Here is a 144,179-nt window from a genome sequence, read left to right as displayed (position 1 = left end):
GGGGTCCCCCAGGACGAGCTGGTGGAAGTGGCCGGGGAGAGGAAAGTCTGGGCCTCCCTGCTTAGGTTGCTGCCCCCGCGACCCGACCCCCGGACAAGCGGAAGATGATGGATGGATGGATGGAAGGTGATTGTGGTCTGAAGATAATCTGTGCCAAATCTGGTGAATATTGGATACGACAAACCCTGGTTTACAGCTAAACTCAGAAGGTTGAGGTCAGAGAAAGAGGCCGCGTTTAGGAGTGGGGACAAAGACAGTTTCAAGGAGTCAAAGAACAGGTTTAGCAAGGCGGTGAGGGAGGCTAAACGACTGTACTCAGAGAGGCTAAAACACCAATTCTCTGCAAACGACTCTGCTTCTGTCTGGAGAGGGCTCAGGCAAATTACCAACTACAAGCCCAGAGCCCCCCACTCCACTAACGACTCCCGCCTGGCCAACGACCTGAATGAGTTCTACTGCAGATTTGAAAGACAATTGGACAGTCTTGAACTACCCCTTCCCACCCAGGAGGCCTCCCACCTCCCCCCCTCTACAGTGACGACTCTCTCCATTCAGGAGGGTGAAGTTAACAGACTTTTCAAGAGGCAGAACCCCCGCAAAGCAGCTGGGCCGGACTCTGTCTCTCCAGCCACCCTCAAGCACTGCGCTGACCAGCTGTCTCCGGTGTTTACCCACATCTTTAACACCTCCCTTGAGACATGCCATGTGCCAGCCTGTCTCAAGTCCTCCACCATCATCCCTGTGCCCAAAAAGCCAAGGCCAACAGGACATAATGACTACAGACCCGTCGCCCTGACCTCTGTGGTAATGAAGTCTTTCGAGCGCCTGGTGCTGGCACACCTTAAATCCATCACTGACCCTCTACTGGACCCCCTTCAGTTTGCCTACAGAGCCAACAGGTCTGTGGACGATGCAGTTAACATGGCCCTCCACTTCACCCTACAGCACCTGGACTCCCCAGCATCCTATGCCAGGATCCTGTTTGTGGACTTCAGCTCTGCCTTCAACACCATCATCCCCGCCCTGCTTCAGGACAAGCTCTCCCAGCTGAACGTGCCTGATTCCACCTGCAGGTGGATCACAGACTTCCTGTCTGACAGGAAGCAGTGCGTTAAGCTGGGAACACAAGTCTCTGACTCCCGGTCCATCAGCACCGGATCACCTCAGGGCTGCGTCCTTTCTCCTCTGCTCTTCTCCCTGTACACCAACAGTTGCACCTCCAGTCATCCGTCCGTCAAACTCCTGAAGTTTGCGGACGACACCACCCTTATTGGGCTCATCTCTGGTGGAGACGAGTCTGATTATAGGTGGGAAGCGGCCAACCTGGTGACCTAGTGCAGCCAGAACAACTTAGAGCTCAATGCTCTTAAGACAGTGGAGATGGTTGTGGACTTCAGGAGGAACACAGCCCCACTCACCCCCATCACCCTGTGTGACTCCCCAGTCAACACTGTGGAGTCCTTCCGCTTCCTGGGCACTATCCTCTCCCAGGACCTCAAGTGAGAACTGAACATCAGCTCCCTCATCAAGAAAGCACAACAGAGGATGTACTTCCTTCGGCAGCTGAAGAAGTTCAACCTGCCAAAGACAATGATGGTGCACTTCTACTCAGCCATCATTGAGTCCATCCTCACCTCCTCCATCACCGTCTGGTACGCTGCTGCCACTGCCAAGGACAAGAGCAGACTGCAGCGTATCATCCGTACTGCTGAGAAGGTGATTGGCTGCAATCTGCCTACCCTCGAGGACCTGCACACCTCGAGGACCCTGAGGCGAGCGAGGAAGATTGTGGCCGACTCCTCCCACCCTGGACACTCCCTGTTTCAGTCACTCCCCTCCGGCAGAAGGCTGCGGTCCATCAGGATCAATACCTCACGCCACAAAAACAGTTTCTTCCCTTCCGCTGTTGGCCTCTTCAACAAGGCCAAGGGACCACACTGACTCAAATGACTTATTGCTTAAAACACACTGCTTTTGCACTGCACCACAACATGGTATCTTGTACATTTGTATTTTTTGTAATATTTGTATTTTTGTATTTTTATATTGTAATTTACGGCAACTTATATTTATCCCACTTAGTACTGCTAGTTTATGTACCCTTAGTATACTTAGTCCACATATTTAAATTTTAGGTATATGTTTATTGTATGCACCTTCCTGCCAAAGCAAATTCCTTGTCTGTGCAAACTTTCATGGCGAATAAATCCCTTTCTGATTCTGATTCTGATTCTGATATATTGTGTAGGAGTAGGGAAAAAACGTTTTATTCAGTCATTCAAAATGGCGGCCTCATCAATTCGTCTGGTTTCAGGCATTAATATGCGTCAGACATGGGATCTCCTAAGATATCACGAGACATAGGAATCACTGAAATACAACAAACAAATCAACAGTTATTGGTCAAAACACAATTTTGCATATTGTAGCGCCCCCTAGAGCTCAAATGACCCCTTTTCGGACCTCTTAATAACAGGGTCATGAATCCATACACCAAGTTTGGAGTCAATGCATCAAAGATTCACTAAGATATGACCTCACTTCCCTTTTTCCGGATCAGTTGCTGAATTTGATTGGCTGTAACTAACAAACGGTTGCGAAAATCAAAGCTCCAGGGGATAACTTTTGTGAGGCTTGGTCTGAAGATCATCTGTGGCAATTTTGAAGAAGATTCGACAAGAATTGTAGGAGTAGCGAAAGAACGTTTCTCCTTAACATTCAAAATGGCAGAGAATCTATATGACTGGGTATGACGTCATAGTGTGCGTTGAACTTGTCTTGATCCAGGGAATCCAATGATACCTCATTTTGGAAAATGCGGCATATGGTTCAAAGGTAACGTGTGTAAACACACCTTCAACTTTGACCCATTGGTGGCGCTAGAGGGTTGAAATGGGAGACATGAAACTTGGTGAAAGTGATGAGGGGACAGGTCCCAAAGAGTGTGCCAAATTTCACAACTTCTGACCATGTGGTTCTAGGGGCTGCCATAGACTCCCATTGCAGATGTATAATAATAATAATAATAAGAAAAGGTAGAAACCCTTAAGGTGGCTTCGCCGCTTCGCGGCTTGGCCACCAATTATAAGAAAAGGTAGAAACCCTTAAGGTGGCTTCGCCGCTTCGCGGCTTGGCCACCAATAATAATTATAAGAAAAGGTAGAAACACTTAAGTGGCTGCGCCGCTTCGCGGCTTGGCCACCAAAAAGGTAGAAACACTTGAGGTGGCTGTGCCGCTTCGCGGCTAGGCCACCAAATATAGCTGCAAGCAGCAATGAAGGGGCCAAGCAGCATTCGATATGGAAATTCAGTATCTAAAGAAGCACAGCAAAACTTTTAATAAAAATTATTCGCTTTTTTTAAATCGCAATTTACTTTTCGGCATCGCGGTGGCGCTACCCCGAAACTTTTGATTACCTTCACGGCGTTGCGCAAAAGACGTATACCGGGTTTTGTAACGATAAGCCGATGCGTTTGGTAAATATGTCATTTTGAGACCAAATGCGCTGGCTAGATGTAGCAGCGCTATATCTACAAAGCACAATAAATCTGCTTCTTCTTGACTATAAATCCCCTGACAATGAAACTTTATCGTTACCATTGTGATAATACATCTAGACAGCTACTGTGGTGTACCTAGCTTCGCTAAACAGATAATCCTGACCCAAGTATAAACAGCTGTATTTCAGTCATATTTTGACATATCAAGGTGATTGTGGTAGGAAGATGATTAAACTTTATCGTTACCATTATGATTATACTGCCAGACAGCTACTGTGGCGTACCTAGCTTCGCTAAACAGATAATCCTGTATCAGGACTTGCTTGACGACTGTGGCTGGAATAGATCCTACAACCTTGTGTTCCAAAGGAGCCCATCTTATCCCAGTGAGCTATTCTCGCTGCTGGGAAATGCTGTGTTCGGTTACTTTATTTTAAAAAAGGAAGCCGTTTCTCCCGTGGCGAGCTGTGTCAGATTTGACCCAAGTATAAACAGCTGTAATTCAGTCATATTTTAACATATCAAGGTGATTGTGGTAGGAAGATGATTAGATGACATGCTTGCGATGATATTTCCAAAGTTTCGTCTCCATGTTTTGTCCCTCGGGAGTAGCCGTAGGCTTGATGCTGAACGCATTTGTGAAATCAGTGAGGGCTGTTCGAATAGCGATGTCAAGAAGAGCAGTGGTAAAATACAAGTTATGAAAAGAAATTGCGTCCGTGTCTCATTGTCCACACGATCATATACAATTAGATCTAAAACGAACTTACAAAGAGCTTGGTTACACTACCAAAATTGAATTAGTAATGTTGTTAGCGATGCTAGTGTTATTTTGTTAGAGCTAGCTAGTCTATAACATTTCACTGGGTCTTGCAGCTGTTTGACTAACTGAAATTATTATGAAATGTTATGTTCTACTAGCCATTTGCCTACTTTAGGAAGTCACTGTATTTCCAAGCCCTGATAGTGTAACTTAGACAACACAGTTGCCTAAATAATTCCTCTTTCAAGTAATAAGCCCCCGTTCAAGTGTTAAGCATTAAATTAGCTGCACGGTCTGTAGAGATCTTGAGACGAAGCCACTTTTTTGTTCTAAAACCGGATTATAAACTGCTTCAAAATATAAGCCGCACAAGAAAACTGTAAAATCGGAGTACAAAACCTACTGACTGTCTCAGTTTGTCTGTTATTGGACAACTTACACAGCTACTGCTATTCTTAAATTTTTTTCAGGAAACCTAAACCCAATGCAAACCTTAAAACGTACCTAAAATATTTTGCCTTTTTCAATCGCGAAAAGAGCTTGTGGAGCTGTGGAAATATTCTATATTCTGGCGTCTGTTCTTCCTATTCTTCTGTATCTCGCAACAAACGTCTCTCTTCGATTTGAATAATCCACCGCAACGCAGCAAAATAAATGCTTCTTTCAACAAGAGGTCAAATAAGATGTCAATCAGCATCAAATTTCCAGTAGCGAATTACATTTTGGGGTGGCCGATCAGATGTCAGGGGTGTCCAGTGCCACCCCGGACACCCCTCTGGCTCCGCTACTGACTATGGTGGAAATGGTGGAGCAGAAACTAGCAATTCCATGAATCCCATGGAAACAAAGGCAAATGTGTGAGATGTACTGATGTGGAGCACAAATCATCCAAGAAACAGTACTTCATACACTCATATGCTAACCCATATAGTAGCAGTACGATGACAACACAGACACACTTGTCAAGTAAAGATCGTCGCCCAAGTGTTGCCCGAGTGTCGTCGAGTGGTCTTTTGGACAAAGTAACTTTCCTATATTATTTAGACATGTAAACGTCCATATATGTTCATGAAATTTGACACGTAGATTGTTTGGTATGCCTAAAATAATACTACTTACACTTTGCTGGCGATCGCAAAAGAAAATGCTGGCAAAAAGACCGGAAACTGAGTGTCCAAACCCCGTTCAGACAGTAGTAGTTTACGGCGGTCGGGATTGGACACAGTGACGTTAGATCGTTAGAGTTTGAAGTGACGGAAAAACCGAACTCAAAAAGTAGCTAGCTTTTTCCCTCTGTGTTTATAATTAGTGAATCATTTAGCATCTCCGCGAATTCTTCATCAAAAAGGTAGAGGAGGGCAGCTTTTAGGAGAACAAGCGATTCCCCACAGACCTGTAGGCTCAGAATTGTCTGAGCCTACAGACAGCCTACTGTTTGGGTCGTGAAAGTCTTTGTAATTGGAGTGAGTTCGGACGCAAGGGAGACCGCATAGGCTTAGGCGGCAGCCATGCTTTGGTCGTGTCATGTTCATAAATTCACAATTTTACAGTTCGGTCTACACCAAAAAATACGAGCAGGGCAGCCTTCAAGAGATGTGGGAATTGTGCTTTTTGCCAGATGGTTTTTTAGTGATTTGTGCAAAACGTGCAAGTGGAGTGAGACTGCGTCCGGGGATACTGTACCTTGTTTTGACATTAGCCTCAGAGTCAGACTCGGCTCGCCCACTGGCAGTGTGTAAACAATTTTGTATTTCACTCAATTCTACTCCAAAAACGTCAAACGCCTGCTAAAGATAGCCAGTATCTCGGATGTTTCAAGACGAGCCTGTTTCATTCGTCTTATGCCCTGAGAAAACGACCTACGTTAGCTAGGCTAGTTTTGCCAATTTCACTAGGTCAAGCTATTTAAAGGTCTCTGACAGTCAGGATCACTGTTTACAGGCAAAGGTCGAGCTGGTCTTTTGTCAGATGTGTATATATTGACCAGTTTAGAGTTAAATACTCTTGCCAGAGCCTGGAATCAAACCCGTGTTTTGAGTGACTTTGCATGGGTCTCCATCAGGTCAACACATTTGGATTTAAGTTCAAGTAATGCCACTGCATTTCACAGTCAAAACTGTAGTTTATGTCAAGTGTAGAAGGAAAAAGCTTTGTTTTTCACAACTGAACTGACATGGATCCTTTCTTCACTTTTACAGGTCTGGAGGGTCATGCAGAGGCCTGCTCAACAGAGTTCAACAGAGGATGCTGAGATCAACACAGACCCCTTGCTGGACTTACCCCTCTCTAGCTGGACAGCTTCTCTTCAGCCCTGACCCCTGGACAGCTTCATCCAGCTGGCCTGCCCTGCCTGCAGGCCCTGCTTGCCCCTGCCTGCCAGCCCTCCAGAGACAGTCACCCCACAGTAGCTCTGCAGCCTGCTTTTTTGAGGACATTTATAAAAAAAGGACAAACCAGCATTTTTTGCTTTGATGAAAGTCTAAATGTTTAATCCTTTCCATGTCCCAGTATGCCAAGCTGCTGACTTTGAGTGTCTTAAAGTGATGAAACCAGTTCAAGTGATAGACTTCTGACCTGAATCCAATGATTATTCATCTGAATAAAAAACACTCAAGAGAAGTACTGCTTCTTTATTAATAGTATTTATGTATATATAATTGCGCAGCTCCCCCTGTAAATGATCTAGCACCTCCTCAGCACCTGTATTAAAAATTCTCTGGCGCCGTCCCTGCCCAGGGTTGATTGTAACTGGTGTTGGAAAACACATGTAGTAGGGCAGAATAGAGGGACTGGGCAAAGGGTGCTGGTGTGGAAAGTCTCCAAAAACTGTGCAGAATGGGCAGAAAATATTAGATGACAATGTATCGAGGCCCAATTGGGGCCTAGGATATTTACAATTGTAGTAGGCCATTAGATCTTTTTAAAAGTTCAGGGGTGTAATTTGTTGGATATGAAGCCCCCACCCTCCACTCCAGAGACAGTTGGTGACAGAGAGGTGTAGACATTGGGCCCGATCTTGCACCCAGCGCAATTGACTTTGTCAACGACGCAAGTATCATTCCTAGTTTGCGCTCGACGCAAAGCGGACTTTTCCCTCCACAGACGCACGTCGAAATGACCTTGCGCTCCCGTGGGCGGTTCAGCGAAAAAGGAGGCGTGTTCCGGCGCAACGTTCCCTGGTGCTATTTTGCAGTTTCCGAAAAACAATTCCGCCACTGACTAGGAAAAACGTGGTCTAAAGTCAATGGCGCATTATTCAGATGCTATTTTAAGGGCGCAAGCTTGGTCCGTGCACACTGCTGGCGAGGCCAGGGTCTTCTTTCTGCGAAGCTACGTTACATTGTTTTGAATTATGGCGTGTTACATTTCTTCAATGTTTATAAAAAGATTTTCATGAGAAATCTCTATGTATGTGAACATGATTTGTAACAATTGTGGCAATTTTCTCCAACTCCTGTTTAACCGAAGCTAATTTGGGTGGGTTTCTTCTCCCATCTCCATCAGAATCAGAATTCAGTTTATTCGCCATGTAGCCTATGTTACACAAACACGGAATTTACTGTGGCAGGAAGGTGCAAACAATAAACATATACGGGTCTTAAATTAAGTAAAAAAGTACAGTAGTTAAACTAATTCCAAGAACTAAACAATTTAAAAAATAAAAAATAGGGTAGGCTATATAAAAATAAGAATAAGAATTTGAATGAGCAGCATGAGTGGGCAATTTAGTGCATTGAGAAAACTGCTCTGCCTTTCCCAGACAATGTCACTTATCTATCTGTTACGGCCCTGACTAGAACGTCGGTCTCCTTGGCTGTGAACCGCTCCTGGCGTGCGCCTGGCAAATCCGCCGTTATAATCAGGGTTCTAAATTAACAGCCTTATGTATCTAATGCCTCATGTATAACCCGCCAAAATGAATTTTAACCCGCATTTGGCGGGTTGGCGGGTGTTAATAAAAACTCACTAGCCAGTTTGGCCGGTTATACATGAGGCATTAGATACATAAGGCTCTGTTCTCGGCATGGTTCTCGGTCATTTATCCCCCTGGCAGTACTTCCTAAGTTTCCCATGAACACTGTGTTGTAATGCTACGTGATAACGTTTTATACGCCCATTGGCTGCGCGCAGTTGAAGTGAAACCGGCGCGAGAATCCGTGGAAACGAATGGAGCGTCCACCAGAAAACACAAGGAAGAAGTCAAAGCGGATCATAGGAGGTAATAAGAGCTAGATAGAGTAGAAACGTAAAGTAAAAAGTTAACTTAATGCAGCGGTGGTTAGGACAAACTTCTGGGGGCGAGAAGAAGAACGAGGCAGGGCATGAGGATATTGATAGCACTAGAGAAACGAACAAAAGAAAATGTAATGCCGAATGGCTGACGGGTCGGGAATGGCTTGTGTTTGACAATGAAAATGTTGTCATGTTTTGTAAGGATTGCTGCATGTAGTCTACGCATAACAAAAATTATGTTGCTTACTGACACAGTCTAGTGTAATGTAAATACACTGTTCTTAATAAAGAGTATATTAGGTCAGTTTAATTAATGCCTGCTTAGGACAAAACGTTACTGTAAATGCATGGGCAGGAGTCAATCTCATCATGACGCGAATGGACGTTTTATCCATTTACAATAAATCGTGTCCTTACTTAGTCACGTGTTGGTGATTTCACATACCCTTGCATCATACTTCTGTGCTTCATTTTACTTCATTTTCTGTGTTTTTCATGCCAACAATGTTAATAAAATGATCAAATGCATTCAGTGAAACTCATAATTGTTCTTATTTTCACCGGAAAAAATTTGGCTAGTGGAAATTCTGATTGGCTGGTAACTTTAGAAAGTTGGTAACTTTAGAAAGTTACCAGCCAAATTGGCTGGTGATCAAAAAAGTTAATTTAGAACCCTGGTTATAATAGCAATCCGCCATGGAACAAGTGCTGCTCTTAAAGGGAATGTGAGATGACGCTCTGATTGGTTTATTGCACGTTACGCCCAAACCACACCCATTAGTAATGTAGCTACTTCGGACCTACCCATTTTAGATTTGCGCCAGGCGCAAAGTCATTTATCCCGCCAGCAAAATAGCAACCGAGCCGGAGTCCCGCCCACAAAGTTACTTGCGCTTTGCGTTTTGATACTTGCGTTTCAGATCGTCAAAATAGGGGGGATTAAGTTAAACATAGTCACACGTTAAGAGTAGAGTAAAAAATACAGATCCCACCTTTCTGAATAAAGTTCGACTGATCTGATTTGTTGATTTCTGTTGCTCTGAAAACCAGTTTAGCCAAGCTAACTAACATTGTTTTTAGCTAGCTTGCATTACCATTCAATAGCTAACAAAACATTAGTAAAAATAGTTTGCTAATCGAGCAGAACTTGTTAATGCAGGAGACTCAGAGACCTTAGCGCGCCACTAGCATCTCGTCATATCACGCAGTCGGAGCACAGCTAAATAATCAGCTGTCAGCGCTCTTGAGTACCCAGCATGCAGTGCGGCATGTCAAAAAACGACAGACTTGTGGAAAATAGTTAGGTTACAACGGCCATGCGAGGGATTTCAGTTGTTGTCTTCGTTCAGTTAGCTGTTTGTAATGTTGTTGTTTGTTAGTTAATATAATCTTGTTGGTCACCTTGAGTGTGCATGTCGTGTAGTTTAATGGGAACAGAGAGTCGGCTTCCCTATGTTAGAGGCTACACTCGCAAGGAGCTGGATGTGGCCTGTACCCGGGCTGTACCCGAGCCTAGCTATTCTTGAGATATACTCAAGAAGAAAGTGAATATCTGTGGTTTTCAAGCCATCTTTGAGAAAGTTAGAAAACTATGTTTGGCATGACCTGCGCTGGGACAGAGGGAAACATCATGGATGAGGATAGTGTGCGGGCAGATGTGTCTTTATATAGGGTGAAATGGAATGAGAAATGCAATACAAAATGTCTGAAAGGGGTGTATTTATGTATGAGTTTCCACATTGCCTCAATATCTTTGTATCAATAAATCAAATATAATTTTGACTAATGGTTTTTCAAACCTTATTGGCTTCAAGGTGACATCGTTCTGATGTACCATGCGCAATTTTATGCAATTTTACCTTGAAATGTCAACCGTTTCTTAACCTTTGTCCCAAAGCTGACCAAAGCTCATACTCTGCCCTTTCTACTCATACAATCTCAACAGTTGGTGTGTAGCAGAGAGGATAGAGAGACTGACTTGTGACCTTATGCTCAGTTCAAATCCCCATTCAGCCTGTTGTTGTTGGCCAAACATGAAGTAGTTTTGCTCTCTTGTTGTCCAACTCTCCATCTTCAACAGTGTACATGTTTATAATATTTTGCCATTTTGCAGAGGAACCCGCATCGCTGCTTACAGCTATATTAAATTTTTTGTAATAGTTACAATTTCTGCAAGCTAGCTAGCACTTTAACAAGGTTTTCAGTAACATTGTAAATAATTGTATGCATAGGCCTAGCTGGATTTTGATAGATAACCACACCCTGTATTCAGAACCTACAAATTAAATTCCCTCACGCTATTTATATATTTTTGGAGGAAATACATTGGTATAAATACAGGTGCTCTCCATCAATATTCTATCATTCATCATGAATAACGTCCAGAGGAATGCTCTCATCGCCCTGCTCTACTACCGGAGAAGACCCCACCGATGCTTCTGGGTTCAGCGATCAGCCCAGCTGAACGCCTCGCTATTTGTCTACGGTAAGCTTTAAGCCTTTATAGTAAATTGTTATATTTCAGTATTCTCAGACTAAAATATAGTGTAGTTATTTTCAATGCATTATTTTAAATGTATGGTATTTCTTTGTAGATACCTTGCCACGGGGGATTCGTTCATGACTATCAGCTTCAGCTATCGCGTGGCCTCATGTACTATGGCAGGTATTGTCGGGGATGTGTCTCGGGCCATTTGGGACTGCCTGGTGGAGGAGTTCATGCCTGTGCCAACCAAGCAGGACTGGAGGGACTTTGCTGAAGGCTTCCTTCAGAGGTGGAACTTTCCAAACTGCCTGGGCTCCATCGATGGCAAGCATGTTGTCATCCAGGCCCCTCCAAACTCAGGGTCACTGTACCACAATTACAAGGGGACATTCTCCATCGTTCTCCTTGCATGTTCCGGGTCATCAATGTCGGTGGCTATGGACGGAACAGTGACGGTGGGACCCTGGGGAACTCTGCGTTTGGTGAGGCCCTGAAATATGGAACCCTGGACCTCCCAGAGAACTGCATCATCCCTGGAGCAGAACCAAGTAGACCACTGCCACACGTCTTTGTGGGTGATGAGGCCTTTCCTCTGCGGAGAAACCTCATGCGCCCCTTCCCTTGGACAAACCTTGCCAGGGAGAAGAGGATGTTCAATTACCGCCTCAGCCGTGCCAGGTTGACAGTCTAGTGTGTGTTTGGTATTCTCTCCAGCCAGTGGAGAATGTATCGGCGTGTCATTGGTGTCAACCCGGCAAAAGTGGAGGTGTGTGTGAAGGCCACCTGCATCCTCCACAACTTCATCCGGAGGTCCAGGAGAGGGGCCAGTGGATGTCCAGAAGCCAGACCTCACCAGGAGGAGTCGGCAGGTCTCCAGGAGGCTCCACGACTGGGCAGCAACAATTCTGCACGTGCAGCAATTCACGTGAGGGATGCATTCACTGCATATTTCAATGCAGAAGGTGCAGTGCCCTGGCAGCAATCAGTTGGATAGCCCATGTCATCAAGAAACAAAGGCTCTTTTAAGAGCCACCCACATTAATCACAAAAAGGCAAACAGTTCCAGAATGTTCCTTTCATAAAATATGAGCTTAAATCATTATGCGGTCATTTTGTTTTTCTTATCATTGTTAATTTTCACTACCAACCATTCATAGTAAATAATAGTATCTTAATACCTAATAGCCCAATTCAATAAAAGGAACACAAAGTTCTGTCAGTGACAATTTTTGGTTTATTAAACATCACTGTGTGGCCTGCATCTCTGCCTCAAAAAACAAGTGGTGAATATTACATTGTAATTCTGACCGCTTAGCTGGTGGCAGTCTTCAGGGCAGGGAGAAGGCTTTAAAAAAAAAGCTAATCCTCGTCCTCTGCTTGAGGTGGTGGAAGAGGAGCAGGTGTCCTCAAATGCCAACAGCCTCTCTTTGCGCACCCTCTTTCGGCCGGAAGATGCTGGGGGCTGGCTAGTGGTTGCTGCTGCCTGACTAGCTCTGGCCTCACTGGCAGGGGTTCCTGGCTCGCTGTCTGGCTGTGTGGCTGTCTGCTCTATTTCATCCTCACTGACCTGGCTGACTGAGGATGTGGCGGCAGGCCTCTGGAAGTTGCTGCTGGAGTCCCTGTACTCCATAAATGGAGCCAGGAACCCCGTCACAGCAGCATACTTCCAAGGTTTGTGATTTGAAAGGCATGCTCCACTCCTGTCCAACTCTTTCTCCTTGTTCTTTTCCCTCTTGTAGCTGTCCCTTAATTATTTTTATTTTTTTTGCAATCCTCAGCTAGAAAGACATTATTTATTTATTATGTATTATTATCAATTCTTATCCCACTTAGTACTGCTAGTTTATGTACCCTTAGTATAGATAGTCCACATATTTAAATTTTAGGTCCCTATATGTTTATTGTATGCACCTTCCTGCCAAAGCAAATTCCTTGTCTGTGCAAACTTTCATGGCAAATAAATCCCATTCTGATTCTGAAAACTGTTTAATAGACATACACGTTGACATGTGTAAACACGTATTATATTACTCAGTGTCTAATCTGTCGATACAACTAGGGAGTCCCAGCCGGGCTAACTAGCTAGCTCTAGTTACCACAGTACGAAGTTACGTAATGTGACTAGACTGAATTTGAAAGTACAAAATACCCACCAGGAGCACCGAAATTTCGGCAACCTTGCGCCATGCATCATTTTTTATATTAACATCTCTGTACGAATACAGAGACGTGTCATACAGTACTGGGTACCCAGCCACACAAACAATCAGTTTCTCCTCCATCTTGAAACCTAGAAAGCTAGAAATGCTTACCATGGTTGCTACGTTACGAGAAACAAGAAAACACTGCGATTGGCCATTGCTAGCGAAAATCTCATTTGCATAAAGTTGAGAAAATATCAACTCGATCGCGTTGCGTCGCTACCCACAATGCACCACGCAAGCGATTCGCCTGGCTCCATTGAAAATGAATGGAAAACATGTTGTCGCTCGCATCGCGTCGCTGCAGTGTAAACACACCGTAAGTCGATCCTGTTTGCTTCGACAACAGAAGTGGAAACAACTAACGTAATCATTTCAAATTATATCTAGTCAAACTGTTGAAAACAGTGTTGTGTAGACACAATAGATTTATTTGTACGTTTTTATTTAAAGTTTCCACCTTCGACGTTTCAGTGGGTGTTGGCCGTGTTGCGTCTTTTCTCCGCATCTTCACTCATTGTAGACCAACTAATCAGCGCGCAGCTCATCTATATCCCAGATAGCATACATACGTCTTGCCGACGTCGGCTTAAGATCGAAACGTCGTGTTCTATTCATAACGTCGTATAAGCATCGGCAAATGGTCGGATTTCTTCTCATATCTGTGCTCCATCTCAAACGTCGCAGATACGTCGGCTCATCGTCGGCTCCAGGAAGAACGTCCTATGCTCATTAGGTTCCTCCGGTAGGAGGGAACCTATTGTTATTGTTGATATTCTTCTTATTATTTTTCTTCTCCTTGCGCCCCAATATCTCAAAAAGTCCCTGGTCATAAATTTTCTAATTTGGCACATTGATACTACATCCAAGTGGGTACCCCCACACCAAATATGGGCCACATCGGACCATAAGGGGCGCCACAGGCCACGCCCAAAAGTCCGATTTTCAAAGTGATGGCATTTCCACCCCATTGCTCCAATTCTTCTGAAACTTGGTGTGCATGCCTCATTTTTCAGGAGGAACAAAAAAGCCTCAAGGACCCATAAGATCCGCCATGATGGATTTTCCTGTACTGTGATAATTTGGGAAAACCTTCAAAATTCCTCTTCTCTTGAACCAAAGGTGAAATTGACTTGAAATCTGGTACAGATATGTATCATTGACGTATTTAAAAACTTTACTTAAGGCAATTGAATCAAATACAAAATGGCTGAAATGGGTGTATTTATGTAAATGTCCACATTGCCTCAATATGTTTTTGTCAGTAAATCAAATGTGTTTTTGAAGGATGGTTCAAACCTAATAAGCTTTAAGGTGACATGCCTCTGAAGTACCATGCAAAGTTTCACCTTCATATGTCAAAATATGACTGAATTACAGCAGTTTGAACTTGGACCAAATCTGACAATGCTCGCCATTGGAGAAACAGCTTTTTTTAATTATCCAGTTATTGAACTTTGTGTATTCCATGCCTGGGAATGGCTCAATTGGCTGAGATGTTGTGCTGGTAATCAAGGTTCAATACCAGTCAGAGGCATAGTTTTTAATTTTTTATTCTGACCAAACGGTTTCTAGTCTCCCGATAAATCCTCCGGTTGTAAAACATAGCAATGCGTGTTTATTTGAGCCCATCACAACACATCTGTTTAGCGAGACTGTGTAAACCACTGCAACACAAGCCAGGTTCACCACAGTAGCTAGCTACACATGGTAGTGTTAGATTCACAACTGTTGCATCATTAGTAACTACTGGTTTGCAACTATATTAAGAAGCTGTCGATAAAGTATGATAATGCAGTTATCAAACACCTTATGAATTGTATTATGAGTTAGCTCTAATAAAGTATATTGATTATAGAGGTGGACCCCTTGCCTGTTGCGCAAATTATTTCAGTGACCTAAGCTAGGACACACGGCCACTGATGCTAGGCATGATTTGAAATTCTCTTCCATGACTTATGTTGAGTTATGGCACCCCAAACAACCTAATCTAAGCGCTATGAGTAATATATTCTTTACAGCAACCAGGTCTAGCCTGACGTTGTCATACTCACAATTCTAGTCAGAATATGAGTCTGAAAACTCTCCGTTGGGCTGTGACTACGGGGCCTGTTTCAACCGAACTCGTAAAACAAATGCCTCTTCGCTCAATTGGATAGACCTACAAACCAATCAGAGCAACGTAATATGTTGTTTGTTGAAAATGAATTCAACCCAAGGGCTCTTTCGTGACGTTGTTGATTACGTTACTGTTGATCATCTGTCCATCATCGTATAAAGCCCGCCCTGGCAATTTCATTGGTCCGTCCAGATCCTGGTTTTATGTAGTTGTTCCCAATACATGCCAATTGGGTAAAATTGGGTAAACACAACGATGGTTCGTTATGAACCTTTGGGTCATGTGACCCGAAGGCAGCACGAGGGTTAAACAAGCTGGTTTTGCTTTGTTCACAAGGAAGTCAAACCTCAACAGTGGCCTCTGCAGCTGTCCTTTTCTTGGCTGCTGTCGATTTCTTGCTGGATCGTGGCATCTAAAAGCACATCAAAAAAACATTACAAACACTATACAATGTAACATACCACATGTTGGCAATTTTACCCAATACAAAAACAAATAAAAATAATTTTCTTTTAACCTTCGCAATGTGGGGGGTCTGAGACAGCCCAACGGTTAAAAGAAAATGCTTCACTTTGTTTTTGTATGCGGTAAAGTTGTCGCAATACGACGTTGGGTCACAATGACTGATGGGTCAGAACGACCCGAAGATAACACAAGGGTTAAGTGATTAATTTAGAAAAATGAATGTGAATGAGCATTCTTAAGAACCTCATTGTTACAGACCTATGTTTGTAATTTTCCTAATTTAGTCAGTGTTTGTATAGTTGTGGTTGTGTGTTTTTTCTTTTCTATTCTCCCCTCTTTCTTCCTATTCACTGCATGCAGGTACGGTGTAGTTGGTGTTTCCCAATCCTGTGACCGGCAATCAGCTGCCCACTTCCAATCAGCTGTTTAGTTTCACATGAAATTACCGGAGTCGTCTGTTGTTTGGCAACACAGTTGCTTCTTTACAGTTTTTCAGAGAGACTTCTAGTTGAAATCATTGCTAATATTTTGGTAGAATGGTTTGCTACATAGTGCACTCCCTTACTACACCAGTTATTTTGTTCATGTTGATATGCAGTATTGTGCTTTGTTAGTGTGTTTTTTTGTGGACTTACATTTAGTCATTTAGCAGACGCTCTTATCCAGAGCAACTTACAGTAAGTACAGGGACATTCCCTTGAGGCAAGTAGGGTGAAGTGCCTTGCTTAAGGACACAACGTCATTTAGCATGGCCGGGAATCAAACTGGCAACCTTTAGATTACTAGCCGCTTCCCTAACCGCTCAGCCACCTGACTCCCATGGACTTGCACATGGGGGCTTTAAAATTGGTAAACTGTTTAACATGGGCATACACTCCATCACACACAGCGAACCTCTGGTAACACAGGAGGGAAGGAACGGGTGCCACCTCATGTATGTTTAGTCTAGGCTCTAGGTGTTTACTAGATCAGATACTTTTTTGGCATTTGCTTTTCTTTGGCATTGTTAAGCATTTATTGTTTTTCTGTTGTGACAATTGTGACAAACATCACTTTTAGTCACACAATTATCAATCAATGTTTCACGCATTGACATTCCCTCTTGTGTTAGGCAAAGAGGGTCATAACAGGTACTGACTAATGTTTGCATTAAGGGTTGGGGTTAAAGATGTATTTTCTGAAGTGAACTGTAGGGTCAATCAAAGTAAACAAACTAGTTTATCATTTAACAGTGAGCAGAGACCTCATGTGATTTCCTTAATGCTTGTTTTTGTGAATGTTTAAATGCTAATTGATAGTGAAACTATTTTAATGTTGATGGCTATAGACACTGTCTGAATCATTTATTAATAAATATGTCACTAATTTCATGTCATGCTAATGTCATTTAATGATATACTTGAAGGACTGTGTTCCTGTATTGACAAAATACAGACCATAACATTACATGGCCTTCCAAATGTTTTCCTGTTTTGTATTGTATAAAATTTAATTGTCTTAGGTTGCTGTCACTTATTTATGCACTACCATGTGTTTGAGAAGTCTTTACCTTTTTTCTGCCCCATAATTAAATAGCCATGTACTTTTGATGCCCAATATAAAAACGTGTTTGTTACTGCTAATAGCAGTAATGTACACTTGAGAAATATACCAATATAGCTTTATGCAGATGTGTAGTTATTATTCTTTAATATTATCTTCCGGTTTTCAGATGCGAAGGGAGAGCAGGCGGAAAGGTGATGCTGTTGCAGCATTACAGTCTGATTTTTCTCTATCCACTGATCCCCCTTCTACCCCTTGTGATATCCCACCTCCTTCTTCATCCCCCACCCCAAGCTTCACCTACTCTGATTTTCCTCCTCTTCCGACCTCTCAGTCATCTGTCTTTAGGCCCTGTGATTCTCTTTCACAGTCTATGCCTCTGTCGAGATGTGAGACAGAGACCTCACATTCTCATTCACAGGCCAGTGATAACCAAACTGTTCCTCTTAAATCTGCAAGGTGTGCTCCACTACCACACCGTTCTGATGGTGACTCTCACCATGTAATAAACTCTGAACAAAACTCTGAACAAAACTCTGAACAAAACTCTGAACCGAACTAATACCTTCTGCAGTGTTACTGAGCACCATGTATCCAAGCTGTAATAACAGGTTTCTACAAGGAACTTTTCATCAAGGACATGTGATGTTTGGAGAAAATGCAGGTGTACAATGTCTGACAAACAGTTTAACAGCAATTTTGATGAATGAATTAAAAGATGTGTGCACATGGCAATGTAGTGACGTTGATAATATTCTTGTGAATGGAAACAAGCTTTACACATCAGTGCAGAACTGCAATCAGGTAAATGATACTCATCTATTGGTAAGTGATTTGCCAAAGTCTCTTGTGCTTCATCATGTTGATTTTACAATATGTCTTGGACAAGCATTTAGTGGCATAGTAGGACTACATGATTATGATCCGGAGTTGGCAGATATGTCAATAAGCCTTTATGAAGCACTGCAGAGAGTATTACTAGGAGATGACAGCTGTTTTTTGACAATGAATAAAAGTACATGTGCCATTATTAAACACACCAGTGGTTACGCAGTGTTTGATTCCCACACACGCAGCTATGATGGCCTTGTTCATCCAACAGGAAAAAGTGTTGTGTGTTTATTTCAAACTTTTGAGGATATGTACAGTCAGCACATTAACAGGCTTGCAAGTTCAATGAATGCCTTTGGAAAACCTTTTGAGGTAACTGGAATCAGCGTAACAATGAAATGTGAAGACGGACCCAACGTCAACACTTAACCAGTACACAGGTCTAGTAGACGGAAACGCAAAGTCAATGCCTTGAAACAACAGAGGTATTTGTTGATGTGAATATTCATGTTCCCGAGAGCACTTTTGAAACACAAACAGAGTGTGGTCATTCATTGCCATCACAAAATGAGAATGAGTTGTGTGAAAACAAAAGGCCTATCAATGCTACTAGTGATGAAATACTTTCGACAACAAAAAGTATTGATCTAACTGTAGACAAATACAATGAGTGTGTTGATAACACACTGAATGTTATAGACTGTAGGGCTAGTGCAACAACAGAAACAGAAAATATGTTTACAGACAGAATAAAAAAATGTGACTTGAATGTCACAACTTTGGACGATGTTGATGAAGTGTGTAAAAATACTGATGATGTTGTAGTTGGTGATGTGACACTGCCAACGTGGACGTTTTCTCCCTTAACATTTATGCATCAAACTGCGTTATGTTCACAGTTCGATTTGCAGAATGTAAATGATAACCATGATTCAACCATAATTCAACAATGCACAGTATTAAGTTGTCCATGTGAATCAAAAGCTATCAGAAAAGATGGAAACTGCTTGTTCCGGTCACTGGCTATGGCAATTTGCGGCAATGAAAGCCCTCACATGAAAATACGAAAAAATGTGGTAAGACACTTAATGAAAAATGAGGAAACATTTCAAAAGTATTTGACAACTGAATACACTTCTGTAGAACACTACATAAAGTCTTCACGAATGATGTATGCAAACACATGGGGCACTGAATTGGAAATTATAAGTGCAGCAGATCTGTTCCGTACTGACATTTACACATTTAATTCTGATCGCTGGAACATCTACAAAAGTCTTTCAAGAACAAGTGACAATGCCATATATTTTAATCATGTCAATGGGAATCATTATGAATTGGTAACTTGTGTAACGGATACACATTGTGAAGGTGCATGCGCATCATTGTGCCAAGCAAAAAAAGCAATGCCAAAGTGTAATGTAAATTTGAGGAAAAGGTTATCAACAACTGGTAAAATACAACAAAGTCAAGATAAAGCTGCCATTAAGAAGCAAAAATATCAGAATGATATTCAATTCCGACAAAATTGCAAAATGTTGCAACAACTGATGATCAATTCAGAAAAACAAAATTGCAGTCCAGCCAAGATCAGTACAGAACAGATGAGGACTTTCAAACTAAAGTTAAAGAATACAGTCAAAGGAAATACAAATGTGATGAAGACTTTCAAACTAAAGTTAAGGAATATAGTCAAAGGAAATACAAATGTGATGAAGACTTTCAAACTAAAGTTAAGGAATACAGTCAAAGGAAATACAAACGTGATGAAGACTTTCAAACTAAAATTAAAGAATACAGTCAAAGGAAATACAAATGTGATCAAGACTTTCAAACTAAAGTTAAAGAATACAGTCAAAGGAAATACAAATGTGATGAAGACTTTCAAACTAAAGTTAAAGAATACAGTCAAAGGAAATACAAGTGTGAAGCAGATTTTAAAAAGAAAGTTAAAGAATTTAGCAAGAATAAATACAAATGTGATGCAGACTTTCAAAGCAGTGTAAAAACACAAGGCATGCAAACATATATTTATAAGAAAAATCAGACATATTCCATGGATTTTGTCATCGAATCTTTTAGAAAAAATGTCAAAACAGGCCCTCAATTTGTTTGCTCAGTTTGTCATCGCCAGCTTTTTCGAAAGCAAGTCATTGAATGTAAACATGATACGTACACAACCAGTCCAACTGTTGTTGCTTTGGCTAAAAAGTGCATTACAGAAACATATTTACAGACATGTAATGAAGAATGTGATGATAACTGCACTGCTCATATTCAATCATTTAAGTTGTGGATATGTCACACATGTCACCGTAAAATATGTGCTGGTAGAATGCCTGAACAAAGTGTAGCCAATAATTTGCATTTGGAAGCCATTCCTTCTCAGCTACAGTGCTTAAATTCTCTTGAGCAACACTTAATAGCGAAACATATTCCTTTTATGAAACTTTTGGCATTACCAAAAGGTGGACAAAATGGTTGTCATGGACCTGTCGTGTGTGTTCCATCTAATGTCAATCAAGTAACAAACATGCTTCCAAGAAATGATGGAAATGATTTAATGTTACGAATTAAACTGAAACACAAATTAACATACAAGGGGCATTATGAATATAAACATGTACATACAAACCATGTCTATAATGCCTTAGAGTACTTAAAGTTAAATAACAAATGGTATCATGACATTAGCATCAATAAAGAATGGGTTAACCCTCTGGACAAAATAGACGATGTGCAAGTCAGTGATCATCAACAAAATGTCATCAGTGACACACTCCAAAATGCGGAAAATACTGATCATACACATATGGAAATTTGCAATAATAATAACACAACATCTCAAGTTGACACAACTGTTGGAGATGTAAATAAAAACAGTGAAATATGTATTACTGCTGTGCCAAAAGACATGGTTAGTGAACCAATGCAAACAACAAGCGTTGCTAATGAAAGAAAAAAGAACACAACGGAAAATGATTCAGAAAGTGATGATCCTGAAGAAGAGTTGACATACACTGAACAAACACATGGAATGTTTCTAGACACATGTTTACAACCAGTAGATATTGCTCAAGAAGTGTTGGATCAACATTTTGACTCTGTGTTATCAGTTGCCCCTGCTGAGAATAATCACCCCATTAAACTGTTAGAAGATGCTACAAATGAAGGAAAATGTTTTCCTATGTTATATCCAACGGGAGCTCCTACTTTTCATGACCCTCGCAAAGAAAAAATAACCCTGGCAAAATATTTAAACACGCGTCTACTAAATGCTGATGGCAGATTTGCTAAAAACACAGACTTTATATTCTATGCGCAGTACATATCAGAGGTGCAACAAGTTTTGTCAAATGTATCAATTGCCATGCGCAAAGGTTTAGGCACTGAATTGCCGTACAAAGAGCAACCCAATTTTCTAACTGATGCAGAATCTTTAAAATGAGTGTTAAAAAATGACGAAGGTTACAAGTGTTTACGACCTATACGTGGAACACCCCCCTTTTGGCAATCTGCACAAAAAGATCTGTTTGCTATGATACGCCAACTCGGAATCCCCACATGGTTTTGTTCGTTTTCCTCAGCTGACATGCGCTGGCCTGAAATGATAACAACACTCAGTCATGAACAAAATAAAAATGTTCCTACAGATGAACTGACTTGGTCAGAGAAATGTGCCTTGTTGAAACAAAACCCAGTTACAGCTGCAAGAATGTTTGACCACAGATGGCACAGTTTCTTGAAAGATGTGATCATGTCTCCAGCTGCTCCTATTGGAAAAATATCGGACTACTTTTACCGTGTAGAATTTCAAAACAGAGGCTCCCCTCATTGTCATTGCTTGTTCTGGGTGGAATCAGCCCCTCAAATTGACAAAGACCCTGATGATAAGGTTGTAGACTTTATTGACAAATATGTATCTTGTGAACTGCCATCATCCGACGATGAAGAAATGTGTGAGATTGTCAACACAGTGCAAAAGCATAGCACTAAGCACTCAAAAACCTGTAGGAAAAAGAAAACTGAATGTCGGTTTAACTTCCCACGACCCCCATCTTGTCGAACATTTATTGATCGTATTGTCAAACCTGCACAAAATCAATGCAATACAGAACAATCACATCAACCAATGACTGAGGAAGATGAATTGAGAAAACTGATGACACCAGACATGGCTGAAAAGATTTTGAAAATGGTCAGAACAACTTTACTAAATAGTGATCAAACATTTGAATCGCCAGAGGAACTCTTTGAAAGCATCGGAATTTCACAATTGCTTTTTGAAATTGCAAATTCACAACTAACCAATAAAACCAAAGTTTTTTTTAAAAGAAAGCCCGGTGACATTTGGATTAACCAATTTAACAAAGACCTGTTACGAGCTTGGAATGCCAATATGGATATTCAGTACATTGTGGATGCATATTCTTGTGTAGTGTACATTATTTCTTATATATCCAAAGCAGAGAGAGAAATGGGATTGTTACTAGATTGTGCACAAAAAGAAGGAACTAAAGGCAATCTGGATGCCAAAGCTGCATTCAAATCACTTGGCAGTGTTTACCTTCATAATAGAGAAGTGTCTGCACAAGAAGCAGTATATAGACTGACTGGAATGCATTTAAAGGAATGCTCACGCAAAGTAACTTTCATACCAACAGGAGAACACCCTATGCGCATGAGTTTACCTTTGAGTGTATTGCAAGACAGAAAACTAAATGACAACAATGAACAAAACACTATATGGATGACAAGTGTAATAGAGAGGTATAAACATAGACCACAATCACCACCGTTCCAAAATATGTGCCTTGCCACGTTTTGCTCAGAATATCGAGTCTTGAGTCAAAGTGAAGTCCCAGCTAATCCAAGCGAATCTGTCATTCAACTTCAGGACAAATATGGTTACATTAAAAAAAGGTTGCGCACAGAACCAGCTGTTATTAGATATGCAAGACTGTCACCCACAAAAAATCCAGAAAAATACCATCATAGCCAGCTCCAATTGTTTTTGCCCCACTATGAAGACTGTCAATTGAAACCACATCCTTTTGTATCATTCGAAGAGTTTTACAATGTTGGAATTGTACGTGATTTCAGTGATAACATAGACACAGTTAAAGAAATTATTGAGAATAATAGGTCTTTGTATGAACATAATTCTGACAAACTAGATGATGCTCAACTTGTCATGGAACAACAGGGTGATTTGGATGATGCATGGGCACATATTTGTCCGCAATCTGAAATGGAACGGCTTCAGTGTTTACAATCACAGGACATAATTCATGATGAAAATGATTTACAGCCCATTTCTGAAAATATTCCAGACTTGACAGAAACTGTGCCTATGACGGGTAACATAGAAGTTAGAAAAACATTTATGACTAAAGAAGCAGCATGGGACATAATGAGATCTTTAAATGATGAGCAAGCGCGCATATTTTACAAACTACGTCAGTGGAGTTTAGAAACAGTATGGGGACAAAAACCACAACCAATACACCTTTTTGTCACTGGTGGAGCAGGTACAGGAAAAAGCCATTTGATAAAAGCCATACATTATGAGTTGTCACAAATTCTAGTGCAACTATGTACAAACCCTGATGACACTACAGTGCTATTAACAGCTCCTACAGGCGTTGCCGCATATAACATTAATGCTGCTACAATACACAATACTTTTTGTATTGGCACAGATGTGCGATTACCTTACCAGCCGTTAGGTGAGGAAAAGATCAACTATTTACGAGCAAAACTTTCCAATTTGCAATTACTGATCATCGATGAAATATCAATGGTAGACACCAGACTGTTTGCATACATTCACAGAAGACTAAGACAAATAGAACAGTGCGGAGATCATTCTTTGTTTGGAAAAGTTAGCATTGTTGCGGTTGGAGATTTTTACCAGTTACCACCTGTTAAAGGGAAACCTCTGTACAGTGATATGCCAGGACTAAACATTTGGAACGATCACTTTGAAATTGCAAATTTGACACAAGTTGTGAGACAAAAAGATTCTACTTTTGCTGAGCTGCTGAATCGCATACGTGTCCATGAAAAATCAACTCCTATGTTGCCTGCAGACGTTGAGATATTGAAACAATGCGAAACAGGAGGAGTCTTGAATGTATTGCACATTTTTGCAACAAATAAACAGGTTTGCTATTATAACTCTGAAATGCTCAATTCAATTTGCCCAAATGCTATAACTATTGAAGCACAAGACTTTGAGCGAAATCCAAAAACAGGACGTATGGAAAGAAAGAATGGCCACCACAGCAAAGTTTTTAATACCTGTCTTAAGCCAAGTGTCAATGTGGGAATACAAGCTCGCATCATGCTGACTAAAAACATTGATGTTTTAGATGGACTTGTTAATGGTGCTTTCGGGACAGTTTTCCAAATCATGTTTGATACAGACAAATACTTTCCCTCTTTAATACATGTTGAATTTGATGATGGCAAAATTGGACAACTGCAAAGAGCTAAAATAACTACACCAAACAATACTCATCGAAACATCACAATCATTAAACCCGTAGAAGACAGAGTCTCAAACAATGGTGGAATACGGCGGCAGTACCCATTACAATTAGCCTGGGCTTGTACCGTACACAAAGTTCAAGGTTTAACAGTTAACAGTGCAGTGGTAAACTTGAAAAAAATATTTTCACCAGGACAAGCTTACGTCGCTTTAAGTCGTGTCTCTTCTCTGTCAGGCTTAGTAATTGAAGACTTGAAAGAGTCAAAGATTTATTGCAACAGTAATATCAAAGATGTTCTTGCAACAATGCCAACATTCATCTCCAAAAACTCACCTTCAACCACTCCATTATTCACAATTGCTTTTCATAACATTCAAAGTCTCAATGCACATTTTAAAAACATGCAAGCAAACAACAGTATTTTGAAATCACAATGCATTTGTGTTGCTGAAACATGGCTTCAACCAAACTTTCCAACTGAACATTTACTTTTACCTAACTTCACGTTTTACAACAACACACGTTTCAATTGTTACAGTCCAATAAACAGTTTCACCAAGACTTTAAAACTTCAGGCAAATGGTGGTGTTGGAATATATTGTCAAACAGATCAAAACATTGAAGTCAACACACCATGTAATACAAATCTGGAATCATTAGTCTTCCACGTTCCACAGTTTCAATTAATCGCTGCAGTTCTATACAAGCCCCAAACATACCAAGTTGACATTTAAAGAAAATCTATTACATCTTATTGCTGAAATTAACACATTTCCAGGAGCTAAAATGATCATGGGAGACTTTAATGAAAATCTGCTTACTTCTAAAACAATACAAACTGTTTTTGAACAACACCATTACATTCAATTAGTTGACTTTTCAACCACTGATGCTAACACAATAATAGATCATGTATACACAAAAGATGTCCAATTTCAAATATCGCTTGAATTGTTGTCAACATATTACAGTCATCATAATGCTGTACTAATTCACATAAAGTAACTACACATTATCTGCTAAACAATGCATGTTAAACAAAAGTCATAGCTTAAGTAAATCAACGTAGTATACACATTAACTAATATATTTTCAAACACACTATTTGTACAGCAGGTGAGAGATAAATTATATCATATTAAATAATGAATTTCCATATTTTTCTGTTAATTTATGAAAAAACACTTCAAGGACTTATATGACATTAACATGTCAACATGTAACAGGTAACTTATGCTTTGTATTTTATAAGCTTCATGTATTGTACAATGTTATGACACTTATTTGTATGAAATTACTAAATGTTAAAATGCTATAACAACATGTTTTGTAGTCGTGTTGATATTTAAATATCATTCTGTAATTTTCTCTCCCAGCCTTCTGGCAGCACACACACACACACACACACACACACACACACACACACACACACATACACACTCACACAATGCTGTGCAATACTTTTCTCATCAGCACACTAATCCTTGTGCTTTAAAATGTTGGACTACATTCAACCACCCAACATCTGAAACCTCAAGTATCACATCAGGTAATGTAAATGACACATTTCATATGTTTTTACTGTAATAAAGCTTACGTTACACACCACACTCATACAATTTTCATGTTTGCTTTTCAGCAATCACCTCAAACCTTCAAGCCATGTGGACCTATCACTGCTTCCATCATTCATCAACCTTGGTTTGGCAAGACTAAAGCAACTTCAATTACAAGGTAGGTAATTACTTACTTACAATTGTATTCTTCCTGGGGCAAACATTTATTTTATTTCTATATTGTTTCACTGCATTAAAATATATATTTACGTATCACTAAAGGAGCCTTGTCCAGATACCAAACACAGCATTGAAATCTTCTTGCTGAATCCTTATGCTTTGAAATGGTGGATTTCATTAAACCAGCCAACTACTGAAAACTCTCTCACCACCACTACTACATCAAGTAAAGTATATTATACATTTCCCATGTTTTTATTGTAATAAAGGTCACATTGTAAACATGATTCTCTTAAAATCTTAATGTTATGCTTTTCAGCTACCCACTTCAGGCCTTTAAACCTTGTGGAAGTACCAATGGTTTCATCATTCAGCAATTTCAGTCTGGAAACACTAAAACACCTGCACTAAAAAGTATGCTTTTATACCTACCTACTTACAATTAACAATTAGTCTCTCTTGGGGCAAAATGTCTGTTCTACCTAAATTGTTTTACTGCATCAACTAAATATTTATGTATAATTACAGGAGCCTAGTCCAGATTTCAACCAAGCATTGAGATATTCTCGCTGAATACCCTGAGAAACTACTATTACTATACTGACAACTAAGATGTCTCCTGAACGCTGGCTGATAAGACCCTACTCCTTCCTACCTTGTGGTAAATATATTTATAATTTATTTTTCTTTGGATTTCACAATCCATACACTGTAAACATATTAACATGAAGACAAAACATGTAGTTACAGCATAATAGTACCTAGTAATCCTATACACAAAATATTGTACAGTACAACATGTACAACATATATATTTCAACAAACACAATCACATATGTGCTTAAAATAATTCACCTATACACTGCTTACTGTCAATAACATATTTGTAACACATGCAAATGTCACAAATGCACCTTTTAATGTTTCATTTATTCAATATTTTGTTTATATACATATACATGTTTGTCTATTTTGTGTTTCCACACAGGCTAACTACAATTATCTAAAATGTGAAGCATAACTCAATGAAAACTCTGGACCACTGGATACAACATCAAGAACTGGATGTACAGATATCAAAGAAGTCTGTGGCTGCCCGAAATTTCACAAGGATGTTGATGGACCATGTGTTTTAAATCCACCCTACTTAACAACCTTCTAATTCATAACAATCCAAAGTCACACATGAGAATTGTATTGCACTCAATATTACACATTACACGATTGCAGCATACAGTACATCACATTTTGTATTATATTGTGTCAGCATAGAATATGTAGAAAGACACACATTACACAAATTTAGCACTGCAAATACATTCCACAATCATTGCACAATTTTTCCCCACTTTTGTTCTCATTTACATTTTACTATAATACATGTGTTTCTGCATTTGTGCATATTTTGTTTCTTGTTACCTTAGCTATATATACAACAAGCTACCTTAAAAGAAATGACATATGAAATGTTTCTATTTCTGAATTCCCACTTAAACATTTTTAACACCACTTCCCTTACTTAATATTGATAACAGTTTTCAATGCAATTTTCTTTGTTAATATGTCAAATTTATACCTTTACCAAATAAAATACTTGTATTCTTACACAACTGCCTCTTGCCCCCTATTTCAAAAACTAATTCAATCACTAGACATGAGGCAAGGGAAAGCCCTTCACTCTGCTTAACAGTATGCTTTTTTTTGTATATGTCAGATTTTCCAACTAAACAACTCAATTCCACTAACCAGTTCCCTTATTGATAAACTGGTAAAACACAGGCTTAACAGTTTCTTATTGTATTTTTTCTCTTTTTAGTTATCAGTGAAATATAGATTTGCAAAGTTACTAGCTCTGTGCACAAGTGTAGTAACGAACATCCGCTGTAGCCAGTGATGGCAAAAATAGCCAGTCATGCCAATAAAATGTTGGCAAATCAGTTTCCGGTTTCCTTGAGGCAATCACCCGCGTCGCCAAAAATGTCCAGTTTTAGTTGATGTCTCCAAGACCTGCTTAAAATAAGCATCAGTGATGTCCATTGAATTGTAAATGCCTGGTCCCTGCTCCAAAAAGCAAGCAAAACAAGGGATTCAAACTCTACATATTGAGTTATCTGCACAACTATGAAATTAAGTAGTTTAATGTGATGTGCCGGCCAGCTAGCAAATAAGCTAGTTACTGACGTGTTTATTTTTAGTGTAATATAGAAGCTTGTTTTTCTCCATTTTACACGCAAACTATCCGTTTATATGTATTATCATCTGTATTTCTGTCATTCTCAGTTTCTAATAAAAATCAGGACGAGTCGTGGTCAGGGCATTGTGCTACAGCTCCATAAAAAAGCTGAGAAACCTCACTGTTTGAGTGTATGGTGAAGTTAGGATTGATAACGACACACAGCTGTACCTGTTGTTCCCCCCAACTGATCCGGGAATCTCAGCTAGGATCAAGGCCTGCCTCACAGACATCTCCACCTGGATGACCAAGCACCACCTCCAGCTGAACCTAGCCAAAACAGAACTTCTCATCATCCCGGCCAAACCCTCCATCTTCCACAATCTGTCAATAACCCTGATATGTTCATCCTCTGACAGGAACCTCAGGGTTCCCATGGATGACGAGCTCTCCCTCACAGTTTACAATGCTGCAGTCTCCCCTGGTCGTGTAGATTCACCCTCTACAACTTCTGTAAGATCAGGGGATACCTGTCTGAGCATTCCACCCAGCTGCTAGTCCAAGCACTTGTCGTCTCCAAGTTAAACTACTGCAACTCACTGCTCGCCACTCTACCAGCATGCGCAACCCGCCCTCTCTAGAGAATTCAGAACGCAGCAGCCCGCCTGGTCTTCAATCTACCCAGACGCTCCCATGTTACCCGGCTCCTCATCTTTCTCCACTGCCTACCCATCACAGCCCGTATCAGATTCAAGACCCTGGTACTGACCTTCCGAGTGCTGAACGGGACTGCACTTGACTACATCAAGTCTCTCCTCCAGCCTTACACCCCCACCTGCCACCTACAGTCTTCTTCTGACAACCACCTGGTAGTCCCACCGCTCAAGACCGCTTGGTCCCAACACAAGCTCTTCTCCTGTCTAGCCCCCAGTGGTGAAGTCAACTCCCCACCTCCATCAGAGACACTGACTGTCTCACCACCTTCAAGAAAAGGCTCAAGACACTTGTTTCTGATTCCACTCATGGAAGTTCTATGTTCCACACAAAAGAACACTCTGATGTCTTCGGGAGACAAAGCAAACAGTTTTAGTCCAAAGAAGTTAGTAAAATGATACATTTAAAGCTGCTGTCTTAGCGACTCTAATTCCCTCAACATATCTTCATACTGCTCCCAATCCAGACATACAGTACCGCTGACCCCAGAGTCGTGGTCAACAACAATCAAGACCATAACATGTTGCTCAATGTCCTCCTCTGGCTCTGCTGGGTCAGGTTCTGGACTTTGTGGTCAAGATCAACGCTCCCAAACACCAGCATGTGACTTATTGGTATTGGTACTTATTGGTATCCACTCAAATAACAAAGGAACAGAGCCTGCTGCTAAAACCCGTCTACCCTTAGCAGTAGTGATGATTTCATGGTCTTGGAAATGTCAACTCCATACCTTGATGTGTGGGGTCACCAGAATTCCACCCTCCTTATTTTGTGCAGCCACAGCGAACAAAGGCAGGTGTCTTTTGAGAAACAATGGAAGGGCAAATGGCTGTTATAACGACCAACCCACAGTAGCTTGAAACTTAAATGAGTCACGTACATTATATTTCTTTTTACTTAATTTTTTCCATACAACAGCACCACTCATCTTGTTGTTTGTTCCCAGATTGAGACAGTAACCAAAAACTGATTTGCCAATTTCTGGCTACACCAAAAGTTTGTCACTACGCTTGTGCACTGAGCTAATTCTAAACCAAATGTTATTAGTTTTCAATTATACACTTTAACTTTAATTCATGGTTGACAAATAATAATGAGTCTTTTCAACTGTACTAACCTTTTAGAATAACTTTTATACAAAAGCCAGTGTTTAGACTATAAAGCAATGGTTAACATAATGCTGGTTTTAATATATATTGTAATTTTCTGTATTATTGTGCCATTTGAATACTGTATTTTTTTGTATCTTTCACTGCAGTCAAATAAAGCTTCCTCTGCAAGCTTCTAGTATAAAGCAATTCTACATCCAAACATCAATAAAAGAAGAAATCACCCTTTGCCATGCTTTCCCCTGAGCCTGCCACTGGCAAACACTATACAGTGTCTCCTCACTCTTCAACAAATTAATAAACAAAGAAAATACTTTTGTCAGTAATTAGTAATAGGTAACTGTGTTGTCTTGCTGTGGCTCACAGTCTCACAAAGCAAATAACATACGTTACAGGTTCAAATAAACACTACAGCTAAATCATAGCTAAAACATAAACATCATCTTGAGAGTAATGTCTGTGCAATGCACCAATATTCTATTTATGATTCATGATTTCATCATAACAACCAGTTACAAAACACCAGACTGACATTACTAGCTCTTAACTGACATTGTGAGTGAATGTATATGGTAAGATGGGGAAATAAACCCAACACAGAAAGTCCCACAGCTGTCCCCCACCCAATATGTGATTGACTATTTTGTTCTTCATAACAATAATTGTTTGTATAATATGAAATATATAAACAATAAATAGCCAAAATAGCAACACGTGTATTTGAGTACAGCAAATAATGTAAAAAGCACATTCATTGTGTATGAATATGGACAAATAAGAAAACAAAAAGCTAGAACAAAAGACAAAAGAGTTATCACAGAATAACACAGCACAAACACAAACTTCAATAACAATGCTCAACAATTTTTTTTTTTTGTAATCTTTTAATTTCTCACTCAGTAAAAAACAATATTAAGTAGCATGACCAATTACAGGTACATTTTCTACAGGAAACATACGTTGGAAATATTTAAACATTGAGTACAATTGAAAAAATAGTAAGAAAAGTAATAAACTACAAATTTAGAGTATCATTTGTTAGCAAATTCTTATTTTGTAGTTTGACAGTTGTCAACCAGTGAAAAAGAAAATTAAGCAGCATTTCCAAAGTTTTCATCTACATTCAAACATGAAACCTACTTGAAAAACATTTAAACATTTAGCAATTTGTGGATCAAGTTCCAAAAAATAGAAAGATACAAATTAAAACAACAGTATCATTGCTTAGCAAATATTTTTTTTGTGTTCTCACAGTTACTTCAGTTAGTAAAATGTAATTTTAAACAGCATAATTATTATAACCATTTCTATAAGAAACATTGCAGTAAAACTGCACTATACAAGATTTAAAATGATTAAACAACCTATGACAAAGCTGACCATTTGAATAGCATGATTTCTTGATTCTTAACTATTGAAACAGGACTAAAACGGCTAGTTTACACTGGGCTCAAACAGGTTTTAAATATCGAAGCTGTCTGGGCTATCTGGTGAGTGTATCAAAAAAGAAGGTATTTCCTGATTAAGAAGAACCATTTCTTGAGTTTCCTGTTCATCTAACTGAGCACTTGTACTGGGCTTTGGCTGATCTTCATAGAAAGAAACAGCAATTGCACGTTTGCCTCGAGCTAGGATTTCAATTTTGTCGTGCTGCATGACATTCTGCACAATGTGATCACTTGCATTTGAGACATTTGCGTCAACTGTTACTAGTGACCGAAGTAATTTGTCATCTACAATGAATTCAAGCTGGTTATCTTTTTTATCTTGTACAACAATTGTACCCATCAGCGAACTTGTTAATTTGTTGTTTTTACAGTATTTACTGCACTGCTCACACCTTGTCATTAAGGTGGCACTGTTCACATTTGGGAGTGCATGGCGCTGAGGACACAAGTAATTGGCTGTTACTTCCATCTGAAGAATCTCTCCCACTGTGAGCTCTGCATCATTTCTTACTGCTGGTGAAGCTTCCCCTGCATCTTCAGCAACGTTAAAAGTGGTCTGTGGAGTGGTGGTTAGCACAAGTTTGCTGTCAAAGAAACGCACACACACGTCTGAAAAGTGATACCACTTGTGTATCAGCAGTGTATCATTGCCCCAAACAGTCAACATCATGGATGCAGTCTTGTCAGAGACAGCATATTCTGTCTTGTCCATCACTTTGTGCTTCCTGGTTGTTGCTTGACCCTTGCTTCTCTGCTCCATTACTTTCACCAGCACATTTACCTGCGCACACATAAAACATTGTAAAAACATGTTATTTAAAAGAACACATTGTTTGACAGATATTTCATCCAAATAACTGCTACTTTTCAGAAGAATTGTCTATAGCAAAGTAATAGTCACTTTTTTAAAAACCAAACTGAAACAGCAGCATTTGTTATATCTATGATAAAAGGAAAGCACTGTTATGTTTTAAACATTGTTAAGCAGTGAAATGTACTCACTATTTGATGCTCCCTGGCTTCAGTAAGGATGTCCGTTATCGATTTTGTCTGCTGCTCCGTTTGAGGTAACTGGTCAAAACAGAATCCCAAGTTCCGCACACATGTCAGCTGACATCTTTCAAAATATCTTGCTGCCCTTCATTCTGGCGTGATGGAGCCATCGTTATGTCTCGAATTTGGACTGAACTCCTTTAAATGGAAAGATAAAGAAGTAGAAAAAACATGTGTGATTAAGGGGAAACAAACATGTTAAATAGCAGCATACTCAATTGAAAACAAACATGTTAAACAGCAAGATAGTCAGTCAAGATAGAATTGTAATTCTAACAATTAATTGTGTAATTCTAACAATGTCTGTGTTTACTATGTTAACAAACCAAATTAAGTGTTTACAGGTTACTTGCCTGTCTTTTTCAGCACACACAAACCAATTGTGTTTCTGTGGCGTGAAGATGACCATGTTGGTGGTTTTGGTAGCTTCTTGAAGTAATGCAGTAAAGTATTTCTTCGAAGTGCCTTGTTTTACTTCAGACACCCGGTGAATGAAACCCTCAGCTTCAAGCTTCATTTTCTTCGGTGTTGTCATGATGATCTAAAGAAAAATTGAACACAATTCATGACTAAATTATACACTGATTAACAATTGCAACAGCTAACATTGAAGGCATTTGTAGATGTGTATTTCCTACAAAAGACAACATTTACGATGGACAATGGAGTCATTAGATATTTTTTTCCTTTTTTTTTACTGGAGCTAAATTTCTAATGTGATAAGCACCGATAAAACATCTTCAACATTTAATTAAAGAACAATTTACTTCATTACTTAATATATTAATTTAAATTAATTATCTTTGAAAAAGAAACGCAATATCTCAGTTAACGGTTGAAAGAGCAATGCAATATAACCACAATTACAAACACACGTGTGCTTACACATCTTGCAAGTCACAATTGAATTCGGCTGAAAAAAACAGGAAACTTAAAAACTTTCTTGATAACGTCAAGTGATCCTCTCATTTAGACTAAATGATAACAACAATAACCCAACGTACTATAGCCTATTACTCTATGTTAAGCTCCAAGAACAACATTTGCGCTAAAGTTATGCAAAATAAATTTACGCATAAACTGTTACTTACAAACTTACGTCTGTACATTTAACAAAGAATCAATAGAAGCCTTTTCCCCATTCAACTTTTATTTCTAGCAAGACTGCTAATTTATTAAAACTATATTACAAATTACCAAACAAGCTTGAGAAGTTTATCAGCTTGAAAATTCAACGTCCATTGCAACTACAGTTAGCCTTTAGGAGATGCTTCAGGGCAAAACATGACGAGCGGATATTTTCACTTCGTTACCAAATGCATCTAGTATTGTTAGTTTCAGTAAGCTACACGAGCAAATTAATGGAATAATTGAACAACAACAAAATCGCTTTTTGTAAATCGAAATCTAAGTTGTTTTCAAGCTTAGCCTACTAAAATGTTGTAAACTGAACCAACATCGAAACTTTTAAACAAAAGAATAAACTTGCACAGTTACACAGTTAATCATTTATCGTCGACTAAACAATTGTTAATTAGATACAATAAGAATTTACCTTGGAAAGTTCTTGTTTCTCTTGAAGTGTCTTTACAGCAGTTCCAATGAAATGATGATACTGTTGACTCTCCACAGGTAACTTGTATCATGTAAATTTGATCATGTGCATTAGGCCTACTAAAGGGACAAAGCTCACACCAATCACGTTCACGAGATTTCTGCATTTGCTGTTCTTATGGAAGATATTTGGACAATTTTAAAACATTGCACTCAAATTATCTTATAAAGTTAGCAGAGCACAAAACACTTTGTTGTTTGACTACTAACCAAAACACTTTGTTGTTCGTATAAGAACGTGTTTGACACATTACAAATAACATTTCAATAATACGTCTGATGTAAAACTATTTAACATGCTTTGTTTTAAATTCGGACATTTCCATGGCCGTAGGTAGATATAAACATGCAGGAATTTCTGAGAAATATTGAAGATTTTACATTGCTTAAACACTGAGCAATAAGCATGTCATGATAGCATAAAGAAAGTGATCACTGATAAGCCAAAACCATAAAATACATGTTCTACCAATACAACCAACATGGAACATACATTATTTTATGTTTGAATATGACATATAGTATAATCTAAAAAAGTTAGGAAGACAATTGTTTTGCTAAAATATGTTGTGTTGTATGATGTAAATATAAAAATATAAAATAATGGTGACTGGTGACAGTAGTCTGATTGTTTAAAACAAAGTCTTTTGCAGCTCTGTCAGACAGAAAGGTAACCAATCACGAATGCAAAGTAGATAGTTATTCCCCTCAAAGCCTTTCTCTTGTTTTCTTTCTAATGGTAATTTGTTAAGGTGCGAGGACAGACTACTTGGAGTAAACAAAAAGATACCAGAGTAAAGGGCGATATCTGCCATTGCTCCATTTTGTGTATGGAGCATATAACATTTTTATGTAATTGTGATAGATAAACACATAAAATACATCAACAGGTATATATTAATTCATATGTAAATAAATGTTCCATATTATGTCCCATATATATTGTTGTATCATGTCTCCACACAAAAATTGAGCAATGGAAGATATCCACCCATTCCTGTGTATTCTTTTTGTTGACTCCAAGCAGTCTGTCCTCACACATCAACTCGTATAACTATCTACTTTGCATTCATATTTTCTTACAATAACCTAACACATTTCCAACGATTGAAACCAAGCAATCTTTGAATATTAGACACACATCAAGACATTTATGGACATCTAAACAAATGAAAAAGCTTTACTGTCAATTTGATCAAAACACTTCAATCATCTATTTCCAAAGACTATAGGGCAAAACAAGTCAACTATCTGAAAACAGTCACTGACAACAGTATCGTCAAGAAAATCATTACAAATGAAATTACACATTTCGTTCAATACAAGAATATATATGTCAGTCAATCAAAGTCACATTAATCTATGAACTTCATATGTTCCATAGACAAAAATACACTACAAAAAATGCCTGTTTCATACAAACTGATTACATTTAAGAAAATCTAATTTACCAAAACCATTACAATAATGTTTCATTAATAATAGAAGTTCAAAACTGATACTCTTATAAATCTGTAGTACATCTAAATCTCTTGCCAATATTCAAACAGTCGAAGAATGTTGTCCAACTACACACATATGTAATATGCAAACTTGCCTAAATGCAAGGAAACATGCCAATTCGAGCCTGCCTTTCTCACCTTAAAGCACAAGCTCCAAATTCTCACTGACTCATCTACGCCTCTGATACACACATGAGCTTGGTGAGAGGCACACACTCACCAGCCCCCACCCCTCACTCCTTGCTTGAGACAAAAGACCTTATGGATCTCAGTCGTATTAATATACAATTCTACACATTGTGCACCCTGAAACCACAAGCCACACATAACAACACCAATGCCACACCTTTGCACATAGCTAATACTACACAAAGGGGCGCCGCCAGGAATTTCGGGCACCATGGCAAAAATTCAATATGTCTGAGCATTAATCTGCATGCCTTTTTTCAATGCTGCTAAAATAATGCTTTATACATCCGCCATTCAAAACTGATCCTCTGATTCTATCACAAATTCATATAAAGACTCTTGACAATGTTTAGTACACACATCTGAGAAAATGTTGCAGTTAAAACAAAAAGTTGATTTATTGTCAATATTTGAAATGTGCACGCTTGGCTATTTGCTAGGAATATTTACCAAAAAAATTCTCCCTTTGATCCTCAGTGCGCGCTCCACATTCTCACACACTCAGCCTTTCCCTTGACAGGCACAAGCTTGGCAACACGCATACACAACATTTCAGGCAATTGTGGGCTGACCAAGCCCCCACTCATTCCTTGGCTTGAAGTGAAGGCCCTTGTGGATCTTGATGGTAATGCATTTTAAAAAAAGTTCTCAAAATCCTGAAACATTGATATTATAGGCCAGGAGTAACTACCACACCACAAATGACGCACCATTATCCATAGGTGGCGCTACGGCCAGGCCCCAATTGTCCATTTACAAAGTGATGCCATTTGCATCCCATTTGTTCCAAATTCTGAAATTCATTAGATACGCCTTATTTCTCATGAGGAACAAAAAAGCCTCAAGAACGTATAACAGCCGCCATATTGGAATATTTTTGTACAATAAAGATTTAGGAAACACGTTTTTTCGATACTTCTCCTACAATTTTTGTCCAATCTTCCCCAGAATTGGCAAGTATCATCGTCAGAGCAACCCTCACTGAATTCTTCAGCAGATTTTTGAATTTCAAAACTGTTTCTCCGGTACAGCCATTCAAAATCGTCAACAAAGCAACCAAACAGGAAGTTTGATAAAATCTCAGCAAATCTTTGAAATATCAAAACCAAACTTGGTGTGTCACGTTGAAGACACTACATCATGTTCCCATGTGAAAAGGCTAATTAATATCTTAAAAAATGATTGAAATAAAGTAAATCTAATTTATTTCTAACGCTAAAATAATGCTTTACACAAAGTTGACTGTAAGATGAAAAGTTGAATTTTGGTGAATATTTGAAAAATGCATGCTTGGCTAATTGTTAAGGAAATTTCCAATGAAACGTCTCCCATGCTCCTCAGCGCGCGCCCTACACATTCTCACACACTCAGCCTTTCCCTTGACACACGCGCGGGCTTGGCGAGACGCATACACAACATTTCAGGCAATTGTGGGCTGACCAAGCCCCCACTCATTCCTTGGCTTGAAGTGAAGGCCCTTGTGGATCTTGATGGTAATGCATTTTAGAAAAAGTTCTCAAAATCCTGAAACATTGATAGTATAGGCCAGGAGTAACTACCACACCACAAATGACGCACCATTATCCATAGGTGGCGCTACGGCCAAGCCCCAATTGTCCATTTACAAAGTGATGCCATTCGCATCCCATTTGTCCCAAAATTCTGAAATTCATTAGATATTCTCTTCTCCTGTCTGGCCCCCCAGTGGTGGAATCAACTCCCCACCTCCATCAGAGATACTGACTGTCTCTCCACCTTCAAGAAAAGGCTCAAGACGCACTTGTTCCGGGAGTACAACGGTACTTAGGAATTGTTCGCTTGACCCGATGTTAGGTTCCTCAAGGATCACAATGACTCTTGCTTAGAGACTTGTTGCTCTTGTGATTAGTGGTAACTGTTTTAAATTTTAGTTCTCGCTGTGATATATTGTTTTTATTACTGTTGCTTGCTTTTTTCCACAGGTACACTTGCACTTATAGCGGTTCATGTTGTTTAATTGTAACTTGTTTAACTACATGCTCCTATGGTTCTTCCCTTTGGCACTTACTTTGGTTGTTCACAATGTGTGCTTCATGTTTTGGCTACTCGCGATGTTTTTTGGCTATCTTGTTGTTATGATCAATGACCTATGCACTTTGTAAAGCTCTCTCTTGGAAGTCGCTTTGGATAAAAGCGTCTGCTAAATGAATAAATGTAAATGTAATGTCTCCCCTGCTCCTCAGCGCGCATGCTCCACATTCTCACACACTCAGCCTTTCCCTTGACACACGCGCAAGCTTAGCGAGACGCAAACACAACATTTCAGGCAATTGTGGGCTGACCAAGCCCCCACTCATTGCTTGGTCTTTAGCAAAGGCCCATGTGGATCTTGATGGTATTGCATTTCCGATTTTGTATGCAATGGTAAAAAGTTTTCTAAATCCTGAAACATTGATAGTATAGGCCATGAGAAACTACCACACCACAAATGACCCACCATTACCCGTAGGTGGCGCTACAGGCTACGCCCTGATACACAAAGATACAAGGCTTTCTGGAATGGGTAGGCTCACCAAGCCCCCTCCCTTCACTCCTTGGCTTGAAATAAAAGCCCTTGTGGATCTTGATGGTATTGCATTTCAGATTTGGTATCCCATTGGTAAGTCTGCAGCATGGAATTTTACAGTGACAATTTGTAAAGAATATACATTTTTCAGTGGTTTGCAATGTTTGGAGGAATCCGCCATTGCTGCTTGCAGTTATATTTATTATTATTATTAGGATTCCTCCGTAAGGAGGAAACCTATTGTTATTGTTAGTTTTATTATTATTATTATTTTAGTTCCATGGGAGTCAATGGCAGCCCCTAGAACCCTTGGATAACTTTTTGTTAAATTTGGCACACTCATTAAGGACAGTTCCTTCTATACCTACACCAAGTTTCATGTATCCCATCAGACCACTCTAGCGCCACCAATGGGTCAAAGTTGGACTTGTGTTTACACACGCAACTTTTGAACCGTATGACCGATTTTCAAAATTGAGGTACCATTGGATTCCCTGGATCAAGACGAGTTCAACGCACCCTTTGACGTCAATTTCCGGTTATATAGATTTTCTGCTATTTCCGGTTTTATCAAAAACCTTTGAAAGCCTACTCCTCCTACAATTTTTGTCATATCTTCTTCAAAATGACCAGAGATGATCTTCAGACCAAGCCTCACAAAAGTTATCCCATGGCGTTTTGATTTTATAAACCGTTTGACCGGCACAGCCAATCAAAATCAGCAAAAAAGTAACCAAACAGGAACTTGGGTCAAATCTCAGCAAATCTTTGAGATATCAACACTAAACTTGGTATATCGGTGGACGACACTACAACATGTTACCATGTGCAAAGGCAACTTCATATCTCAAAAAATGATTGATATAAAGCAAATCGAATTTATCGCTAACGCTAAAATAATGCTTTACACATCCGCCGGTCAAAAACTGATACTTTGATTCAATCACAAGTTCATATGAAGAGTCTTGAGAATGTTTAGTACACAAATCGGAGGAAAAGTTGGCTGTAACATGAAAAGTCGATTTTATGTGAATATTTGAAAAATGCATGCTTGGCTAATTGTTAAGGAAATTTCCAATGAAACGTCTCCCATGCTCCTCAGCGCGCGCGCTACACATTCTCACACACTCAGCCTTTCCCTTGACACACGCGTGGGCTTGGCGAGACGCATACACAACATTTCAGGCAATTGTGGGCTGACCAAGCCCCCACTCATTCCTTGGCTTGAAGTGAAGGCCCTTGTGGATCTTGATGGTAATGCATTTTAGAAAAAGTTCTCAAAATCCTGAAACATTGATAGTATAGGCCAGGAGTAACTACCACACCACAAATGACGCACCATTATCCATAGGTGGCGCTACGGCCAAGCCCCAATTGTCCATTTACAAAGTGATGCCATTCGCATCCCATTTGTCCCAAAATTCTGAAATTCATTAGATATTCTCTTCTCCTGTCTGGCCCCCCAGTGGTGGAATCAACTCCCCACCTCCATCAGAGATACTGACTGTCTCTCCACCTTCAAGAAAAGGCTCAAGACGCACTTGTTCCGGGAGTACAACGGTACTTAGGAATTGTTCGCTTGACCCGATGTTAGGTTCCTCAAGGATCACAATGACTCTTGCTTAGAGACTTGTTGCTCTTGTGGTTAGTGGTAACTGTTTTAAATTTTTGTTCTCGCTGTGATATATTGTTTTTATTACTGTTGCTTGCTTTTTTCCACAGGTACACTTGCACTTATAGCGGTTCATGTTGTTTAATTGTAACTTGTTTAACTACATGCTCTTATGGTTCTTCCCTTTGGCACTTACTTTGGTTGTTCACAATGTGTGTTTCATGTTTTGGCTACTCGCGATGTTTTTTGGCTATCTTGTTGTTATGATCAGTGACCTATGCACTTTGTAAAGCTCTCTCTTGGAAGTCGCTTTGGATAAAAGCGTCTGCTAAATGAATAAATGTAAATGTAATGTCTCCCCTGCTCCTCAGCGCGCGCGCTCCACATTCTCACACACTCAGCCTTTCCCTTGACACACGCGCAAGCTTAGCGAGACGCAAACACAACATTTCAGGCAATTGTGGGCTGACCAAGCCCCCACTCATTGCTTGGTCTTTAGCAAAGGCCCATGTGGATCTTGACGGTATTGCATTTCCGATTTTGTATGCAATGGTAAAAAGTTTTCTAAATCCTGAAACATTGATAGTATAGGCCAGGAGTAACTACCACACCACAAATGACGCACCATTATCCATAGGTGGCGCTACGGCCAAGCCCCAATTGTCCATTTACAAAGTGATGCCATTCGCATCCCATTTGTCCCAAAATTCTGAAATTCATTATATATTCTCTTCTCCTGTCTGGCCCCCCAGTGGTGGAATCAACTCCCCACCTCCATCAGAGATACTGACTGTCTCTCCACCTTCAAGAAAAGGCTCAAGACGCACTTGTTCCGGGAGTACAACGGTACTTAGGAATTGTTCGCTTGACCCGATGTTAGGTTCCTCAAGGATCACAATGACTCTTGCTTAGAGACTTGTTGCTCTTGTGGTTAGTGGTAACTGTTTTAAATTTTTGTTCTCGCTGTGATATATTGTTTTTATTACTGTTGCTTGCTTTTTTCCACAGGTACACTTGCACTTATAGCGGTTCATGTTGTTTAATTGTAACTTGTTTAACTAAATGCTCTTATGGTTCTTCCCTTTGGCACTTACTTTGGTTGTTCACAATGTGTGCTTCATGTTTTGGCTACTCGCGATGTTTTTTGGCTATCTTGTTGTTATGATCAGTGACCTATGCACTTTGTAAAGCTCTCTCTTGGAAGTCGCTTTGGATAAAAGCGTCTGCTAAATGAATAAATGTAAATGTAATGTCTCCCCTGCTCCTCAGCGCGCGCGCTCCACATTCTCACACACTCAGCCTTTCCCTTGACACACGCGCAAGCTTAGCGAGACGCAAACACAACATTTCAGGCAATTGTGGGCTGACCAAGCCCCCACTCATTGCTTGGTCTTTAGCAAAGGCCCATGTGGATCTTGACGGTATTGCATTTCCGATTTTGTATGCAATGGTAAAAAGTTTTCTAAATCCTGAAACATTGATAGTATAGGCCAGGAGTAACTACCACACCACAAATGACGCACCATTATCCATAGGTGGCGCTACGGCCAAGCCCCAATTGTCCATTTACAAAGTGATGCCATTCGCATCCCATTTGTCCCAAAATTCTGAAATTCATTAGATATTCTCTTCTCCTGTCTGGCCCCCCAGTGGTGGAATCAACTCCCCACCTCCATCAGAGATACTGACTGTCTCTCCACCTTCAAGAAAAGGCTCAAGACGCACTTGTTCCGGGAGTACAACGGTACTTAGGAATTGTTCGCTTGACCCGATGTTAGGTTCCTCAAGGATCACAATGACTCTTGCTTAGAGACTTGTTGCTCTTGTGGTTAGTGGTAACTGTTTTAAATTTTTGTTCTCGCTGTGATATATTGTTTTTATTACTGTTGCTTGCTTTTTTCCACAGGTACACTTGCACTTATAGCGGTTCATGTTGTTTAATTGTAACTTGTTTAACTACATGCTCTTATGGTTCTTCCCTTTGGCACTTACTTTGGTTGTTCACAATGTGTGCTTCATGTTTTGGCTACTCGCGATGTTTTTTGGCTATCTTGTTGTTATGATCAGTGACCTATGCACTTTGTAAAGCTCTCTCTTGGAAGTCGCTTTGGATAAAAGCGTCTGCTAAATGAATAAATGTAAATGTAATGTCTCCCCTGCTCCTCAGCGCGCGCGCTCCACATTCTCACACACTCAGCCTTTCCCTTGACACACGCGCAAGCTTAGCGAGACGCAAACACAACATTTCAGGCAATTGTGGGCTGACCAAGCCCCCACTCATTGCTTGGTCTTTAGCAAAGGCCCATGTGGATCTTGACGGTATTGCATTTCCGATTTTGTATGCAATGGTAAAAAGTTTTCTAAATCCTGAAACATTGATAGTATAGGCCAGGAGTAACTACTACACCACAAATGACGCACCATTATCCATAGGTGGCGCTACGGCCAAGCCCCAATTGTCCATTTACAAAGTGATGCCATTCGCATCCCATTTGTCCCAAAATTCTGAAATTCATTAGATATTCTCTTCTCCTGTCTGGCCCCCCAGTGGTGGAATCAACTCCCCACCTCCATCAGAGATACTGACTGTCTCTCCACCTTCAAGAAAAGGCTCAAGACGCACTTGTTCCGGGAGTACAACGGTACTTAGGAATTGTTCGCTTGACCCGATGTTAGGTTCCTCAAGGATCACAATGACTCTTGCTTAGAGACTTGTTGCTCTTGTGGTTAGTGGTAACTGTTTTAAATTTTTGTTCTCGCTGTGATATATAGTTTTTATTACTGTTGCTTGCTTTTTTCCACAGGTACACTTGCACTTATAGCGGTTCATGTTGTTTAATTGTAACTTGTTTAACTACATGCTCTTATGGTTCTTCCCTTTGGCACTTACTTTGGTTGTTCACAATGTGTGCTTCATGTTTTGGCTACTCGCGATGTTTTTTGGCTATCTTGTTGTTATGATCAGTGACCTATGCACTTTGTAAAGCTCTCTCTTGGAAGTCGCTTTGGATAAAAGCGTCTGCTAAATGAATAAATGTAAATGTAATGTCTCCCCTGCTCCTAAGCGCGCGCGCTCCACATTCTCACACACTCAGCTTTTCCCTTGACACACGCGCAAGCTTGGCGAGACGCATACACAACATTTCAGGCAATTGTGGGTTGACCAAGCCCCCACTCATTGCTTGGTCTTTAGCAAAGGCCCGTGTGGATCTTGGTGGTATTGCATTTCCGATTTTGTATGCAATGGTAAAAAGTTCTCAAAATCCTGAAACATTGATAGTATAGGCCAAGAGTAACTACCACACCACAAATGGCCCAATATCACCCATAAGTGACGCTACAGGCCACGCCCTGATACACAAAAGATACAAGGCTTTCTGGAATGGGTAGGCTCACCAAGCCCCCTCCCTTCAATCCTTGGCTTGAAATAAAAGCCCTTGTGGATCTTGATGGTATTGCATTTCAGATTTGCTATCCCATTGATAAGTCTGCAGCATGGAATTTTACAGTGACAATTTGTAAAGAATATACATTTTTCATTGGTTTGCAATGTTTGGAGGAATCCGCCATTGCTGCTTGCAGTTATATTTAGGATTCCTCCGTAAGGAGGAAACCTATTGTTATTGTTAGTTTTATTATTATTATTAGGATTCCTCCGTAAGGAGGAAACCTATTGTTATTGTTAGTTTTATTATTATTAGGATTCCTCCGTAAGAATGAAACCTATTGTTATTGTTAGTTTTATTATTATTATTATTATTATTATTATTCTAGTTCCATGGGAGTCAATGGCAGCCCCTAGAACCCTTGGATAACTTTTTGTTAAATTTGGCACACTCATTAAGGACAGTTCCTTCTATACCTACACCAAGTTTCATGTATCCCATCAGACCACTCTAGCGCCACCAATGGGTCAAAGTTGGACTTGTGTTTACACACGCAACTTTTGAACCGTATGACTGATTTTCAAAAATGAGGTACCATTGGATTCCCTGGATCAAGACGAGTTCAACGCACCCTATGACGTCAATTTCCGGTTGTATAGATTTTCCGCTATTTCCGGTTGTATCAAAAACCTTTGAAAGCCTACTCCTCCTACAATTTTTGTCATATCTTCTTCAAAATGACCAGAGATGATTTTCAGACCAAGCCTCACAAAAGTTATCCCATGGCGTTTTGATTTTCTAAACCGTTTGTCCGGCACAGCCAATCAAAATCAGCAAAAAAGTAACCAAACAGGAACTTGGGTCAAATCTCAGCAAATCTTTGAGATATCAACACTAAACTTGGTATATCGGTGGACGACACTACAACATGTTACCATGTGCAAAGGCAACTTCATATCTCAAAAAATGATTGATATAAAGCAAATCGAATTTATCGCTAACGCTAAAATAATGCTTTACACATCCGCCGGTCAAAAACTGATACTTTGATTCAATCACAAGTTCATATGAAGATTCTTGAGAATGTTTAGTACACAAATATGAGGAAAAGTTGACTGTAACATGAAAAGTCGATTTGTGGTGAATATTTGAAACATGCATGCTTGGCTAATTGATGACGAAATTTTCAATGCAATGTCTCCCCTGCTCTTCAGCGCGCGCGTGCTCCACATTCTCACACACTCAGCCTTTCCCTTGACACACACGCGGGCTTGGCGAGACGCATACACAACATTTCAGGCAATTGTGGGCTGACCAAGCCCCCACTCATTCCTTGGCTTGAAGTGAAGGCCCTTGTGGATCTTGATGGTAATGCATTTTAGAAAAAGTTCTCAAAATCCTGAAACATTGATAGTATAGGCCAGGAGTAACTACCACACCACAAATGATGCACCATTATCCATAGGTGGCGCTACGGCCAAGCCCCAATTTTCCACTTACAAAGTGATGCCATTCGCATCCCATTTGTCCCAAAATTCTGAAATGCCTTATTTCTCATGAGGAACAAAAAAGCCTCAATAACCTATAACGGCCGCCATATTGGATTTTTTTGGACAATAAAGATTTAGGAAACACGTTTTTTTTGCTACTTCTCCTACAATTTTTGTCCAATCTTCCCCAGAATTGGCAGGTATCATCGTCAGAGCAACCCTCACTGAATTCTTCAACAGATTTTTGAATTTCAAAACCGTTTGTCCGGTACAGCCAATCAAAATCGTCAACAAAGCAACCAAACAGGAAGTTTGATCAAATCTCAGCAAATCTTTGAAATATCACCACCAAACTTGGTGTGTCACGTGAAAGACACTACATCATGTTCCCATGTGAGAAGGCAAATTAATATCTTTAAAAATTATTGAAATAAAGGAAATATTTTTTATTTCTAACGCTAAAATAATGCTTTACACATCCGCCAGTCAAAAACTGATACTCTGATTCAATCACAAGTTCATGAAGACTCTTGAGAATGTTTAGTACACAAATCTCAGAAAAAGTTGACTGTAAAATGAAAAGTTGATTTTTGGTGAATATTAAAAAAATGCATGCTTGGCTAATTGTTAAGGAAATTTCCAATGAAATGTCTCCCCTGCACCTCAGCGCGCGCGCTCCACATTCTCACACACTCAGCCTTTCCCTTGACACACGCGCAAGCTTGACGAGACGCATACACAACATTTCAGGCAATTGTGGGCTGACCAAGCCCCCACTCATAGCTTGGTCTTTAGCAAAGGCCCATGTGGATCTTGATGGTATTGCATTTCCGATTTTGTATGCAATGGTAAAAAGTTCTCAAAATCCTGAAACATTGATAGTATAGGCCATGAGAAACTACCACACCACAAATGACCCACCATTACCCATAGGTGGCGCTACGGCCACGCCCCAATTGTCCATTTTCAAAGTGATGGCATTTCCACACCATCATTCTAAAACGTCGGAAACTATACATGACTTATTTATAATGGGAAACTATACAGTGGTGACCCATACAGTCCACCATGTACGGTGAACATTTTGAAAACGTACAAATATCTTCTTATGAACCATGACTCCAATTGACTAGAAATTTTGTTTGATGTGTAGGCCACACGTAGTTATGCTTGTTTGCTACCACAATAGCTATGGGAATAAGAGTGAATGCAATGAGGAGGTTATTGAAACGCAATACTCTGAGTTGGTGCATGTCAGTTTAGGCAGAGGTAGCTTTTTAGACCTCTACAGCCATGCCCCAATTTGCCTATATTCAAAGTGATGCCATTTGCATCCCATTTGTCCCAAAATTCTGAAATTCATTAGATATGCCTTATTTCTCATGAGGAACAAAAAAGCCTCAAGAACCTATAACGGGCGCCATATTGGATTTTTCTGTACAATAAAGATTAAGGAAACACGTTTTTTCGCTACTCCTCCTTCAATTCTGGTGCAATCTTCCCCAGAATTGGCACACATCATCGTCAGAGCAACCCTCACTCATGTATTGAACAGATTTTTTATTTTCACAACCGTTTGTCTGGTACAGCTCCTCAGCGCGCGCGTGCTCCACATTCTCACACACTCAGCCTTTCCCTTGACACACGCGCAAGCTTGGCGAGACGCATACACAACATTTCAGGCAATTGTGGGCTGACCAAGCCCCCACTCATTGCTTGGTCTTTAGCAAAGGCCCATGTGGATCTTGATGGTATTGCATTTCCGATTTTGTATACAATGGTAAAAAGTTCTCAAAATCCTGAAACATTGATAGTATAGGCCAAGAGTAACTACCACACCACAAATGGCCCAATATCACCCATAAGTGACGCTACAGGCCACGCCCTGATACACAAAGATACAAGGCTTTCTGGAATGGGTAGGCTCACCAAGCCCTCTCCCTTCACTCCTTGGCTTGAAATAAAAGCCCTTGTGGATCTTGATGGTATTGCATTTCAGATTTGGTATCCCATTGGTAAGTCTGCAGCATGGAATTTTACAGTGACAATTTGTAAAGAATATACATTTTTCAGTGGTTTGCAATGTTTGGAGGAATCCGCCATTGCTGCTTGCAGTTATATTTATTATTATTATTATTATTCTAGTTCCATGGGAGTCAATGGCAGCCCCTAGAACCCTTGGATAACTTTTTGTTAAATTTGGCACACTCATTAAGGACAGTTCCTTCTATACCTACACCAAGTTTCATGTATCCCATCAGACCACTCTAGCGCCACCAATGGGTCAAAGTTGGACTTGTGTTTACACACGCAACTTTTGAACCGTATGACTGATTTACAAAAATGAGGTACCATTGGATTCCCTGGATGAAGACGAGTTCAACGCACCCTATGACGTCAATTTCCGGTTGTATAGATTTTCCGCTATTTCCGGTTGTATCAAAAACCTTTGAAAGCCTACTCCTCCTACAATTATTGTCATATCTTCTTCAAAATGACCATAGATGATCTTCAGACCAAGCCTCACAAAAGTTATCCCATGGCGTTTTGATTTTCTAAACCGTTTGTCCGGCACAACCAATCAAAATCAGCAAAAAAGTAACCAAACAGGAACTTGGGTCAAATCTCAGCAAATCTTTGAGATATCAACACTAAACTTGGTATATCGGTGGACGACACTACAACATGTTACCATGTGCAAAGGCAACTTCATATCTCAAAAGATGATTGATATAAAGCAAATCGAATTTATCGCTAACGCTAAAATAATGCTTTACACATCCGCCGGTCAAAAACTGATACTTTGATTCAATCACAAGTTCATATGAAGACTCTTGAGAATGTTTAGTACACAAATCTGAGGAAAAGTTGACTGTAACATGAAAAGTCGATTTTATGTGAATATTTGAAACATGCATGCTTGGCTAATTGCTAACGAAATTTTCAATGAAATGTCTCCCCTGCTCTTCAGCGCGCGCGTGCTCCACATTCTCACACACTCAGCCTTTCCCTTGACACACGCGCGGGCTTGGCGAGACGCATACACAACATTTCAGGCAATTGTGGGCTGACCAAGCCCCCACTCATTCCTTGGCTTGAAGTGAAGGCCCTTGTGGATCTTGATGGTAATGCATTTTAGAAAAAGTTCTCAAAATCCTGAAACATTGATAGTATAGGCCAGGAGTAACTACCACACCACAAATGACGCACCATTATCCATAGGTGGCGCTACGGCCAAGCCCCAATTTTCCATTTACAAAGTGATGCCATTCGCATCCCATTTGTCCCAAAATTCTGAAATTCATTAGATATTTCTATTTCTCATGAGGAACAAAAAAGCCTCAATAACCTATAACGGCCGCCATATTGGATGTTTTTGTACAATAAAGATTTAGGAAACACGTTTTTTTGCTACTTCTCCTACAATTCTTGTCCAATCTTCCCCAGAATTGGCAGGTATCATCGTCAGAGCAACCCTCACTGAATTCTTTAACAGATTTTTGAATTTCAAAACCGTTTGTCCGGTACAGCCAATCAAAATCGTCAACAAAGCAACCAAACAGGAAGTTGGATCAAATCTCAGCAAATCTTTGAAATATCAACACCAAACTTGGTGTGTCACGTGAAAGACACTACGTCATGTTCCCATGTAGGAAGGCAAATTAATATCTTCAAAAATGATTGAAATGAAGGAAATCAAATTTATTTCTAACGCTAAAATAATGCTTTACACATCCGCCAGTCAAAAAACTCTGATTCAATCACAAGTTCATGAAGACTTTTGAGAATGTTTAGTACACAAATCTCAGAAAAAGTTGACTGTAAGATGAAAAGTTGAATTTAGGTGAATATTTGAAAAATGCATGCTTGGCTAATTGTTAAGGAAATTTCCAATGAAATGTCTCCCCTGCTCCTCAGCACGCGCGCTCCACATTCTCACACACTCAGCCTTTCCCTTGACACACGCACAAGCTTGGCGAGACGCATACACAACATTTCAGGCAATTGTGGGCTGACCAAGCCCCACTCATTGCTTGGTCTTTAGCAAAGGACCATGTGGATCTTGATGGTATTGCATTTCCGATTTTGTATGCAATGGTAAAAAGTTCTCAAAATCCTGAAACATTGATAGTATAGGCCAAGAGTAACTACCACACCACAAATGGCCCAATATCACCCATAAGTGACGCTACAGGCCACGCCCTGGTACACAAAGATACAAGGCTTTCTGGAATGGGTAGGCTCACCAAGCCCCCTCCCTTCACTCCTTGGCTTGAAATAAAAGCCCTTGTGGATCTTGATGGTATTGCATTTCAGATTTGGTATCCCATTGGTAAGTCTGCAGCATGGAATTTTACAGTGACAATTTGTAAAGAATATACATTTTTCAGTGGTTTGCAATGTTTGGAGGAATCCGCCATTGCTGCTTGCAGTTATATTTATTATTATTATTCTAGTTCCATGGGAGTCAATGGCAGCCCCTAGAACCCTTGGATAACTTTTTGTTAAATTTGGCACACTCATTAAGGACAGTTCCTTCTATACCTACACCAAGTTTCATGTATCCCATCAGACCACTCTAGCGCCACCAATGGGTCAAAGTTGGACTTGTGTTTACACACGCAACTTTTGAACCGTATGACTGATTTACAAAAATGAGGTACCATTGGATTCCCTGGATGAAGACGAGTTCAACGCACCCTATGACGTCAATTTCCGGTTGTATAGATTTTCCGCTATTTCCGGTTGTATCAAAAACCTTTGAAAGCCTACTCCTCCTACAATTATTGTCATATCTTCTTCAAAATGACCATAGATGATCTTCAGACCAAGCCTCACAAAAGTTATCCCATGGCGTTTTGATTTTCTAAACCGTTTGTCCGGCACAGCCAATCAAAATCAGCAAAAAAGTAACTAAACAGGAACTTGGGTCAAATCTCAGCAAATCTTTGAGATATCAACACTAAACTTGGTATATCAGTAGACGACACTACAACATGTTACCATGTGCAAAGGCAACTTCATATCTCAAAAAATGATTGATATAAAGCAAATCGAATTTATCGCTAACGCTAAAATAATGCTTTACACATCCGCCGGTCAAAAACTGATACTTTGATTCAATCACAAGTTCATATGAAGATTCTTGAGAATGTTTAGTACACAAATCTGAGGAAAAGTTGACTGTAACATGAAAAGTCGATTTGTGGTGAATATTTGAAACATGCATGCTTGGCTAATTGATGACGAAATTTCCAATGAAATGTCTCCCCTGCTCTTCAGCGCGCGCGTGCTCCACATTCTCACACACTCAGCCTTTCCCTTGACACACACGCGGGCTTGGCGAGACGCATACACAACATTTCAGGCAATTGTGGGCTGGCCAAGCCCCCACTCATTCCTTGGCTTGAAGTGAAGGCCCTTGTGGATCTTGATGGTATTGCATTTCCGATTTTGTATGCAATGGTAAAAAGTTCTCCAAATCCTGAAACATTGATAGTATAGGTTAATAGTAACTACCACACCACAAATGGCCCAACATCACCCATAGGTGACGCTACTGGCCACGCCTTGATGCACAAAGATACAAGGCTTTCTGGAATGGGTAGGCTCACTAAGCCCCCTCCCTTCACTCCTTGGCTTGAAATAAAAGCCCTTGTGGATCTTGATGGTATTGCATTTCAGATTTGGTATCCCATTGGTAAGTCTACAGCATGGATTTTTCTATACAGTGACAATTTGTGAAGAATATACATTTTTCAATGGTTCGCAATCTTAGGAGGAATCCGCCATTGCTGCTTGCAGCTATATTTATTATTATTATTTTTCTAGTTCCATGGGAGTCAATGGCAGCCCCTAGAACCCTTGGATAACTTTTTGTTAAATTTGGCACACTCATTAAGGACAGTTCCTTCTATACCTACACCAAGTTTCATGTATCCCATCAGACCACTCTAGCGCCACCAATGGGTCAAAGTTGGACTTGTGTTTACACACGCAACTTTTGAACCGTATGACTGATTTACAAAAATGAGGTACCATTGGATTCCCTGGATGAAGACGAGTTCAACGCACCCTATGACGTCAATTTCCGGTTGTATAGATTTTCCGCTATTTCCGGTTGTATCAAAAACCTTTGAAAGCCTACTCCTCCTACAATTATTGTCATATCTTCTTCAAAATGACCATAGATGATCTTCAGACCAAGCCTCACAAAAGTTATCCCATGGCGTTTTGATTTTCTAAACCGTTTGTCCGGCACAACCAATCAAAATCAGCAAAAAAGTAACCAAACAGGAACTTGGGTCAAATCTCAGCAAATCTTTGAGATATCAACACTAAACTTGGTATATCGGTGGACGACACTACAACATGTTACCATGTGCAAAGGCAACTTCATATCTCAAAAGATGATTGATATAAAGCAAATCGAATTTATCGCTAACGCTAAAATAATGCTTTACACATCCGCCGGTCAAAAACTGATACTTTGATTCAATCACAAGTTCATATGAAGACTCTTGAGAATGTTTAGTACACAAATCTGAGGAAAAGTTGACTGTAACATGAAAAGTCGATTTTATGTGAATATTTGAAACATGCATGCTTGGCTAATTGCTAACGAAATTTTCAATGAAATGTCTCCCCTGCTCTTCAGCGCGCGCGTGCTCCACATTCTCACACACTCAGCCTTTCCCTTGACACACGCGCGGGCTTGGCGAGACGCATACACAACATTTCAGGCAATTGTGGGCTGACCAAGCCCCCACTCATTCCTTGGCTTGAAGTGAAGGCCCTTGTGGATCTTGATGGTAATGCATTTTAGAAAAAGTTCTCAAAATCCTGAAACATTGATAGTATAGGCCAGGAGTAACTACCACACCACAAATGACGCACCATTATCCATAGGTGGCGCTACGGCCAAGCCCCAATTTTCCATTTACAAAGTGATGCCATTCGCATCCCATTTGTCCCAAAATTCTGAAATTCATTAGATATGCCTTATTTCTCATGAGGAACAAAAAAGCCTCAATAACCTATAACGGCCGCCATATTGGATGTTTTTGTACAATAAAGATTTAGGAAACACGTTTTTTTGCTACTTCTCCTACAATTCTTGTCCAATCTTCCCCAGAATTGGCAGGTATCATCGTCAGAGCAACCCTCACTGAATTCTTTAACAGATTTTTGAATTTCAAAACCGTTTGTCCGGTACAGCCAATCAAAATCGTCAACAAAGCAACCAAACAGGAAGTTGGATCAAATCTCAGCAAATCTTTGAAATATCAACACCAAACTTGGTGTGTCACGTGAAAGACACTACGTCATGTTCCCATGTAGGAAGGCAAATTAATATCTTCAAAAATGATTGAAATGAAGGAAATCAAATGTATTTCTAACGCTAAAATAATGCTTTACACATCCGCCAGTCAAAAAACTCTGATTCAATCACAAGTTCATGAAGACTTTTGAGAATGTTTAGTACACAAATCTCAGAAAAAGTTGACTGTAAGATGAAAAGTTGAATTTAGGTGAATATTTGAAAAATGCATGCTTGGCTAATTGTTAAGGAAATTTCCAATGAAATGTCTCCCCTGCTCCTCAGCACGCGCGCTCCACATTCTCACACACTCAGCCTTTCCCTTGACACACGCACAAGCTTGGCGAGACGCATACACAACATTTCAGGCAATTGTGGGCTGACCAAGCCCCACTCATTGCTTGGTCTTTAGCAAAGGACCATGTGGATCTTGATGGTATTGCATTTCCGATTTTGTATGCAATGGTAAAAAGTTCTCAAAATCCTGAAACATTGATAGTATAGGCCAAGAGTAACTACCACACCACAAATGGCCCAATATCACCCATAAGTGACGCTACAGGCCACGCCCTGGTACACAAAGATACAAGGCTTTCTGGAATGGGTAGGCTCACCAAGCCCCCTCCCTTCACTCCTTGGCTTGAAATAAAAGCCCTTGTGGATCTTGATGGTATTGCATTTCAGATTTGGTATCCCATTGGTAAGTCTGCAGCATGGATTTTTACAGTGACAATTTGTGAAGAATATACATTTTTCAGTGGTTTGCAATGTTTGGAGGAATCCGCCATTGCTGCTTGCAGTTATATTTATTATTATTATTCTAGTTCCATGGGAGTCAATGGCAGCCCCTAGAACCCTTGGATAACTTTTTGTTAAATTTGGCACACTCATTAAGGACAGTTCCTTCTATACCTACACCAAGTTTCATGTATCCCATCAGACCACTCTAGCGCCACCAATGGGTCAAAGTTGGACTTGTGTTTACACACGCAACTTTTGAACCGTATGACTGATTTTCAAAAATGAGGTACCATTGGATTCCATGAATCAAGACGAGTTCAACGCAACCTATGACGTGAATTTCCGGTTATATAGATTTTCCGCTATTTCCGGTTGTATCAAAAACCTTTGAAAGCCTACTCCTCCTACAATTTTTGTCATATCTTCTTCAAAATGACCAGAGATGATCTTCAGACCAAGCATCACAAAAGTTATCCCATGGCGTTTTGATTTTCTAAACCGTTTGTCCGGCACAGCCAATCAAAATCAGCAAAAAAGTAACCAAACAGGAACTTGGGTCAAATCTCAGCAAATCTTTGAGATATCAACACTAAACTTGGTATATCGGTGGACGACACTACAACATGTTACCATGTGCAAAGGCAACTTCATATCTCAAAAAATGATTGATATAAAGCAAATCGAATTTATCGCTAACGCTAAAATAATGCTTTACACATCCGCCGGTCAAAAACTGATACTTTGATTCAATCACAAGTTCATATGAAGACTCTTGAGAATGTTTAGTACACAAATCTGAGGAAAAGTTGACTGTAACATGAAAAGTCGATTTTATGTGAATATTTGAAACATGCATGCTTGGCTAATTGCTAACGAAATTTTCAATGAAATGTCTCCCCTGCTCTTCAGCGCGCGCGTGCTCCACATTCTCACACACTCAGCCTTTCCCTTGACACACGCGCGGGCTTGGCGAGACGCATACACAACATTTCAGGCAATTGTGGGCTGACCAAGCCCCCACTCATTCCTTGGCTTGAAGTGAAGGCCCTTGTGGATCTTGATGGTAATGCATTTTAGAAAAAGTTCTCAAAATCCTGAAACATTGATAGTATAGGCCAGGAGTAACTACCACACCACAAATGACGCACCATTATCCATAGGTGGCGCTACGGCCAAGCCCCAATTTTCCATTTACAAAGTGATGCCATTCGCATCCCATTTGTCCCAAAATTCTGAAATTCATTAGATATGCCTTATTTCTCATGAGGAACAAAAAAGCCTCAATAACCTATAACGGCCGCCATATTGGATGTTTTTGTACAATAAAGATTTAGGAAACACGTTTTTTTGCTACTTCTCCTACAATTCTTGTCCAATCTTCCCCAGAATTGGCAGGTATCATCGTCAGAGCAACCCTCACTGAATTCTTTAACAGATTTTTGAATTTCAAAACCGTTTGTCCGGTACAGCCAATCAAAATCGTCAACAAAGCAACCAAACAGGAAGTTGGATCAAATCTCAGCAAATCTTTGAAATATCAACACCAAACTTGGTGTGTCACGTGAAAGACACTACGTCATGTTCCCATGTAGGAAGGCAAATTAATATCTTCAAAAATGATTGAAATGAAGGAAATCAAATGTATTTCTAACGCTAAAATAATGCTTTACACATCCGCCAGTCAAAAAACTCTGATTCAATCACAAGTTCATGAAGACTTTTGAGAATGTTTAGTACACAAATCTCAGAAAAAGTTGACTGTAAGATGAAAAGTTGAATTTAGGTGAATATTTGAAAAATGCATGCTTGGCTAATTGTTAAGGAAATTTCCAATGAAATGTCTCCCCTGCTCCTCAGCACGCGCGCTCCACATTCTCACACACTCAGCCTTTCCCTTGACACACGCACAAGCTTGGCGAGACGCATACACAACATTTCAGGCAATTGTGGGCTGACCAAGCCCCACTCATTGCTTGGTCTTTAGCAAAGGACCATGTGGATCTTGATGGTATTGCATTTCCGATTTTGTATGCAATGGTAAAAAGTTCTCAAAATCCTGAAACATTGATAGTATAGGCCAAGAGTAACTACCACACCACAAATGGCCCAATATCACCCATAAGTGACGCTACAGGCCACGCCCTGGTACACAAAGATACAAGGCTTTCTGGAATGGGTAGGCTCACCAAGCCCCCTCCCTTCACTCCTTGGCTTGAAATAAAAGCCCTTGTGGATCTTGATGGTATTGCATTTCAGATTTGGTATCCCATTGGTAAGTCTGCAGCATGGATTTTTACAGTGACAATTTGTGAAGAATATAAATTTTTCAGTGGTTTGCAATGTTTGGAGGAATCCGCCATTGCTGCTTGCAGTTATATTTATTATTATTATTCTAGTTCCATGGGAGTCAATGGCAGCCCCTAGAACCCTTGGATAACTTTTTGTTAAATTTGGCACACTCATTAAGGACAGTTCCTTCTATACCTACACCAAGTTTCATGTATCCCATCAGACCACTCTAGCGCCACCAATGGGTCAAAGTTGGACTTGTGTTTACACACGCAACTTTTGAACCGTATGACTGATTTTCAAAAATGAGGTACCATTGGATTCCATGAATCAAGACGAGTTCAACGCAACCTATGACGTGAATTTCCGGTTATATAGATTTTCCGCTATTTCCGGTTGTATCAAAAACCTTTGAAAGCCTACTCCTCCTACAATTTTTGTCATATCTTCTTCAAAATGACCAGAGATGATCTTCAGACCAAGCATCACAAAAGTTATCCCATGGCGTTTTGATTTTCTAAACCGTTTGTCCGGCACAGCCAATCAAAATCAGCAAAAAAGTAACCAAACAGGAACTTGGGTCAAATCTCAGCAAATCTTTGAGATATCAACACTAAACTTGGTATATCGGTGGACGACACTACAACATGTTACCATGTGCAAAGGCAACTTCATATCTCAAAAAATGATTGATATAAAGCAAATCGAATTTATCGCTAACGCTAAAATAATGCTTTACACATCCGCCGGTCAAAAACTGATACTTTGATTCAATCACAAGTTCATATGAAGACTCTTGAGAATGTTTAGTACACAAATCTGAGGAAAAGTTGACTGTAACATGAAAAGTCGATTTTATGTGAATATTTGAAACATGCATGCTTGGCTAATTGCTAACGAAATTTTCAATGAAATGTCTCCCCTGCTCTTCAGCGCGCGCGTGCTCCACATTCTCACACACTCAGCCTTTCCCTTGACACACGCGCGGGCTTGGCGAGACGCATACACAACATTTCAGGCAATTGTGGGCTGACCAAGCCCCCACTCATTCCTTGGCTTGAAGTGAAGGCCCTTGTGGATCTTGATGGTAATGCATTTTAGAAAATGTTCTCAAAATCCTGAAACATTGATAGTAAGTAAGTAAGTAAGTAAGACTTTATTTATATAGCACATTTCATACAAGAATTGTAGCTCAAGGTGCTTTACATAAAATCAATAAAAACAATAATACAAGTGATAAATAATTCAAACAATAATAAAAATCCCAATAAGATCTCTGTTCAAGAGAGAAAACAACTTTAAAAAGTAGGAAAACCCTTTTGAGATAAAATTACTTAAATGCTTCGGTAAAAAGGTAGGTTTTAAGCTGTCTTTTAAAAATGTCTAGAGTGTTAGCTTCCCTAATATTTATGGGTAATTTGTTCCATAGTTTTGGGGCGTAATTGACAAAGGCCGAATCACCAATCTTCTTATGACTGCTTCTGGTGACCTCTAATAGGCCTGCATTTGATGATCGCAGTGTTCTAGCTGGTGTGTAGTTTATAAAGGAGTTAGCAATGTAGCTAGGTCCTTGTCCGTGTAGAGCTTTGTATGTGAGAAAAAGGACCTTAAAGTCAATTCTGAAGGTAACAGGGAGCCAGTGTAAAGTAGCTAGGACAGGACTAATGTGTTTTCTCCTTTTAGTTTTGGTTAATAATCTAGCTGCAGAATTTTGAATGAGCTGTAGTCTTTCAGTGGTTTTCTTGGGAAGACCAGTGAAAAGTGCGTTACAGTAGTCCAGCCGGCTGGATATAAAAGCATGAATTAACTTCTCTGCATCATTTTGGTTTATGAATGGTCGTACCTTTGCTATATTCCTCAGGTGAAAGAAAGCTGTTTTGGTCACTTTATTAATGTGAGAGTTGAAATTCAAATCTGAGTCCAGGATTACGCAGAGACTCGTCACCTCTGGTTTAAGACAGGGGGTTAAGCCTCCAAGATTCTTAATAAGCATCTCTCTTTTGGATTTGGGGCCACATAGTAGGACTTCGGTTTTGTCTTCATTTAATTTAAGAAAGTTATCATTCATCCATTTGTTTATTGCCAACAGGCAGTTTGTAATGGAATTGATGGCCGTTGCATCGTTGGGTTCAGTGGATATATATAGTTGTGTGTCATCCGCATAGCTATGGAAATCTATGTTATGTTCTCTGATTATGTCGCCGAGTGGTAACATATAAAGAGAAAAAAGTAATGGACCTAAGCAGCTTCCTTGAGCAACCCCGTAGCAGTTCTGATGTTTCTTGGACCTATGGTCACCTAAACTAACATAAAACTTCCTTCCTGTGATATATGATTTCAGCCAGTTCAATACACTATCCGTGAACCCAATAAGCTTTTCCAGTCTATTGATTAGGATGTCGTGATCAATTGTATCAAATGCTGCACTGAGATCTAACAGGATAAGGATAGAGACTTTATTTGCATCAGAGTTTAGTCTGAGGTCGCTAATTATTTTGGTGAGAGCAGTTTCAGTACTGTGATATTTCCTGAAACCTGACTGCGAGACTTCCAGGATGTTATTTTCTTCAAGAAAATAATTTAATTGGACTAAAACTATCTTTTCCAGTACTTTACTAATAAATGGGAGGTTTGATATTGGTCTGTAATTTGCAAGTAGACTGTTATCCAATTTGGGTTTCTTTAATAGGGGCTTTACAACAGCTGTTTTGAAGGCATCTGGGAAGACGCCAGTTCTAAGGGATGTGTTTATAATCTCTAGCACCGGACCTGAGACACTATCAAACACTCGCTTAAAGAATGTTGTGGGTATAGGATCAATATCTGAGGTTGTGGAGTTAGATTCGCTGACAATTTTGGAAAGTTCACTAAGTGTGATACAGGTAAATGTGCTCATGGTTATGTTGCAGAATCTACTGATGTCAGTTTCGACCCCACTATTAATAATACTCGCTCTAATCAAAGTTATTTTGTTCTTGAAGAACAAAGCAAGCTCTTCACATTTAACTGCTGAGGATGGAGGTGGGGCAGGGACAGTGTTTAGCAGCTGGTCAATGGTGGAGAAAAGAACTCTGGAATTTCTGGCATTTTCTGTAATAATGTTGGAGAAATATTCTCTCCTTGCTAGACGGATGGTTTTGTTAAAGGTGGTTAGTGTATCTTTGTAGATATTGTAGTGGATAGTGATCTTTGTTTTCCTCCATTTTCTCTCTGCTGCACGGCATTTTCTTTTCGTTTCACTAACATTTTTATTTCTCAGCCATGGGGAGGTTCTGCTTGTGCACTTCTTTTTGGTTTTCAGTGGTGCAACAGAGTCTAACACAGATAATAGTGCATAATTGAGGTTCTCTACCATTTCATTCAGAGAGCAATCATGGTAAGTCGGCTCATGTAGAGCAAATTGTTCAGAAAATGTCATCATAGCTGTATCGTCTAAATATTTTCTATGGACTAAGAATTCTTTTTTGGTTTTTGTTAGGATAATTTCCACATTAAAAAGTATATAATGATGGTCTGAGAGGGGTAGATCAGTTATTGAAATATTATTGATATTTAGTCCAGTTGTTATCACTAGATCTAGTGTGTTTCCGATAGTATAGGCCAGGAGTAACTACCACACCACAAATGACGCACCATTATCCATAGGTGGCGCTACGGCCAAGCCCCAATTTTCCATTTACAAAGTGATGCCATTCGCATCCCATTTGTCCCAAAATTCTGAAATTCATTATATATGCCTTATTTCTCATGAGGAACAAAAAAGCCTCAATAACCTATAACGGCCACCATATTGGATTTTTTTGTACAATAAAGATTTAGGAAACAAGTTTTTTTGCTACTTCTCCTACAATTTTTGTCCAATCTTCCCCAGAATTGGCAGGTATCATCGTCAGAGCAACCCTCACTGAAATCTTCAACAGATTTTTGAATTTCATAACCGTTTGTCCGGTACAGCCAATCAAAATCGTCAACAAAGCAACCAAACAGGCAGTTGGATCAAATCTCAGCAAATCTTTGAAATATCACCACCAAACTTGGTGTGTCACGTGAAAGACACTACATCATGTTCCCATGTGAGAAGGCAAATTAATATCTTAAAAAATGATTGAAATAAAGGAAATCTAATTTATTTCTATCTAACGCTAAAATAATGCTTTACACTTCCGCCAGTCAAAAAACTCTAATTCAATCACAAGTTCATGAAGACTCTTGCGAATGTTTAGTACACAAATCTCAGAAAAAGTTGACTCTAAGATGAAAAGCTGATTTTTGGTGAATATTTGAAAAATGCATGCTTGGCTAATTATTAAGGAAATTTCCAACTAAATGTCTCCCCTGACCCTCAGCGCGCGCGCTCCACATTCTCACACACTCAGCCTTTCCCTTGACACACGCGCAAGCTTGGCGAGACGCATACACAACATTTCAGGCAATTGTGGGCTGACCAAGCCCCCACTCATTGCTTGGTCTTTAGCAAAGGCCCATGTGGATCTTGGTGGTATTGCATTTCCGATTTTGTATGCAATGGTAAAAAGTTCTCAAAATCCTGAAACATTGATAGTATAGGCCAAGAGTAACTACCACACCACAAATGGCCCAATATCACCCATAAGTGACGCTACAGGCCACGCCCTGATACACAAAGATACAAGGCTTTCTGGAATGGGTAGGCTCACCAAGCCCCCTCCCTTTACTCCTTGGCTTGAAATAAAAGCCCTTGTGGATCTTGATGGTATTGCATTTCAGATTTGGTATCCCATTGGTAAGTCTGCAGCATGGAATTTTACAGTGACGATTTGTAAAGAATATACATTTTTCAGTGGTTTGCAATGTTTGGAGGAATCCGCCATTGCTGCTTGCAGTTATATTTAGGATTCCTCCGTAAGGAGGAAACCTATTGTTATTGTTAGTTTTATTAGGATTCCTCCGTAAGGAGGAAACCTATTGTTATTGTTAGTTTTATTATTATTAGGATTCCTCCGTAAGGAGGAAACCTATTGTTATTGTTAGTTTTATTATTATTATTATTATTAGGATTCCTCCGTAAGGAGGAAACCTATTGTTATTGTTAGTTTTATTATTATTATTATTATTATTATTCTAGTTCCATGGGAGTCAATGGCAGCCCCTAGACCCCTTGGATAACTTTTTGACAAATTTGGCACACTCATTAAGGACAGTTCCTTCTATACCTACACCAAGTTTCATGTATCCCATCAGACCACTCTAGCGCCACCAATGGGTCAAAGTTGGACTTGTGTTTACACACGCAACTTTTGAACCGTATGACTGATTTTCAAAAATGAGGTACCATTGGATTCCCTGGATCAAGACGAGTTCAACGCACCATATGACGTCAATTTCCGGTTATATAGATTTTCCGCTATTTCCGGTTGTATCAAAAACCTTTGAAAGCCTACTCCTCCTACAATTTTTGTCATATCTTCTTCAAAATGACCAGAGATGATCTTCAGACCAAGCCTCACAAAAGTTATCCCATGGCGTTTTGATTTTCTAAACCGTTTGTCCGGCACAGCCAATCAAAATCAGCAAAAAAGTAACCAAACAGGAACTTGGGTCAAATCTCAGCAAATCTTTGAGATATCAACACGTAACTTGGTATGTCACAAGGAAGACACTACAACATGTTACCATGTGCAAAGGCTATTTCATATCTCCAGAAATGGTTGATTTAAAGCAAATTGAATTTATCGCTAACGCAAAAATAATGCTTTACACATCCGCCGGTCAAAAACTGATACTTTGATTCAATCACAAGTTCATATGAAGACTCTTGAGAATGTTTAGTACACAAATCTGAGGAAAAGTTGACTGTAACATGAAAAGTCGATTTGTGGTGAATATTTGAAAAATGCATGCTTGGCTAATTGCTAACGAAATTTTCAATGAAATGTCTCCCCTGCTCTTCAGCGCGCGCGTGCTCCACATTCTCACACACTCAGCCTTTCCCTTGACACACACGCGGGCTTGGCGAGACGCATACACAACATTTCAGGCAATTGTGGGCTGACAAAGCCCCCACTCATTCCTTGGCTTGAAGTGAAGGCCCTTGTGGATCTTGATGGTAATGCATTTTAGAAAAAGTTCTCAAAATCCTGAAACATTGATAGTATTGGCCAGGAGTAACTACCACACCACAAATGACGCACCATTATCCATAGGTGGCGCTACGGCCAAGCCCCAATTGTCTATTTACAAAGTGATGCCATTCTCATCCCATTTGTCCCAAAATTCTGAAATTCAATTAGATATGCCTTATTTCTCACGAGGAACAAAAAAGCCTCAATAACCTATAACGGCCGCCATATTGGATTTTTTTGTACAATAAAGATTTAGGAAACACGTTTTTTCGCTACTTCTATTACAATTTTTGTCCAATCTTCCCCAGAATTGCCAGGTATCATCGTCAGATTAACCCTCACTGAAATCTTCAACAGATTTTTGAATTTCAAAACCGTTTGTCCGGTACAGCCAATCAAAATCGTCAACAGAGCAACCAAACAGGAAGTTGGATCAAATCTCAGCAAATCTTTGAAATATCAACACCAAACTTGGTGTGTCACGTGAAAGACACTACGTCATGTTCCCATGTGAGAAGGCAAATTAATATCTTAAAAAATGATTGAAATAAAGGAAATCTAATTTATTTCTAACGCTAAAATAATGCTTTACACATACGGCAGTCAAAAAACTCTGATTCAATCACAAGTTCATGAAGACTCTTGAGAATGTTTAGTACACAAATCTCAGAAAAAGTTGACTGTAAGATGAAAAGTTGAATTTAGGTGAATATTTGAAAAATGCTTGCTTGGCTAATTGTTAAGGAAATTTCCAATGAAATGTCTCCCCTGCTCCTCAGCGCGCGCGCTCCACATTCTCACACACTCAGCCTTTCCCTGACACACGCGCAAGCTTGACGAGACGCATACACAACATTTCAGGCAATTGTGGGCTGACCAAGCCCCACTCATTGCTTGGTCTTTAGCAAAGGCCCATGTGGATCTTGATGGTATTGCATTTCCGATTTTGTATGCAATGGTAAAAAGTTCTCAAAATCCTGAAACATTGATAGTATAGGCCAAGAGTAACTACCACACCACAAATGGCCCAATATCACCCATAAGTGACGCTACAGGCCACGACCTGATACACAAAGATACAAGGCTTTCTGGAATGGGTAGGCTCACCAAGCCCCCTCCCTTCACTCCTTGGCTTGAAGTGAAGGCCCTTGTGGATCTTGATGGTAATGCATTTTAGAAAAAGTTCTCAAAATCCTGAAACATTGATAGTATAGGCCAGGAGTAACTACCACACCACAAATGACGCACCATTATCCATAGGTGGCGCTACGGCCAAGCCCCAATTTTCCATTTACAAAGTGATGCCATTCGCATCCCATTTGTCCCAAAATTCTGAAATTCATTAGATATGCCTTATTTCTCATGAGGAACAAAAAAGCCTCAATAACCTATAACGGCCGCCATATTGGATTTTTTTGTACAATAAAGATTTAGGAAACACGTTTTTTCTTTACTTCTCCTACAATTTTTGTCCAATCGTCCCCAGAATTGGCAGGTATCATCGTCAGAGCAACCCTCACTGAATTCTTCAACAGATTTTTGAATTTCAAAGACATTACATCATGTTCCCATGTGAGAAGGCAAATTAATATCTTAAAAAATGATTGAAATAAAGGAAATCTAATTTATTTCTATCTAACGCTAAAATAATGCTTTACACACCCGCCAGTCAAAAACCTCTGATTCAATCACATGTTCATAAAGACTCTTGAGAATGTTTAGTACACAAATCTCAGAAAAAGTTGACTCTAAGATGAAAAGTTGATTTTTGGTGAATATTTGAAAAATGCATGCTCTGCTAATTGTTAAGGAAATTTCCAATGAAATGTCTCCCCTGACCCTCAGCACGCGCGCTCCACATTCTCACACACTCAGCCTTTCCCTTGACACGCGCAAGCTTGGCGAGACGCATACACAACATTTCAGACAATTGTGGGCTGACCAAGCCCCCACTCATTTCTTGGTCTTTAGCAAAGGCCCATGTGGATCTTGATGGTATTGCATTTCCGATTTTGTATGCAATGGTAAAAAGTTCTAAAAATCCTGAGACATTGATAGTATAGGTTAACAGTAACTACCACACCACAAATGGCCCAACATCACCCATAGGTGACGCTACTGGCCACGCCCTGATGCACAAAGATACAAGGCTTTCTGGAATGGGTAGGCTCACCAAGCCCCCTCCCTTCACTCCTTGGCTCGGAATAAAAGCTCTTGTGGATCTTGATGGTATTGCATTTCAGATTTGGTGTCCCATCGGTAAGTCTGCAGCATGGATTTTTACAGTGACAATTTGTAAAGAATATAAATTTTTCAATGGTTTGCAATGTTTGGAGGAATCCGCCATTGCTGCTTGCAGTTATATTTAGGATTCCTCCGTAAGGAGGAAACCTATTGTTATTGTTAGTTTTATTATTATTATTATTATTATTCTAGTTCCATGGGAGTCAATGGCAGCCCCTAGAACCCTTGGATAACTTTTTGTTAAATTTGGCACACTCATTAAGGACAGTTCCTTCTATACCTACACCAAGTTTCATGTATCCCATCAGACCACTCTAGCGCCACCAATGGGTCAAAGTTGGACTTGTGTTTACACACGCAACTTTTGAACCGTATGACTGATTTTCAAAAATGAGGTACCATTGGATTCCCTGGATCAAGACGAGTTCAACGCACCCTATGACGTCAATTTCCGGTTATATAGATTTTCCGCTATTTCCGGTTGTATCAAAAACCTTTGAAAGCCTACTCCTCCTACAATTTTTGTCATATCTTCTTCAAAATGACCAGAGATGATCTTCAGACCAAGCCTCACAAAAGTTATCCCATGGCGTTTTGATTTTCTAAACCGTTTGTCCGGCACAGCCAATCAAAATCAGCAAAAAAGTAACCAAACAGGAACTTGGGTCAAATCTCAGCAAATCTTTGAGATATCAACACTAAACTTGGTATATCGGTGGACGACACTACAACATGTTACCATGTGCAAAGGCAACTTCATATCTCAAAAAATGATTGATATAAAGCAAATCGAATTTATCGCTAACGCTAAAATAATGCTTTACACATCCGCCGGTCAAAAACTGATACTTTGATTCAATCACAAGTTCATATGAAGACTCTTGAGAATGTTTAGTACACAAATCTGAGGAAAAGTTGACTGTAACATGAAAAGTCGATTTGTGGTGAATATTTGAAACATGCATGCTTGGCTAATTGCTAACGAAATTTTCAATGAAATGTCTCCCCTGCTCTTCAGCGCGCGCTTGCTCCACATTCTCACACACTCAGCCTTTCCCTTGACACACGCGCGGGCTTGGCGAGACGCATACACAACATTTCAGGCAATTGTGGGCTGACCAAGCCCCCACTCATTCCTTGGCTTGAAGTGAAGGCCCTTGTGGATCTTGATGGTAATGCATTTTAGAAAAAGTTCTCAAAATCCTGAAACATTGATAGTATAGGCCAGGAGTAACTACCACACCACAAATGACGCACCATTATCCATAGGTGGCGCTACGGCCAAGCCCCAATTTTCCATTTACAAAGTGATGCCATTCGCATCCCATTTGTCCCAAAATTCTGAAATTCATTAGATATGCCTTATTTCTCATGAGGAACAAAAAAGCCTCAATAACCTATAACGGCCGCCATATTGGATTTTTTTGTACAATAAAGATTTAGGAAGCACGTTTTTTCTTTACTTCTCCTACAATTTTTGTCCAATCTTCCCCAGAATTGGCAGGTATCATCGTCAGAGCAACCCTCACTGAATTCTTCAACAGATTTTTGAATTTAAAAACCGTTTGTCCGGTACAGCCAATCAAAATCGTCAACAAAGCAACCAAACAGGAAGTTGGATCAAATCTCAGCAAATCTTTGAAATATCACCACCAAACTTGGTGTGTCACGTGAAAGACACTACATCATGTTCCCATGTGAGAAGGCAAGTTAATATCTTAAAAAATGATTGAAATAAAGGAAATCTAATTTATTTCTATCTAACGCTAAAATAATGCTTATAACATCCGCCAGTCAAAAAACTCTGATTCAATCACATGTTCATAAAGACTCTTGAGAATGTTTAGTACACAAATCTCAGAAAAAGTTGACTGTAACATGAAAAGTTTAATTTTGGTGAATATTTGAAACATGCATGCTTGACTAATTGCTAATGAAATTTCCAATGTCATGTCTCCCTCTGCTTCTCAGCGCGCGCGCTCCACATTCTCACACACTCAGCCTTTCCCTTGACACATGCGCAAGCTTGGCGAGACGCATACACAACCTTTCAGGCAATTGTGGGCTGACCAAGCCCCCACTCATTGCTTGGTCTTTAGCAAAGGCCCATGTGGATCTTGGTGGTATTGCATTTCCGATTTTGTATGCAATGGTAAAAAGTTCTCAAAATCCTGAAACATTGATAGTATAGGCCAAGAGTAACTACCACACCACAAATGGCCCAATATCACCCATAAGTGACGCTACAGGCCACGCCCTGATACACAAAGATACAAGGCTTTCTGGAATGGGTAGGCTCACCAAGCCCCCTCCCTTCACTCCTTGGCTTGAAATAAAAGCCCTTGTGGATCTTGATGGTATTGCATTTCAGATTTGGTATCCCATTGGTAAGTCTGCAGCATGGAATTTTACATTGACAATTTGTAAAGAATATACATTTTTCAGTGGTTTGCAATGTTTGGAGGAATCCGCCATTGCTGCTTGCAGTTATATTTATTATTATTATTCTAGTTCCATGGGAGTCAATGGCAGCCCCTAGAACCCTTGGATAACTTTTTGTTAAATTTGGCACACTCATTAAGGACAGTTCCTTCTATACCTACACCAAGTTTCATGTATCCCATCAGACCACTCTAGCGCCACCAATGGGTCAAAGTTGGACTTGTGTTTACACACGCAACTTTTGAACCGTATGACTGATTTACAAAAATGAGGTACCATTGGATTCCCTGGATGAAGACGAGTTCAACGCACCCTATGACGTCAATTTCCGGTTGTATAGATTTTCCGCTATTTCCGGTTGTATCAAAAACCTTTGAAAGCCTACTCCTCCTACAATTATTGTCATATCTTCTTCAAAATGACCATAGATGATCTTCAGACCAAGCCTCACAAAAGTTATCCCATGGCGTTTTGATTTTCTAAACCGTTTGTCCGGCACAACCAATCAAAATCAGCAAAAAAGTAACCAAACAGGAACTTGGGTCAAATCTCAGCAAATCTTTGAGATATCAACACTAAACTTGGTATATCGGTGGACGACACTACAACATGTTACCATGTGCAAAGGCAACTTCATATCTCAAAAGATGATTGATATAAAGCAAATCGAATTTATCGCTAACGCTAAAATAATGCTTTACACATCCGCCGGTCAAAAACTGATACTTTGATTCAATCACAAGTTCATATGAAGACTCTTGAGAATGTTTAGTACACAAATCTGAGGAAAAGTTGACTGTAACATGAAAAGTCGATTTTATGTGAATATTTGAAACATGCATGCTTGGCTAATTGCTAACGAAATTTTCAATGAAATGTCTCCCCTGCTCTTCAGCGCGCGCGTGCTCCACATTCTCACACACTCAGCCTTTCCCTTGACACACGCGCGGGCTTGGCGAGACGCATACACAACATTTCAGGCAATTGTGGGCTGACCAAGCCCCCACTCATTCCTTGGCTTGAAGTGAAGGCCCTTGTGGATCTTGATGGTAATGCATTTTAGAAAAAGTTCTCAAAATCCTGAAACATTGATAGTATAGGCCAGGAGTAACTACCACACCACAAATGACGCACCATTATCCATAGGTGGCGCTACGGCCAAGCCCCAATTTTCCATTTACAAAGTGATGCCATTCGCATCCCATTTGTCCCAAAATTCTGAAATTCATTAGATATGCCTTATTTCTCATGAGGAACAAAAAAGCCTCAATAACCTATAACGGCCGCCATATTGGATTGTTTTGTACAATAAAGATTTAGGAAACACGTTTTGTTGCTACTTCTCCTACAATTTTTGTCCAATCTTCCCCAGAATTGGCAGGTATCATCGTCAGAGCAACCCTCACTGAATTCTTCAACAGATTTTTGAATTTCAAAACCGTTTGTCCGGTACAGCCAATCAAAATCGTCAACAAAGCAACCAAACAGGAAGTTGGATCAAATCTCAGCAAATCTTTGAAATATCACCATCAAACTTGATGTGTCACATGAAAGACACTACATCATGTTCCCATGTGAGAAGGCAAATTAATATCTTAAAAAATGATTGAAATAAAGGAAATCTAATTTATTTCTAACGCTAAAATAATGCTTTACACAAAGTTGACTGTAAGATGAAAAGTTGAATTTTGTTGAATATTTGAAAAATGCATGCTTGGCTAATTGTTAAGGAAATTTCCAATGAAACGTCTCCCATGCTCCTCAGCGCGTGCGCTACACATTCTCACACACTCAGCCTTTCCCTTGACACACGCGCGGGCTTGGCGAGACGCATACACAACATTTCAGGCAATTGTGGGCTGACCAAGCCCCCACTCATACCTTGGCTTGAAGTGAAGGCCCTTTTGGATCTTGATGGTAATGCATTTTCGAAAAAGTTCTCAAAATCCTGAAACATTGATAGTATAGGCCAGGAGTAACTACCACACCACAAATGACGCACCATTATCCATAGGTGGCGCTACGGCCAAGCCCCAATTGTCCATTTACAAAGTGATGCCATTCGCATCCCATTTGTCCCAAAATTCTGAAATTCATTAGATATTCTCTTCTCCTGTCTGGCCCCCCAGTGGTGGAATCAACTCCCCACCTCCATCAGAGATACTGACTGTCTCTCCACCTTCAAGAAAAGGTTCAAGACGCACTTGTTCCGGGAGTACAACGGTACTTAGGAATTGTTCGCTTGACCCGATGTTAGGTTCCTCAAGGATCACAATGACTCTTGCTTAGAGACTTGTTGCTCTTGTGGTTAGTGGTAACTGTTTTAAATTTTTGTTCTCGCTGTGATATATAGTTTTTATTACTGTTGCTTGCTTTTTTCCACAGGTACACTTGCACTTATAGCGGTTCATGTTGTTTAATTGTAACTTGTTTAACTACATGCTCTTATGGTTCTTCCCTTTGGCACTTACTTTGGTTGTTCACAATGTGTGCTTCATGTTTTGGCTACTCGCGATGTTTTTTGGCTATCTTGTTGTTATGATCAGTGACCTACGCACTTTGTAAAGCTCTCTCTTGGAAGTCGCTTTGGATAAAAGCGTCTGCTAAATGAATAAATGTAAATGTAATGTCTCCCCTGCTCCTCAGCGCGCGCGCTCCACATTCTCACACACTCAGCCTTTCCCTTGACACACGCGCAAGCTTAGCGAGACGCAAACACAACATTTCAGGCAATTGTGGGCTGACCAAGCCCCCACTCATTGCTTGGTCTTTAGCAAAGGCCCATGTGGATCTTGATGGTATTGCATTTCCGATTTTGTATGCAATGGTAAAAAGTTCTCAAAATCCTGAAACATTGATAGTGTAGGCCATGAGAAACTACCACACCACAAATGACCCACCATTACCTGTAGGTGGCGCTACAGGCCACGCCCTGATACACAAAGATACAAGGCTTTCTGGAATGGGTAGGCTCACCAAGCCCCCTCCCTTCACTCCTTGGCTTGAAATAAAAGCCCTTGTGGATCTTGATGGTATTGCATTTCAGATTTGGTATCCCATTGGTAAGTCTGCAGCATGGAATTTTACAGTGACAATTTGTAAAGAATATACATTTTTCAGTGGTTTGCAATGTTTGGAGGAATCCGCCATTGCTGCTTGCAGTTATATTTATTATTATTATTATTCTAGTTCCATGGGAGTCAATGGCAGCCCCTAGAACCCTTGGATAACTTTTTGTTAAATTTGGCACACTCATTAAGGACAGTTCCTTCTATACCTACACCAAGTTTCATGTATCCCATCAGACCACTCTAGCGCCACCAATGGGTCAAAGTTGGACTTGTGTTTACACACGCAACTTTTGAACCGTATGACTTATTTTCAAAAATGAGGTACCGTTGGATTCCCTGGATCAAGACGAGTTCAACGCACCCTATGACGTCAATTTCCGGTTATATAGATTTTCCACCATTTCCGGTTTTATCAAAAACCTTTGAAAGCCTACTCCTCCTACAATTTTTGTCATATCTTCTTCAAAATGACCATAGATGATCTTCAGACCAAGCCTCACAAAAGTTATCCCATGGCGTTTTGATTTTCTAAACCGTTTGTCCGGCACAGCCAATCAAATTCAGCAAAAAAGCAACCAAACAGGAACTTGGGTCAAATCTCAGCAAATCTTTGAGATATCAACACGTAACTTGATATGTCACAAGAAAGACACTACAACATGTTACCATGTGCAAAGGCAACTTCATATCTCAAAAAATGATTGATATAAAGCAAATCGAATTTATCGCTAACGCTAAAATAATGCTTTACACATCCGCCGGTCAAAAACTGATACTTTGATTCAATCACAAGTTCATATGAAGACTCTTGAGAATGTTTAGTACACAAATCTGAGGAAAAGTTGACTGTAACATGAAAAGTCGATTTTATGTGAATATTTGAAACATGCATGCTTGGCTAATTGCTAACGAAATTTTCAATGAAATGTCTCCCCTGCTCTTCAGCGCGCGCGAGCTCCACATTCTCACACACTCAGTCTTTCCCTTGACACACGCGCGGGCTTGGCGAGACGCATACACAACATTTCAGGCAATTGTGGGCTGACCAAGCCCCCACTCATTCCTTGGCTTGAAGTGAAGGCCCTTGTGGATCTTGATGGTAATGCATTTTAGAAAAAGTTCTCAAAATCCTGAAACATTGATAGTATAGGCCAGGAGTAACTACCACACCACAAATGACACACCATTATCCATAGGTGGCGCTACGGCCAAGCCCCAATTGTCCATTTACAAAGTGATGCCATTCGCATCCATTTTGTCCCAAAATTCTGAAATTCATTAGATATGCCTTATTTCTCATGAGGAACAAAAAATCCTCAATAACCTATAACGGCCGCCATATTGGATTTTTTTGTACAATAAAGATTTAGGAAACACGTTTTTTCGCTACTTCTCCTACAATTTTTGTCCAATCTTCCCCAGAATTGGCAGGTATCATCGTCAGAGCAACCCTCACTGAATTCTTCAACAGAGTTTTGAATTTCAAAACCGTTTGTCCGGTACAGCCAATCAAAATCGTCAACAAAGCAACCAAACAGGAAGTTGGATCAAATCTCAGCAAATCTTTGAAATATCACCACCAAACTTGGTGTGTCACGTGAAAGACACTACATCATGTTCCCATGTGAGAAGGCAAATTAATATCTTAAAAAATGATTGAAATAAAGGAAATCTAATTTATTTCTATCTAACGCTAAAATAATGCTTTACACATCCACCAGTCAAAAAACTCTGATTCAATCACATGTTCATAAAGACTCTTGAGAATGTTTAGTACACAAATCTCAGAAAAAGTTGACTGTAACATGAAAAGTTGAAATTTGGTGAATATTTGAAAAATGCATGCTTGGCTTGTTAAGGAAATTTCCAATGAAATGTCTCCCCTGCTCCTCAGCGCGCGCGCTCCACATTCTCACACACTCAGCCTTTCCCTTGACACACGCGCAAGCTTGACGAGACGCATACACAACATTTCAGGCAATTGTGGGCTGACCAAGCCCCCACTCATTGCTTGGTCTTTAGCAAAGGCCCATGTGGATCTTGATGGTATTGCATTTCCGATTTTGTATGCAACGGTAAAAAGTTCTCAAAATCCTGAAACATTGATAGTATAGGCCAAGAGTAACTACCACACCACAAATGGCCCAATATCACCCATAAGTGACGCTACAGGCCACACCCTGATACACAAAGATACAAGGCTTTCTGGAATGGGTAGGCTCAACCAAGCCCCCTCCCTTCACTCCTTGGCTTGAAATAAAAGCCCTTGTGGATCTTGATGGTATTGCATTTCATATTTGGTATCCCATTGGTAAGTCTGCGGCATGGAATTTTACAGTGACTATTTGTAAAGAATATACATTTTTCAGTGGTTTGCAATGTTTGGAGGAATCCGCCATTGCTGCTTGCAGTTATATTTAGGATTCCTCCGTAAGGAGGAAACCTATTGTTATTGTTAGTTTTATTATTATTATTATTATTATTATTATTATTCTAGTTCCATGGGAGTCAATGGCAGCCCCTAGACCCCTTGGATAACTTTTTGACAAATTTGGCACACTCATTAAGGACAGTTCCTTCTATACCTACACCAAGTTTCATGTATCCCATCAGACCACTCTAGCGCCACCAATGGGTCAAAGTTGGACTTGTGTTTACACACGCAACTTTTGAACCGTATGACTGATTTTCAAAAATGAGGTACCATTGGATTCCCTGGATCAAGACGAGTTCAACGCACCATATGACGTCAATTTCCGGTTATATAGATTTTCCGCTATTTCCGGTTGTATCAAAAACCTTTGAAAGCCTACTCCTCCTACAATTTTTGTCATATCTTCTTCAAAATGACCAGAGATTATCTTCAGACCAAGCCTCACAAAAGTTATCCCATGGCGTTTTGATTTTCTAAACCGTTTGTCCGGCACAGCCAATCAAAATCAGCAAAAAAGTAACCAAACAGGAACTTGGGTCAAATCTCAGCAAATCTTTGAGATATCAACACGTAACTTGGTATGTCACAAGGAAGACACTACAACATGTTACCATGTGCAAAGGCTATTTCATATCTCCAGAAATGGTTGATTTAAAGCAAATCGAATTTATCGCTAACGCTAAAATAATGCTTTACACATCCGCCGGTCAAAAACTGATACTTTGATTCAATCACAAGTTCATATGAAGACTCTTGAGAATGTTTAGTACACAAATCTGAGGAAAAGTTGACTGTAACATGAAAAGTCGATTTTATGTGAATATTTGAAACATGCATGCTTGGCTAATTGCTAACGAAATTTTCAATGAAATGTCTCCCCTGCTCTTCAGCGCGCGCGTGCTCCACATTCTCACACACTCAGCCTTTCCCTTGACACACGCGCGGGCTTGGCGAGACGCATACACAACATTTCAGGCAATTGTGGGCTGACCAAGCCCCCACTCATTCCTTGGCTTGAAGTGAAGGCCCTTGTGGATCTTGATGGTAATGCATTTTAGAAAAAGTTCTCAAAATCCTGAAACATTGATAGTATAGGCCAGGAGTAACTACCACACCACAAATGACGCACCATTATCCATAGGTGGCGCTACGGCCAAGCCCCAATTTTCCATTTACAAAGTGATGCCATTCGCATCCCATTTGTCCCAAAATTCTGAAATTCATTAGATATTTCTATTTCTCATGAGGAACAAAAAAGCCTCAATAACCTATAACGGCCGCCATATTGGATGTTTTTGTACAATAAAGATTTAGGAAACACGTTTTTTTGCTACTTCTCCTACAATTCTTGTCCAATCTTCCCCAGAATTGGCAGGTATCATCGTCAGAGCAACCCTCACTGAATTCTTTAACAGATTTTTGAATTTCAAAACCGTTTGTCCGGTACAGCCAATCAAAATCGTCAACAAAGCAACCAAACAGGAAGTTGGATCAAATCTCAGCAAATCTTTGAAATATCAACACCAAACTTGGTGTGTCACGTGAAAGACACTACGTCATGTTCCCATGTAGGAAGGCAAATTAATATCTTCAAAAATGATTGAAATGAAGGAAATCAAATTTATTTCTAACGCTAAAATAATGCTTTACACATCCGCCAGTCAAAAAACTCTGATTCAATCACAAGTTCATGAAGACTTTTGAGAATGTTTAGTACACAAATCTCAGAAAAAGTTGACTGTAAGATGAAAAGTTGAATTTAGGTGAATATTTGAAAAATGCATGCTTGGCTAATTGTTAAGGAAATTTCCAATGAAATGTCTCCCCTGCTCCTCAGCACGCGCGCTCCACATTCTCACACACTCAGCCTTTCCCTTGACACACGCACAAGCTTGGCGAGACGCATACACAACATTTCAGGCAATTGTGGGCTGACCAAGCCCCACTCATTGCTTGGTCTTTAGCAAAGGACCATGTGGATCTTGATGGTATTGCATTTCCGATTTTGTATGCAATGGTAAAAAGTTCTCAAAATCCTGAAACATTGATAGTATAGGCCAAGAGTAACTACCACACCACAAATGGCCCAATATCACCCATAAGTGACGCTACAGGCCACGCCCTGGTACACAAAGATACAAGGCTTTCTGGAATGGGTAGGCTCACCAAGCCCCCTCCCTTCACTCCTTGGCTTGAAATAAAAGCCCTTGTGGATCTTGATGGTATTGCATTTCAGATTTGGTATCCCATTGGTAAGTCTGCAGCATGGAATTTTACAGTGACAATTTGTAAAGAATATACATTTTTCAGTGGTTTGCAATGTTTGGAGGAATCCGCCATTGCTGCTTGCAGTTATATTTATTATTATTATTCTAGTTCCATGGGAGTCAATGGCAGCCCCTAGAACCCTTGGATAACTTTTTGTTAAATTTGGCACACTCATTAAGGACAGTTCCTTCTATACCTACACCAAGTTTCATGTATCCCATCAGACCACTCTAGCGCCACCAATGGGTCAAAGTTGGACTTGTGTTTACACACGCAACTTTTGAACCGTATGACTGATTTACAAAAATGAGGTACCATTGGATTCCCTGGATGAAGACGAGTTCAACGCACCCTATGACGTCAATTTCCGGTTGTATAGATTTTCCGCTATTTCCGGTTGTATCAAAAACCTTTGAAAGCCTACTCCTCCTACAATTATTGTCATATCTTCTTCAAAATGACCATAGATGATCTTCAGACCAAGCCTCACAAAAGTTATCCCATGGCGTTTTGATTTTCTAAACCGTTTGTCCGGCACAGCCAATCAAAATCAGCAAAAAAGTAACTAAACAGGAACTTGGGTCAAATCTCAGCAAATCTTTGAGATATCAACACTAAACTTGGTATATCAGTAGACGACACTACAACATGTTACCATGTGCAAAGGCAACTTCATATCTCAAAAAATGATTGATATAAAGCAAATCGAATTTATCGCTAACGCTAAAATAATGCTTTACACATCCGCCGGTCAAAAACTGATACTTTGATTCAATCACAAGTTCATATGAAGATTCTTGAGAATGTTTAGTACACAAATCTGAGGAAAAGTTGACTGTAACATGAAAAGTCGATTTGTGGTGAATATTTGAAACATGCATGCTTGGCTAATTGATGACGAAATTTCCAATGAAATGTCTCCCCTGCTCTTCAGCGCGCGCGTGCTCCACATTCTCACACACTCAGCCTTTCCCTTGACACACACGCGGGCTTGGCGAGACGCATACACAACATTTCAGGCAATTGTGGGCTGGCCAAGCCCCCACTCATTCCTTGGCTTGAAGTGAAGGCCCTTGTGGATCTTGATGGTATTGCATTTCCGATTTTGTATGCAATGGTAAAAAGTTCTCCAAATCCTGAAACATTGATAGTATAGGTTAATAGTAACTACCACACCACAAATGGCCCAACATCACCCATAGGTGACGCTACTGGCCACGCCTTGATGCACAAAGATACAAGGCTTTCTGGAATGGGTAGGCTCACTAAGCCCCCTCCCTTCACTCCTTGGCTTGAAATAAAAGCCCTTGTGGATCTTGATGGTATTGCATTTCAGATTTGGTATCCCATTGGTAAGTCTACAGCATGGATTTTTCTATACAGTGACAATTTGTGAAGAATATACATTTTTCAATGGTTCGCAATCTTAGGAGGAATCCGCCATTGCTGCTTGCAGCTATATTTATTATTATTATTTTTCTAGTTCCATGGGAGTCAATGGCAGCCCCTAGAACCCTTGGATAACTTTTTGTTAAATTTGGCACACTCATTAAGGACAGTTCCTTCTATACCTACACCAAGTTTCATGTATCCCATCAGACCACTCTAGCGCCACCAATGGGTCAAAGTTGGACTTGTGTTTACACACGCAACTTTTGAACCGTATGACTGATTTACAAAAATGAGGTACCATTGGATTCCCTGGATGAAGACGAGTTCAACGCACCCTATGACGTCAATTTCCGGTTGTATAGATTTTCCGCTATTTCCGGTTGTATCAAAAACCTTTGAAAGCCTACTCCTCCTACAATTATTGTCATATCTTCTTCAAAATGACCATAGATGATCTTCAGACCAAGCCTCACAAAAGTTATCCCATGGCGTTTTGATTTTCTAAACCGTTTGTCCGGCACAACCAATCAAAATCAGCAAAAAAGTAACCAAACAGGAACTTGGGTCAAATCTCAGCAAATCTTTGAGATATCAACACTAAACTTGGTATATCGGTGGACGACACTACAACATGTTACCATGTGCAAAGGCAACTTCATATCTCAAAAGATGATTGATATAAAGCAAATCGAATTTATCGCTAACGCTAAAATAATGCTTTACACATCCGCCGGTCAAAAACTGATACTTTGATTCAATCACAAGTTCATATGAAGACTCTTGAGAATGTTTAGTACACAAATCTGAGGAAAAGTTGACTGTAACATGAAAAGTCGATTTTATGTGAATATTTGAAACATGCATGCTTGGCTAATTGCTAACGAAATTTTCAATGAAATGTCTCCCCTGCTCTTCAGCGCGCGCGTGCTCCACATTCTCACACACTCAGCCTTTCCCTTGACACACGCGCGGGCTTGGCGAGACGCATACACAACATTTCAGGCAATTGTGGGCTGACCAAGCCCCCACTCATTCCTTGGCTTGAAGTGAAGGCCCTTGTGGATCTTGATGGTAATGCATTTTAGAAAAAGTTCTCAAAATCCTGAAACATTGATAGTATAGGCCAGGAGTAACTACCACACCACAAATGACGCACCATTATCCATAGGTGGCGCTACGGCCAAGCCCCAATTTTCCATTTACAAAGTGATGCCATTCGCATCCCATTTGTCCCAAAATTCTGAAATTCATTAGATATGCCTTATTTCTCATGAGGAACAAAAAAGCCTCAATAACCTATAACGGCCGCCATATTGGATGTTTTTGTACAATAAAGATTTAGGAAACACGTTTTTTTGCTACTTCTCCTACAATTCTTGTCCAATCTTCCCCAGAATTGGCAGGTATCATCGTCAGAGCAACCCTCACTGAATTCTTTAACAGATTTTTGAATTTCAAAACCGTTTGTCCGGTACAGCCAATCAAAATCGTCAACAAAGCAACCAAACAGGAAGTTGGATCAAATCTCAGCAAATCTTTGAAATATCAACACCAAACTTGGTAGGATGACTCGGAACCCTCTTCTGAGGATGTCCAATCAATTTGGTGTCATGTGATCGTGTCATGTGATCGGCGTGGCCGCAGGAACCAAAAATGTGTTTTGGCCAATAACTGTTGATTTGTTTGCCTTTAGTTCATGAAAACTCTTGAGAATGTTTAGTACACAAATCTCAGAAAAAGTTGACTGTAAGATGGAAAGTTAAATTTTGGTGAATATTTGAAAAATGCATGCTTGGCTAATTGTTAAGGAAATTTCCAATGAAATGTCTCCCCTGCTCCTCAGCGCCCACGCTCCACATTCTCACACACTCAGCCTTTCCCATGACACACGCGCAAGCTTGGCGAGACGCATACTCAACATTTCAGGCAATTGTGGGCTGACCAAGCCCCCACTCATTGCTTGGTCTTTAGCAAAGGCCCATGTGGATCTTGATGGTATTGCATTTCCGATTTTGTGTGCAATGGTAAAAAGTTCTCAAAATCCTGAAACATTGATAGTATAGGCCAAGAGTAACTACCACACCACAAATGGCCCAATATCACCCATAAGTGACGCTACAGGCCACGCCCTGATACACAAAGATACAAGGCTTTCTGGAATGGGTAGGCTCACCAAGCCCCCTCCCTTCACTCCTTGGCTTGAAATAAAAGCCCTTGTGGATCTTGATGGTATTGCATTTCAGATTTGGTATCCCATTGGTAAGTCTACAGCATGGATGTTTCTATACAGTGACAATTTGTGAAGAATATACATTTTTCAATGGTTCGCAATGTTTTGGAGGAATCCGCCATTGCTGCTTGCAGCTATATTTATTATTATTATTCTAGTTCCATGGGAGTCAATGGCAGCCCCTAGAACCCTTGGATAACTTTTTGTTAAATTTGGCACACTCATTAAGGACAGTTCCTTCTATACCTACACCAAGTTTCATGTATCCCATCAGACCACTCTAGCGCCACCAATGGGTCAAAGTTGGACTTGTGTTTACACACGCAACTTTTGAACCGTATGACTGATTTACAAAAATGAGGTACCATTGGATTCCCTGGATGAAGACGAGTTCAACGCACCCTATGACGTCAATTTCCGGTTGTATAGATTTTCCGCTATTTCCGGTTGTATCAAAAACCTTTGAAAGCCTACTCCTCCTACAATTATTGTCATATCTTCTTCAAAATGACCATAGATGATCTTCAGACCAAGCCTCACAAAAGTTATCCCATGGCGTTTTGATTTTCTAAACCGTTTGTCCGGCACAACCAATCAAAATCAGCAAAAAAGTAACCAAACAGGAACTTGGGTCAAATCTCAGCAAATCTTTGAGATATCAACACTAAACTTGGTATATCGGTGGACGACACTACAACATGTTACCATGTGCAAAGGCAACTTCATATCTCAAAAGATGATTGATATAAAGCAAATCGAATTTATCGCTAACGCTAAAATAATGCTTTACACATCCGCCGGTCAAAAACTGATACTTTGATTCAATCACAAGTTCATATGAAGACTCTTGAGAATGTTTAGTACACAAATCTGAGGAAAAGTTGACTGTAACATGAAAAGTCGATTTTATGTGAATATTTGAAACATGCATGCTTGGCTAATTGCTAACGAAATTTCAATGAAATGTCTCCCCTGCTCTTCAGCGCGCGCGTGCTCCACATTCTCACACACTCAGCCTTTCCCTTGACACACGCGCGGGCTTGGCGAGACGCATACACAACATTTCAGGCAATTGTGGGCTGACCAAGCCCCCACTCATTCCTTGGCTTGAAGTGAAGGCCCTTGTGGATCTTGATGGTAATGCATTTTAGAAAAAGTTCTCAAAATCCTGAAACATTGATAGTATAGGCCAGGAGTAACTACCACACCACAAATGACGCACCATTATCCATAGGTGGCGCTACGGCCAAGCCCCAATTTTCCATTTACAAAGTGATGCCATTCGCATCCCATTTGTCCCAAAATTCTGAAATTCATTAGATATGCCTTATTTCTCATGAGGAACAAAAAAGCCTCAATAACCTATAACGGCCGCCATATTGGATGTTTTTGTACAATAAAGATTTAGGAAACACGTTTTTTTGCTACTTCTCCTACAATTCTTGTCCAATCTTCCCCAGAATTGGCAGGTATCATCGTCAGAGCAACCCTCACTGAATTCTTTAACAGATTTTTGAATTTCAAAACCGTTTGTCCGGTACAGCCAATCAAAATCGTCAACAAAGCAACCAAACAGGAAGTTGGATCAAATCTCAGCAAATCTTTGAAATATCAACACCAAACTTGGTGTGTCACGTGAAAGACACTACGTCATGTTCCCATGTAGGAAGGCAAATTAATATCTTCAAAAATGATTGAAATGAAGGAAATCAAATTTATTTCTAACGCTAAAATAATGCTTTACACATCCGCCAGTCAAAAAACTCTGATTCAATCACAAGTTCATGAAGACTTTTGAGAATGTTTAGTACACAAATCTCAGAAAAAGTTGACTGTAAGATGAAAAGTTGAATTTAGGTGAATATTTGAAAAATGCATGCTTGGCTAATTGTTAAGGAAATTTCCAATGAAATGTCTCCCCTGCTCCTCAGCACGCGCGCTCCACATTCTCACACACTCAGCCTTTCCCTTGACACACGCACAAGCTTGGCGAGACGCATACACAACATTTCAGGCAATTGTGGGCTGACCAAGCCCCACTCATTGCTTGGTCTTTAGCAAAGGACCATGTGGATCTTGATGGTATTGCATTTCCGATTTTGTATGCAATGGTAAAAAGTTCTCAAAATCCTGAAACATTGATAGTATAGGCCAAGAGTAACTACCACACCACAAATGGCCCAATATCACCCATAAGTGACGCTACAGGCCACGCCCTGGTACACAAAGATACAAGGCTTTCTGGAATGGGTAGGCTCACCAAGCCCCCTCCCTTCACTCCTTGGCTTGAAATAAAAGCCCTTGTGGATCTTGATGGTATTGCATTTCAGATTTGGTATCCCATTGGTAAGTCTGCAGCATGGATTTTTACAGTGACAATTTGTGAAGAATATAAATTTTTCAGTGGTTTGCAATGTTTGGAGGAATCCGCCATTGCTGCTTGCAGTTATATTTAGGATTCCTCCGTAAGGAGGAAACCTATTGTTATTGTTAGTTTTATTATTATTATTATTATTATTCTAGTTCCATGGGAGTCAATGGCAGCCCCTAGAACCCTTGGATAACTTTTTGTTAAATTTGGCACAGTCATTAAGGACAGTTCCTTCTATACCTACACCAAGTTTCATGTATCCCATCAGACCACTCTAGCGCCACCAATGGGTCAAAGTTGGACTTGTGTTTACACACGCAACTTTTGAACCATATGACTGATTTTCAAAAATGAGGTACCATTGGATTCCCTGGATCAAGCCGAGTTCAACGCACCCTTTGACGTCAATTTCCGGTTATATAGATTTTCCGCTATTTCCGGTTGTATCAAAAACCTTTGAAAGCCTACTCCTCCTACAATTTTTGTCATATTTTCTTCAAAAAGACCAGAGATGATCTTCAGACCAAGCCTCACAAAAGTTATCCCATGGCGTTTTGATTTTCTAAACCGTTTGTCCGGCACAGCCAATCAAAATCAGCAAAAAAGTAACTAAACAGGAACTTGGGTCAAATCTCAGCAAATCTTTGAGATATCAACACTAAACTTGGTATATCAGTAGACGACACTACAACATGTTACCATGTGCAAAGGCAACTTCATATCTCAAAAAATGATTGATATAAAGCAAATTGAATTTATCGCTAACGCTAAAATAATGCTTTACACATCCGCCGGTCAAAAACTGATACTTTGATTCAATCACAAGTTCATATGAAGATTCTTGAGAATGTTTAGTACACAAATCTGAGGAAAAGTTGACTGTAACATGAAAAGTCGATTTGTGGTGAATATTTGAAACATGCATGCTTGGCTAATTGATGACGAAATTTCCAATGAAATGTCTCCCCTGCTCTTCAGCGCGCGCGTGCTCCACATTCTCACACACTCAGCCTTTCCCTTGACACACACGCGGGCTTGGCGAGACGCATACACAACATTTCAGGCAATTGTGGGCTGACCAAGCCCCCACTCATTCCTTGGCTTGAAGTGAAGGCCCTTGTGGATCTTGATGGTAATGCATTTTAGAAAAAGTTCTCAAAATCCTGAAACATTGATAGTATAGGCCAGGAGTAACTACCACACCACTAATGACGCACCATTATCCATAGGTGGCGCTACGGCCAAGCCCCAATTGTCCATTTACAAAGTGATGCCATTCGCATCCCATTTGTCCCAAAATTCTGAAATTCATTAGATATGCCTTATTTCTCATGAGGAACAAAAAAGCCTCAATAACCTATAACGGCCGCCATATTGGATTTTTTTGTACAATAAAGATTTAGGAAACACGTTTTTTTGCTACTTCTCCTACAATTTTTGTCCAATCTTCCCCAGAATTGGCAGGTATCATCGTCAGAGCAACCCTCACTGAATTCTTCAACAGATTTTTGAATTTCAAAACCGTTTGTCCGGTACAGCCAATCAAAATCGTCAACAAAGCAACCAAACAGGAAGTTGGATCAAATCTCAGCAAATCTTTGAAATATCACCACCAAACTTGGTGTGTCACGTGAAAGACACTACATCATGTTCCCATGTGAGAAGGCAAATTAATATCTTCAAAAATGATTGAAATAAAGGAAATCTAATTTATTTCTAACGCTAAAATAATGCTTTACACATTCGCCGGTGCAAAACTGATACTCTGATACAATCACAAGTTCATGAAGACTCTTGAGAATGTTTAGTACACAAATCTCAGAAAAAGTTGACTGTAAGGTGAAAAGTTGAATTTTGGTGAATATTTGAAAAATGCATGCTTGGCTAATTGCTAATGAAATTTCCAATGTAATGTCTCCCTCTGCTCCTCAGCGCGCGCGCTCCACATTCTCACACACTCAGCCTTTCCCTTGACACACTCGCAAGCTTGACGAGACGCATACACAACATTTCAGGCAATTGTGGGCTGACCAAGCCCCCACTCATTGCTTGGTCTTTAGCAAAGGCCCATGTGGATCTTGATGGTATTGCATTTCCGATTTTGTATACAATGGTAAAAAGTTCTCAAAATCCTGAAACATTGATAGTATAGGCCAAGAGTAACTACCACACCACAAATGGCCCAATATCACCCATAAGTGACGCTACAGGCCACGCCCTGATACACAAAGATACAAGGCTTTCTGGAATGGGTAGGCTCACCAAGCCCTCTCCCTTCACTCCTTGGCTTGAAATAAAAGCCCTTGTGGATCTTGATGGTATTGCATTTCAGATTTGGTATCCCATTGGTAAGTCTGCAGCATGGAATTTTACAGTGACAATTTGTAAAGAATATACATTTTTCAGTGGTTTGCAATGTTTGGAGGAATCCGCCATTGCTGCTTGCAGTTATATTTATTATTATTATTCTAGTTCCATGGGAGTCAATGGCAGCCCCTAGAACCCTTGGATAACTTTTTGTTAAATTTGGCACACTCATTAAGGACAGTTCCTTCTATACCTACACCAAGTTTCATGTATCCCATCAGACCACTCTAGCGCCACCAATGGGTCAAAGTTGGACTTGTGTTTACACACGCAACTTTTGAACCGTATGACTGATTTTCAAAAATGAGGTACCATTGGATTCCCTGGATCAAGACGAGTTCAACGCACCCTATGACGTCAATTTCCGGTTATATAGATTTTCCGCTATTTCCGGTTGTATCAAAAACCTTTGAAAGCCTACTCCTCCTACAATTTTTGTCATATCTTCTTCAAAATGACCATACATGATCTTCAGACCAAGCCTCACAAAAGTTATCCCATGGCGTTTTGATTTTATAAACCGTTTGTCCGGCACAGCCAATCAAAATCAGCAATAAAAGAAACCAAACAGGAACTTGGGTCAAATCTCAGCAAATCTTTGAGATATCAACACTAAACTTGGTATATCGGTGGACGACACTACAACATGTTACCATATGCAAAGGCTATTTCATATCTCCAAAAATGGTTGATATAAAGCAAATCAAATTTATCGCTAACGCTAAAATAATGCTTTACACATCCGCCAGTAAAAAACTGATACTCTGATTCAATCACAAGTTCATATGAAGACTCTTGAGAATGTTTAGTACACAAATCTGAGGAAAAGTTGACTGTAACATGAAAAGTAGATTTTTGGTGAATATTTGAAACATGCATGCTTGGCTAATTGCTAACGAAATTTTCAATGTAATGTCTCCCTCTGCTCCTCAGCACGCGCGCTCCACATTCTCACACACTCAGCCTTTCCCTTGACACACGCGCGGGCTTGGCGAGACGCAAACACAACATTTCAGGCAATTGTGGGCTGACCAAGCCCCCACTCATTCCTTGGCTTGAAGTGAAGGCCCTTGTGGATCTTGATGGTAATGCATTTTAGAAAAAGTTCTCAAAATCCTGAAACATTGATAGTATAGGCCAGGAGTAACTACCACACCACAAATGACGCACCATTATCCATGGGTGGCGCTACGGCCAAGCCCCAATTTTCCATTTACAAAGTGAGGCCATTCGCATCCCATTTGTCCCAAAATTCTGAAATTCATTAGATATGACTTATTTCTCATGAGGAACAAAAAAGCCTCAATAACCTATAACGGCCGCCATATTTGATTTTTTTGGACAATAAAGATTTAGGAAACACGTTTTTTTGCTACTTCTCCTACAATTTTTGTCCAATCTTCCCCAGAATTGGCAGGTATCATCGTCAGAGCAACCCTCACTGAATTCTTCAACAGATTTTTGAATTTCAAAACCGTTTGTCTGGTACAGCCAATCAAAATCGTCAACAAAGCAACCAAACAGGAAGTTGGATCAAATCTCAGCAAATCTTTGAAATATCACCACCAAACTTGGTGTGTCACGTGAAAGACACTACATCATGTTCCAATGTGAGAAGGCAAATTAATATCTTAAAAAATGATTGAAATAAAGGAAATCTTTTTTATTTCTAACGCTAAAATAATGCTTTACACATCCGCCAGTCAAAAACTGATACTCTGATTCAATCACAAGTTCATGAAGACTCTTGAGAATGTTTAGTACACAAATCTCAGAAAAAGTTGACTGTAAAATGAAAAGTTGATTTTTGGTGAATATTAAAAAAATGCATGCTTGGCTAATTGTTAAGGAAATTTCCAATGAAATGTCTCCCCTGCTCCTCAGCGCGCGCGCTCCACATTCTCACACACTCAGCCTTTCACTTGACACACGCGCAAGCTTGACGAGACGCATACACAACATTTCAGGCAATTGTGGGCTGACCAAGCCCCCACTCATAGCTTGGTCTTTAGCAAAGGCCCATGTGGATCTTGATGGTATTGCATTTCCGATTTTGTATGCAATGGTAAAAAGTTCTCAAAATCCTGAAACATTGATAGTATAGGCCATGAGAAACTACCACACCACAAATGACCCACCATTACCCATAGGTGGCGCTACGGCCACGCCCCAATTGTCCATTTTCAAAGTGATGGCATTTCCACACCATCAGTCTAAAACGTCGGAATCTATACATGCCTTATTTATAATGGGAAACTATACAGTGGTGACCCATACAGTCCACCATGTACGGTGAACATTTTGAAAATGAACAAATATCTTCTTATGAACCATGACTCCAATTGACTAGAAGTTTTGTTTGATGTGTAGGCCACACGTAGTTATGCTTGTTTGCTACCACAATAGCTATGGGAATAAGAGTGAATGCAATGAAGAGGTTATTGAAACGCAATACTCTGAGTTGGTGCATGTCAGTTTAGGCAGAGGTAGCTTTTTAAACCTCTACAGCCATGCCCCAATTTGCCTATATTCAAAGTGATGCCATTTGCATCCCATTTGTCCCAAAATTCTGAAATTCATTAGATATGCCTTATTTCTCATGAGGAACAAAAAAACCTCAAGAACCTATAACGGGCGCCATATTGGATTTTTCTGTACAATAAAGATTAAGGAGACACGTTTTTTCGCTACTCCTCCTTCAATTCTGGTGCAATCTTCCCCAGAATTGGCACACATCATCGTCAGAGCAACCCTCACTCATGTATTCAACAGATTTTTTATTTTCACAACCGTTTGTCTGGTACAGCTCCTCAGCGCGCGCGTGCTCCACATTCTCACACACTCAGCCTTTCCCTTGACACACGCGCAAGCTTGGCGAGACGCATACACAACATTTCAGGCAATTGTGGGCTGACCAAGCCCCCACTCATTGCTTGGTCTTTAGCAAAGGCCCATGTGGATCTTGGTGGTATTGCATTTCCGATTTTGTATGCAATGGTAAAAAGTTCTCAAAATCCTGAAAGATTGATAGTATAGGCCAAGAGTAACTACCACACCACAAATGGCCCAATATCACCCATAAGTGACGCTACAGGCCAAAGATACAAGGCTTTCTGGAATGGGTAGGCTCACCAAGCCCCCACCCTTCACTCCTTGGCTTGAAATAAAAGCCCTTGTGGATCTTGATGGTATTGCATTTCAGATTTGGTATCCCATTGGTAAGTCTACAGCATGGATGTTTGTATACAGTGACAATTTGTGAAGAATATACATTTTTCAATGGTTCGCAATGTTTTGGAGGAATCCGCCATTGCTGCTTGCAGCTATATTTATTATTAGGATTCCTCCGTAAGGAGGAAACCTATTGTTATTGTTAGTTTTATTATTATTATTATTCTAGTTCCATGGGAGTCAATGGCAGCCCCTAGAACCCTTGGATAACTTTTTGTTAAATTTGGCACACTCATTAAGGACAGTTCCCTCTATACCTACACCAAGTTTCATGTATCCCATCAGACCACTCTAGCGCCACCAATGGGTCAAAGTTGGACTTGTGTTTACACACGCAACTTTTGAACCGTATGACTGATTTTCAAAAATGAGGTACCATTGGATTCCCTGGATCAAGACGAGTTCAACGCACCCTATGACGTCAATTTCCGGTTATATAGATTTTCCGCTATTTCCGGTTGTATCAAAAACCTTTGAAAGCCTACTCCTCCTACAATTTTTGTCATATCTTCTTCAAAATGACCAGAGATGATCTTCAGACCAAGCCTCACAAAAGTTATCCCATGCCGTTTTGATTTTATAAACCGTTTGTCCGGCACAGCCAATCAAAATCAGCAAAAAAGTAACCAAACAGGAACTTGGGTCAAATCTCAGCAAATCTTTGAGATGTCAACACTAAACTTGGTATATCGGTGGGCGACACTACAACATGATACCATGTGCAAAGGCAACTTCATATCTCAAAAAATGATTGATATAAAGCAAATCGAATTTATCGCTAACGCTAAAATAATGCTTTACACATCCGCCGGTCAAAAACTGATACTTTGATTCAATCACAAGTTCATATGAAGACTCTTGAGAATGTTTAGTACACAAATCTGAGGAAAAGTTGACTGTAACATGAAAAGTCGATTTTATGTGAATATTTGAAACATGCATGCTTGGCTAATTGCTAACGAAATTTTCAATGAAATGTCTCCCCTGCTCTTCAGCGCGCGCGTGCTCCACATTCTCACACACTCAGCCTTTCCCTTGACACACGCGCGGGCTTGGCGAGACGCATACACAACATTTCAGGCAATTGTGGGCTGACCAAGCCCCCACTCATTCCTTGGCTTGAAGTGAAGGCCCTTGTGGATCTTGATGGTAATGCATTTTAGAAAATGTTCTCAAAATCCTGAAACATTGATAGTAAGTAAGTAAGTAAGTAAGACTTTATTTATATAGCACATTTCATACAAGAATTGTAGCTCAAGGTGCTTTACATAAAATCAATAAAAACAATAATACAAGTGATAAATAATTCAAACAATAATAAAAATCCCAATAAGATCTCTGTTCAAGAGAGAAAACAACTTTAAAAAGTAGGAAAACCCTTTTGAGATAAAATTACTTAAATGCTTCGGTAAAAAGGTAGGTTTTAAGCTGTCTTTTAAAAATGTCTAGAGTGTTAGCTTCCCTAATATTTATGGGTAATTTGTTCCATAGTTTTGGGGCGTAATTGACAAAGGCCGAATCACCAATCTTCTTATGACTGCTTCTGGTGACCTCTAATAGGCCTGCATTTGATGATCGCAGTGTTCTAGCTGGTGTGTAGTTTATAAAGGAGTTAGCAATGTAGCTAGGTCCTTGTCCGTGTAGAGCTTTGTATGTGAGAAAAAGGACCTTAAAGTCAATTCTGAAGGTAACAGGGAGCCAGTGTAAAGTAGCTAGGACAGGACTAATGTGTTTTCTCCTTTTAGTTTTGGTTAATAATCTAGCTGCAGAATTTTGAATGAGCTGTAGTCTTTCAGTGGTTTTCTTGGGAAGACCAGTGAAAAGTGCGTTACAGTAGTCCAGCCGGCTGGATATAAAAGCATGAATTAACTTCTCTGCATCATTTTGGTTTATGAATGGTCGTACCTTTGCTATATTCCTCAGGTGAAAGAAAGCTGTTTTGGTCACTTTATTAATGTGAGAGTTGAAATTCAAATCTGAGTCCAGGATTACGCAGAGACTCGTCACCTCTGGTTTAAGACAGGGGGTTAAGCCTCCAAGATTCTTAATAAGCATCTCTCTTTTGGATTTGGGGCCACATAGTAGGACTTCGGTTTTGTCTTCATTTAATTTAAGAAAGTTATCATTCATCCATTTGTTTATTGCCAACAGGCAGTTTGTAATGGAATTGATGGCCGTTGCATCGTTGGGTTCAGTGGATATATATAGTTGTGTGTCATCCGCATAGCTATGGAAATCTATGTTATGTTCTCTGATTATGTCGCCGAGTGGTAACATATAAAGAGAAAAAAGTAATGGACCTAAGCAGCTTCCTTGAGCAACCCCGTAGCAGTTCTGATGTTTCTTGGACCTATGGTCACCTAAACTAACATAAAACTTCCTTCCTGTGATATATGATTTCAGCCAGTTCAATACACTATCCGTGAACCCAATAAGCTTTTCCAGTCTATTGATTAGGATGTCGTGATCAATTGTATCAAATGCTGCACTGAGATCTAACAGGATAAGGATAGAGACTTTATTTGCATCAGAGTTTAGTCTGAGGTCGCTAATTATTTTGATGAGAGCAGTTTCAGTACTGTGATATTTCCTGAAACCTGACTGCGAGACTTCCAGGATGTTATTTTCTTCAAGAAAATAATTTAATTGGACTAAAACTATCTTTTCCAGTACTTTACTAATAAATGGGAGGTTTGATATTGGTCTGTAATTTGCAAGTAGACTGTTATCCAATTTGAGTTTCTTTAATAGGGGCTTTACAACAGCTGTTTTGAAGGCATCTGGGAAGACGCCAGTTCTAAGGGATGTGTTTATAATCTCTAGCACCGGACCTGAGACACTATCAAACACTCGCTTAAAGAATGTTGTGGGTATAGGATCAATATCTGAGGTTGTGGAGTTAGATTCGCTGACAATTTTGGAAAGTTCACTAAGTGTGATACAGGTAAATGTGCTCATGGTTATGTTGCAGAATCTACTGATGTCAGTTTCGACCCCACTATTAATAATACTCGCTCTAATCAAAGTTATTTTGTTCTTGAAGAACAAAGCAAGCTCTTCACATTTAACTGCTGAGGATGGAGGTGGGGCAGGGACAGTGTTTAGCAGCTGGTCAATGGTGGAGAAAAGAACTCTGGAATTTCTGGCATTTTCTGTAATAATGTTGGAGAAATATTCTCTCCTTGCTAGACGGATGGTTTTGTTAAAGGTGGTTAGTGTATCTTTGTAGATGTTGTAGTGGATAGTGATCTTTGTTTTCCTCCATTTTCTCTCTGCTGCACGGCATTTTCTTTTCGTTTCACTAACATTTTTATTTCTCATCCATGGGGAGGTTCTGCTTGTGCACTTCTTTTTGGTTTTCAGTGGTGCAACAGAGTCTAACACAGATAATAGTGCATAATTGAGGTTCTCTACCATTTCATTCAGAGAGCAATCATGGTAAGTCGGCTCATGTAGAGCAAATTGTTCAGAAAATGTCATCATAGCTGTATCGTCTAAATATCTTCTATGGACTAAGAATTCTTTTTTGGTTTTTGTTAGGATAATTTCCACATTAAAAAGTATATAATGATGGTCTGAGAGGGGTAGATCAGTTATTGAAATATTATTGATATTTAGTCCAGTTGTTATCACTAGATCTAGTGTGTTTCCGATAGTATAGGCCAGGAGTAACTACCACACCACAAATGACGCACCATTATCCATAGGTGGCGCTACGGCCAAGCCCCAATTTTCCATTTACAAAGTGATGCCATTCGCATCCCATTTGTCCCAAAATTCTGAAATTCATTATATATGCCTTATTTCTCATGAGGAACAAAAAAGCCTCAATAACCTATAACGGCCACCATATTGGATTTTTTTGTACAATAAAGATTTAGGAAACAAGTTTTTTTGCTACTTCTCCTACAATTTTTGTCCAATCTTCCCCAGAATTGGCAGGTATCATCGTCAGAGCAACCCTCACTGAAATCTTCAACAGATTTTTGAATTTCATAACCGTTTGTCCGGTACAGCCAATCAAAATCGTCAACAAAGCAACCAAACAGGCAGTTGGATCAAATCTCAGCAAATCTTTGAAATATCACCACCAAACTTGGTGTGTCACGTGAAAGACACTACATCATGTTCCCATGTGAGAAGGCAAATTAATATCTTAAAAAATGATTGAAATAAGGGAAATCTAATTTATTTCTATCTAACGCTAAAATAATGCTTTACACTTCCGCCAGTCAAAAAACTCTAATTCAATCACAAGTTCATGAAGACTCTTGCGAATGTTTAGTACACAAATCTCAGAAAAAGTTGACTCTAAGATGAAAAGCTGATTTTTGGTGAATATTTGAAAAATGCATGCTTGGCTAATTATTAAGGAAATTTCCAACTAAATGTCTCCCCTGACCCTCAGCGCGCGCGCTCCACATTCTCACACACTCAGCCTTTCCCTTGACACACGCGCAAGCTTGGCGAGACGCATACACAACATTTCAGGCAATTGTGGGCTGACCAAGCCCCCACTCATTGCTTGGTCTTTAGCAAAGGCCCATGTGGATCTTGGTGGTATTGCATTTCCGATTTTGTATGCAATGGTAAAAAGTTCTCAAAATCCTGAAACATTGATAGTATAGGCCAAGAGTAACTACCACACCACAAATGGCCCAATATCACCCATAAGTGACGCTACAGGCCACGCCCTGATACACAAAGATACAAGGCTTTCTGGAATGGGTAGGCTCACCAAGCCCCCTCCCTTCACTCCTTGGCTTGAAATAAAAGCCCTTGTGGATCTTGATGGTATTGCATTTCAGATTTGGTATCCCATTGGTAAGTCTGCAGCATGGAATTTTACAGTGACGATTTGTAAAGAATATACATTTTTCAGTGGTTTGCAATGTTTGGAGGAATCCGCCATTGCTGCTTGCAGTTATATTTAGGATTCCTCCGTAAGGAGGAAACCTATTGTTATTGTTAGTTTTATTATTATTATTATTATTCTAGTTCCATGGGAGTCAATGGCAGCCCCTAGAACCCTTGGATAACTTTTTGTTAAATTTGGCACACTCATTAAGGACAGTTCCTTCTATACCTACACCAAGTTTCATGTATCCCATCAGACCACTCTAGCGCCACCAATGGGTCAAAGTTGGACTTGTGTTTACACACGCAACTTTTGAACCGTATGACTGATTTTCAAAAATGAGGTACCATTGGATTCCATGAATCAAGACGAGTTCAACGCAACCTATGACGTCAATTTCCGGTTATATAGATTTTCCGCTATTTCCGGTTGTATCAAAAACCTTTGAAAGCCTACTCCTCCTACAATTTTTGTCATATCTTCTTCAAAATGACCAGAGATGATCTTCAGACCAAGCATCACAAAAGTTATCCCATGGCGTTTTGATTTTCTAAACCGTTTGTCCGGCACAGCCAATCAAAATCAGCAAAAAAGTAACCAAACAGGAACTTGGGTCAAATCTCAGCAAATCTTTGAGATATCAACACTAAACTTGGTATATCGGTGGACGACACTACAACATGTTACCATGTGCAAAGGCAACTTCATATCTCAAAAAATGATTGATATAAAGCAAATCGAATTTATCGCTAACGCTAAAATAATGCTTTACACATCCGCCGGTCAAAAACTGATACTTTGATTCAATCACAAGTTCATATGAAGACTCTTGAGAATGTTTAGTACACAAATCTGAGGAAAAGTTGACTGTAACATGAAAAGCCGATTTTATGTGAATATTTGAAACGTGCATGCTTGGCTAATTGCTAACTAAACTTTCAATGAAATGTATCCCCTGCTCTTCAGCGCGCGCGTGCTCCACATTCTCACACACTCAGCCTTTCCCTTGACACACGCGCGGGCTTGGCGAGACGCATACACAACATTTCAGGCAATTGTGGGCTGACCAAGCCCCCACTCATTCCTTGGCTTGAATCAAAGGCCCTTGTGGATCTTGATGGTAATGCATTTTAGAAAAAGTTCTCAAAATCCTGAAACATTGATAGTATAGGCCAGGAGTAACTACCACACCACAAATGACGCACCATTATCCATAGGTGGCGCTACGGCCAAGCCCCAATTGTCCATTTACAAAGTGATGCTATTCGCATCCCATTTGTCCCAAAATTCTGAAATTCATTAGATATGCCTTATTTCTCATGAGGAACAAAAAAGCCTCAATAACCTTTAACGGCCACCATATTGGATTTTTTTGTACAATAAAGATTTAGGAAACACGTTTTTTCGCAACATCTCCTACAATTTGTGTCCAATCTTCCCCAGAATTGGCAGGTATCATCGTCAGAGCAACCCTCACTGAATTCTTCAACAGATTTTTGAATTTTAAAACAGTTTGTCCGGTATAGCCAACAAAGCAACCAAACAGGAAGTTGGATCAAAACTCAGCAAATCTTTGAAATATCAACACCAAACTTTGTGTGTCACGTGAAAGACATTACATCATGTTCCCATGTGAGAAGGCAAATTAATATCTTAAAAAATTATTGAAATAAAGGAAATCTAATTTATTTCTAACGCTCAAATAATGCTTTACACATCCGCCAGTCAAAAAACTCTGATTCAATCAGAAGTTCATGAAGACTCTTGAGAATGTTTAGTACACAAATCTCAGAAAAAGTTGACTGTAAGATGAAAAGTTGATTTTTGGTGAATATTTGAAAAATGCATGCTTGGCTAATTGTTAAGGAAATTTCCAATGAAATGTCTCCCCTGCTCCTCAGCGCGCGCGCTCCACATTCTCACACACTCAGCCTTTCCCTTGACACACGCGCAAGCTTGGCGAGACGCATACACAACATTTCAGGCAATTGTGGGCAGACCAAGCCCCCACTCATTGCTTGGTCTTTAGCAAAGGCCCATGTGGATCTTGATGGTATTGCATTTCCGATTTTGTATGCAATGGTAAAAAGTTCTGAAAATCCTGAAACATTGATAGTATAGGCCAAGAGTAACTACCACACCACAAATGGCCCAATATCACCCATAAGTGACGCTACAGGCCACGCCCTGATACACAAAGATACAAGGCTTTCTGGAATGGGCAGGCTCACCAAGCCCCCTCCCTTCAGTCCTTGGCTTGAAATAAAAGCCCTTGTGGATCTTGATGGTATTGCATTTCAGATTTGGTATCCCATTGGTTAGTCTGCAGCATGGAATTTTACAGTGACAATTTGTAAAGAATATACATTTTTCAGTGGTTTGCAATGTTTGGAGGAATCCGCCATTGCTGCTTGCAGTTATATTTATTATTATTATTCTAGTTCCATGGGAGTCAATGGCAGCCCCTAGAACCCTTGGATAACTTTTTGTTAAATTTGGCACACTCATTAAGGACAGTTCCTTCTATACCTACACCAAGTTTCATGTATCCCATAAGACCACTCTAGCGCCACCAATGGGTCAAAGTTGGACTTGTGTTTACACACGCAACTTTTGAACCGTATGACTGATTTTCCAAAATGAGGTACCATTGGATTCCCTGGATCAAGACGAGTTCAACGCACCCTATGACGTCAATTTCCAAATATATAGATTTTCCGCTATTTCCGGTCGTATCAAAAACCTTTGAAAGCCTACTCCTCCTACAATTTTTGTCATATCTTCTTCAAAATGACCATACATGATCTTCAGACCAAGCCTCACAAAAGTTATCCCATGGCATTTTGATTTTATAAACCGTTTGTCCGGCACAGCCAATCAAAATCAGCAATAAAAGAAACCAAACAGGAACTTGTGTCAAATCTCAGCAAATCTTTGAGATATCAACACTAAACTTGGTATATCGGTGGACGACACTACAACATGTTACCATATGCAAAGGCTATTTCATATCTCCAAAAATGGTTGATATAAAGCAAATCAAATTTATCGCTAACGCTAAAATAATGCTTTACACATCCGCCAGTAAAAAACTGATACTCTGATTCAATCACAAGTTCATATGAAGACTCTTGAGAATGTTTAGTACACAAATCTGAGGAAAAGTTGACTGTAACATGAAAAGTAGATTTTTGGTGAATATTTGAAACATGCATGCTTGGCTAATTGCTAACGAAATTTTCAATGTAATGTCTCCCTCTGCTCCTCAGCACGCGCGCTCCACATTCTCACACACTCAGCCTTTCCCTTGACACACGCGCGGGCTTGGCGAGACGCATACACAACATTTCAAGCAATTGTGGGCTGACCAAGCCCCCACTCATTCCTTGGCTTGAAGTGAAGGCCCTTGTGGATCTTGATGGTAATGCATTTTAGAAAAAGCTCTCAAAATCCTGAAACATTGATAGTATAGGCCAGGAGTAACTACCACACCACAAATGACGCACCATTATCCATGGGTGGTGCTACGGCCAAGCCCCAATTTTCCATTTACAAAGTGAGGCCATTCGCATCCCATTTGTCCCAAAATTCTGAAATTCATTAGATATGACTTATTTCTCATGAGGAACAAAAAAGCCTCAATAACCTATAACGGCCGCCATATTGGATTCAATTGTGGGCTGACCAAGCCCCCACTCATTGCTTGGTCTTTAGCAAAGGCCCATGTGGATCTTGATGGTATTGCATTTCCGATTTTGTATACAATGGTAAAAAGTTCTCAAAATCCTGAAACATTGATAGTATAGGCCAAGAGTAACTACCACACCACAAATGGCCTAATATCACCCATAAGTGACGCTACAGGCCACGCCCAGATACACAAAGATACAAGGCTTTCTGGAATGGGTAGGCTCACCAAGCCCTCTCCCTTCACTCCTTGGCTTGAAATAAAAGCCCTTGTGGATCTTGATGGTATTGCATTTCAGATTTGGTATCCCATTGGTAAGTCTGCAGCATGGAATTTTACAGTGACAATTTGTAAAGAATATACATTATTATTATTCTAGTTCCATGGGAGTCAATGGCAGCCCCTAGAACCCTTGGATAACTTTTTGTTAAATTTGGCACACTCATTAAGGACAGTTCCTTCTATACCTACACCAAGTTTCATGTATCCCATCAGACCACTCTAGCGCCATCAATGGGTCAACGTTGGACTTGTGTTTACACACGCATCTTTTGAACCGTATGACTGATTTTCAAAAATGAGGTGCCATTGGATTCCCTGGATCAAGACGAGTTCAACGTCTATGACGTCAATTTCCGGTTATATAGATCTTCCGCTATTTCCGGTTGTATCAAAAACCTTTGAAAGCCTACTCCTCCTACATTTTTTGTCATTTCTTCTTCAAAATGACCAGAGATGATCTTCAGACCAAGCCTCACAAAAGTTATCCCATGGCGTTTTGATTTTCTAAACCGTTTGTCCAGCACAGCCAATCAAAATCAGCAAAAAAGTAACCAAACAGGAACTTGGGTCAAATCTCAGCAAATCTTTGAGATATCAACACTAAACTTGGTATATCGGTAGACGACACTACAACATGTTACCATGTGCAAAGGCAACTTCATATCTCAAAAAATGATTGATATAAAGCAAATCGAATTTATCGCTAACGCTAAAATAATGCTTTACACATCCGCCGGTCAAAAACTGATACTTTGATTCAATCACAAGTTCATATGAAGACTCTTGAGAATGTTTAGTACACAAATCTGAGGAAAAGTTGACTGTAACATGAAAAGTCGATTTGTGGTGAATATTTGAAACATGCATGCTTGGCTAATTGCTGACGAAATTTCCAATGAAATGTCTCCCCTGCTCTTCAGCGCGCGCGTGCTCCACATTCTCACACACTCAGCCTTTCCCTTGACACACGCGCAAGCTTGACGAGACGCATACACAACATTTCAGGCAATTGTGGGCTGACCAAGCCCCCACTCATTGCTTGGTCTTTAGCAAAGGCCCATGTGGATCTTGATGGTATTGCATTTCCGATTTTGTATGCAATGGTAAAAAGTTCTCCAAATCCTGAAACATTGATAGTATAGGCCAGGAGTAACTACCACACCACAAATGACGCACCATTATCCATAGGTGGCGCTACGGCCAAGCCCCAATTTTCCATTTACAAAGTGATGCCATTTGCATCCCATTTGTCCCAAAATTCTGAAATTCATTAGATATGCCTTATTTCTCATGAGGAACAAAAAAGCCTCAATAACCTATAACGGCCGCCATATTGGATTTTTTTGTACAATGAAGATTTAGGAAACACGTTTTTTCGCTACTTCTCCTACAATTCTTGTCCAATCTTCCCCAGAATTGGCAGGTATCATCGTCAGAGCAACCCTCACTGAAATCTTCAACAGATTTTTGAATTTCAAAACCGTTTGTCCGGTACAGCCAATCAAAATCGTCAACAAAGCAACCAAACAGGAAGTTGGATCAAATCTCAGCAAATCTTTGAAATATCAACACCAAACTTGGTGTGTCACGTGAAAGACACTACGTCATGTTCCCATGTAGGAAGGCAAATTAATATCTTCAAAAATGATTGAAATGAAGGAAATCAAATTTATTTCTAACGCTAAAATAATGCTTTACACATCCGCCAGTCAAAAAACTCTGATTCAATCACAAGTTCATGAAGACTTTTGAGAATGTTTAGTACACAAATCTCAGAAAAAGTTGACTGTAAGATGAAAAGTTGAATTTAGGTGAATATTTGAAAAATGCATGCTTGGCTAATTGTTAAGGAAATTTCCAATGAAATGTCTCCCCTGCTCCTCAGCACGCGCGCTCCACATTCTCACACACTCAGCCTTTCCCTTGACACACGCACAAGCTTGGCGAGACGCATACACAACATTTCAGGCAATTGTGGGCTGACCAAGCCCCACTCATTGCTTGGTCTTTAGCAAAGGACCATGTGGATCTTGATGGTATTGCATTTCCGATTTTGTATGCAATGGTAAAAAGTTCTCAAAATCCTGAAACATTGATAGTATAGGCCAAGAGTAACTACCACACCACAAATGGCCCAATATCACCCATAAGTGACGCTACAGGCCACGCCCTGGTACACAAAGATACAAGGCTTTCTGGAATGGGTAGGCTCACCAAGCCCCCTCCCTTCACTCCTTGGCTTGAAATAAAAGCCCTTGTGGATCTTGATGGTATTGCATTTCAGATTTGGTATCCCATTGGTAAGTCTGCAGCATGGAATTTCACAGTGACAATTTGTAAAGAATATAAATTTTTCAGTGGTTTGCAATGTTTGGAGGAATCCGCCATTGCTGCTTGCAGTTATATTTAGGATTCCTCCGTAAGGAGGAAACCTATTGTTATTGTTAGTTTTATTATTATTATTATTATTATTCTAGTTCCATGTAAGTCAATGGCAGCCCCTAGAACCCTTGGATAACTTTTTGTTAAATTTGGCACACTCATTAAGGACAGTTCCTTCTATACCTACACCAAGTTTCATGTATCCCATCAGACCACTCTAGCGCCACCAATGGGTCAAAGTTGGACTTGTGTTTACACACGCAACTTTTGAACCGTATGACTGATTTTCAAAGATGAGGTACCATTGGATTCCCTGGATCAAGACGAGTTCAACGCACCCTATGACGTTAATTTCCGGTTATATAGATCTTCCGCTATTTCCGGTTGTATCAAAAACCTTTGAAAGCCTACTCCTCCTACATTTTTTTTCATTTCTTCTTCAAAATGACCAGAGATGATCTTCAGACCAAGCCTCACAAAAGTTATCCCATGGCGTTTTGATTTTCTAAACCGTTTGTCCAGCACAGCCAATCAAAATCAGCAAAAAAGTAACCAAACAGGAACTTGGGTCAAATCTCAGCAAATCTTTGAGATATCAACACTAAACTTGGTATATCGGTAGACGACACTACAACATGTTACCATGTGCAAAGACAACTTCATATCTCAAAAAATGATTGATATAAAGCAAATCGAATTTATCGCTAACGCTAAAATAATGCTTTACACATCCGGTCAAAAACTGATACTTTGATTCAATCACAAGTTCATATGAAGACTCTTGAGAATGTTTAGTACACAAATCTGAGGAAAAGTTGGCTGTAACATGAAAAGTCGATTTTATGTGAATATTTGAAACATGCATGCTTGGCTAATTGCTAACGAAATTTCAATGAAATGTCTCCCCTGCTCTTCAGCGCGCGCGTGCTCCACATTCTCACACACTCAGCCTTTCCCTTGACACACGCGCGGGCTTGGCGAGACGCATACACAACATTTCAGGCAATTGTGGGCTGACCAAGCCCCCACTCATTCCTTGGCTTGAAGTGAAGGCCCTTGTGGATCTTGATGGTAATGCATTTTAGAAAAAGTTCTCAAAATCCTGAAACATTGATAGTATAGGCCAGGAGTAACTACCACACCACAAATGACGCACCATTATCCATAGGTGGCGCTACGGCCAAGCCCCAATTTTCCATTTAAAAAGTGATGCCATTCGCATCCCATTTGTCCCAAAATTCTGAAATTCATTAGATATGCCTTATTTCTCATGAGGAACAAAAAAGCCTCAATAACCTATAACGGCCGCCATATTGGATTTTTTTGTACAATAAAGATTTAGGAAACACGTTTTTTTGCTACTTCTCCTACAATTTTTGTCCAATCTTCCCCAGAATTGGCAGGTATCATCGTCAGAGCAACCCTCACTGAATTCTTCAACAGATTTTTGAATTTCAAAACCGTTTGTCCGGTACAGCCAATCAAAATCGTCAACAAAGCAACCAAACAGGAAGTTGGATCAAATCTCAGCAAATCTTTGAAATATCATCACCAAACTTGGTGTGTCACGTGAAAGACACTACATCATGTTCCCATGTGAGAAGGCAAATTAATATCTTAAAAAATGATTGAAATAAAGTAAATCTAATTTATTTCTAACGCTAAAATAATGCTTTACACAAAGTTGACTGTAAGATGAAAAGTTGAATTTTGTTGAATATTTGAAAAATGCATGCTTGGCTAATTGTTAAGGAAATTTCCAATGAAACGTCTCCCATGCTCCTCAGCGCGCGCGCTACACATTCGCACACACTCAGCCTTTCCCTTGACACACGCGTGGGCTTGGCGAGACGCATACACAACATTTCAGGCAATTGTTGGCTGACCAAGCCCCCACTCATTCCTTGGCTTGAAGTGAAGGCCCTTGTGGATCTTGATGGTAATGCATTTTAGAAAAAGTTCTCAAAATCCTGAAACATTGATAGTATAGGCCAGGAGTAACTACCACACCACAAATGACGCACCATTATCCATAGGTGGCGCTACGGCCAAGCCCCAATTGTCCATTTACAAAGTGATGCCATTCGCATCCCATTTGTCCCAAAATTCTGAAATTCATTAGATATTCTCTTCTCCTGTCTGGCCCCCCAGTGGTGGAATCAACTCCCCACCTCCATCAGAGATACTGACTGTCTCTCCACCTTCAAGAAAAGGCTCAAGACGCACTTGTTCCGGGAGTACAACGGTACTTAGGAATTGTTCGCTTGACCCGATGTTAGGTTCCTCAAGGATCACAATGACTCTTGCTTAGAGACTTGTTGCTCTTGTGGTTAGTGGTAACTGTTTTAAATTTTTGTTCTCACTGTGATATATTGTTTTTATTACTGTTGCTTGCTTTTTTCCACAGGTACACTTGCACTTATAGCGGTTCATGTTGTTTAATTGTAACTTGTTTAACTACATGCTCTTATGGTTCTTCCCTTTGGCACTTACTTTGGTTGTTCACAATGTGTGCTTCATGTTTTGGCTACTCGCGATGTTTTTTGGCTATCTTGTTGTTATGATCAGTGACCTATGCACTTTGTAAAGCTCTCTCTTGGAAGTCGCTTTGGATAAAAGCAGCTGCTAAATGAATAAATGTAAATGTAATGTCTCCCCTGCTCCTCAGCGCGCGCGCTCCACATTCTCACACACTCAGCCTTTCCCTTGACACACGCGCAAGCTTAGCGAGACGCAAACACAACATTTCAGGCAATTGTGGGCTGACCAAGCCCCCACTCATTGCTTGGTCTTTAGCAATGGCCCATGTGGATCTTGACGGTTTTGCATTTCCGATTTTGTATGCAATGGTAAAAAGTTTTCTAAATCCTGAAACATTGATAGTATAGGCCAGGAGTAACTACCACACCACAAATGACGCACCATTATCCATAGGTGGCGCTACGGCCAAGCCCCAATTGTCCATTTACAAAGTGATGCCATTCGCATCCCATTTGTCCCAAAATTCTGAAATTCATTAGATATTCTCTTCTCCTGTCTGGCCCCCCAGTGGTGGAATCAACTCCCCACCTCCATCAGAGATACTGACTGTCTCTCCACCTTCAAGAAAAGGCTCAAGACGCACTTGTTCCGGGAGTACAACGGTACTTAGGAATTGTTCGCTTGACCCGATGTTAGGTTCCTCAAGGATCACAATGACTCTTGCTTAGAGATTTGTTGCTCTTGTGGTTAGTGGTAACTGTTTTAAATTTTTGTTCTCGCTGTGATATATTGTTTTTATTACTGTTGCTTGCTTTTTTCCACAGGTACACTTGCACTTATAGCGGTTCATGTTGTTTAATTGTAACTTGTTTAACTACATGCTCTTATGGTTCTTCCCTTTGGCACTTACTTTGGTTGTTCACAATGTGTGCTTCATGTTTTGGCTACTCGCGATGTTTTTTGGCTATCTTGTTGTTATGATCAGTGACCTATGCACTTTGTAAAGCTCTCTCTTGGAAGTCGCTTTGGATAAAAGCGTCTGCTAAATGAATAAATGTAAATGTAATGTCCCCCCTCTCCTCAGCGCGCGCGCTCCACATTCTCTCACACTCAGCCTTTCCCTTGACACACGCGCAAGCTTAGCGAGACGCAAACACAACATTTCAGGCAATTGTGGGCTGACCAAGCCCCCACTCATTGCTTGGTCTTTAGCAAAGGCCCATGTGGATCTTGACGGTATTGCATTTCCGATTTTGTATGCAATGGTAAAAAGTTTTCTAAATCCTGAAACATTGATAGTATAGGCCAGGAGTAACTACCACACCACAAATGACGCACCATTACCCATAGGTGGCGCTACGGCCACGCCCCAATTGTCCATTTTCAAAGTGATGGCATTTCCACACCATCAGTCTAAAACGTCGGAAACTATACATGCCTTATTTATAATGGGAAACTATACAGTGGTGACCCATACAGTCCACCATGTACGGTGAACATTTTGAAAACGTACAAATATCTTCTTATGAACCATGACTCCAATTGACTAGAAGTTTTGTTTGATGTGTAGGCCACACGTAGTTATGCTTGTTTGCTACCACAATAGCTATGGGAATAAGAGTGAATGCAATGAAGAGGTTATTGAAACGCAATACTCTGAGTTGGTGCATGTCAGTTTAGGCAGAGGTAGCTTTTTAAACCTCTACAGCCATGCCCCAATTTGCCTATATTCAAAGTGATGCCATTTGCATCCCATTTGTCCCAAAATTCTGAAATTCATTAGATATGCCTTATTTCTCATGAGGAACAAAAAAACCTCAAGAACCTATAACGGACGCCATATTGGATTTTTCTGTACAATAAAGATTAAGGAAACACGTTTTTTCGCTACTCCTCCTTCAATTCTGGTGCAATCTTCCCCAGAATTGGCACACATCATCGTCAGAGCAACCCTCACTCATGTATTCAACAGATTTTTTATTTTCACAACCGTTTGTCTGGTACAGCTCCTCAGCGCGCGCATGCTCCACATTCTCACACACTCAGCCTTTCCCTTGACACGCGCAAGCTTGGCGAGACGCATACACAACATTTCAGGCAATTGTGGGCTGACCAAGCCCCCACTCATTGCTTGGTCTTTAGCAAAGGCCCATGTGGATCTTGGTGGTATTGCATTTCCGATTTTGTATGCAATGGTAAAAAGTTCTCAAAATCCTGAAAGATTGATAGTATAGGCCAAGAGTAACTACCACACCACAAATGGCCCAATATCACCCATAAGTGACGCTACAGGCCAAAGATACAAGGCTTTCTGGAATGGGTAGGCTCACCAAGCCCCCACCCTTCACTCCTTGGCTTGAAATAAAAGCCCTTGTGGATCTTGATGGTATTGCATTTCAGATTTGGTATCCCATTGGTAAGTCTACAGCATGGATGTTTGTATACAGTGACAATTTGTGAAGAATATACATTTTTCAATGGTTCGCAATGTTTTGGAGGAATCCGCCATTGCTGCTTGCAGCTATATTTATTATTATTATTCTAGTTCCATGGGAGTCAATGGCAGCCCCTAGAACCCTTGGATAACTTTTTGTTAAATTTGGCACACTCATTAAGGACAGTTCCTTCTATACCTACACCAAGTTTCATGTATCCCATCAGACCACTCTAGCGCCACCAATGGGTCAAAGTTGGACTTGTGTTTACACACGCAACTTTTGAACCGTATGACTTATTTTCAAAAATGAGGTACCGTTGGATTCCCTGGATCAAGACGAGTTCAACGCACCCTATGACGTCAATTTCCGGTTATATAGATTTTCCACCATTTCCGGTTTTATCAAAAACCTTTGAAAGCCTACTCCTCCTACAATTTTTGTCATATCTTCTTCAAAATGACCATAGATGATCTTCAGACCAAGCCTCACAAAAGTTATCCCATGGCGTTTTGATTTTCTAAACCGTTTGTCCGGCACAGCCAATCAAATTCAGCAAAAAAGCAACCAAACAGGAACTTGGGTCAAATCTCAGCAAATCTTTGAGATATCAACACGTAACTTGATATGTCACAAGAAAGACACTACAACATGTTACCATGTGCAAAGGCAACTTCATATCTCAAAAAATGATTGATATAAAGCAAATCGAATTTATCGCTAACGCTAAAATAATGCTTTACACATCCGCCGGTCAAAAACTGATACTTTGATTCAATCACAAGTTCATATGAAGACTCTTGAGAATGTTTAGTACACAAATCTGAGGAAAAGTTGACTGTAACATGAAAAGTCGATTTTATGTGAATATTTGAAACATGCATGCTTGGCTAATTGCTAACGAAATTTTCAATGAAATGTCTCCCCTGCTCTTCAGCGCGCGCGAGCTCCACATTCTCACACACTCAGTCTTTCCCTTGACACACGCGCGGGCTTGGCGAGACGCATACACAACATTTCAGGCAATTGTGGGCTGACCAAGCCCCCACTCATTCCTTGGCTTGAAGTGAAGGCCCTTGTGGATCTTGATGGTAATGCATTTTAGAAAAAGTTCTCAAAATCCTGAAACATTGATAGTATAGGCCAGGAGTAACTACCACACCACAAATGACACACCATTATCCATAGGTGGCGCTACGGCCAAGCCCCAATTGTCCATTTACAAAGTGATGCCATTCGCATCCATTTTGTCCCAAAATTCTGAAATTCATTAGATATGCCTTATTTCTCATGAGGAACAAAAAATCCTCAATAACCTATAACGGCCGCCATATTGGATTTTTTTGTACAATAAAGATTTAGGAAACACGTTTTTTCGCTACTTCTCCTACAATTTTTGTCCAATCTTCCCCAGAATTGGCAGGTATCATCGTCAGAGCAACCCTCACTGAATTCTTCAACAGAGTTTTGAATTTCAAAACCGTTTGTCCGGTACAGCCAATCAAAATCGTCAACAAAGCAACCAAACAGGAAGTTGGATCAAATCTCAGCAAATCTTTGAAATATCACCACCAAACTTGGTGTGTCACGTGAAAGACACTACATCATGTTCCCATGTGAGAAGGCAAATTAATATCTTAAAAAATGATTGAAATAAAGGAAATCTAATTTATTTCTATCTAACGCTAAAATAATGCTTTACACATCCACCAGTCAAAAAACTCTGATTCAATCACATGTTCATAAAGACTCTTGAGAATGTTTAGTACACAAATCTCAGAAAAAGTTGACTGTAACATGAAAAGTTGAAATTTGGTGAATATTTGAAAAATGCATGCTTGGCTTGTTAAGGAAATTTCCAATGAAATGTCTCCCCTGCTCCTCAGCGCGCGCGCTCCACATTCTCACACACTCAGCCTTTCCCTTGACACACGCGCAAGCTTGACGAGACGCATACACAACATTTCAGGCAATTGTGGGCTGACCAAGCCCCCACTCATTGCTTGGTCTTTAGCAAAGGCCCATGTGGATCTTGATGGTATTGCATTTCCGATTTTGTATGCAACGGTAAAAAGTTCTCAAAATCCTGAAACATTGATAGTATAGGCCAAGAGTAACTACCACACCACAAATGGCCCAATATCACCCATAAGTGACGCTACAGGCCACACCCTGATACACAAAGATACAAGGCTTTCTGGAATGGGTAGGCTCAACCAAGCCCCCTCCCTTCACTCCTTGGCTTGAAATAAAAGCCCTTGTGGATCTTGATGGTATTGCATTTCATATTTGGTATCCCATTGGTAAGTCTGCGGCATGGAATTTTACAGTGACTATTTGTAAAGAATATACATTTTTCAGTGGTTTGCAATGTTTGGAGGAATCCGCCATTGCTGCTTGCAGTTATATTTATTATTATTATTCTAGTTCCATGGGAGTCAATGGCAGCCCCTAGAACCCTTGGATAACTTTTTGTTAAATTTGGCACACTCATTAAGGACAGTTCCTTCTATACCTACACCAAGTTTCATGTATCCCATCAGACCACTCTAGCGCCACCAATGGGTCAAAGTTGGACTTGTGTTTACACACGCAACTTTTGAACCGTATGACTGATTTTCCAAAATGAGGTACCATTGGATTCCCTGGATCAAGACGAGTTCAACGCACCCTATGACGTCAATTTCCAAATATATAGATTTTCCGCTATTTCCGGTCGTATCAAAAACCTTTGAAAGCCTACTCCTCCTACAATTTTTGTCATATCTTCTTCAAAATGACCATACATGATCTTCAGACCAAGCCTCACAAAAGTTATCCCATGGCGTTTTGATTTTATAAACCGTTTGTCCGGCACAGCCAATCAAAATCAGCAATAAAAGAAACCAAACAGGAACTTGTGTCAAATCTCAGCAAATCTTTGAGATATCAACACTAAACTTGGTATATCGGTGGACGACACTACAACATGTTACCATATGCAAAGGCTATTTCATATCTCCAAAAATGGTTGATATAAAGCAAATCAAATTTATCGCTAACGCTAAAATAATGCTTTACACATCCGCCAGTAAAAAACTGATACTCTGATTCAATCACAAGTTCATATGAAGACTCTTGAGAATGTTTAGTACACAAATCTGAGGAAAAGTTGACTGTAACATGAAAAGTAGATTTTTGGTGAATATTTGAAACATGCATGCTTGGCTAATTGCTAACGAAATTTTCAATGTAATGTCTCCCTCTGCTCCTCAGCACGCGCGCTCCACATTCTCACACACTCAGCCTTTCCCTTGACACACGCGCGGGCTTGGCGAGACGCATACACAACATTTCAGGCAATTGTGGGCTGACCAAGCCCCCACTCATTCCTTGGCTTGAAGTGAAGGCCCTTGTGGATCTTGATGGTAATGCATTTTAGAAAAAGTTCTCAAAATCCTGAAACATTGATAGTATAGGCCAGGAGTAACTACCACACCACAAATGACGCACCATTATCCATGGGTGGCGCTACGGCCAAGCCCCAATTTTCCATTTACAAAGTGAGGCCATTCGCATCCCATTTGTCCCAAAATTCTGAAATTCATTAGATATGACTTATTTCTCATGAGGAACAAAAAAGCCTCAATAACCTATAACGGCCGCCATATTGGATTCAATTGTGGGCTGACCAAGCCCCCACTCATTGCTTGGTCTTTAGCAAAGGCCCGTGTGGATCTTGATGGTATTGCATTTCCGATTTTGTATGCAATGGTAAAAAGTTATCAAAATCCTGAAACATTGATAGTATAGGCCAAGAGTAACTACCACACCACAAATGGCCCAATATCACCCATAAGTGACGCTACAGGCCACGCCCTGATACACAAAGATAGAAGGCTTTCTGGAATGTGTAGGCTCACCAAACCCCCTCCCTTCACTCCTTGGCTTGAAATAAAAGCCCTTGTGGATCTTTATGGTATTGCATTTCAGATTTGGTATCCCATTGGTAAGTCTGCAGCATGGAATTTTACAGTGACAATTTGTAAAGAATATACATTTTCAATGGTTTGCAATGTTTGGAGGAATCCGCCATTGCTGCTTGCAGTTATATTTAGGATTCCTCCGTAAGGAGGAAACCTATTGTTATTGTTAGTTTTATTATTAGGATTCCTCCGTAAGGAGGAAACCTATTGTTATTGTTAGTTTTATTATTATTATTATTCTAGTTCCATGGGAGTCAATGGCAGCCCCTAGAACCCTTGGATAACTTTTTGTTAAATTTGGCACACTCATTAAGGACAGTTCCTTCTATACCTACACCAAGTTTCATGTATCCCATCAGACCACTCTAGCGCCACCAATGGGTCAAAGTTGGACTTGTGTTTACACACGCAACTTTTGAACCGTATGACTGATTTTCAAAAATGAGGTACCATTGGATTCCCTGGATCAAGACGAGTTCAACGCACCCTATGACGTCAATTTCCGGTTATATAGATTTTCCGCTATTTCCGGTTGTATCAAAAACCTTTGAAAGCCTACTCCTCCTACAATTTTTGTCATATCTTCTTCAAAATGACCATACATGATCTTCAGACCAAGCCTCACAAAAGTTATCCCATGGCGTTTTGATTTTATAAACCGTTTGTCCGGCACAGCCAATCAAAATCAGCAATAAAAGAAACCAAACAGGAACTTGGGTCAAATCTCAGCAAATCTTTGAGATATCAACACTAAACTTGGTATGTCGGTGGACGACACTACAACATGTTACCATATGCAAAGGCTATTTCATATCTCCAAAAATGGTTGATATAAAGCAAATCAAATTTATCGCTAACGCTAAAATAATGCTTTACACATCCGCCAGTAAAAAACTGATACTCTGATTCAATCACAAGTTCATATGAAGACTCTTGAGAATGTTTAGTACACAAATCTGAGGAAAAGTTGACTGTAACATGAAAAGTAGATTTTTGGTGAATATTTGAAACATGCATGCTTGGCTAATTGCTAACGAAATTTTCAATGTAATGTCTCCCTCTGCTCCTCAGCACGCGCGCTCCACATTCTCACACACTCAGCCTTTCCCTTGACACACGCGCGGGCTTGGCGAGACGCAAACACAACATTTCAGGCAATTGTGGGCTGACCAAGCCCCCACTCATTCCTTGGCTTGAAGTGAAGGCCCTTGTGGATCTTGATGGTAATGCATTTTAGAAAAAGTTCTCAAAATCCTGAAACATTGATAGTATAGGCCAGGAGTAACTACCACACCACAAATGACGCACCATTATCCATGGGTGGCGCTACGGCCAAGCCCCAATTTTCCATTTACAAAGTGAGGCCATTCGCATCCCATTTGTCCCAAAATTCTGAAATTCATTAGATATGACTTATTTCTCATGAGGAACAAAAAAGCCTCAATAACCTATAACGGCCGCCATATTTGATTTTTTTGGACAATAAAGATTTAGGAAACACGTTTTTTTGCTACTTCTCCTACAATTTTTGTCCAATCTTCCCCAGAATTGGCAGGTATCATCGTCAGAGCAACCCTCACTGAATTCTTCAACAGATTTTTGAATTTCAAAACCGTTTGTCTGGTACAGCCAATCAAAATCGTCAACAAAGCAACCAAACAGGAAGTTGGATCAAATCTCAGCAAATCTTTGAAATATCAACACCAAACTTGGTGTGTCACGTGAAAGACACTACATCATGTTCCCATGTGAGAAGGCAAATTAATATCTTCAAAAATGATTGAAATAAAGGAAATCTTTTTTATTTCTAACGCTAAAATAATGCTTTACACATCCGCCAGTCAAAAACTGATACTCTGATTCAATCACAAGTTCATGAAGACTCTTGAGAATGTTTAGTACACAAATCTCAGAAAAAGTTGACTGTAAAATGAAAAGTTGATTTTTGGTGAATATTAAAAAAATGCATGCTTGGCTAATTGTTAAGGAAATTTCCAATGAAATGTCTCCCCTGCTCCTCAGCGCGCGCGCTCCACATTCTCACACACTCAGCCTTTCACTTGACACACGCGCAAGCTTGACGAGACGCATACACAACATTTCAGGCAATTGTGGGCTGACCAAGCCCCCACTCATAGCTTGGTCTTTAGCAAAGGCCCATGTGGATCTTGATGGTATTGCATTTCCGATTTTGTATGCAATGGTAAAAAGTTCTCAAAATCCTGAAACATTGATAGTATAGGCCATGAGAAACTACCACACCACAAATGACCCACCATTACCCATAGGTGGCGCTACGGCCACGCCCCAATTGTCAATTTTCAAAGTGATGGCATTTCCACACCATCAGTCTAAAACGTCGGAAACTATACATGCCTTATTTATAATGGGAAACTATACAGTGGTGACCCATACAGTCCACCATGTACGGTGAACATTTTGAAAATGAACAAATATCTTCTTATGAACCATGACTCCAATTGACTAGAAGTTTTGTTTGATGTGTAGGCCACACGTAGTTATGCTTGTTTGCTACCACAATAGCTATGGGAATAAGAGTGAATGCAATGAAGAGGTTATTGAAACGCAATACTCTGAGTTGGTGCATGTCAGTTTAGGCAGAGGTAGCTTTTTAAACCTCTACAGCCATGCCCCAATTTGCCTATATTCAAAGTGATGCCATTTGCATCCCATTTGTCCCAAAATTCTGAAATTCATTAGATATGCCTTATTTCTCATGAGGAACAAAAAAACCTCAAGAACCTATAACGGGCGCCATATTGGATTTTTCTGTACAATAAAGATTAAGGAAACACGTTTTTTCGCTACTCCTCCTTCAATTCTGGTGCAATCTTCCCCAGAATTGGCACACATCATCGTCAGAGCAACCCTCACTCATGTATTCAACAGATTTTTTATTTTCACAACCGTTTGTCTGGTACAGCTCCTCAGCGCGCGCGTGCTCCACATTCTCACACACTCAGCCTTTCCCTTGACACACGCGCAAGCTTGGCGAGACGCATACACAACATTTCAGGCAATTGTGGGCTGACCAAGCCCCCACTCATTGCTTGGTCTTTAGCAAAGGCCCATGTGGATCTTGGTGGTATTGCATTTCCGATTTTGTATGCAATGGTAAAAAGTTCTCAAAATCCTGAAAGATTGATAGTATAGGCCAAGAGTAACTACCACACCACAAATGGCCCAATATCACCCATAAGTGACGCTACAGGCCAAAGATACAAGGCTTTCTGGAATGGGTAGGCTCACCAAGCCCCCACCCTTCACTCCTTGGCTTGAAATAAAAGCCCTTGTGGATCTTGATGGTATTGCATTTCAGATTTGGTATCCCATTGGTAAGTCTACAGCATGGATGTTTGTATACAGTGACAATTTGTGAAGAATATACATTTTTCAATGGTTCGCAATGTTTTGGAGGAATCCGCCATTGCTGCTTGCAGCTATATTTATTATTAGGATTCCTCCGTAAGGAGGAAACCTATTGTTATTGTTAGTTTTATTATTATTATTATTCTAGTTCCATGGGAAAAAAATGAGGTACCATTGGATTCCCTGGATCAAGACGAGTTCAACGCACCCTATGACGTCAATTTCCGGTTATATAGATTTTCCGCTATTTCCGGTTGTATCAAAAACCTTTGAAAGCCTACTCCTCCTACAATTTTTGTCATATCTTCTTCAAAATGACCAGAGATGATCTTCAGACCAAGCCTCACAAAAGTTATCCCATGGCGTTTTGATTTTCTAAACCGTTTGTCCGGCACAGCCAATCAAAATCAGCAAAAAAGTAACCAAACAAGAACTTGGGTCAAATCTCAGCAAATCTTTGAGATGTCAACACTAAACTTGGTATATTGGTGGGCGACACTACAACATGATACCATGTGCAAAGGCAACTTCATATCTCAAAAAATGATTGATATAAAGCAAATCGAATTTATCGCTAACGCTAAAATAATGCTTTACACATCCGCCGGTCAAAAACTGATACTTTGATTCAATCACAAGTTCATATGAAGACTCTTGAGAATGTTTAGTACACAAATCTGAGGAAAAGTTGACTGTAACATGAAAAGTCGATTTTATGTGAATATTTGAAACATGCATGCTTGGCTAATTGCTAACGAAATTTTCAATGAAATGTCTCCCCTGCTCTTCAGCGCGCGCGTGCTCCACATTCTCACACACTCAGCCTTTCCCTTGACACACGCGCGGGCTTGGCGAGACGCATACACAACATTTTAGGCAATTGTGGGCTGACCAAGCCCCCACTCATTCCTTGGCTTGAAGTGAAGGCCCTTGTGGATCTTGATGGTAATGCATTTTAGAAAATGTTCTCAAAATCCTGAAACATTGATAGTAAGTAAGTAAGTAAGTAAGTAAGACTTTATTTATATAGCACATTTCATACAAGAATTGTAGCTCAAGGTGCTTTACATAAAATCAATAAAAACAATAATACAAGTGATAAATAATTCAAACAATAATAAAAATCCCAATAAGATCTCTGTTCAAGAGAGAAAACAACTTTAAAAAGTAGGAAAACCCTTTTGAGATAAAATTACTTAAATGCTTCGGTAAAAAGGTAGGTTTTAAGCTGTCTTTTAAAAATGTCTAGAGTGTTAGCTTCCCTAATATTTATGGGTAATTTGTTCCATAGTTTTGGGGCGTAATTGACAAAGGCCGAATCACCAATCTTCTTATGACTGCTTCTGGTGACCTCTAATAGGCCTGCATTTGATGATCGCAGTGTTCTAGCTGGTGTGTAGTTTATAAAGGAGTTAGCAATGTAGCTAGGTCCTTGTCCGTGTAGAGCTTTGTATGTGAGAAAAAGGACCTTAAAGTCAATTCTGAAGGTAACAGGGAGCCAGTGTAAAGTAGCTAGGACAGGACTAATGTGTTTTCTCCTTTTAGTTTTGGTTAATAATCTAGCTGCAGAATTTTGAATGAGCTGTAGTCTTTCAGTGGTTTTCTTGGGAAGACCAGTGAAAAGTGCGTTACAGTAGTCCAGCCGGCTGGATATAAAAGCATGAATTAACTTCTCTGCATCATTTTGGTTTATGAATGGTCGTACCTTTGCTATATTCCTCAGGTGAAAGAAAGCTGTTTTGGTCACTTTATTAATGTGAGAGTTGAAATTCAAATCTGAGTCCAGGATTACGCAGAGACTCGTCACCTCTGGTTTAAGACAGGGGGTTAAGCCTCCAAGATTCTTAATAAGCATCTCTCTTTTGGATTTGGGGCCACATAGTAGGACTTCGGTTTTGTCTTCATTTAATTTAAGAAAGTTATCATTCATCCATTTGTTTATTGCCAACAGGCAGTTTGTAATGGAATTGATGGCCGTTGCATCGTTGGGTTCAGTGGATATATATAGTTGTGTGTCATCCGCATAGCTATGGAAATCTATGTTATGTTCTCTGATTATGTCGCCGAGTGGTAACATATAAAGAGAAAAAAGTAATGGACCTAAGCAGCTTCCTTGAGCAACCCCGTAGCAGTTCTGATGTTTCTTGGACCTATGGTCACCTAAACTAACATAAAACTTCCTTCCTGTGATATATGATTTCAGCCAGTTCAATACACTATCCGTGAACCCAATAAGCTTTTCCAGTCTATTGATTAGGATGTCGTGATCAATTGTATCAAATGCTGCACTGAGATCTAACAGGATAAGGATAGAGACTTTATTTGCATCAGAGTTTAGTCTGAGGTCGCTAATTATTTTGGTGAGAGCAGTTTCAGTACTGTGATATTTCCTGAAACCTGACTGCGAGACTTCCAGGATGTTATTTTCTTCAAGAAAATAATTTAATTGGACTAAAACTATCTTTTCCAGTACTTTACTAATAAATGGGAGGTTTGATATTGGTCTGTAATTTGCAAGTAGACTGTTATCCAATTTGGGTTTCTTTAATAGGGGCTTTACAACAGCTGTTTTGAAGGCATCTGGGAAGACGCCAGTTCTAAGGGATGTGTTTATAATCTCTAGCACCGGACCTGAGACACTATCAAACACTCGCTTAAAGAATGTTGTGGGTATAGGATCAATATCTGAGGTTGTGGAGTTAGATTCGCTGACAATTTTGGAAAGTTCACTAAGTGTGATACAGGTAAATGTGCTCATGGTTATGTTGCAGAATCTACTGATGTCAGTTTCGACCCCACTATTAATAATACTCGCTCTAATCAAAGTTATTTTGTTCTTGAAGAACAAAGCAAGCTCTTCACATTTAACTGCTGAGGATGGAGGTGGGGCAGGGACAGTGTTTAGCAGCTGGTCAATGGTGGAGAAAAGAACTCTGGAATTTCTGGCATTTTCTGTAATAATGTTGGAGAAATATTCTCTCCTTGCTAGACGGATGGTTTTGTTAAAGGTGGTTAGTGTATCTTTGTAGATATTGTAGTGGATAGTGATCTTTGTTTTCCTCCATTTTCTCTCTGCTGCACGGCATTTTCTTTTCGTTTCACTAACATTTTTATTTCTCAGCCATGGGGAGGTTCTGCTTGTGCACTTCTTTTTGGTTTTCAGTGGTGCAACAGAGTCTAACACAGATAATAGTGCATAATTGAGGTTCTCTACCATTTCATTCAGAGAGCAATCATGGTAAGTCGGCTCATGTAGAGCAAATTGTTCAGAAAATGTCATCATAGCTGTATCGTCTAAATATCTTCTATGGACTAAGAATTCTTTTTTGGTTTTTGTTAGGATAATTTCCACATTGAAAAGTATATAATGATGGTCTGAGAGGGGTAGATCAGTTATTGAAATATTATTGATATTTAGTCCAGTTGTTATCACTAGATCTAGTGTGTTTCCGATAGTATAGGCCAGGAGTAACTACCACACCACAAATGACGCACCATTATCCATAGGTGGCGCTACGGCCAAGCCCCAATTGTCCATTTACAAAGTGATGCCATTCGCATCCCATTTGTCCCAAAATTCTGAAATTCATTAGATATGCCTTATTTCTCATGAGGAACAAAAAAGCCTCAATAACCTTTAACGGCCACCATATTGGATTTTTCTGTACAATAAAGATTTAGGAAACACGTTTTTTCGCAACATCTCCTACAATTTGTGTCCAATCTTCCCCAGAATTGGCAGGTATCATCGTCAGAGCAACCCTCACTGAATTCTTCAACAGATTTTTGAATTTTAAAACAGTTTGTCCGGTATAGCCAACAAAGCAACCAAACAGGAAGTTGGATCAAAACTCAGCAAATCTTTGAAATATCAACACCAAACTTTGTGTGTCACGTGAAAGACACTACATCATGTTCCCATGTGAGAAGGCAAATTAATATCTTAAAAAATGATTGAAATAAAGGAAATCTAATTTATTTCTAACGCTCAAATAATGCTTTACACATCCGCCAGTCAAAAAACTCTGATTCAATCAGAAGTTCATGAAGACTCTTGAGAATGTTTAGTACACAAATCTCAGAAAAAGTTGACTGTAAGATGAAAAGTTGATTTTTGGTGAATATTTGAAAAATGCATGCTTGGCTAATTGTTAAGGAAATTTCCAATGAAATGTCTCCCCTGCTCCTCAGCGCGCGCGCTCCACATTCTCACACACTCAGCCTTTCCCTTGACACACGCGCAAGCTTGGCGAGACGCATACACAACATTTCAGGCAATTGTGGGCAGACCAAGCCCCCATTCATTGCTTGGTCTTTAGCAAAGGCCCATGTGGATCTTGATGGTATTGCATTTCCGATTTTGTATGCAATGGTAAAAAGTTCTGAAAATCCTGAAACATTGATAGTATAGGCCAAGAGTAACTACCACACCACAAATGGCCCAATATCACCCATAAGTGACGCTACAGGCCACGCCCTGATACACAAAGATACAAGGCTTTCTGGAATGGGTAAGCTCACCAAGCCCCCTCCCTTCACTGGCTTGAAATAAAAGCCCTTGTGGATCTTGATGGTATTGCATTTCAGATTTGGTATCCCATTGGTTAGTCTGCAGCATGGAATTTTACAGTGACAATTTGTAAAGAATATACATTTTTTCAGTGGTTTGCAATGTTTGGAGGAATCCGCCATTGCTGCTTGCAGTTATATTTATTATTATTATTCTAGTTCCATGGGAGTCAATGGCAGCCCCTAGAACCCTTGGATAACTTTTTGTTAAATTTGGCACACTCATTAAGGACAGTTCCTTCTATACCTACACCAAGTTTCATGTATCCCATCAGACCACTCTAGCGCCACCAATGGGTCAAAGTTGGACTTGTGTTTACACACGCAACTTTTGAACCGTATGACTGATTTTCCAAAATGAGGTACCATTGGATTCCCTGGATCAAGACGAGTTCAACGCACCCTATGACGTCAATTTCCGGTTACATAGATTTTCCGCTATTTCCGGTTGTATCAAAAACCTTTGAAAGCCTACTCCTCCTACAATTTTTGTCATATCTTCTTCAAAATGACCATACATGATCTTCAGACCAAGCCTCACAAAAGTTATCCCATGGCGTTTTGATTTTATAAACCGTTTGTCCGGCACAGCCAATCAAAATCAGCAATAAAAGAAACCAAACAGGAACTTGTGTCAAATCTCAGCAAATCTTTGAGATATCAACACTAAACTTGGTATATCGGTGGACGACACTACAACATGTTACCATATGCAAAGGCTATTTCATATCTCCAAAAATGGTTGATATAAAGCAAATCAAATTTATCGCTAACGCTAAAATAATGCTTTACACATCCGCCAGTAAAAAACTGATACTCTGATTCAATCACAAGTTCATATGAAGACTCTTGAGAATGTTTAGTACACAAATCTGAGGAAAAGTTGACTGTAACATGAAAAGTAGATTTTTGGTGAATATTTGAAACATGCATGCTTGGCTAATTGCTAACGAAATTTTCAATGTAATGTCTCCCTCTGCTCCTCAGCACGCGCGCTCCACATTCTCACACACTCAGCCTTTCCCTTGACACACGCGCGGGCTTGGCGAGACGCATACACAACATTTCAAGCAATTGTGGGCTGACCAAGCCCCCACTCATTCCTTGGCTTGAAGTGAAGGCCCTTGTGGATCTTGATGGTAATGCATTTTAGAAAAAGCTCTCAAAATCCTGAAACATTGATAGTATAGGCCAGGAGTAACTACCACACCACAAATGACGCACCATTATCCATGGGTGGCGCTACGGCCAAGCCCCAATTTTCCATTTACAAAGTGAGGCCATTCGCATCCCATTTGTCCCAAAATTCTGAAATTCATTAGATATGACTTATTTCTCATGAGGAACAAAAAAGCCTCAATAACCTATAACGGCCGCCATATTGGATTCAATTGTGGGCTGACCAAGCCCCCACTCATTGCTTGGTCTTTAGCAAAGGCCCGTGTGGATCTTGATGGTATTGCATTTCCGATTTTGTATGCAATGGTAAAAAGTTATCAAAATCCTGAAACATTGATAGTATAGGCCAAGAGTAACTACCACACCACAAATGGCCCAATATCACCCATAAGTGACGCTACAGGCCACGCCCTGATACACAAAGATAGAAGGCTTTCTGGAATGTGTAGGCTCACCAAACCCCCTCCCTTCACTCCTTGGCTTGAAATAAAAGCCCTTGTGGATCTTTATGGTATTGCATTTCAGATTTGGTATCCCATTGGTAAGTCTGCAGCATGGAATTTTACAGTGACAATTTGTAAAGAATATACATTTTCAATGGTTTGCAATGTTTGGAGGAATCCGCCATTGCTGCTTGCAGTTATATTTAGGATTCCTCCGTAAGGAGGAAACCTATTGTTATTGTTAGTTTTATTATTAGGATTCCTCCGTAAGGAGGAAACCTATTGTTATTGTTAGTTTTATTATTATTATTATTCTAGTTCCATGGGAGTCAATGGCAGCCCCTAGAACCCTTGGATAACTTTTTGTTAAATTTGGCACACTCATTAAGGACAGTTCCTTCTATACCTACACCAAGTTTCATGTATCCCATCAGACCACTCTAGCGCCACCAATGGGTCAAAGTTGGACTTGTGTTTACACACGCAACTTTTGAACCGTATGACTGATTTTCAAAAATGAGGTACCATTGGATTCCCTGGATCAAGACGAGTTCAACGCACCCTATGACGTCAATTTCCGGTTATATAGATTTTCCGCTATTTCCGGTTGTATCAAAAACCTTTGAAAGCCTACTCCTCCTACAATTTTTGTCATATCTTCTTCAAAATGACCATACATGATCTTCAGACCAAGCCTCACAAAAGTTATCCCATGGCGTTTTGATTTTATAAACCGTTTGTCCGGCACAGCCAATCAAAATCAGCAATAAAAGAAACCAAACAGGAACTTGGGTCAAATCTCAGCAAATCTTTGAGATATCAACACTAAACTTGGTATGTCGGTGGACGACACTACAACATGTTACCATATGCAAAGGCTATTTCATATCTCCAAAAATGGTTGATATAAAGCAAATCAAATTTATCGCTAACGCTAAAATAATGCTTTACACATCCGCCAGTAAAAAACTGATACTCTGATTCAATCACAAGTTCATATGAAGACTCTTGAGAATGTTTAGTACACAAATCTGAGGAAAAGTTGACTGTAACATGAAAAGTAGATTTTTGGTGAATATTTGAAACATGCATGCTTGGCTAATTGCTAACGAAATTTTCAATGTAATGTCTCCCTCTGCTCCTCAGCACGCGCGCTCCACATTCTCACACACTCAGCCTTTCCCTTGACACACGCGCGGGCTTGGCGAGACGCAAACACAACATTTCAGGCAATTGTGGGCTGACCAAGCCCCCACTCATTCCTTGGCTTGAAGTGAAGGCCCTTGTGGATCTTGATGGTAATGCATTTTAGAAAAAGTTCTCAAAATCCTGAAACATTGATAGTATAGGCCAGGAGTAACTACCACACCACAAATGACGCACCATTATCCATGGGTGGCGCTACGGCCAAGCCCCAATTTTCCATTTACAAAGTGAGGCCATTCGCATCCCATTTGTCCCAAAATTCTGAAATTCATTAGATATGACTTATTTCTCATGAGGAACAAAAAAGCCTCAATAACCTATAACGGCCGCCATATTTGATTTTTTTGGACAATAAAGATTTAGGAAACACGTTTTTTTGCTACTTCTCCTACAATTTTTGTCCAATCTTCCCCAGAATTGGCAGGTATCATCGTCAGAGCAACCCTCACTGAATTCTTCAACAGATTTTTGAATTTCAAAACCGTTTGTCTGGTACAGCCAATCAAAATCGTCAACAAAGCAACCAAACAGGAAGTTGGATCAAATCTCAGCAAATCTTTGAAATATCAACACCAAACTTGGTGTGTCACGTGAAAGACACTACATCATGTTCCCATGTGAGAAGGCAAATTAATATCTTCAAAAATGATTGAAATAAAGGAAATCTTTTTTATTTCTAACGCTAAAATAATGCTTTACACATCCGCCAGTCAAAAACTGACACTCTGATTCAATCACAAGTTCATGAAGACTCTTGAGAATGTTTAGTACACAAATCTCAGAAAAAGTTGACTGTAAAATGAAAAGTTGATTTTTGGTGAATATTAAAAAAATGCATGCTTGGCTAATTGTTAAGGAAATTTCCAATGAAATGTCTCCCCTGCTCCTCAGCGCGCGCGCTCCACATTCTCACACACTCAGCCTTTCACTTGACACACGCGCAAGCTTGACGAGACGCATACACAACATTTCAGGCAATTGTGGGCTGACCAAGCCCCCACTCATAGCTTGGTCTTTAGCAAAGGCCCATGTGGATCTTGATGGTATTGCATTTCCGATTTTGTATGCAATGGTAAAAAGTTCTCAAAATCCTGAAACATTGATAGTATAGGCCATGAGAAACTACCACACCACAAATGACCCACCATTACCCATAGGTGGCGCTACGGCCACGCCCCAATTGTCCATTTTCAAAGTGATGGCATTTCCACACCATCAGTCTAAAACGTCGGAAACTATACATGCCTTATTTATAATGGGAAACTATACAGTGGTGACCCATACAGTCCACCATGTACGGTGAACATTTTGAAAATGAACAAATATCTTCTTATGAACCATGACTCCAATTGACTAGAAGTTTTGTTTGATGTGTAGGCCACACGTAGTTATGCTTGTTTGCTACCACAATAGCTATGGGAATAAGAGTGAATGCAATGAAGAGGTTATTGAAACGCAATACTCTGAGTTGGTGCATGTCAGTTTAGGCAGAGGTAGCTTTTTAAACCTCTACAGCCATGCCCCAATTTGCCTATATTCAAAGTGATGCCATTTGCATCCCATTTGTCCCAAAATTCTGAAATTCATTAGATATGCCTTATTTCTCATGAGGAACAAAAAAACCTCAAGAACCTATAACGGGCGCCATATTGGATTTTTCTGTACAATAAAGATTAAGGAGACACGTTTTTTCGCTACTCCTCCTTCAATTCTGGTGCAATCTTCCCCAGAATTGGCACACATCATCGTCAGAGCAACCCTCACTCATGTATTCAACAGATTTTTTATTTTCACAACCGTTTGTCTGGTACAGCTCCTCAGCGCGCGCGTGCTCCACATTCTCACACACTCAGCCTTTCCCTTGACACACGCGCAAGCTTGGCGAGACGCATACACAACATTTCAGGCAATTGTGGGCTGACCAAGCCCCCACTCATTGCTTGGTCTTTAGCAAAGGCCCATGTGGATCTTGGTGGTATTGCATTTCCGATTTTGTATGCAATGGTAAAAAGTTCTCAAAATCCTGAAAGATTGATAGTATAGGCCAAGAGTAACTACCACACCACAAATGGCCCAATATCACCCATAAGTGACGCTACAGGCCAAAGATACAAGGCTTTCTGGAATGGGTAGGCTCACCAAGCCCCCACCCTTCACTCCTTGGCTTGAAATAAAAGCCCTTGTGGATCTTGATGGTATTGCATTTCAGATTTGGTATCCCATTGGTAAGTCTACAGCATGGATGTTTGTATACAGTGACAATTTGTGAAGAATATACATTTTTCAATGGTTCGCAATGTTTTGGAGGAATCCGCCATTGCTGCTTGCAGCTATATTTATTATTAGGATTCCTCCGTAAGGAGGAAACCTATTGTTATTGTTAGAATTATTATTATTATTATTCTAGTTCCATGGGAAAAAAATGAGGTACCATTGGATTCCCTGGATCAAGACGAGTTCAACGCACCCTATGACGTCAATTTCCGGTTATATAGATTTTCCGCTATTTCCGGTTGTATCAAAAACCTTTGAAAGCCTACTCCTCCTACAATTTTTGTCATATCTTCTTCAAAATGACCAGAGATGATCTTCAGACCAAGCCTCACAAAAGTTATCCCATGGCGTTTTGATTTTCTAAACCGTTTGTCCGGCACAGCCAATCAAAATCAGCAAAAAAGTAACCAAACAGGAACTTGGGTCAAATCTCAGCAAATCTTTGAGATGTCAACACTAAACTTGGTATATCGGTGGGCGACACTACAACATGATACCATGTGCAAAGGCAACTTCATATCTCAAAAAATGATTGATATAAAGCAAATCGAATTTATCGCTAACGCTAAAATAATGCTTTACACATCCGCCGGTCAAAAACTGATACTTTGATTCAATCACAAGTTCATATGAAGACTCTTGAGAATGTTTAGTACACAAATCTGAGGAAAAGTTGACTGTAACATGAAAAGTCGATTTTATGTGAATATTTGAAACATGCATGCTTGGCTAATTGCTAACGAAATTTTCAATGAAATGTCTCCCCTGCTCTTCAGCGCGCGCGTGCTCCACATTCTCACACACTCAGCCTTTCCCTTGACACACGCTTGGCGAGACGCATACACAACATTTTAGGCAATTGTGGGCTGACCAAGCCCCCACTCATTCCTTGGCTTGAAGTGAAGGCCCTTGTGGATCTTGATGGTAATGCATTTTAGAAAATGTTCTCAAAATCCTGAAACATTGATAGTAAGTAAGTAAGTAAGTAAGACTTTATTTATATAGCACATTTCATACAAGAATTGTAGCTCAAGGTGCTTTACATAAAATCAATAAAAACAATAATACAAGTGATAAATAATTCAAACAATAATAAAAATCCCAATAAGATCTCTGTTCAAGAGAGAAAACAACTTTAAAAAGTAGGAAAACCCTTTTGAGATAAAATTACTTAAATGCTTCGGTAAAAAGGTAGGTTTTAAGCTGTCTTTTAAAAATGTCTAGAGTGTTAGCTTCCCTAATATTTATGGGTAATTTGTTCCATAGTTTTGGGGCGTAATTGACAAAGGCCGAATCACCAATCTTCTTATGACTGCTTCTGGTGACCTCTAATAGGCCTGCATTTGATGATCGCAGTGTTCTAGCTGGTGTGTAGTTTATAAAGGAGTTAGCAATGTAGCTAGGTCCTTGTCCGTGTAGAGCTTTGTATGTGAGAAAAAGGACCTTAAAGTCAATTCTGAAGGTAACAGGGAGCCAGTGTAAAGTAGCTAGGACAGGACTAATGTGTTTTCTCCTTTTAGTTTTGGTTAATAATCTAGCTGCAGAATTTTGAATGAGCTGTAGTCTTTCAGTGGTTTTCTTGGGAAGACCAGTGAAAAGTGCGTTACAGTAGTCCAGCCGGCTGGATATAAAAGCATGAATTAACTTCTCTGCATCATTTTGGTTTATGAATGGTCGTACCTTTGCTATATTCCTCAGGTGAAAGAAAGCTGTTTTGGTCACTTTATTAATGTGAGAGTTGAAATTCAAATCTGAGTCCAGGATTACGCAGAGACTCGTCACCTCTGGTTTAAGACAGGGGGTTAAGCCTCCAAGATTCTTAATAAGCATCTCTCTTTTGGATTTGGGGCCACATAGTAGGACTTCGGTTTTGTCTTCATTTAATTTAAGAAAGTTATCATTCATCCATTTGTTTATTGCCAACAGGCAGTTTGTAATGGAATTGATGGCCGTTGCATCGTTGGGTTCAGTGGATATATATAGTTGTGTGTCATCCGCATAGCTATGGAAATCTATGTTATGTTTTCTGATTATGTCGCCGAGTGGTAACATATAAAGAGAAAAAAGTAATGGACCTAAGCAGCTTCCTTGAGCAACCCCGTAGCAGTTCTGATGTTTCTTGGACCTATGGTCACCTAAACTAACATAAAACTTCCTTCCTGTGATATATGATTTCAGCCAGTTCAATACACTATCCGTGAACCCAATAAGCTTTTCCAGTCTATTGATTAGGATGTCGTGATCAATTGTATCAAATGCTGCACTGAGATCTAACAGGATAAGGATAGAGACTTTATTTGCATCAGAGTTTAGTCTGAGGTCGCTAATTATTTTGGTGAGAGCAGTTTCAGTACTGTGATATTTCCTGAAACCTGACTGCGAGACTTCCAGGATGTTATTTTCTTCAAGAAAATAATTTAATTGGACTAAAACTATCTTTTCCAGTACTTTACTAATAAATGGGAGGTTTGATATTGGTCTGTAATTTGCAAGTAGACTGTTATCCAATTTGGGTTTCTTTAATAGGGGCTTTACAACAGCTGTTTTGAAGGCATCTGGGAAGACGCCAGTTCTAAGGGATGTGTTTATAATCTCTAGCACCGGACCTGAGACACTATCAAACACTCGCTTAAAGAATGTTGTGGGTATAGGATCAATATCTGAGGTTGTGGAGTTAGATTCGCTGACAATTTTGGAAAGTTCACTAAGTGTGATACAGGTAAATGTGCTCATGGTTATGTTGCAGAATCTACTGATGTCAGTTTCGACCCCACTATTAATAATACTCGCTCTAATCAAAGTTATTTTGTTCTTGAAGAACAAAGCAAGCTCTTCACATTTAACTGCTGAGGATGGAGGTGGGGCAGGGACAGTGTTTAGCAGCTGGTCAATGGTGGAGAAAAGAACTCTGGAATTTCTGGCATTTTCTGTAATAATGTTGGAGAAATATTCTCTCCTTGCTAGACGGATGGTTTTGTTAAAGGTGGTTAGTGTATCTTTGTAGATATTGTAGTGGATAGTGATCTTTGTTTTCCTCCATTTTCTCTCTGCTGCACGGCATTTTCTTTTCGTTTCACTAACATTTTTATTTCTCATCCATGGGGAGGTTCTGCTTGTGCACTTCTTTTTGGTTTTCAGTGGTGCAACAGAGTCTAACACAGATAATAGTGCATAATTGAGGTTCTCTACCATTTCATTCAGAGAGCAATCATGGTAAGTCGGCTCATGTAGAGCAAATTGTTCAGAAAATGTCATCATAGCTGTATCGTCTAAATATCTTCTATGGACTAAGAATTCTTTTTTGGTTTTTGTTAGGATAATTTCCACATTAAAAAGTATATAATGATGGTCTGAGAGGGGTAGATCAGTTATTGAAATATTATTGATATTTAGTCCAGTTGTTATCACTAGATCTAGTGTGTTTCCGATAGTATAGGCCAGGAGTAACTACCACACCACAAATGACGCACCATTATCCATAGGTGGCGCTACGGCCAAGCCCCAATTTTCCATTTACAAAGTGATGCCATTCGCATCCCATTTGTCCCAAAATTCTGAAATTCATTAGATATGCCTTATTTCTCATGAGGAACAAAAAAGCCTCAATAACCTTTAACGGCCACCATATTGGATTTTTCTCTACAATAAAGATTTAGGAAACACGTTTTTTCGCAACATCTCCTACAATTTGTGTCCAATCTTCCCCAGAATTGGCAGGTATCATCGTCAGAGCAACCCTCACTGAATTCTTCAACAGATTTTTGAATTTTAAAACAGTTTGTCCGGTATAGCCAACAAAGCAACCAAACAGGAAGTTGGATCAAAACTCAGCAAATCTTTGAAATATCAACACCAAACTTTGTGTGTCACGTGAAAGACACTACATCATGTTCCCATGTGAGAAGGCAAATTAATATCTTAAAAAATGATTGAAATAAAGGAAATCTAATTTATTTCTAACGCTCAAATAATGCTTTACACATCCGCCAGTCAAAAAACTCTGATTCAATCAGAAGTTCATGAAGACTCTTGAGAATGTTTAGTACACAAATCTGAGGAAAAGTTGACTGTAACATGAAAAGTAGATTTTTGGTGAATATTTGAAACATGCATGCTTGGCTAATTGCTAACGAAATTTTCAATGTAATGTCTCCCTCTGCTCCTCAGCACGCGCGCTCCACATTCTCACACACTCAGCCTTTCCCTTGACACACGCGCGGGCTTGGCGAGACGCATACACAACATTTCAGGCAATTGTGGGCTGACCAAGCCCCCACTCATTCCTTGGCTTGAAGTGAAGGCCCTTGTGGATCTTGATGGTAATGCATTTTAGAAAAAGTTCTCAAAATCCTGAAACATTGATAGTATAGGCCAGGAGTAACTACCACACCACAAATGACGCACCATTATCCATGGGTGGCGCTACGGCCAAGCCCCAATTTTCCATTTACAAAGTGAGGCCATTCGCATCCCATTTGTCCCAAAATTCTGAAATTCATTAGATATGACTTATTTCTCATGAGGAACAAAAAAGCCTCAATAACCTATAACGGCCGCCATATTGGATTCAATTGTGGGCTGACCAAGCCCCCACTCATTGCTTGGTCTTTAGCAAAGGCCCGTGTGGATCTTGATGGTATTGCATTTCCGATTTTGTATGCAATGGTAAAAAGTTCTGAAAATCCTGAAACATTGATAGTATAGGCCAAGAGTAACTACCACACCACAAATGGCCCAATATCACCCATAAGTGACGCTACAGGCCACGCCCTGATACACAAAGATACAAGGCTTTCTGGAATGGGCAGGCTCACCAAGCCCCCTCCCTTCAGTCCTTGGCTTGAAATAAAAGCCCTTGTGGATCTTGATGGTATTGCATTTCAGATTTGGTATCCCATTGGTTAGTCTGCAGCATGGAATTTTACAGTGACAATTTGTAAAGAATATACATTTTTCAGTGGTTTGCAATGTTTGGAGGAATCCGCCATTGCTGCTTGCAGTTATATTTAGGATTCCTCCGTAAGGAGGAAACCTATTGTTATTGTTAGTTTTATTATTATTATTATTATTATTATTCTAGTTCCATGGGAGTCAATGGCAGCCCCTAGAACCCTTGGATAACTTTTTGTTAAATTTGGCACACTCATTAAGGACAGTTCCTTCTATACCTACACCAAGTTTCATGTATCCCATCAGACCACTCTAGCGCCACCAATGGGTCAAAGTTGGACTTGTGTTTACACACGCAACTTTTGAACCGTATGACTTATTTTCAAAAATGAGGTACCGTTGGATTCCCTGGATCAAGACGAGTTCAACGCACCCTATGACGTCAATTTCCGGTTATATAGATTTTCCACCATTTCCGGTTTTATCAAAAACCTTTGAAAGCCTACTCCTCCTACAATTTTTGTCATATCTTCTTCAAAATGACCATAGATGATCTTCAGACCAAGCCTCACAAAAGTTATCCCATGGCGTTTTGATTTTCTAAACCGTTTGTCCGGCACAGCCAATCAAATTCAGCAAAAAAGCAACCAAACAGGAACTTGGGTCAAATCTCAGCAAATCTTTGAGATATCAACACGTAACTTGATATGTCACAAGAAAGACACTACAACATGTTACCATGTGCAAAGGCAACTTCATATCTCAAAAAATGATTGATATAAAGCAAATCGAATTTATCGCTAACGCTAAAATAATGCTTTACACATCCGCCGGTCAAAAACTGATACTTTGATTCAATCACAAGTTCATATGAAGACTCTTGAGAATGTTTAGTACACAAATCTGAGGAAAAGTTGACTGTAACATGAAAAGTCGATTTTATGTGAATATTTGAAACATGCATGCTTGGCTAATTGCTAACGAAATTTTCAATGAAATGTCTCCCCTGCTCTTCAGCGCGCGCGAGCTCCACATTCTCACACACTCAGTCTTTCCCTTGACACACGCGCGGGCTTGGCGAGACGCATACACAACATTTCAGGCAATTGTGGGCTGACCAAGCCCCCACTCATTCCTTGGCTTGAAGTGAAGGCCCTTGTGGATCTTGATGGTAATGCATTTTAGAAAAAGTTCTCAAAATCCTGAAACATTGATAGTATAGGCCAGGAGTAACTACCACACCACAAATGACACACCATTATCCATAGGTGGCGCTACGGCCAAGCCCCAATTGTCCATTTACAAAGTGATGCCATTCGCATCCATTTTGTCCCAAAATTCTGAAATTCATTAGATATGCCTTATTTCTCATGAGGAACAAAAAATCCTCAATAACCTATAACGGCCGCCATATTGGATTTTTTTGTACAATAAAGATTTAGGAAACACGTTTTTTCGCTACTTCTCCTACAATTTTTGTCCAATCTTCCCCAGAATTGGCAGGTATCATCGTCAGAGCAACCCTCACTGAATTCTTCAACAGAGTTTTGAATTTCAAAACCGTTTGTCCGGTACAGCCAATCAAAATCGTCAACAAAGCAACCAAACAGGAAGTTGGATCAAATCTCAGCAAATCTTTGAAATATCACCACCAAACTTGGTGTGTCACGTGAAAGACACTACATCATGTTCCCATGTGAGAAGGCAAATTAATATCTTAAAAAATGATTGAAATAAAGGAAATCTAATTTATTTCTATCTAACGCTAAAATAATGCTTTACACATCCACCAGTCAAAAAACTCTGATTCAATCACATGTTCATAAAGACTCTTGAGAATGTTTAGTACACAAATCTCAGAAAAAGTTGACTGTAACATGAAAAGTTGAAATTTGGTGAATATTTGAAAAATGCATGCTTGGCTTGTTAAGGAAATTTCCAATGAAATGTCTCCCCTGCTCCTCAGCGCGCGCGCTCCACATTCTCACACACTCAGCCTTTCCCTTGACACACGCGCAAGCTTGACGAGACGCATACACAACATTTCAGGCAATTGTGGGCTGACCAAGCCCCCACTCATTGCTTGGTCTTTAGCAAAGGCCCATGTGGATCTTGATGGTATTGCATTTCCGATTTTGTATGCAACGGTAAAAAGTTCTCAAAATCCTGAAACATTGATAGTATAGGCCAAGAGTAACTACCACACCACAAATGGCCCAATATCACCCATAAGTGACGCTACAGGCCACACCCTGATACACAAAGATACAAGGCTTTCTGGAATGGGTAGGCTCAACCAAGCCCCCTCCCTTCACTCCTTGGCTTGAAATAAAAGCCCTTGTGGATCTTGATGGTATTGCATTTCATATTTGGTATCCCATTGGTAAGTCTGCGGCATGGAATTTTACAGTGACTATTTGTAAAGAATATACATTTTTCAGTGGTTTGCAATGTTTGGAGGAATCCGCCATTGCTGCTTGCAGTTATATTTATTATTATTATTCTAGTTCCATGGGAGTCAATGGCAGCCCCTAGAACCCTTGGATAACTTTTTGTTAAATTTGGCACACTCATTAAGGACAGTTCCTTCTATACCTACACCAAGTTTCATGTATCCCATCAGACCACTCTAGCGCCACCAATGGGTCAAAGTTGGACTTGTGTTTACACACGCAACTTTTGAACCGTATGACTGATTTTCCAAAATGAGGTACCATTGGATTCCCTGGATCAAGACGAGTTCAACGCACCCTATGACGTCAATTTCCAAATATATAGATTTTCCGCTATTTCCGGTCGTATCAAAAACCTTTGAAAGCCTACTCCTCCTACAATTTTTGTCATATCTTCTTCAAAATGACCATACATGATCTTCAGACCAAGCCTCACAAAAGTTATCCCATGGCGTTTTGATTTTATAAACCGTTTGTCCGGCACAGCCAATCAAAATCAGCAATAAAAGAAACCAAACAGGAACTTGTGTCAAATCTCAGCAAATCTTTGAGATATCAACACTAAACTTGGTATATCGGTGGACGACACTACAACATGTTACCATATGCAAAGGCTATTTCATATCTCCAAAAATGGTTGATATAAAGCAAATCAAATTTATCGCTAACGCTAAAATAATGCTTTACACATCCGCCAGTAAAAAACTGATACTCTGATTCAATCACAAGTTCATATGAAGACTCTTGAGAATGTTTAGTACACAAATCTGAGGAAAAGTTGACTGTAACATGAAAAGTAGATTTTTGGTGAATATTTGAAACATGCATGCTTGGCTAATTGCTAACGAAATTTTCAATGTAATGTCTCCCTCTGCTCCTCAGCACGCGCGCTCCACATTCTCACACACTCAGCCTTTCCCTTGACACACGCGCGGGCTTGGCGAGACGCATACACAACATTTCAAGCAATTGTGGGCTGACCAAGCCCCCACTCATTCCTTGGCTTGAAGTGAAGGCCCTTGTGGATCTTGATGGTAATGCATTTTAGAAAAAGCTCTCAAAATCCTGAAACATTGATAGTATAGGCCAGGAGTAACTACCACACCACAAATGACGCACCATTATCCATGGGTGGCGCTACGGCCAAGCCCCAATTTTCCATTTACAAAGTGAGGCCATTCGCATCCCATTTGTCCCAAAATTCTGAAATTCATTAGATATGACTTATTTCTCATGAGGAACAAAAAAGCCTCAATAACCTATAACGGCCGCCATATTGGATTCAATTGTGGGCTGACCAAGCCCCCACTCATTGCTTGGTCTTTAGCAAAGGCCCGTGTGGATCTTGATGGTATTGCATTTCCGATTTTGTATGCAATGGTAAAAAGTTATCAAAATCCTGAAACATTGATAGTATAGGCCAAGAGTAACTACCACACCACAAATGGCCCAATATCACCCATAAGTGACGCTACAGGCCACGCCCTGATACACAAAGATAGAAGGCTTTCTGGAATGTGTAGGCTCACCAAACCCCCTCCCTTCACTCCTTGGCTTGAAATAAAAGCCCTTGTGGATCTTTATGGTATTGCATTTCAGATTTGGTATCCCATTGGTAAGTCTGCAGCATGGAATTTTACAGTGACAATTTGTAAAGAATATACATTTTCAATGGTTTGCAATGTTTGGAGGAATCCGCCATTGCTGCTTGCAGTTATATTTAGGATTCCTCCGTAAGGAGGAAACCTATTGTTATTGTTAGTTTTATTATTAGGATTCCTCCGTAAGGAGGAAACCTATTGTTATTGTTAGTTTTATTATTATTATTATTCTAGTTCCATGGGAGTCAATGGCAGCCCCTAGAACCCTTGGATAACTTTTTGTTAAATTTGGCACACTCATTAAGGACAGTTCCTTCTATACCTACACCAAGTTTCATGTATCCCATCAGACCACTCTAGCGCCACCAATGGGTCAAAGTTGGACTTGTGTTTACACACGCAACTTTTGAACCGTATGACTGATTTTCAAAAATGAGGTACCATTGGATTCCCTGGATCAAGACGAGTTCAACGCACCCTATGACGTCAATTTCCGGTTATATAGATTTTCCGCTATTTCCGGTTGTATCAAAAACCTTTGAAAGCCTACTCCTCCTACAATTTTTGTCATATCTTCTTCAAAATGACCATACATGATCTTCAGACCAAGCCTCACAAAAGTTATCCCATGGCGTTTTGATTTTATAAACCGTTTGTCCGGCACAGCCAATCAAAATCAGCAATAAAAGAAACCAAACAGGAACTTGGGTCAAATCTCAGCAAATCTTTGAGATATCAACACTAAACTTGGTATGTCGGTGGACGACACTACAACATGTTACCATATGCAAAGGCTATTTCATATCTCCAAAAATGGTTGATATAAAGCAAATCAAATTTATCGCTAACGCTAAAATAATGCTTTACACATCCGCCAGTAAAAAACTGATACTCTGATTCAATCACAAGTTCATATGAAGACTCTTGAGAATGTTTAGTACACAAATCTGAGGAAAAGTTGACTGTAACATGAAAAGTAGATTTTTGGTGAATATTTGAAACATGCATGCTTGGCTAATTGCTAACGAAATTTTCAATGTAATGTCTCCCTCTGCTCCTCAGCACGCGCGCTCCACATTCTCACACACTCAGCCTTTCCCTTGACACACGCGCGGGCTTGGCGAGACGCAAACACAACATTTCAGGCAATTGTGGGCTGACCAAGCCCCCACTCATTCCTTGGCTTGAAGTGAAGGCCCTTGTGGATCTTGATGGTAATGCATTTTAGAAAAAGTTCTCAAAATCCTGAAACATTGATAGTATAGGCCAGGAGTAACTACCACACCACAAATGACGCACCATTATCCATGGGTGGCGCTACGGCCAAGCCCCAATTTTCCATTTACAAAGTGAGGCCATTCGCATCCCATTTGTCCCAAAATTCTGAAATTCATTAGATATGACTTATTTCTCATGAGGAACAAAAAAGCCTCAATAACCTATAACGGCCGCCATATTTGATTTTTTTGGACAATAAAGATTTAGGAAACACGTTTTTTTGCTACTTCTCCTACAATTTTTGTCCAATCTTCCCCAGAATTGGCAGGTATCATCGTCAGAGCAACCCTCACTGAATTCTTCAACAGATTTTTGAATTTCAAAACCGTTTGTCTGGTACAGCCAATCAAAATCGTCAACAAAGCAACCAAACAGGAAGTTGGATCAAATCTCAGCAAATCTTTGAAATATCAACACCAAACTTGGTGTGTCACGTGAAAGACACTACATCATGTTCCCATGTGAGAAGGCAAATTAATATCTTCAAAAATGATTGAAATAAAGGAAATCTTTTTTATTTCTAACGCTAAAATAATGCTTTACACATCCGCCAGTCAAAAACTGATACTCTGATTCAATCACAAGTTCATGAAGACTCTTGAGAATGTTTAGTACACAAATCTCAGAAAAAGTTGACTGTAAAATGAAAAGTTGATTTTTGGTGAATATTAAAAAAATGCATGCTTGGCTAATTGTTAAGGAAATTTCCAATGAAATGTCTCCCCTGCTCCTCAGCGCGCGCGCTCCACATTCTCACACACTCAGCCTTTCCCTTGACACACGCGCAAGCTTGACGAGACGCATACACAACATTTCAGGCAATTGTGGGCTGACCAAGCCCCCACTCATTGCTTGGTCTTTAGCAAAGGCCCATGTGGATCTTGATGGTATTGCATTTCCGATTTTGTATGCAACGGTAAAAAGTTCTCAAAATCCTGAAACATTGATAGTATAGGCCAAGAGTAACTACCACACCACAAATGGCCCAATATCACCCATAAGTGACGCTACAGGCCACACCCTGATACACAAAGATACAAGGCTTTCTGGAATGGGTAGGCTCAACCAAGCCCCCTCCCTTCACTCCTTGGCTTGAAATAAAAGCCCTTGTGGATCTTGATGGTATTGCATTTCATATTTGGTATCCCATTGGTAAGTCTGCGGCATGGAATTTTACAGTGACTATTTGTAAAGAATATACATTTTTCAGTGGTTTGCAATGTTTGGAGGAATCCGCCATTGCTGCTTGCAGTTATATTTATTATTATTATTCTAGTTCCATGGGAGTCAATGGCAGCCCCTAGAACCCTTGGATAACTTTTTGTTAAATTTGGCACACTCATTAAGGACAGTTCCTTCTATACCTACACCAAGTTTCATGTATCCCATCAGACCACTCTAGCGCCACCAATGGGTCAAAGTTGGACTTGTGTTTACACACGCAACTTTTGAACCGTATGACTGATTTTCCAAAATGAGGTACCATTGGATTCCCTGGATCAAGACGAGTTCAACGCACCCTATGACGTCAATTTCCAAATATATAGATTTTCCGCTATTTCCGGTCGTATCAAAAACCTTTGAAAGCCTACTCCTCCTACAATTTTTGTCATATCTTCTTCAAAATGACCATACATGATCTTCAGACCAAGCCTCACAAAAGTTATCCCATGGCGTTTTGATTTTATAAACCGTTTGTCCGGCACAGCCAATCAAAATCAGCAATAAAAGAAACCAAACAGGAACTTGTGTCAAATCTCAGCAAATCTTTGAGATATCAACACTAAACTTGGTATATCGGTGGACGACACTACAACATGTTACCATATGCAAAGGCTATTTCATATCTCCAAAAATGGTTGATATAAAGCAAATCAAATTTATCGCTAACGCTAAAATAATGCTTTACACATCCGCCAGTAAAAAACTGATACTCTGATTCAATCACAAGTTCATATGAAGACTCTTGAGAATGTTTAGTACACAAATCTGAGGAAAAGTTGACTGTAACATGAAAAGTAGATTTTTGGTGAATATTTGAAACATGCATGCTTGGCTAATTGCTAACGAAATTTTCAATGTAATGTCTCCCTCTGCTCCTCAGCACGCGCGCTCCACATTCTCACACACTCAGCCTTTCCCTTGACACACGCGCGGGCTTGGCGAGACGCATACACAACATTTCAAGCAATTGTGGGCTGACCAAGCCCCCACTCATTCCTTGGCTTGAAGTGAAGGCCCTTGTGGATCTTGATGGTAATGCATTTTAGAAAAAGCTCTCAAAATCCTGAAACATTGATAGTATAGGCCAGGAGTAACTACCACACCACAAATGACGCACCATTATCCATGGGTGGCGCTACGGCCAAGCCCCAATTTTCCATTTACAAAGTGAGGCCATTCGCATCCCATTTGTCCCAAAATTCTGAAATTCATTAGATATGACTTATTTCTCATGAGGAACAAAAAAGCCTCAATAACCTATAACGGCCGCCATATTGGATTCAATTGTGGGCTGACCAAGCCCCCACTCATTGCTTGGTCTTTAGCAAAGGCCCGTGTGGATCTTGATGGTATTGCATTTCCGATTTTGTATGCAATGGTAAAAAGTTATCAAAATCCTGAAACATTGATAGTATAGGCCAAGAGTAACTACCACACCACAAATGGCCCAATATCACCCATAAGTGACGCTACAGGCCACGCCCTGATACACAAAGATAGAAGGCTTTCTGGAATGTGTAGGCTCACCAAACCCCCTCCCTTCACTCCTTGGCTTGAAATAAAAGCCCTTGTGGATCTTTATGGTATTGCATTTCAGATTTGGTATCCCATTGGTAAGTCTGCAGCATGGAATTTTACAGTGACAATTTGTAAAGAATATACATTTTCAATGGTTTGCAATGTTTGGAGGAATCCGCCATTGCTGCTTGCAGTTATATTTAGGATTCCTCCGTAAGGAGGAAACCTATTGTTATTGTTAGTTTTATTATTAGGATTCCTCCGTAAGGAGGAAACCTATTGTTATTGTTAGTTTTATTATTATTATTATTCTAGTTCCATGGGAGTCAATGGCAGCCCCTAGAACCCTTGGATAACTTTTTGTTAAATTTGGCACACTCATTAAGGACAGTTCCTTCTATACCTACACCAAGTTTCATGTATCCCATCAGACCACTCTAGCGCCACCAATGGGTCAAAGTTGGACTTGTGTTTACACACGCAACTTTTGAACCGTATGACTGATTTTCAAAAATGAGGTACCATTGGATTCCCTGGATCAAGACGAGTTCAACGCACCCTATGACGTCAATTTCCGGTTATATAGATTTTCCGCTATTTCCGGTTGTATCAAAAACCTTTGAAAGCCTACTCCTCCTACAATTTTTGTCATATCTTCTTCAAAATGACCATACATGATCTTCAGACCAAGCCTCACAAAAGTTATCCCATGGCGTTTTGATTTTATAAACCGTTTGTCCGGCACAGCCAATCAAAATCAGCAATAAAAGAAACCAAACAGGAACTTGGGTCAAATCTCAGCAAATCTTTGAGATATCAACACTAAACTTGGTATGTCGGTGGACGACACTACAACATGTTACCATATGCAAAGGCTATTTCATATCTCCAAAAATGGTTGATATAAAGCAAATCAAATTTATCGCTAACGCTAAAATAATGCTTTACACATCCGCCAGTAAAAAACTGATACTCTGATTCAATCACAAGTTCATATGAAGACTCTTGAGAATGTTTAGTACACAAATCTGAGGAAAAGTTGACTGTAACATGAAAAGTAGATTTTTGGTGAATATTTGAAACATGCATGCTTGGCTAATTGCTAACGAAATTTTCAATGTAATGTCTCCCTCTGCTCCTCAGCACGCGCGCTCCACATTCTCACACACTCAGCCTTTCCCTTGACACACGCGCGGGCTTGGCGAGACGCAAACACAACATTTCAGGCAATTGTGGGCTGACCAAGCCCCCACTCATTCCTTGGCTTGAAGTGAAGGCCCTTGTGGATCTTGATGGTAATGCATTTTAGAAAAAGTTCTCAAAATCCTGAAACATTGATAGTATAGGCCAGGAGTAACTACCACACCACAAATGACGCACCATTATCCATGGGTGGCGCTACGGCCAAGCCCCAATTTTCCATTTACAAAGTGAGGCCATTCGCATCCCATTTGTCCCAAAATTCTGAAATTCATTAGATATGACTTATTTCTCATGAGGAACAAAAAAGCCTCAATAACCTATAACGGCCGCCATATTTGATTTTTTTGGACAATAAAGATTTAGGAAACACGTTTTTTTGCTACTTCTCCTACAATTTTTGTCCAATCTTCCCCAGAATTGGCAGGTATCATCGTCAGAGCAACCCTCACTGAATTCTTCAACAGATTTTTGAATTTCAAAACCGTTTGTCTGGTACAGCCAATCAAAATCGTCAACAAAGCAACCAAACAGGAAGTTGGATCAAATCTCAGCAAATCTTTGAAATATCAACACCAAACTTGGTGTGTCACGTGAAAGACACTACATCATGTTCCCATGTGAGAAGGCAAATTAATATCTTCAAAAATGATTGAAATAAAGGAAATCTTTTTTATTTCTAACGCTAAAATAATGCTTTACACATCCGCCAGTCAAAAACTGATACTCTGATTCAATCACAAGTTCATGAAGACTCTTGAGAATGTTTAGTACACAAATCTCAGAAAAAGTTGACTGTAAAATGAAAAGTTGATTTTTGGTGAATATTAAAAAAATGCATGCTTGGCTAATTGTTAAGGAAATTTCCAATGAAATGTCTCCCCTGCTCCTCAGCGCGCGCGCTCCACATTCTCACACACTCAGCCTTTCACTTGACACACGCGCAAGCTTGACGAGACGCATACACAACATTTCAGGCAATTGTGGGCTGACCAAGCCCCCACTCATAGCTTGGTCTTTAGCAAAGGCCCATGTGGATCTTGATGGTATTGCATTTCCGATTTTGTATGCAATGGTAAAAAGTTCTCAAAATCCTGAAACATTGATAGTATAGGCCATGAGAAACTACCACACAACAAATGACCCACCATTACCCATAGGTGGCGCTACGGCCACGCCCCAATTGTCCATTTTCAAAGTGATGGCATTTCCACACCATCAGTCTAAAACGTCGGAAACTATACATGCCTTATTTATAATGGGAAACTATACAGTGGTGACCCATACAGTCCACCATGTACGGTGAACATTTTGAAAATGAACAAATATCTTCTTATGAACCATGACTCCAATTGACTAGAAGTTTTGTTTGATGTGTAGGCCACACGTAGTTATGCTTGTTTGCTACCACAATAGCTATGGGAATAAGAGTGAATGCAATGAAGAGGTTATTGAAACGCAATACTCTGAGTTGGTGCATGTCAGTTTAGGCAGAGGTAGCTTTTTAAACCTCTACAGCCATGCCCCAATTTGCCTATATTCAAAGTGATGCCATTTGCATCCCATTTGTCCCAAAATTCTGAAATTCATTAGATATGCCTTATTTCTCATGAGGAACAAAAAAACCTCAAGAACCTATAACGGGCGCCATATTGGATTTTTCTGTACAATAAAGATTAAGGAGACACGTTTTTTCGCTACTCCTCCTTCAATTCTGGTGCAATCTTCCCCAGAATTGGCACACATCATCGTCAGAGCAACCCTCACTCATGTATTCAACAGATTTTTTATTTTCACAACCGTTTGTCTGGTACAGCTCCTCAGCGCGCGCGTGCTCCACATTCTCACACACTCAGCCTTTCCCTTGACACACGCGCAAGCTTGGCGAGACGCATACACAACATTTCAGGCAATTGTGGGCTGACCAAGCCCCCACTCATTGCTTGGTCTTTAGCAAAGGCCCATGTGGATCTTGGTGGTATTGCATTTCCGATTTTGTATGCAATGGTAAAAAGTTCTCAAAATCCTGAAAGATTGATAGTATAGGCCAAGAGTAACTACCACACCACAAATGGCCCAATATCACCCATAAGTGACGCTACAGGCCAAAGATACAAGGCTTTCTGGAATGGGTAGGCTCACCAAGCCCCCACCCTTCACTCCTTGGCTTGAAATAAAAGCCCTTGTGGATCTTGATGGTATTGCATTTCAGATTTGGTATCCCATTGGTAAGTCTACAGCATGGATGTTTGTATACAGTGACAATTTGTGAAGAATATACATTTTTCAATGGTTCGCAATGTTTTGGAGGAATCCGCCATTGCTGCTTGCAGCTATATTTATTATTAGGATTCCTCCGTAAGGAGGAAACCTATTGTTATTGTTAGTTTTATTATTATTATTATTCTAGTTCCATGGGAAAAAAATGAGGTACCATTGGATTCCCTGGATCAAGACGAGTTCAACGCACCCTATGACGTCAATTTCCGGTTATATAGATTTTCCGCTATTTCCGGTTGTATCAAAAACCTTTGAAAGCCTACTCCTCCTACAATTTTTGTCATATCTTCTTCAAAATGACCAGAGATGATCTTCAGACCAAGCCTCACAAAAGTTATCCCATGGCGTTTTGATTTTCTAAACCGTTTGTCCGGCACAGCCAATCAAAATCAGCAAAAAAGTAACCAAACAGGAACTTGGGTCAAATCTCAGCAAATCTTTGAGATGTCAACACTAAACTTGGTATATCGGTGGGCGACACTACAACATGATACCATGTGCAAAGGCAACTTCATATCTCAAAAAATGATTGATATAAAGCAAATCGAATTTATCGCTAACGCTAAAATAATGCTTTACACATCCGCCGGTCAAAAACTGATACTTTGATTTAATCACAAGTTCATATGAAGACTCTTGAGAATGTTTAGTACACAAATCTGAGGAAAAGTTGACTGTAACATGAAAAGTCGATTTTATGTGAATATTTGAAACATGCATGCTTGGCTAATTGCTAACGAAATTTTCAATGAAATGTCTCCCCTGCTCTTCAGCGCGCGCGTGCTCCACATTCTCACACACTCAGCCTTTCCCTTGACACACGCGCGGGCTTGGCGAGACGCATACACAACATTTTAGGCAATTGTGGGCTGACCAAGCCCCCACTCATTCCTTGGCTTGAAGTGAAGGCCCTTGTGGATCTTGATGGTAATGCATTTTAGAAAATGTTCTCAAAATCCTGAAACATTGATAGTAAGTAAGTAAGTAAGTAAGACTTTATTTATATAGCACATTTCATACAAGAATTGTAGCTCAAGGTGCTTTACATAAAATCAATAAAAACAATAATACAAGTGATAAATAATTCAAACAATAATAAAAATCCCAATAAGATCTCTGTTCAAGAGAGAAAACAACTTTAAAAAGTAGGAAAACCCTTTTGAGATAAAATTACTTAAATGCTTCGGTAAAAAGGTAGGTTTTAAGCTGTCTTTTAAAAATGTCTAGAGTGTTAGCTTCCCTAATATTTATGGGTAATTTGTTCCATAGTTTTGGGGCGTAATTGACAAAGGCCGAATCACCAATCTTCTTATGACTGCTTCTGGTGACCTCTAATAGGCCTGCATTTGATGATCGCAGTGTTCTAGCTGGTGTGTAGTTTATAAAGGAGTTAGCAATGTAGCTAGGTCCTTGTCCGTGTAGAGCTTTGTATGTGAGAAAAAGGACCTTAAAGTCAATTCTGAAGGTAACAGGGAGCCAGTGTAAAGTAGCTAGGACAGGACTAATGTGTTTTCTCCTTTTAGTTTTGGTTAATAATCTAGCTGCAGAATTTTGAATGAGCTGTAGTCTTTCAGTGGTTTTCTTGGGAAGACCAGTGAAAAGTGCGTTACAGTAGTCCAGCCGGCTGGATATAAAAGCATGAATTAACTTCTCTGCATCATTTTGGTTTATGAATGGTCGTACCTTTGCTATATTCCTCAGGTGAAAGAAAGCTGTTTTGGTCACTTTATTAATGTGAGAGTTGAAATTCAAATCTGAGTCCAGGATTACGCAGAGACTCGTCACCTCTGGTTTAAGACAGGGGGTTAAGCCTCCAAGATTCTTAATAAGCATCTCTCTTTTGGATTTGGGGCCACATAGTAGGACTTCGGTTTTGTCTTCATTTAATTTAAGAAAGTTATCATTCATCCATTTGTTTATTGCCAACAGGCAGTTTGTAATGGAATTGATGGCCGTTGCATCGTTGGGTTCAGTGGATATATATAGTTGTGTGTCATCCGCATAGCTATGGAAATCTATGTTATGTTTTCTGATTATGTCGCCGAGTGGTAACATATAAAGAGAAAAAAGTAATGGACCTAAGCAGCTTCCTTGAGCAACCCCGTAGCAGTTCTGATGTTTCTTGGACCTATGGTCACCTAAACTAACATAAATACTTACCTGGCAGGGGAGACACCTTGATCAGGAAGTATCAAATCGGCACTCTGGTTCCCGTTTAGCCGTGGTGGTCAGGAAAGAAATCGAAAGTCCGGGGTCTTGCGGTGTATGCGACACGGCTTGCGATTCCTTTGTTGGCTCTGCGGTGGAGGCCAGGTTTTCGATCCCCCTTTCTCTCTTCATTACTTTCCCCCCTTTTTCACCACTTGGCTGGAGACAGAGGCAGAATACGTGGCCTGACCGCGGTTCTGCCAAAATCTTCAGCCCAACCACCCAGCTGCGGAACACCCCGAACAGGCCCGGAACCCTCCGGTGCCACAGGGCCCGGTGAGGGGCAGGAGGCAGGGGAGCAGGAGGAGGGTGCTAGGTCGTGGTAGACCAGCCCTGACCCCTCCGGCTTTCCCAGTACTCCGCCGACTCCCAGACCCGCCCAGCTGCGGAACACCCAGGATAGGACCGGAATCCTCCGGTGCCCGCTGGCCCCGGTGAGAGGCAGGAGGCAGAGGAACAGAAGGAGGGGCTAGGTCGGTGCAGACCGGCCCCACCCTCGACTCCCAGTACCCCGCATCTCCCGGATCCCCATACCCCCCCCCCCTTTGCGGCTGGCCAGACCGCTCGAAAAGTCGGGATAAGGACCTTTTCCGCCAGACCAGACCCGGAGGAAGGAGGGACAGACGGGAGAGAGCCCCACCACCTACGCCGAGAGCAAGCAGGCCACAGGAGAGTGGCACGCCAAGGGCCAAGCACTCTGGTGGCTCTGCCTTGCTCTCAGGTCTTCCTCTGTCCTCCATAGGAAGACTGTCCATCTCAGACCAGACGGGAGGAGGGCCAGGAGCCCCAACACCACCTCTAGGAGCAGGCGGGCCACAGGAGAGTACCGTCCCTTGGGGACGGGCTACCGAGTGGCCTCAGCCGGCTCTGAGTCTTCTTCCCCCCCCCACCCTTGCAGGTTCGGGGAACACGCACCATCACCATGGCTGCCAGGATGAACCCTGGGGCGATGAGACGGGTGAACGCCGTCAGAGTGACGGTGAAATCCGATGAGGCTGCCGGGGACGGAGTCACCAAAGGATCCACAACCACCGCAACGACGACAGGACAGAGAGACACCACAACCGGAATGACCCGCCTGGAATTCAGCAGAGCCGTACTCCAACGAGGTATGGGCTTTGCGCCGCTCGATCTCAACTGCCTGGTGAAACCGCCCTCAACCCCCAACACCTTTGAGGTCAGTTTCAAAACACCACAACTGTTAGAGCAATTTTGGACCATGTACCGCCAGAACAAAAATAACCCGCCTTTCAGCCATCTCCACACAGAACCACTTTCAGACAGGGAAAACAAAGTAGTCACCATTCAATTCCACAACGAAGCTGTGCAGGAGTACGACGTGGAGGTTTGGCTGCGCCGCTATGCCCGCGTCAACTCTGGAGCGAGGAGGGTCCTGGACGAGGATGGAGTGTGGACCGGGGCACGGAAATGGCTGGTCCAGCTCACACCGGATCCTTCAGCGGTGGGCGGTGTCCAACACATCCCCAGTACCATCAACCTGGGGAACCACAGGGGCACCGTCCACTACTACGGTATGCCCAAATTGTGCAGGACCTGCGGCCACCTTGGACATCTGGCCGCGGCCTGCACAAAGACCATCTGCCGCATCTGCCGAGGGGAACACCCCACGGCGGAATGCACTAACACACGCCCCTGCAACCTGTGTGGGCTTCAGGGACACCTCTACAGAGACTGCCCCCACTCCTACGCCAACAAGACAAGGAGGCCGGCCAATACCCCCCCTACGGCACCGCCCGGAGCTCAACCTCAGAAGGAGCAGGCCGACCCCCCTCCACCAACCTCCCCCCCCCTCCCCCCTTCCCCCTCCCCCTCCCCCTCCTCAGACTCCTCCACACCCCCCCTATTCATAATTACTGACCCCGACCCGGTATCGGAACCCGACTCGGTACCGGCCCCCTTCACCGACCTCCCCCCTGACTCCCCGACCGACATCCACCCCCTCTCCCCACTCCCGGGGGCAGTCTCATCCCCGACGACACAACCAGACCTACCGGACTCCCAGACAGACCTGCCGACCCCCACCACGGCAAATCCACCGGGGACGACACGACCGGACTCTGACTCCACCGACATGACCTCCCCGGTGTATCTCCCAATACGTACATCCACCCCTGCCAAGCCGGTGAATGTGAGGGAACCGGCTCTGGTAGGGATCATTCCCTCCCACGACTTACCCCCACACTCCCAGTCACTCTACAACGAGGACTCACCACTCACTGACTGGAACATGGTCGTTCTGAAGAGGAAGCGCAAACCCACCACTGCCACCTCCGAAGACGACTCCACCCCGACTTCTGACTCTCCATCCCCCCCGAAACCACCACCAAAGCCTCCAGGTCCCCCCCCCCCCTCCCCCTCCCCCCCTTCCCCCACGACCTCACCCTGGTCCCAAGTCCAGACGCCAACCCTCCACAGCAGTCTCTGAGCCCACACAGGATCAGACCAGCCAGCCCCGGCCCACCCAAGGACCCTCCGTGCCAGCCGAATCTCCACCACCAGGCAGACGGTGGGGGGACGACGAAGCCGTGAGCAATCAGGGGGAGGTGCCCGACCCGGAATATGGACAGGAGGCCATCAGGAACCTCCAAATCATCGCCACAGGAATCAGCGGACCCGTCAAATCATCACAATCACCATGACTATCACAATAACATCACTCAACACCCGCAGCATGTTACGACTGGAGAAGAGGGCAACCGTTTTCAGACACCTCTCAACACAACCGGCCGACATCTACCTCCTCCAGGAGTGTGCCATCCCCTACATGGAGATGGATGCACTTCTGGAGGGGGAGTGGACTCGGGGAGACTCTCTCTGGTCAGGTTCCAACACCAATAAATCGGATGGGGTCGGGATGTTGGTGGCCAATCCATTTCTCCGACAAACCAGCCACCGAGTCGTCGAGAGCGGGCGGATCCTGGCCGTCGACCTGGAGGTCCGGGGTTCCCCGCTCAGGGTCATCAACGTCTACGGCCCCTCCAACGCCACAGAGAGAGTCTCCCTCTACGCGAAGCTTCGACCTCTTCTGATGACCCCCATGCCAGTATTGGTAGGGGGTGATTTCAACTGCGCCCTGAGGGATGAGGATCGGAGCAAACCCTGGAAGGACAGATCCACCAAAGCACTACAGGACATCATCAATGACTTCTCCCTGATGGATGTCGGCGGCACCTCCCCCCCAACACACACGTGGGTGAGATCCTCGGGCTCTGCCTCTTCAAGGATCGACATGTTCTTGCTCTCGCCAGGTCTGGGAGTGTGCTCCTTCAAGACCCAGGCGACGCACTTCTCAGACCACAGGATGCTGACCGTGACCCTGCGATGGGAGGGACCAGCCAGACCAACGAGGGGGCCCTGGAGGATGAACACATCTGTACTCCAGGACCCCTCCATCAGCCACTCCTTCTCCAGGCGCTACCTGGAGTGGAGGACCCTGAAAGAACTATTTACATCCCCGATAGAGTGGTGGGAAATGGTCAAGTCCCGGGTCAAGGGGTTCTTCGGAGGGGTGGGAAGGAGGAAGGCTCGGGAACAGAGGGCCCGTTTCTACCACCACAACGGGGCCCTGCAACGCCTGAGCCTCCTCCAACTCAGAGGATTCGACGTGACCCGGGAGCTGTCAGAGACCAAGGAGCACCTGGCCACACTCTATCGGGAAGAACAGGAGAGGAAGACTTTCAGGGATAAACTCTAGGGCCTGGAGGAGGAGGAGAAATGCACCAAATACTTCTTCCGCAGGGCACGGTCTAAACAACAAGGCATCCTGTCCCTCTATAACACCAGCGGCCAGACCGTCACAGACAGCGACGACATCAGGAGGGTGACCGAGGAGTTCTACGGCCGGCTGTTCGACACCAAGCCGGCGGACGGGACTCTGGCGGAAACCTTCCTCGACGGTCTGGACCAAATCAAAGAGGGGGGCGAGGGCGAGGAACCAGAGCTGAGTCTGGAGGAGCTCACCCGGGCCGTGCACGCCATGAACACCCAGAAGGCCCCGGGACCGGACGGGATCCCGGCGGAATTCTATCAGGCCTTCTGGGAACTCATCAAGGGCGATCTGGCCCAGGTCCTCCGAGCGGTCTACAGGGAAAGGAGGCTAGGAGAATCGATGAGACAGAGTACAGTAACACTAATACCCAAGAAGGGGGACCTCAAGGACCTCCGGAATTGGCGCCCCATCAACCTCCTCTGTTCCGACTACAAAATCCTCACGAAGGCCCTCATGTGGCGCTTCCAAACACACCTCCCCGCAATCATCAACCCGGACCAGACCTGCGGCGTCCCCGGAAGGTCCATAAACGACAACCTGCTCCTGGTGAGAGACCTCATCTTCCACTCCCAGGAGCGGAGGTCCCCCTTCGCGCTCCTCTGCCTCGACCAAGAGAAGGCCTTCGACCGGGTAAGCCATGGCTTCCTGCAGGAGGTGCTAGGGAGGATGAACTTCCCACAACACCTCATCCACTGGACCAGGCTCTGCTACAACAACATCACAAGCAGAGTCCTGGTCAACAGACAGCTAACAGACCCCTTTCCCATCCGGTCTGGGGTCAGACAAGGATGCCCCCTAGCACCCCTGCTGTACGTCATCTACCTGGAGCCTTTCCTCCGTAAAATCAGAGCTACACAGAACATCCAGGGTTATCACCTCCCGGGGGCCCAGGGAGAGAGGCTCCGGGTGGTGGCGTACATGGACGACATCACCATCGTCGGCACAGATAGTCGGTCCATCGCCGCGGCAACGAAGGTGGTGGACGACTACTGTGCAGCCACTGGCGCCCTGGTCAATCGAGGTAAGAGCGAACTGTACCTGTCGCAACACTGGAAAGAAGACATCACCACCTCTTTCCCTGTAAAGACAGACAACATCAAGCTGCTCGGAGTCATCTACCAGAACAACGGGAAAGGGACCCTGACCTGGGCCAACACCATCAGCCATGCCAAGCAAAAGATCGCCCAATGGAGTGCACGGTCCCTCACAATAACGGGCAAGATCTTGATCCTGAAGGCAATTATCCTCCCCATTCTCCTCTACGTCGGGAGGGTGTTTCCCCCGGACAGGGTGACGAGCAAAACCATCGAGCGCCTGATGTTCACCTTTGTCTGGGGGAGCACCATGGAGCGCTTGAAGAGGACCATCATGTTCAGCGCAGAGGAGAAGGGGGGGAAGGGGGTCCCAGACATCCTCAACATCATTAGGGCACAGGGCCTCTCACGACTGGTCACAAATATCCATAAACCGGACAGGAAGGCAGGAACCTTTGAGAGGTACTTCGCCACACCCATACTCAGAGCACTCCGTATCACCAACACCACCATCAACCACACTGTGCCCTACTGCTGGGACCCCCCAAAAGTATACAGGGAGTGGAAGAACTTTGCCTTCAGGACGGGTCTGCCTGCAGCCGGCCTGGCCTCCTGGAAATACAAGGACATCATGGCACACATCAGAGGGAAGGACATCACCACACCACCCAAGGCCAGGCCGGCCCTGGACATCCAACAGGTATGGAAAAACATTAACCATAAATGCATCAACAATAAACAAAAGGATTTGAATTGGTCAACTGCTCACGGCTGTCTCCCCACCAGAGAATTCATGCATAGACGGCGCATGGCCCGTACCGAGCTCTGCCCCCACGGTTGCACTGACACTGAAAACATTTACCACCTGTTTGTCAAGTGCACCGTGGCCAGGCGGGTCTGGGCCCTGTTTGTTCCCTCTGTCTCCCTCTACAGGAACAACACCTTGCCTCGCTTGACGGCGGACGACATCCTGTTCGGTCCTCCGGGGGGCTGTACGACCCCCCGCCTACAACATCAGTGGAGGATCGTCAGCGCCGTCAAGCAGGTGATATGGGAGACAAGGAACAGCAGGGTCTATCATCAACAGGACCACCCTTTCATTGTCCAGAGGAGGAGAATCACTCTCCTCCTCAGGGACTACGCCATCCTGGACTTTAAAAATAACCCGGACACCGCCAGAGACACATGGGGGGTGGAGAGGTGGAAGGACGTGTCCATCTAACTCAGCCCCCCATGCCACCACACCATCTCTGCACTACATGCTCCGTCCCCGAAGGCCGGCGGCGTTCCCCGTCCAACACCCTCATCGCCCCCAACACCATCACCACCGCCCTGGCAGCCACCACTCCACTCACCCCACCGCTTCACCCGTTCCGGCACCAAGCCCGAAGACCCAGGGACACCAACACCTGTCCCCAGTACGAGGGTCCGGAGAGGAGAAACCCACCAGGCCACAAGGGTTCCAGTTTGCCAACACCATCCCAGCAGCAGCACCCTCTACCCCCCCCCCCCCCCCCCCCTCCCCCCCAAGGACCGGTCATCGCCCCTCCCCGGCACACCAGCTGCAGCACCTGGAACCCCTCTCCCTGGGCCCCCGAAAAGGACACTACACCCCCCACCCCCCGCCACAAGAAACCCCCCCCCCATCCCACTCATCAAGAAGTCTGGCCCCTCCAACCCCGCCACCCACACACCCCACCCCACTTACCGGAACGTTACAGAAACTCTCACCTCAGACACACATCATTTGCACTGCACTTGGACTCGGCCCGACCTGCAGCACCCCCAACCATCCCTGGAGGAGGGGATACCCCCTCGAATGGCTCCTCCCGAGGTTTCTTCTT

At 40.9% G+C, this 144,179-nt stretch overlaps 1 long non-coding RNA gene and 1 pseudogene across 1 annotated transcript; both read left to right on the top strand.

Moving 5' to 3' along the window:
* Positions 1–26,705: 26,705 nt before the first annotated feature.
* Positions 26,706–27,456, top strand: LOC136958066 (uncharacterized). The gene is made up of 3 exons (XR_010878351.1): positions 26,706–26,784; positions 26,899–27,031; positions 27,359–27,456. It is a non-coding gene; the product is annotated as an uncharacterized lncRNA (long non-coding RNA).
* A 1,390-nt stretch (positions 27,457–28,846) lies between these two features.
* Positions 28,847–140,387, top strand: LOC136957951 (uncharacterized; annotated as a pseudogene).
* Positions 140,388–144,179: the final 3,792 nt, after the last annotated feature.

This window comes from Osmerus mordax, chromosome 15 (assembly GCF_038355195.1).
Source record: "Osmerus mordax isolate fOsmMor3 chromosome 15, fOsmMor3.pri, whole genome shotgun sequence".
Taxonomy (NCBI): domain Eukaryota; kingdom Metazoa; phylum Chordata; class Actinopteri; order Osmeriformes; family Osmeridae; genus Osmerus; species Osmerus mordax.
This window is presented reverse-complemented; position numbering and strand designations above follow the sequence as displayed.